The sequence below is a fragment of the Chiroxiphia lanceolata genome, chromosome 7 (genome assembly GCF_009829145.1).
Source record: "Chiroxiphia lanceolata isolate bChiLan1 chromosome 7, bChiLan1.pri, whole genome shotgun sequence".
NCBI classification, from domain to species: domain Eukaryota; kingdom Metazoa; phylum Chordata; class Aves; order Passeriformes; family Pipridae; genus Chiroxiphia; species Chiroxiphia lanceolata.
Window position 1 is genome coordinate 24644049 of NC_045643.1, and position 132469 is coordinate 24776517.

Genomic DNA, 132469 nt, shown 5'->3' on the forward strand with positions numbered 1-132469 from the left:
CACAGGTTGCACAATCAGAGTGCTGACAGGGGCTGACCTGCTCCACAGACTCATTTCCTGGAAGAAAACAGCGCATCCTCCCCAAATATGGCCTGACCGCCTCAGCTGATGATGCTGTTATTCATTACTTCAAGACCAAAGCAGGGACTGAAGTCCCATTGTTCTCAGCACTGTATTAACAGAACAAGGACAAGACAGGCTCTGGTAACCAAACCCAGCAGGAGAGGGGCTCCCTCGCACCCAGCCCCTCGGCTGGGTGGTCTCAGCAGAGCTTGTGCTCTTCTAGAGAGACTAAACTTGAGGGACCAACATTCCTCAGAGTGGCTAAGCACTAAAAGTGAAGGCAGAAAGAAAAATAAGCAGGCAAAGGAGCTGCCCAAGGCAGTTGCCTGCACCACAGAGCGGTGCTCCTCTCCAAATGGGCTTGCAGGCTTCTGCCAAGGGCAGACTCACCGAGAAACTTGTCCAAAGACAGCGTGTCTCACTCTCTGAGTTTAACATGACGCCTTCTGGTCTCTGCAATTCCCCTAGCACCTCTCAAAGGCGCATGGATTTGATTTTGGCAGCTGTTCAGTGGGCCACATGTTCAGCTGATCTGGATGATGTGATTGTTTTTGGGAGGACTTTCCAGGAACATTAAAATTGCCTGGAGGATGCATGTAGCTGGCTGGAGCAGGCTGGTCTGAAAGCAGAAACCCATCCAACTGTGACTAGTTACGGTCCCAGGTGCAGTCGGATGGTCCTATCATGTCTTCCACAGGGTGTGTCTCCACCTCCAGCCAGGACAGACATACTGGACACACACAACCCCCAGGAACAGCAACTGAAAGTAGACATTATAGCCCTGCATGAGGTGTGTGAATCCTGATTTTGCTCTATATTAACTGGGGAAAGAGAAGGAGCGGGGTTCGGTTTTTGGACTTAGCTGTGTCCCTGTTGGAGTCATTTCAGAGGGGTGGCACAGAGCAACACACCCAGCACTCACAAGAGCCTGGAGGGACAAAATATGAGGATTTTTTTGAGTTAGCTGATGGTAAGGAAAATAAAGTGTCGCTCTTTGGAGTGAGATGCAGGGCTCTTTTCCAGCAGAAGGATTTTGAGTCTGAACCTCAGCCCAAGGATCTGCCATGAGTAATGGTTGGGTGTCACACTGGCTACCAGTGACCAGAGGCACCGAGCCCCCTGGTCTGGCAGGATCACACTTGGATCATAGACTGCTCCTTGTAGCAAGACCTAAAATAGATAATGAAACATAGAGATTTCCACAGTCATGTTTGGCTGATAACATATCAAAATTAGGTCTCCCTGTCAGGATATTTTTTTGTCCTCGGGATAAAAAAAAAAAGGTGGACAGTACCACACCAGCTTCTCTAGATAGTATGGAAAGTCAAATTTCAAAAACCTCATTTTTGACTCAAAAGATTTAAAATGACCAGCAAGTGGAGGATTTCTAAATGAGGACACCAGAGTAAAATGAGCACAGTCTCAATTGCCTGATCATTCATACCACAGTCAAGTCCTTTCTTCAGGAGTCTTTTTCTCAGACAGCTTTCTTCTGTCCATCTCTCATCATCCACCTACAGAACTGTTCAACTGGCCACCTCACAGGAGAGGCACAGACAAAGCTTTTGGTGGAGGAATACTGAGCTCACATGGGGATACCTTTCACAGGAATCTTTTGTAATGCAAACCTTCTCACACAAACACCCAAAACTTCCTTGGAGCCTCTTCACATTTCTTCCCTGTTTGTAATGGGCTTCACCAAAACTTATTGTCCATCAAATCCATATGTCCAAGATTATGTAGTGGGAATCCTGGAGTGTGTGTGAAAGCAATTGCATTTTGCTGTTGGATGTCTTAGCTAAAATGCAAATTAGCTGTCACTCTTCAGTAAATTATGTGGTACTAAGCTTTACTATGCTGCCTTCTTTTCCCTTGTGTTGCAAATACATGAGGGAAGGATGGCCTCTCCTACACATCTAGAGATGCTGATAGCTCAGTCAAGCAGCAAGATTTGGCTGGGCCTTCCTGTTTATAATAGCTTGCAAATCTTGCAGCTCAGAAACTGTAAACCACATGAACATGCTGCAAAATCACCCAGGTCCACGTGGCTGAGGGAACCCACCAAACCTAAGCACAACACAGGAACCCAACAGGAAAATGGACATCAGGTAGGATATGAAAACAGAACTGACAGTCTGGGGGGGTACTGACCCCTGTACAGCTAGAAGTCTATTCAGAAGTGCCTCAGGTAGGATCTGTGACCCCTTGCCTTACAAATTTTTGCTAGAGAGATGTCAGCTCCCATCTTTCCATGGTATTATATGCTGGGTTTGGCACCTACAAATCCGGGTGCACTTCAAGTCTCAAATACTAGGTTCTTCTCTGATGAGCTGCCACAACTGCTCCAAAGAGTGCCTGTCTCTTGCACTGAGACCTTCTGATGGGTGGAAATAATGTTTTACTACTAGCAATTACCGTGAGAGAAAATGAATTACTCGTCACAAGTTTGGGTTATAATAAAGCAGCTGATGCTGAGTCTCTTGAGACAATTAATACAGCACAGGCTGGAAAACAATATGACTGTGAGAGTTAACAGCCAGCTGGAAGACTGCAAACAGACTAGTAAAATGGCAAAGTCAGCAGTTACTACCTTTTCCTGGCTGGTTGTGTATCTCATGCTAAAGAGAGGTGACAACCTCTGGTCACTTTATGGGCTTTAATCACAAACGGTGCTCTCAGCAAGAGAACCCAACCTCCCACAGCTTTGCATTCCCTGCTTCAGTCCCATAACGGACCAACGAAACACAGACTGCCTGCCAGCACCCCGGCTGCACTAAGTGGGTGTATCAAAAATCAGCTCAACAGTGTTTCTGTGCACAACAGGACATTTGTTCCTAGGTTCAGTCACCTCTACAGTTTGACCCAGACCTTGATAAACATCTGAATGTGCTATTATCACTCAGGCTTGATCATGACCTCAGGCAGAGGGAAACCTGATTGCTAGAAGGAAGACCTGGGAGCCAGCACCAAAATGTGTGTGAGTGCAGATGGCTGCAATGGGCCAAAACCCCAGGCACTACTGGAAACAAAAAGTATCAAAATCTGGGCTTGTCTCATGCAATCACCCAGCACCTGATGGACAAAGCACGATTCTCCAAGGCTGCTGTTCTCTCTCTGTCCCTCTGTCTGAGTGTACTGCTTGCTGAGGTGCTCTGCTCTGCATCACTGGAGTCAAAACCTGAGAGATAATGCAAGACAGAAACATAACACACTGCACAACTGCCTACCAGGCACATCTGGATACAGTGTAAACCTCACCGCTTCATCATTTATTTCTCCCTCTGGAAAAAGCAAAAACAGTTCAGATTTGTGCAACAACAATAAAAACCAAAACAAAACTGTGATTAGTGATATGGAAATGCTGCCACAGGATAAGACCCTGCAAAATGTGGACTGGTTTAGATAAAGCAGGTGAAATGTCCAACTCTGTCCAAAACAGAAGCCAAAGTCCCCTTCAACTGTGTTTTCCTTTCCCCAGGGGAAGGAAAAGAGAAACACTGAGCTGTGGGACTGCTACCAATGGAGATTACCTCCACTTACTCCCTCCTGGATATAACCCTGAGAGTTACTATCTTCTACACTTTCAATGGACTTCCCATTCTCCTCTCTCCCATAATTGTCACCTGTGATGTAACAACTGTGACAGCTTCTCCAGGTCTCAGCTGAACAAATATCCCAGACACAACCATGATCACACCAATACATCTTCTAAATTTCCCTACCACCTCCTTCCCCACTTGTTTCACCTGACATGATGTTGCCCATATGGAACTGGCCACTCTCATCCTGCCATAAGCATCCCAAAAGTTTATCCTGTTGTCCTGCCATCATAGTAGGTTTCACAAGAAGCTGATACCAGGCTCTCCTCTCCTCACGTGGTCCACATCTTGCGGATTATGTATAAGCACAGATGGCTCTGCACCGGCTGCTAATTGGGGATTGTTCCTTTTTATCTAGTCACTGGGGCTTGCCCTGGGCAGGGGCTGCCTGACTCCTTCCTCTTTGATTTCAGAGGGTTTTGTAAGAAGTTACCAGCCAGAACTGAAGGGCTGGTGGACGAGGTTTTCATAAATGCCTCAATTTGCATGGCCTGCAGGGCGATCTGTAGCTGTGCAAACACACCGGCTACTCCTCGAGGATCTTAGCCTATCTGCACCAGACATCAGGGTTAACCAGAATTTACAGAAATGTGACCCAAGTCTCCAATCCCCAGGACAAGCATGAAAGTGGATTTAGAGTAGGGACGGCTATGTTTTTCCTACCAGCTCACGCCCTCCATCAAGTCCCTGAGTACCAGAGGTAAGATCAGCATGTGACGCATGCCAGTGCATAATGAGCCATTTTTATCACCCACTTCTCAGAGGTACATAACATCCATGCACCACTCTCTTCTCCTCTGCTCTGCTGGGGGTGATATATGGGAAAACTTTAGCTCAGAGCAGTTTATGCCTCTATATAGACACTTTTCTCCATCACTGCCTCCCTGTGGCTGTAGAGCATGGGCCAGAATGGTGCACGCAGTGAAGTGACTCCTTCTGTGTGCCTTTGAACAGCCTTTGCAATGCACCACAACTTCTGTCTCCCTGCTCTGCTTCCCTCCCTCCCTCCCTAACCCACTTAGCCTCTCTGGTTGAGGTAGCCTGAGCCACAGTGATGGGCAAACAGTGGGCAGAAGGAAAAGCTACAGGACACCTTCTAGATGGACAGAAAGCCAAGTGCGGACACCAGAGATGTTGCAGAAGAAAAGTTTTCTAGGAACTGTGGGGAGAGCAAAGAGGGTGCCCCAAAAGCCATCAATGTCACAGTGAAGGAACAGTGTCTCCCACAGCAAGGCAGACAGGAGGAGGAGACAATTTCAAAGCAACATCAAGCTCCAGTTCCTCAGGAGGATCAGCTATAGCAGTACCCTCATGCACGTTAAACCCATAGCCAAAAACAGGCTTCACAAACTCCTCAGCACATCTGGCCACACTCCGTAATCTGGCATGGCTCATCCCACTACCTCCATTTCCCTTGTGAACACAATCTGCCGGCAGTTCACGGGAGGGCTGAGCTGATGTGATTCTTTCCTACGTTAGCCTTTAAGAGGGAAAATAACCCTCAGCTAGGACATCTAACACCTAATAAAAATTACCTTAAGGAGACTTCTGACAATATTCCCTAGACCTCACACTTAAGTTATACATTTAGTTATTTCTGGTGACAGGGGCAATTCTTATGTAGGTGAGGCATTTTCCGATGTGGAAACATCTCTGTGGGCAGAGGAACGAACTGTCTGGTTGCAAAATCGCATGCACATATTCCTTTTGGCCATGACCAAACCCCTGCCAACTTGGAATGAGTGAGACAAGTAAACAGATCTTCAACTCTGCTGTCGAGTAGTATCTCAGCAGGGGAGTGTTCCTTCACCCTCCTTGTGAGCATCGTGGCATCATCAGCACCCCTAGTGTGCAGAAATTCTTCCTCATCAAGGACATGACCTCAGCGTTTCAGCGGCTGCACAAATGCAGCTAGAAGATGGTCTCTGCCCCCAGAGAGCCCATAATCAAGTGTAAAATACTGGATGGGGAACGCAGTTTGATTGAGAGTGTGAAAGAATAATAAGATAATACTGTAATATGTCCTTGGCTTTTCTCCCTTCCCTCAGTGTGTTACTCTCTCAGCCCTGATGATGTGATATCTCATTTACAATTCTGGAAATGCAGGCCATATATATCTTTGTAACTAAGAGATCAAGGACCATACTCTGGAGTCTGCCTGGCACAAATCAGTTCAGCTTGGCTCATAATTAAATTCCCTTCTCGACACTGTGGTAGTCACCTCCACGATCCTTATTGGGAATGGCCATGGGACATGCTATTCCCCAGGCCAAGCCTATGAAACACAGGTATAAGCTGGCTAACTAAAAGGAAATGTTTATTAAGCCCAGTATCTAAGGCTAAGAAGGTGAAGCTAAGAACTTGTCTATGGCCATGGGGAAAGTCAGTGTCAGAAGCCAGGCTTTCCTGCTTAAGGGTTTACACCAGGAGATAAAAAGAAGTGCTTTTTCCAGGTTAGGATTAGTCCTTATTGCATACCTGTTCCTTTTTTTAACACATCATTCAGAATTAGTTGTCGCCAAAGGTTCAGCTTTGTAAGAGTGTGCAGGCACATATATAATAATGTCCTGTGCTGCATGCACTCGTAAGCCTTGACGAGGTGTGAGGCATATTGGCTGCACATGCAAACAACCACTGTCACGCACAGGAAAGCCTTTTCAACAAACATAAATGCTCGTTCTCAACCAGTGCGTGGCTGGTGCTGCATACAGTGCCCTGGCAAAAATGATCAGCAGCAAGTCATTGCGGGGTTCAGTAGAGGGCTTCTGGAATTGGGTGCTTGAGGAGGATCAAGTTAGCTCCAGCTGAGCCCCAGATGTTCAGCCACAGCTTCTGATCCTGCACTCACTACTGAGCTGGAGAGAAGTTGATATCAAATCTTCACCAGTGGTGTCTTTGGCCACTTTTGAGTTACGGTTTGAAGTTAATCCATTAGAGGTCTGTATCTCCAGTGCCATGGCCTGTAGTACAAGGAACTTGGATCTGGGAGTCCTGGATAACTTAGGGTTCCTGTGAATTACTACTCCTTTGAACTAGAAGGTAGCAATTATAATTAGTAACTTTCAGCTACATGATCACATTGCCTAGATGTGTGCTTTACTGTGCATGGCTGCAATGGCAGAAATGTCACGTTGTTTGCTTGTGCTTCTGTCCTTCCCCTCTGCTGATGAGAGTCAGAGCAGGGAAGGGATTTATTTTTTTGGGTGATATGAAGTGAGTGGGGAACACTGAGAACAGAACTGCTGATTTGACCTTGAGCGCTGGGAGAAAGCATAACATGCAGTCTGTATAAAGTTTCCTCTTGAAGAAAAATAATAATAATAATAAAAATCTTTTTGTTCCTCCACCAGAGAAGACTATAAAAATTTGCTCCTGCAAAGCTGAAGTGGATTTCACAGCCAAAGCGAGGTCATTCAGAAACTGTTGCCAGGTCAAGTTTTCACTTTGAACATTTTCACAGTTATAGGAGGATCCAGAATGTGTAAGAAAACACAGCCCCAGACTTTTCACTTTAAACTGCTTCTTGCCTGAACTATAAGGTGCAAAGAAGAGAGGAGGATTGGGGAGACTGAGTGGCAGGGCTTGAATGATTTGTTTATTTAGAAAATCTTTGCATCTGTTCTTTTGAGTAAAGTTCCCATTGCCTTTTTTTTTTTTACTCCATTTTCCAGCTGTGTAGCACAAAGCACGAGCAGGTCAACAGCTTTGCCGAAGATCACAGAGTGAGTCAGTGGCTCTGGAGAGATCAGAGCCAGGACCCCACTGTGTGCCAGCTCTTTGTGCTTCCCTCTGGTTTTAAAATTCATTTCAACCCCAGGTACTAAAACAAGGTGAAACAGGACAAATTCCAGACTCTGACTTTGGCAGAGGCTTATGAAGGACACAGTGAAAATGCCACCACAATACTGTGACACCAGACTGATTGGTGCTCAGTCATATTTATGCTTAAGGGTATGGGCATTTCCGTGCCCCCATGACATTACAATAGCTTTTCAACCCACCAGCCCATTTCAACCCAATCTGACAGCACTGCAGGGTACTCCAAGATGCAACATTTCTACCATTTTCCTGAAAACTGGCAACCAGATAAAGGAGAGAACTGGAAATTAACTACCTGCTATAGGAAAAAGTGACTCATTTGCAGCATTAGGCACTAGCAAAACCATCCAAGAAACGGGGGGGGGGGGAGGGGGGGGAGCAGGGCTTACACAAACCAGAGGTTGTGACTGCACTTGCACAAGCAAGTTAAAGAGGGCAGGGGCTCAAACACCAGCATGTGACTGTGCTATGTAACCACTAGCACTCTCCTCATCACAGCTGTCATAGCATCTTCCAAGCCTTCAGATGGGGATCACTCAGGCAAGAGACGTGCCCAGGCACAAGATGAGTGACATCCTCTTCTTTGGGGGTGGGGACACAAACACACTGAAGTCCCATTGATGTGACCTGTGACTTGGATTGCCCAGACTGACAGTGGGAATTCCTTCTTTTTCCTGATTGGACAATTAACCTATTAAAAGTGATGTCTGTCTTTTCCCCGAAATTACTATTTCTCTGTGCTTAGGTTAATCAAAGTTCTGGCTGTACCTTTTAATTTCTGAAATGGATAGGAAAAAAATTTATTTAGAGAGCTGTTTTGAGCTATTTGGAAAAAAACCCCAAAACCAACCCTGACTATTTTGCCATTACTGGATCTTGATTTGTTATTGTAGGGTCACTCGACAGTAATGGCTGGCAAGGGTGAAAGTAATTTGCAAGTCCTGAGCTACGTTGATTAATTGTGGCCAAGCTGTGCAGCAATAGTGGGGTCTTTTATTGGGAGGTCACCAAAGGGTACAGGGCTGAACAGAACAGATCATTACTGGAGGGCTGCTGGTTAATAGGAACTATAGAGCTGTTTATGAACAGGGGGCTTGGCTGGTCTGAACAGGATATTCATGAAGACTGCACTACAAAATGGTTCGTTGTTGTGGTCATGCGCTTTGGGTTGCTAATATTCGTGGGTGCACTTGTGTGGGCACGTTCGGTTTATTTAGAAAATAAGGGCATTGAAGCACTTGTTTTCTGAGGAGAAAAAAAAAAAACCACAGAGTTAGAATTACTCCAACTGTGCAAATATTGAAGAGAAAGAAAGGAGAATGTCTTGTCGTCCTTTTTACAAGTCTTTAAATGACAAAGCAAAGGATGTAAAATGCTGGACAGAGATGTGCTCGCCATTGCCTGGGGTCCCCAGCACAGCAGAAGGCTGCTAAACCAATAATCTTGCTTTCCTGACCTTGCAGCCTCCTAACAAATCCTTTCTACTTTAGAAGAATTGGTTTCAGAGAACTGGGCTGTGAAATCTGGTACTCTGGTAATGTCCTCATTTAACAGATTCAAGGCCAAATCCTGCTCATGCCTTCACTGGCAAGGTCCCATCATTTCTGGTGAGACTGCTCTGGCCAAGAGCAGACCACGACGTTTTTCCCATTAATCTCATTCCCCCTTCCTATTGTGTTTCATTTTACAGTACCCTAGAAATTTGGAAACCTGTATGTCTTCAGCCATTTGATGTACAGGAAATGTAGTTGCTTAACTAATCTTTTCCCTCAACAGAGCAATTTCTCTGGCTTATTTTTTGGTTGGTTGGGTTTTTTCAGAGCTGGCCTCACAATGCTTATGGAAACTGGTTATGGTAGAGAGGAAAAAGATTAGTGATGGTAACTCAGCAGCCACACACATCATGCTTGGTTAAAACAGTAGCCAGGTAGCTCCAGGAATGGAAGTCCCAAGTCCAAACTCTGTCTAAGGTCACTCTCCAGTTACCCCTTCAGCTAAAAGAGTGGCCTTTCTGTCTTGTCCACCAGCTGGAACAGATGCAGGTATGACTAAGCCTAAGACATCCCACGCAGGTTGCAGCTCTACCAGGGGGACTGCAGCCACTCACCCCTGCCTGGTCCTGGAAGCTGAGCAGCAATCAGCCAAAGGGCTCCTAAGCCTACTGGAAAAGTAGTGGAGTCCAATATACAAAAGCCAGGCTGTTTTGGAGGAAGGACTGAAGGCATTAGCCTTGCATGCACTGAAGCACTCACTACTCAGTTAACTGGCCCTGGAAAGGACAGGATTTCTCAACATCCATCACAACTCTCAGATTTGGGGGCATCTCAGTTCTCCCCCACACCTATCTTTAACCATGGAAGAGCTCCACAATTACTTTCAACCAGACAACCAGCTTTTAAATGTACAAGGAGAGGTGGGGTGGAATCTGCAAAGTTAGGTATTAGGATTTACAGGGTACTATATTCATTTGGAAGAGTTGTTTTAATTTTTTCACTATGAGGGTGGTGAGGCACTGGAACAGCTTGCTCAGAGAAGTGGTGGATACCTCATCCCTGGATGTGTTCAAGGCCAGGTTGGATGGGGCTTTAAGCAACTTGGTCTAGTGCAAGGTGTCCCTGCCCATGGCAGAGTGTTGGAACAAGATGACATTTAATGTTCCTTCTAAACCAAATTATTCTATGATCTATGAGTGTGAGTAAAGTTGAGGATGCGATGGTGGAAGGATGGAGATGAAGGTCTTACAGGACTCTCATTGTGACCTCCTCCAAAATCTTACACCACTGCACTTGAAATACATTCAGAGTTAGGAAGCTTTCAGTGGCCAGTGAGACATAAAACACAAGATATGAAAACTCTCGCCATGCTTTGAAAAGATGAAATTTTAAGAGCAGATAGGAAGGACATCACGGAAGAGATGGGAAATCAGGTAATGTGTTATTCACAGACGTGGAGACCTCAGAAAAGCATCAAGAATCTGGCAACAAGTAGTGACTTCAGGCAGAGCTACAGTGCAGAGAATAGCTACAGGAGCCAGTCACCTGGGAAAGCTGCTATAGTAAAGTTTATATTGGATTAGTCTGTCCTCAGAGATTTCTGCAGGAAGATTGAAGAGGCTGCTGAAAACTCCAGGAAAAAAGTCCAAATGGGCCATAAAAATGAAGGCACATGGGAGGCATGAGTTTTTTCCTTTGGCCTAAATTTGTGCATAGGCTTTTGTCCAGAGATGAAGGTCTTGTCCTGAGGAAGAATCCATCATTCTGGTATGTGAATGCTGGCAGAGTTGGCATCACTGCCAGAATGCTTGTTGACTGTGCTCCTTCCTAATGTGACATTTCAACACCAAGAAAGGGCTCTCTGACTTTCTTATGCTGTAGGAGAGGGAGGTCCCTGCTCCTCTTCCATTGTAATTGTCTGCTCTTCATGGCACTGTCCTCTCAGTCTACTCTGTCAAATTGGTCCACATTTCACTTGAGCCCTCAACCCTCTCTCACCCATTTTGGGTTCAATCTCAGGATCCTACCTGAAATGTAAAAATTAACTGCCCTAGTGGAAGCCAAATGTTTTAAGGCATCATTTATACCAGGCTTGTTCCAGACAGAGTGATAGTGACCAAAGGTCCATGGATCCCAGTGGAATGTGAGACCCACAGTTATGTAGAAGCTCTCTTGGAATTTTCTTTTTAGGAGGGTTCTGCTTTCTTGCCCTATTGCCATTACCTTCCTCTTGTCAAGCAGCACAGAATTGGCTGGCATTTTCCCAAGACCATTGCAAGCAATGCCTTCAAAGACGCGACGTCACATGTGCCGGAACACGCCTTTGGTCTGAATGAGTTCCTGTCAGCCTGACAGGCAGGGGGAATACTGAATTAATTCCTGATGCCGGCACATGCATCCCAACACAAAGATGTCACCCACTGGCATGGGTGTGTTGAGTCATTACATTTTCCCAGGCTGCAAAAGCACAAGACTCATATGCTCATATGCTGTTTCCCAGCACAGATCCATGAGGTTGCTGGCTCTTGCTGTGAGACCCATGTGCTTTGCTTGACCTGCCAGTGACTTTTCCGAGGCATAAGTGGGTCTGACTTGCCATCTCCCTCTCTCTTAGCCTACCATGGCATGGCTGTGAAAGGGAAATATGAAGAGTCCAGAGAAAGCCACATGCCTGCCCCAGGTTGTGAAACTTGGTTCATAGGAGGCTGTGGAGATTCTCTTCTCAAATAAAGCGGGGGGAGGGAGAGAAATGATGGTTTGGACCAAGTTCAGGCCATTGATGTGTGCTCTGAGTCTGGGAGCCCAAGAGACAGTTGCACGTTGAATGCCTCACTATTTCTGTACTGGGCACAGACTGTTTTCCCTCATCGCCTTCCTGGATTGTTGCATCTGTTCTTATTTCAACTACCTTTTTTAGGCATATGCTTTAATACTACTTTTTATGCATCTACTTTTATACCACTTTTTTATTATTTCTTTTAATATTGACTGAAACAAGGATAGGTTTATGGGCCAGTCTCAACCCTATGGAACATTCATCAAACAGTGGCAAGGACTCTTCCTGGGGCATCCACGAGCAATGCTCTGCTCTGCCAGGGGGCCAGCAGGGTAGAAAAGGGAGTTGGGATGCTTCCTAGGGAAACCAAGGGGAAGAATGTCTTGTTCACAGGGTGAAAATGCCTCCCCTCACCAAGGAGGCAGGAGTAGCAGACTGGAAGCGGGGCCTTACAGCTCTTGCTCTATGTACTTTTGCTACTACTGTACAAGGGAGGGAATAAGAGGACCACGACTGCAAACCATTTGTCAGGAGTGCCAGGGAGATCTGTCCCTGGCCTACCAACACCACCTGTGTCTCTCTGTTGTGATGGCTATGCCTATCTATCTTAAGGGAGCCAGCAACTGAAAAGCAGAGGATGATGGAAAAGGGGAGGTAAGAAGGCTGTTGGTCTCAGATGGACAGACACAGAGATAATTATTGCCTTTAGGATCCTGGGGGACAGGTAAATTGTAGGGGAAACTGTAATATGCCATAAAATTAATATCTCTTATTGATGTTGTGATTTGTCACAGGCAGGAGAGTTATGAATTTTAGTTCAAGAGTCAGTATTATTTTAGCTTACCCTTGAGGATCAGGATTCACAGGCTGGAGATAAAGTGGATGTTGTATAAAAATGTTTTCCCACTGGTTAAGTGGGTGGTTCTGTTCTTCACTGAGGGGCCTGCGTGATATGCAGTTTTAGGGAGGGCATTTTGTTTAAGACATAAAATATATCACATTACAGGTGAGAATATGTAGGATCCAAAGCTTTTGATGGGTCTGAAGTGAGACAGCTCTGAAAATGCAGATAACTGGGTCAATAACAAAATGTGTTATTTTAATGCTTTTGAGGTTTTGCTTCTGATGAGTATTTGGGACCTCACACCTCTGACTTAGGATAGGAAAGGGGGTGTCAAGCAGGAAATGTCAAGCAAAGGCAATGAGAGGAGATAATAACTTCAGCTGCTATGCAAGGGAGAGACTTGTGAACAATTTCAGCACTGCAGGAGACCGAGGAGGACAGTGGCCTCAGAAAAGGCACCAGAAGAAGCGGCTGGTTAGATAAAAGCCAAATGCCTTTTGATATCTCTGTTCTCTTCCCTAATTGCTACATCCCTCTAAATAAATAAATATCCTCTGACAAATCAGGAACAGTCTGACTTACAGGAGCTACTCCAAATTGCTGTGTTCATCCATTAGATTCACCCATGCAAGAGCATGTTCCTAGGAGATCAGAATGAGGCACAGCTCAGCACAGAGACATGAGACAGCAACCCTTAATACTTCTATGCCTCAAGCAACAGCTTTAGACAGTCATCCACAGTCCTGCATCCTGCACCCCACCTCTTCTGTGCTCCAGACTGTTAGGGGACTGGGTTAACCAAATTCAGCCTCAGAAGACGTGGCAAATTGACAAGCCAAGCTGGGACTTGTTTGTGGGAGCAAGCTTTGCCATTGAGAGAGTGAAGCCGTCCACCCTCCCTGTACAGGCACATTGTCCTCTCCATCCCACTGGGGACAGAGGTGTCCCAGTAGCAGCTGCAAGTCACAAAGGACTTGTTGTAGAGAAAAAGCAAAGGCCAAAATACACACACAGGTTGCCCTGCAAGTGCTGATCCTCCCGCTTGTCAGCAGTGTAACCGTCTGGAAAAGTATAATTATTATAAATGTAATTAATAGTGATCTGGGAAGATTATAACTTTCTCTGTCTATTCTTCTTCCCCCCCACCCCCACCCCCCCGCCCCCCCACTTCCAAACTTTCTAGCTGTGCTTATTTTGGCAAGCCTAAAATAGTAATTTGATGCAAACCCTGGCCACAAATCCAATGGAGCTTGATAGGCTTTAAATGAGGGGAGGGGGGATAGGCAGGGGTGATGGCTTTAATAACTGTTCTTGGAGAAAGGCCATTGATGTGTTTTCATTACTCGGAAGAAGAAGAAAGCCAGAAAGAAAACAAGTGGTAGGACAGCCATTAGAAAATAACTATGAATAATTATAGAGTGGGGGTAAGGAGAAGTCCAGGGAATTACTTCAGAGATATAATCATGAGCCCACATCCAGGCCAGTTACTGGCGGCTAAGAAGAGGATTATCCAAGCAGGGTTGAAGGCCCCTCTGGTTGGGTCTGTCTCCATCCAGTCTTGCATGAGCCTGCGTCACCATCACAGAACCTGTTGTCCCTGGTGTCTCAGCAGGACCCAGAAATGCTACACGCATTTCTGACCTTACAGAACTCTGCAGACCTTCAGCGATGAGGCTCCATGCATGTGTCTCAGATTGGATCTAGACAGGATATTTTCCTTTCACATCAGAGAAGCTGAGGCTCTAAGTTGTAGCCTGGATTAGTTTGGTGAGGACCTTAATTGTCCTTTGAACGATACGACTGCTCATTGTGGGTATTTAATGAAGACAGCTGCATACAGGCATCCCACTAGCAGAAAGCTCTGCAAGAAATCGAGGTGTGATAGTCACAGGCAGCAGAGAGTTTTCCCTGTTTAAAAGGACTATAAATGGTAACAGCCAGTAGTTGTTATCCCCAGATCCCAGAGTAGTTTTGAATGTCCCACTGTAGCACCTCAACAGAAGAGACAGACTGGTTTCTGAGAGCTCTTCAGAATCAGGATGTCTCCTCATCCCTAGAAAGCCTCCAAACCATCCATGCACATTCCCATTAATGGTGCAGACAGACACCCACATATGAGACTCTCTATGAAAATTACACCTCCCTGCCCTTTGGACAGGGGTTTTAGTGTGTTCCTGGTGGTGATATTGATTCAGACAAGAACATTTCCAGGTACATGGCAATGCAAAAAGAGATAAAAAGCTCAAATCCACCTTGGCTCATGCACAGAGCAGAAGGGAATCCAGAGTGGCTGAAAGATGAAAAAAGAAAAAATAAAATCAGCAGGGCTCCAAGAGGTTATTTTCATGCCAACTCCTCAGGCGATATGAAAAGGTTCAGGAATGAACATGCACAGAGCAGGCTTGGAGGAAAGTGATGGTCACAGTCAGAAGTTATCTTCTCTATGTAAAATACTGCTTACTGCTGTTCATGGGGCCAGGCAGCACATACGTGATCACAGAGGCAAAGGGCATCCCATCTTCACCCAGAAAATCCTGTAAGGGAATTCTGAATTCTTGATCAACTCTGAGTATATTTTCTACCCTAAATCATTATCCCAATGCTCACAACTGAACATGCAAAACCTTACAAGGGCAGAAAGGAGTATCCTTCTTAGGATAACTCCTTCTTCTAAGAGATGCCCCTCTCCTGACACAGCAACAATCTATCGTATTTCTGTGTCATCCATCACCATGGCATCCACATGCACAGAAGGGTTTCTAAAGCACCTCAGTCTATGCCAGAGACATACAGCAACCCCCTGTATTTTACTGCACTACAAGGTAAATAATTAGACAGTACCTCCAAAAGACAGTAAGCTAGGGCATCTGTTCAAGTTCCCGAGAGACCATCTGAATTTATATTCTTCCTTTTATTTACACTATTTTTTCTCCTGGTTGTTGATGATGTTTCTCATTTGTTTTTATTAGATGCAGGTGTTTTCTGCACTTCAGCTGGGAGCACTTTCCCTTTTCAGCCAATTTCAGATCTACTTTGTGTCTCAGTCACCTTTTGACTGTGATACTGGTGAGGCAGTGAAAGAGAGAGAGAAGGAGAGAGATACTGGGTTTTGCTGCCTCAGCAGATGTGTGTTAAAGTGTTTTAGTGATTCAGCCAGTGCGTCTGCCTGAGGCCAAAGGAGAGGCATTGTCTGAATCTAAAACAATTAATAACAAAAAAACAATGTGGGCAGCACTGAGCAGGGGAAGGTGAGGTGGAAAGTGAGCGATTCACAGGGTTATTTCCAGCTTGCAGAACACCTTGACAAGATCTCCAGCCACTTACAAAGACAGCCCTTTAAGCCCACCTGGTCCCCTCCAAGACACAGAAGCCTCATCAGCGCTGTTGCGCAGACAGGGGAAACTGACGCTTCTTTTGCAACTCAAGTCCAGTCATCCAGCATCTCTCCCTGGAGCCAGACTGCACCTTCCCGATACCCCAGGGAAGCAAGAACATACACAGGCCCGTGACTGTGGCATGCATGGCCAGTGGAGCAGGAGAGTCACTGCACCTGCTCATTGCTGGGCCACGGACAAGGGAGGGAGGGACACTGAACTGTTTGCCCCACACTCAAGGACTCCTCTCAGGTCCTTTCAGAGCCACCAGCAATACAATGACCTCTGCTCTCCACTCTTGTCAGAAAGGTGCAAAGGGGAACCTCTGTGGTCTGCTCATGATGAAACATCTGTCTTTTCCCTGTTAGCAGAAGAAACTAATTTCATCTGTGCTCAGGCAAGAGGAATTTGTCCCCTGAGCTATTTCTGCCTCTATCAGTTAAACATCCAGCATAGCCTTTATGCTTCAGTTCTTGTAAAAGACTCCGACGTACTTCCTGATGCCCAGGATCTGATGTCCTTCACTTAATGAATCCCCCCACTTTGCACCCCAAGCTGATTCGTGCCTCTGCGGGGAGATGGAGGCACCCCAGCACCACTCACCACTGGAAATCTTGGCAGCTGAGCCCTGATAATGTGAAACAGAGCCAACACAGCCCTGCAGAACACCCAGGCGCTGATCTGATGGGGGGAGACTTCATTTCTACATGTGGTTTAAAATTGATACCCCCATGAGGCATGTTAGAAAGCAAACATTGATGCTGTCTTCTCTGGAAGCATCAGTTGCTTTGTTTTTTTAATGACACAGAAAGCTGCTTGCAAAAAGATAATTTCATTCAGCCTAGCCCTTGCTGGATGTGGAAGGAAGTCCTTGGAGGTGACTCTCCAACGTATCCAGTATGCCACCTAGCCCTCGCTAGCTCTACTACATCCACTGCTCCAGAATGGGCTGATAGATCCTGCTGGAAAGGGGCTCACAGCATGAAGCTCCAAATACTTGTTGGGGTTATCATTGCAAGCAAGAAGGCACTGTCCAAAGGAAGAACAAATATCTTGGGAAGAAATCACGTTTTACTTTTGACACTCAATGCAGCCTCCATGCAAAGTGAAATATCATGTTGATATCTGCACCTCCTGCTGTTGCTCATCTCTCCTCTCTGCACTTCTATCTCAGACTTGTCCCATCAGTTCCGCTTTTGTTGCTTGTAATTTTCCCCTCTAAGAATTGAAGTATTGGCTTTTTTTTTTCGGAACGATGCTTCAGGCACCTGATTTCACAACTGTTTGGTGGGTTTTAATACTTGCTCATGAAAAAAAAATTATACATTCTCCTGTAAATGCATTATTTTGCTAATGTGTTTCAGATGTACAAAAATCAGACCGTGGTTTTGAAGGGAGAAGAAAAAAAAATCTCACTCTTGTATCTGTGATTCAGCTCCTAATCTTCTCAGATTGACTGGACTTTTTTGATGTTCTAAGTGACTCCAAAAGACAGATTAGCCCAAACTGATAAAAGTATGTGTTCCATCCTCTTTATCGTACCCAGGAAAGTCAGTGCTTTTGCACATTATAGAGACTATCATAATGAAGTGTGACATATCTGAGATGTTAAGAACAGTAACTGCTTTCCAAATAATTATTTCTCCTTTGCAGCAGAGCCATATGTAACACATAGAGCCTACAGCAATGAAATACACTAGAAGACACTAATAAAAACCTTGGTTTCCTCTGAACGCTCTCTGTTCACTCCCTCGAAACAAGAAAGCATGTCTTATAAACATAAAACATGATTGTGATCTCCATTGGAAGAGCACAAGTCAGGAGAAATGTGATCTTTGTTAGCTGCAGGCTCTCCTACAGCTCACGATCAGCCATACGCTGCACACTGTTCCGTGGCTTTCTTATGTTCCCAGGGTAGTGGGGAGGTTTTTTGGTGTTAGCAAAAAATGCCACAAAAATAGGGAGCATGAAGAGCACACACCAGGGGGTCAACTGCAGTTGAGCGCAGTGCTGGGCTCAGTGGTTCAACACAGGTGATGCCCAAAGATGCCATGGCTGAGACTACTTTCATAAAATGGGAGAAAATCTGCCATCAAGGCACATCTCATGGCTAAAATCTTGTACTCTTCTGGCTGAGGATATGACTCATTTTTCAGGTAAGCTTTTGTGGATGAATGTCCTCACAGCACAGCCTAGGAATAAAATGAGGGTGGCTGCAAGACAACTTCACACCACCTGGATCTTGGCCTGAAAGCTGGAGAGAAAGTTCCCGGACAGCCCTAAATTAGAGCAGCTTTCCCCGGGATCCCTCACAGGATCTCTGCCCCATGGCAATCCAGCCGTGCCCAAGCCTTCCATGCCAGGGCTTGCAGCTGGGCTTGATGGAGGCAGTTCTCTACATGCCTCACCATTTTGCGTCTCACAGGTTGGAGTGGGAGTGAAACCTCTCCTCCACCCCTCTGATACTCTTGCTGTCTCTCTACCAGGTATTAATCCGGGGCACACTGTTTCTTACAGGGTGGTGGAGAGAATGAGGAAAGCAAATTCTCTCCTGCCCTAAGCTCTCGCACAAAGTGCATCCAGACCTCCAGGTGAACAGTGATCACTCATTTTCTGCCTGGTGCTATTTTCTGCAAAGCACCCATTCAGACCAGTGGCAGATTCTCATAAAAACCAGAAGCAGGATGCAATTAATATGCTGTAAAAGTCCTAAGTGTCAACTAGAGAAAACACTTACAGATAAAATCCCTGGGGGGTGCTTTTCTTATGTTAAAGGTGCCTATTTTTTTGCAGTTAACTGTGATCTAAGCAGAGATTCAGTTAGTATTAAATAAAATCTCTGGAAAAACTCTTGGTAGAAAGAAAAAAACCACACAACCAAGCTTAGAAATGTGGCCTTCCTTTTTGAAGGGCAAAGGGTAAGAACAGGAGGGATTTGATCTTTACTACTGAGTCCGCATGGTAAAACAAGGAACACCTGAGAGGTGCAACAAAAGCCTCAAGTGTGGAAATTTTGGAGAAGAAGGAGTTAATGCTTTTAAGCAACCATCCGTTCTCTTACGATAGATAAGGGTGCATTCTAGTGGCAAAATCCATGCAATGCAGCTGCATAGATGACTGATCTAAAAAGAAACCTGGGGAATATGAAGCTTTGGAGGAGTGTGTGCCTATGTGGAAGGGGGTTTGACTTGAATCACACGTAAACCTCACCCAGAACAGGCTGATCCCTTTGAATTTGCCACTGCCCTGGTAGATGCCCCTGTGTTGGTGCTTCTGAGCAGACTCCCACCCTTGGCTCAGCTAGGTTCAGCTCATACCCCTGCTCCAGGTGTAACCCCTGAGCAGAGCTGCCAGGGCAGCCGCGGGGCTGCACACCCCAGTGCTGGAGATTCCTTCCCCACGCTTCCAGCTTCCCCGCTCCTAGCGATGAATGACAACTGGGAGGCAAGTGAGAGGGACCAGGGCCGGGAGAACTGTAACCCTGAGGAATGCAGCGGTGGTGGAACAAAAGACAACAAACCCTAAGCTGCCCAGGATAGGGGATGAGCACTGCAAAGTGCTTTTTTTGTTGTTGTCGTTTCTTTCTTTCTTCTTCCTCCCCATTTTGTGCAGGGCAAGAGGCAGAAGAAGAATGAGCTAAAACGTGCAAATTGGACTTCACATGGCAAAATTCCCCTTGTTTTCTGGCATGCCCTAAGCAACAGCGAACTTTTCCAAAGAGGAATCTAACACAGTTCTTATAAGCAACCCAGCCCTCCCTGTTGCTCACTGTCCGGCCGCGTTAACCCTTGCTGATTGGGGGTGTCAGGGGCGCACCCTAGCACTGGGCAAAGCCTCACTGCGTTTTTAAACCTAGCCCGGGGGCAGAGGGACAGGAGAGGAGAGCCGGGCACCCTGCACACACAGAGGCTCCTTCCTGGACCCGAGAGTAGCACCCCGGCAGGCACCCAGCCATCTCCTCTTGCGCTCACCTTTGGAGCTGGTGAGCGCTAGGCACACCAGCTCCTCCTCCGAGGGTCCCCAGCCTTCCAGCTACCCAGGCAGCAGATCGGGGTCCTTGCCCCAGCAGCACAGGGGACAGCACACAGGATCAGGCCCTGCTAACTCAATTCCCTACTTCCTCCCCAAACACAGAGCCCTGACCTCTTCCATCCAGACTCCCTGCAGCCCAGGCTGCCCTGCAACCCAATGGCAACCACTTTGCTTTTTTTTTTTTTTTTTCCCTTTAACCCGTGAAGGTCTGAACTTTCCCCCCACCCCGATCCGCGGCTTCCCCCTTACCCCTCCCCCTCCCCTTGTCTCTCCTCATAATATTATCCTTGATCACTGCCCGGGGTTTGAAGCCCAGAAGTCAGGAGCTGCGCACCCCACCCCCACGGCCCGAGAGCGCACTGATAGGGCCCTCGCTGCTGGCACCTAGTCAAGCTGAGGTGTCATTGGGATCTCAAATTGCAGCGAGGGGCTGGCAGGCAGCCAGAGGCAGTCTATTTAAAAGACAGCCTGTTCTGCAGTATTCAGTCTCTTTAGAAACTTCTCCAGGGGAAAAGTGTTGGGAGATCTACAAAGTGGATTTTTTTTTTCCTCTCTTTTCTTTTTTTTCCCCTTCCCCTGATTTTTTACCGCTCCTCTGCAGACTTTGCAACAAAACACTCCAACTTTGCAGAAAACTTTTTTCTTTTTTACTCTTTTGGTCTTTTTTTTTTTTCTTTTTCCTTTGCAAATCCTGGAAGAGGAAAGCGGGAGAGTTGAACAGAGCCGATCGAAACACAACTTTGCTCCATACCAAGCTTCCCAGCAGCTCGCTGCGTCGGGAGAGACTTTTTCTTCTCCTGCAGAAGAAGAGAGAGGGAAGGGGAGCTTTGCATCCCCTCTTCCTTCTCCTGCGTTGTTGGGGTTTTTTTTTCCCCTCTTGACTGCTTTGATGCAATAATAGCAGGACACTGGTTTTCAAGGAACTTTGCTCCCTTCTCAACCTGCCTCCTTCCAGCCCTTTGGGAAGAGAGTGTGTGTGCGTGTGTGTGTGTGTGTGTGTGCGCGTGTGTGAAATCGCAGTCCCACCTCCCCAAACCCCCCTGCTCCCCCACTCCTCCCCCTGCAACCTGTAGGCTGTGCAACCCCTGCAGGCTTTGCTCCCTTTCCCCCTTCTTTCCCTCCCCCTCTCTTTTTGCGCTCCCGCGGATCGCGGTGCGAATTCCCCCTTTCGAGGCGAGAAAAAGCTGAAAGAAGGAGAAAAAGAAAAAAAAAAAGACAAAAAAGCAAACCTAGACGCCCCCCCCTCCTAACGCCAAAAGAAAAGCGGGAGGGTCTCGCACCCCGAGAATAAACCTCAGAGTGGGACGCCTGCAAGCAGGGGCTGCGCTTTCCTTTTTGAATTTTATTTTTTAATTTTTCTTTCTTTCTTTTTTCCTTTTTTTTTTTTTTTGTTTTCTTGCCCCAGAAGGGGCAAGCGGAAAGCCAGCGCCGCCCACCCCCGGCAGCTCCCCGCGCCCCGTCCCGCAGCATCCCCGCCGCGATGCTGCTGCGGCTCCTGGTGCTGCTGGGCGCCTGCCCGGGGCTGTCGCGGTGCCTGGGCTCCTTCGTGCAGTGCGAGCCCTGCGATGCCAAGGCGCTGTCGCTCTGCCCGCCGCCGCCGCTGGGCTGCGAGCTGGTGAAGGAGCCGGGCTGCGGCTGCTGCCTCACCTGCGCCCTGCCCGCCGGGCAGCCCTGCGGCGTCTACACCGAGCGCTGCGCCCGCGGGCTGCGCTGCCTCCCGCGCCAGGGCGAGGAGAAGCCGCTGCACGCCCTCCTCCACGGCACCGCCGTCTGCCTCAGCGAGAAGAGCTACCGCGAGCAAGCCAAGGCTGGTGAGTGACCCCGCTCCTCCATTCGCAGCCTTCCCGGATGCTTCTCCGCCTTGCCGGCCCCTTTTCCATCTCTCCGCCGGCTTTTTGCACCCCACCGCCAGCTCCCGGCTGCTTTTTCCCTCGTTCCGGGTGCTCTTCCATGACCCTCCGCTTGCCTTTCCGTCTTTCCGGCTCCCTTTCCATCTTTCCGCTTGCTTTTCTGCTCCCTCCCACTGGCTGCTCTTCCCTGCCCCCGCGGTTGCTTTCTCATCCCGCCGGCTGCTTTTCCATCTTTCCAGGTGCTCTTCAATGCCCCCGCTTGCTTTTCTGCCTTCCCGGTTACTTTTTCATCTTTTCTCCCGCTTTTCCATCCACACCCTCCCCCCCCTGCGCTTCCAGCCCCCTCCCCCGTCGTGTGCTTTTCTGCCTTCCCAGCTCCTCCATTCCCCTCCACCACCACCAGCTGCTTTTCCATCTTTCTGGCTACTTTTCTGTCTTTCTGCCTGAGTTTTCTCTTTCACACACACATTTACACACCCTGGCTGCTGTTCCATCTTTCTAGCTATTTTCCCATTCCTTCCCCTCCCTATGCCCTCCAGCAGCAGCTATTCCAAGCCCCCGGTTGCTTTTCCATCTTTTCCATCTGCTTCTCCACCACCAGCACCACTTCCCCTGGCTGCTCTTCCACCTCCCTATTACTTTTCCACCTTTCCAGCTACTTCTACATCTTTCTAGTTGTTCTTACACACACACATGCAGTTGCTTTTCCATCTTTGTAGGTACTCTTCCATCCCCCCAACTGTTCTTCCATGCCCCTTGCCACTTTTCCTGTCCTTCTTTCCGTCCATGCTCTGGTCAAACCTCCTGTTGCATCATCTCACAGCCTCCCCCACTCTGCCTTCTGTCATCACCTCTGAGTTGTCCCATCCCCAATGGAAAGCTTTTCTTCCCCCACTTCCCAGATGCACCCTCTTAGTCACAGCTGCATCCCAGTCCTTCCTTAGTTACATCCTTTACATCTTTCCTGAATCCCTGTCTTCACCCTCTTCCTGACCCCTTTCTCTCACCATATCTTCCACCTTGCTCTAGAGTCCGAGCTGACCTCTGCAACTTGAAGTATAGGAGAGGGCAGGGCACCTCCTTGCAACCAACTGCCCCATTCCCAAAGTCCTCAGCCACCTGTGGGTTTGTTGCTCAGCCTCCCACTTTCTCCTTGGGATCATTGCAGCCTGCTCTTCCTGGCTGCCTGCTGCTGGACGTCTTTGTTGGGTGATGGGTTTTAGCCCAGGGAGGTGAAGAGAGCAGGTGCATTAGGGACAGGGTATGTGATTGCAAAAAATAATGATGGTGTGGTTAATAACCCAAAAGAACAGGTTAAAAGCAAGCATGAAGGCAGGCATGGCAGCATGAGTGCAAGGCCAAGCTTCTGAAGTGTTTGCCTCTTGCACGTGACAAAAGCATGAAAGAAAGCACTCCTTCACTTTGGCTCTCATTTCACTTCAATTTCTGGGTCCTCTAGCTCATGTGAGGACACATTCCCTATATTCCTCCAAATACATCTGTATTTGCCACAGTGTAAAAGAGAGGCAGAGAGGGTGTCTGTGCATCCGGGGGACCACTTGGCAAAAAACTCCCAGAAACAAACCCCTCACTTTTTTTGGAGCATGAAAAAGTAATTTCTACTTGTTAGCAAGCTTCTGCTTATACCCACGCAATGGGATTCCATTTCTCCTTTCTAGCACCTAGTAAATCTTGATGCTTTTATTATTTTTCCCCTTTGCTGCTTGTAGGCAGTGGTTGGGTTGCTACACTCCATCCTTCAGAGCAAAACCAAATTCTATGTGTATAACTTCCCCCCTCCTTTGAATGACATCAGATGTCCAAACTCCCTTAAATCAGCCAGAAACAGCAAAGCTGAGCTTGGTTTTTTGAAGGGAGCTGGAAGGGATGAGGGTTGGGAGCAGACCTGCACAGGGAGCAGAGGGTAAAGCCAGGAGCCATGTTCCTGCCGTGGAGCCCAGGAAGCTGGGCAATAACCGCTGGCAGCGGAGATATGTGAAGTATCCCAGAGCACGTCATCCCAGTGTTTATTTACTCTTCATGTGTATGTGCGTGGCCAGGGGAGGGCAATGTGGTGGGGAAGGCAAAGCCATGCCACTGAAATCCAGCAGTGGCTGGGGGAGAGCAGGGCCCATCCTTGCACCTATGCAAGGGTGCCCCACACAGACCAACGCACCTGAGAAAGCTTTGGTGCTTGGCTCTCAACATGAATCTCCTTTCATTCCACCTGCCTCGCACTTCTCAAAGGTGCTCTGCGTGAAAACTTTAGCCAGTTCCCTTGTAATAACCACTGCTTTTGATTTTCTTGCGATGGGGAGCACCCACTGAGTGAACAAGGAGAGGGATAGGAGAGTGGTTGCAGGTTTGTTTTGCAAAACCAACCCCCTGGCACTACCTGCACTTCCAGTTTGGACTCCCCAAGCGCTGCAGGGGCCTCTTTTCGGCAGGTTTTGTTCGCAGGCAGGAGATGAGCCTGGATTGGAAAGGCTGCTGCAAGAAGCCACAGGAGACCAGCAGGCTCCTCTTGAGATTTGTGCGATTGCAAAAAAGAAATAAAAAATAAATCAGGAATTCCTGAGGACGGGAGAGGGGAAAAAAGTCATTTGGCATTCGACTGGTAGCGTGTGAGAACAAAGTATATTTTCATAGGCATGTTTCTAAGCAACAGGGCAAGAAAAGAAATGAAGTTTAACTTGAACTTTCTGGCCTCTGCCAGTTTGGCCAGCAGCTTAGGGACTGTGTGCTGGGGATGCTGGCCTGGCCCTCCCATCTATCAATGACCAAAATTGGCCCTGAGCTGTGAACCGCTGAGAAAGAATCAGCACTCTGCAAAATAAACTATGTGACAGTGGCGAGGACTAGATCAAACTGCATTTCTATCTATTTGTGCCCTTACGCTGGCCAAGTTTAAAATTGCAGATGCTTTCCTCCTTACGGAGGTGGAGATGCATTGAGCAGTACTGCAAGAGCCCAAGTCTGGGAGGCTGGGCTTGGCTCTCCTCTAGAGCAGATGTCTTGCCTGGGGATAAGATGCTCGCAGGTACCGTGCCTCAGTTTCCTCATACATATGCTGAGCACGGTGGCACTGAGAAATGCTGGAGGTACTGAGCAGAACGTGCTCCTGGTTTACTGAGAGGTCTGGAATGAAAGCAGGTGTGGGATTAGAGGGCTTTGGTAAGGTTAATTTTAAGTAGATGGATATGTAGGTACGGACAGGACGGTCCCTGTAGTGCTTCCTGCCACAAGTCAGACACTGTCCTGTACTGAAAGCCAAACATCACGGCTGTAATTGACTGTTCCTGGTAAAAAAACATGAATGAGCTTCATTTATGGCACAGGCTACAGGATTCTGGGTTTTCTCTGTTTTGTTTAGTTTTCTTTTGAAATATACCACATCTTTCCATTTTTCTCCCCTGTGCTCCCGCCAGACTTCCTCCTGCTGAGACAGCAAGGTCAGGCCGAGCATCGGGGAGCGGAGGGCACAGACTGAAGCCTGCTGCCCTAAAAAGGCTCATGGAAAAACAAAGGTTGTCAAATATTTCCTTCTCCTCTCTCATTCCTGCTCTCTTTCTAGAAAGTGAGCAAGACTTGGCAAGTTTCCTCCCGAAACCATGAGCCAACGATAACCAGGAGGGGAAAGGGGGGAGGGGGGGGTTGCAGAATTGGCCCTAAGAAAATCATCTTTGCTGTGTCAGCTGGAAGTAGGCGGAGAAGGAGCGCTGCCGAGCCCAAATTTCCTGCGGCTTGTGTTCGGTGCAGTCCTTTATTGCTCCCCAAAATATTCCCCCCCCCCGTTCCTCCTTCCCATGCTCTTCTGCTCTACATTTGGGGATGTGGGGCTTCAGGGGTGAGTGATGGGGATGTGGTGAGGCAGATGGGCAGCTCCACACAGTCCTCACATCCAGGGTGAGGGTGAGGGTTAGGGCAGCAGTCATTGGAACAGGCCGTGGGACGCGCTGGTTTGTGCACATGTGTCACTTGGGGAGGGACCTGGTTGGTGTGAGCAGCAGGTCCTTTGTGTGAAGCAGCTCCCAAAATGTCAAGGTGAAAGCTAGTATCAACAGGCCTGCAAAACCTCAGATACGAAACAGGAAAATCTCCATTTTTCTTTTGATCTGGAGTTCCAACAACAATATATTAAAAAAAAAAATAGGTGAAATCCATCAGGTGCCAGCAAGTGAGTCAGGTTTCTGCGGTGTGTGTGTGTATGGGGGAGGGAGGAATGGGGTGGTTCAAACAGGAAAGGAGGGGCCTTGGCTGGAAGGATTTTTCAGCAGCCTGGTTTCTAAGGAAGGAGGGAGAATATTAAGTAGTTGATCCAAATGAAATTCCTGCCGAGTGCCAGCAGAGTTCACCGGAGAAAAGACGTGGCTCTGTGCTTGCGTGCGTGCACGCGTGCGTGCATGAGAGATAGAGCTGGCCCCGAGCTTCCACACAGCCCTGGACTCGCTCCAGGTGAATGAAAGGAGCCCCTCCAGAGCTTGCACCACTGCACCGCCCCAGAAAAAGGGGAGGAGGGTAACCCAGGTTCTTATCAATAATTCCCTTGGGGTGGATTAGAGTGAAACGACACTGAATAATCGGTGTCTGAAAACATATATTGGTAAGGTTTATTTTAACAATTTTGTATCAACAGGTATGCTAGCATTTTGGGTGTTGTCACATAACAACGTGGCATAGAGATAACCTTTGGGGGGGGGGAGAAAATGCATAGGGGAGAGAAAGAGAGGATAAGAGTAAGGGAGAGTGAGGAAAAAGAAAAGCTGAGAGTGGACAAAAGGTATATAGTCACCGCCCACGAGGTCCAGCAATGACACTTGGTAGTTGCCGCTTCCATGTCTGTCAGTAGAAGTGGTGGCCTTGGTCTGCTGGGGGTGAAGGAGGGAAGCCCCCACACGCCAAGAAGTTATGAGTTATTATATCCATGGTTAGTGTCACGGGCCATGCCTCGAGCCTCCAAACTCTCCCTGGGCCCTGCGCAAGAGTTTTTTGTGTCTGGCCTGGTTCCCGCCTTTTTTGATTGGCAGAGGGGGGGATGGACTGTTGTGGGCCATCAGAGGTCCTGCCTTTTCAGGGCTTGACACCTTCAATTGCCCATCAGAGGTATAATGCAACAGTCAAAAGCCTGTAAACTTGGCTCTTCACTGGAGGGAGGGATGGGCCCAACTGCCCAGCAGAGGTATAATGCAAAGGTCAAAATTCTGCAAGAGGCTCCTAGAATGCATAAATCATTAACCATTTCAGTCTCTGACAAGAAGAGAACAGGGGCTGGTCTCAAACGGGAACCTCTGCAAACCTGAGGGATGCTGAAGGAAGACATTGTGCCTCCTTGTGACGATATTGTGCATCCTGTGCCCAGACTTTGGCACGTCAGTGGCATGAGCAGAGTCATGTGCGACTGGAAGCATTTGCCTTACTGCAGGGTGAGGTGTCCCCTCAGCCTTGACAGAAGGGGACAGGAGAGCTTGGGTACCTTCTGTGCCAGCTTCGAGACATCCCTCTGTGTGTTTTGTCGCTTAGTTTGGCACACGTGTCACCGCAGAGGGGGAGGAAGCAGAGGAGGAGAAGCAGCACACGGGCGCTGCCTCACATGGAGCGTGGTGCTCTGCTTCCTCCTAACGTCCGCTGGAAGTTCTACTCGCTCTGAGTCGAAAGACATCGCAGATGTAGGAGCAGCTGCAGGAGCTGTTATAGCAGTAGCACTTCCCAGAACTCTTCATGCAAACTGAAAAGCCTGGGAGCAGCCTGGGAAGGGGGGCGGGAACCTCAGCCCTTTCGAGGCTTGTTGTCCTCTGCTCAGCAGGGTGAGCTGCTAAGAACAGTTGCGGCTCGTTTCCCCTGTGCAAAGTCACAGGGCAGATAAAAGGGTCCGTGGTACATCAAATCCTGCCTTTTTGTTTTGTTTCTTTTTTACTAAGCACTTAGTAGTGCAAATTCAAGGCCAGACATAAGTGGGGAATTTGGCTGGAACACACCTGCCCCTCTATGTGGGTTGCAGAGCAGCAGGATTAATATGCACAGGAAAGATATGCATGTGAGTATACACACACATGTACCCGTGTTCACACGCCCACGCACGCCTGCATAAACATTTAATGTGTGCAAGCACACACAGGGAGCATTTTTGTCTCTGGAGGCAGAGTGGTTTCCAGGCAGCACACACAAACTTCTCTTAGGTCCAGTGGTTCTGGTTGTCTGGCACATGGTATTTTGCCATCAAGAACAGATATTGACATACAGATCAGCCTACCCTATCCTCCCACTGAGGGCTGAGAAATGAGATGCAGCAGGTGAGCATATCAAACAATGGGAAGTGAGAAAGGAGATAGATTAGCCAGCTGTGTGGATCCAGGCTCACCCCCTATGCTTGGAGGTGGGTTGTGTTTTCTGGCTAGACTGAGATAATACACTGAGATATATCCCACTGAAGATGTGGAGAAGCTGTGACTTGCAGAGGGCAGCCAGTCACCTGCAGAGTCACCTCCTACCCCATGCCAGGGCTGGGGGAAATGTAGGGGGCAATAGTGCCTGGTGGCATCAGTGGAGGGGATGGTGCCAGGGGCACTGAGGTCACTGGGATTCTGCAAACTTCTCTATGCCCAGGCAGCAAAAACTGGCCTTTGGGAAGGTGTGCAAGAAGAACTGAATTGGGAAAATATGAAAAATTTTCTGAGATGTGGCAAGCTGAGGGCAGGAGAAACAACCTCTAGCATTGAGGGGAGGAAGCAACAGCACCTGAAGACATGATGCGTGAAGAGGTCAGAGATGATCCAAAGATCATCTTTGGCCTGTGTGAAGTCACTGGCAGCCAGTTTGATAACCACTTCATCATTTATAAGGAGATTTTTTTACAGGCAAAAATTAGATATTATCTGTTAATCCTCAGGACAGGTTTCACCAAAAGTATGAGGAGGCTTTGCTGGAGAGGAAGAGAGGGATACCTGACACCCCATGCTGGAATCCCCTAAAACCTGGACCCGCTGAATCCATTTAGCATGAGCCTCCACACTTGGTCTCCCGAGGGTGATGTGCTCTGTGGGTCAAAGAGCGGGGTGTCAGTTGTGCCAGTGCTCCTGGGTCCTGGGGCTGCCTGTTTAAGATCACTGGGTATGGGTCATGGTTCATGCCTCAGCTCATCCTGGAAGGGTCCTGGCACATCTAGTGATGAAGGAGTGACATCCCCCATCCCCTCACCACTCTGGAGGTGTGTCCATACCCCCACGGGACACACTCTGTTCCTTCAGCTGTGTAGCCAAGGCAACTCTCAGCAAGATGTTGTTTTTGAGGTGGCTCTTTGCTGCCAACGATCTGAGCAGACCCCTTAGTGTTTATGTCAGTCTACTGCTTGAAGTTAATACCAGCAGGACCCAGCTGTTTGCAGAAATTTGGAACTCTTGGTGATTTGATATGGGCAAATTTGCTCTCAAGGAATCAATTTCTCAGCATGTTTTGGTAAGTCTTCTGTCTGTTTATGATGTTTCCAGGACAAGTGTGAGAGAGAGATTCTGGTCAACATGTTAAACTTTGAGGAGGCATGTTAAATTTATGCCTGTGAAGTCAGTGGGCATTTCTTGTGTGTGTACGCATAAAGCCTTGCTTTCACTTATTGCCCTCATTCTCCAGACCCCTCTGATATTCCCATTATTTTTCATCATAACTCCACCCCAGTAGTTCCATCTCTTTCATGCAGAATGTGAGAATGGGGCATTAATATCCCCCACAGCAAGCTGGCACATTATTTCCTTATTAGCCCAGTAGGCCTTGACCCTGCAAGATGCTGAGCATCTTTCCTCCAGGCCCAGAGAATGATAAGCTTTTGGGCACCTACCCCCTCTATGGAAATCAGCTACCTCTTTCCTCCAAGGACTGTGTGCTGTTATGTTTGGAAGGATTGGAGAGCTCTTACCAGCTTCAAGCCTCCGGGGCTGTTGTTGCAGTTTGGTTTGTTTGCTTGTTGGATGGACACTGCTGGCTTGCTGATGGAGATAATTGTTATGTTGATGGAGATAACTTCTCTGGTTGCTATTTAAGGGCAAGAAGGTAATCCTGACAGATACTTAAGGAAATGATCCCGTAGCTAAATGGGAGAAGGAATGTTTCTTCAAGGTAACTTTAGGGGCAAAGTTGGCCAATATTCATAATTCTTTTTTGTAGAAAAACAGTAAAAATATTTTATTTTTCCAAATACAGATGGGATTCATCCTGAGAAGACAATTAAATCAACAGAGCCATTTATTATTCGTGCTTAGAGAAATCAGATGTTATGTGTTAGACTAATGATGTTAGACTAGTAATTAAATAAGCCAATGAAAACTATGGAACCTGGCTTTCACTTTTTACTTTAAAGGAGATTCTGGAAAAGAAGGAAAGTTTTATTAGGCTGGAACTTCATGTCCAGCAGTCACAGCTACATGTATATCTTAATATATTTTAACAACATCTAAACAGAAAATGACATGCAGTCACATTGCTTTCACTTGTGACTCCTGCTTTCCTGAAGAAATAGCAGATATGGGTGAAATTTTACTGCATTATTTCATAACCATTTCAGTGTTCAGTTATTTGGTTTTGTAATAGCAGAGGTGGCTTGAGGTTGCAGGAGAAACAACAAAGTGCAACAAGGATTTTTTCATTCCAGAAAGGCTCCAGAAAGGCAAGGGATGATCAATTGTCTTTCTTAGAGTTTCAGACCCCAAAATGGACGTCTGTACCCTTTTCTCTGTCAAGAGACCCATGATATTTTTTTTAACATTGAAAAGCATCTTTGCATTATGTTGGACCAAAGAGAATGGATTAGTGTATGTAATAGTACAGCTCAGGGAGGAAAATGGCTAGGAGAGGTAAGAGTCATCCATTAGGATCAAGCTTGGGCAAATTCCTGCATATTAGTATTGTCAGAGTGTGAATGTCAAAACTTCTGGTACTTTTTTGTGGTCCTACTTAAGTGGACTGAATGATTGAATAACAGCATGGCCTACTCCAGGCAAAGGCTTTTTGAGAGAAGGAGCCATTAAGGGAGTCCTGAGGGCAGGGGTTTGAACCCTGAGAGCTTGTAATGGACGGTACATGTGATGATGTGTCATCTGGTGTTGACACAGAGATGAGCAATGGATGATCTCACACAGCTTTTCCATCTGGTTTAAGGCAAAACTCTGAAAGTCAGGCTGAAGGCCTTGAAATTAATCCAGGCTGGGCTGGAGTTCTCAGTCACAGCTGCACACCTGAAATATTTTTGGCATTGGACCAGTTTTGGTCTGGCGCCTGACACAGGTGCATCTCCATTCTCCACTTTCCTTTACCTCTCTTTGGGGGCAAACAAAGGGTTTGGCTTTCTTGGCTCTGCCAGTTCCTGACTGTTTTGGAGGCTAACAGAGACCCTCAGTAACCATCTGTGGGAACAGATCTTTTGATGGAGACCACCAGCCTCTAGTGGGAGCAGCATCTACCGGATTCAGTTTCAACAGGGCATTTGTTAAAAGCTTCTGCTCAATATAAAAATAAATCAGACTCAAAACCCTGTCCAAAAGGCAAAAGGCACCTTCATTCATAAGCAGATCAGAGATCGTAGTGTAACCTATAGTGACTATATCTTTGGTAGGACATCCTCTTCCCAAGATCATCTCCTTTAATACAGGGGTTTCCTCTTAATTTCACACTGTTCTTAGAGTAAAATGCTACGATATTCCCACTAACAGCCCAGCTTTTGATAGCCACCAGCAGCACTCTTGGTTATGGCTCAGCTTCTAAGGCCTTCTTAGCACCTGACTCTACTATGATTTTTAATATTTGGGTTTCAGAGATCAAAATAGCATCAGCATCCTGTCAGCACCTGCCTTCAAGTCCAGGTTTCTTGACATCTCATGTATGTTGACACCAATGTTCATCTGAGTTTTAGAGACAGGCCCCACATAGTCCAAGAGAGAACAGGTACCTACTCCTCCTCCCTAGTTATGCTTCCTCCATTGCTGATGTTGAGCTACCTGCATCCAAAAAGGTCCCCCTTCCCACTTCTTTCTTGAACTGTTAGTAATGATAGTTGATGGACATCAACTCTCATTAGGGTTCTCTTCCACTCATCACACCTATTTCATTTCTAAGGACACAGTGAGATTTTTTCCAAGTCATCTCTGGTGGCCAGATGATGAAAACAAACATTGTTTTCATTCAGAAAACCTTAAAGTATGTGTGTTTTCATCTTTTTGTCACTGATAAGCCCCAGGGAGAAATTGCTGGTAAACAATTCAACGATGCTTGTCAGGAGCTAATCCAGATTTTCCTCACCTGTATTGTCAGTTAGGCAAAAACTGTCATGCAATCTTCTCTGAGTTTTCCTTCTTTGCTCTTTCCTGCTCTTAATTCCTTGGCAGCTTGATGGGAATTTTGCCTCCTTTATTATAACCAATGCAATCTGCCACTAGGGTGGATTTATTGGAAAAGATGCACGACTAAGAAAGGCTGAGTTATTTCATCCCTCTCAGGAAGGAGGAATATGTCTTGGTCACTATGATTTATTTAGATTTCTCTGGGTCATAACTTAGCTCTAGCTTCTTCTCTAGTTTCAGCATATGGAAAGGGGAACATCTGCAGTCTCCAGATGATGTGAAGGAAATACGTTTTATCTTCCTATCATCAGTGCATCAGCAACAGGAGCTTCTTGATGTAAATCTAATCCTGCAATACTTCGTTCCCCTCCACTTGCCAATTCAGTTCCCTGGAAGATAACTTTGTTCAGGAAATGTCACGCTGATACAAGCAGCTATCTAGCAATGAGTGCCTGCAATTTTGCAAGGTGGTGCACATCAGCATCATTTAATTGAAATGAATGGATGTTTGTTTCTTCATCTTACTGGAGGGAGAAACTCTGGGAAGTTTCTCAATTCTTTTACTGATTAGACATTTTGAGTTCTCTCTTGGCCAGAAACCATTGTCACTGGGAACCCAAAGTTCTCTGGCCATGCTGCCTGTTGACCCAGACCTTCACCTGGTCTTGGTGTGTCTTGTATATGCATTGCAAACTCCCACACTTGCATGGAGAACTGATTGTAGACAGATTGGAGAACTCCTTGGAGAGGAAGAGACAGACAAAGACAATATCTCTTGGTGAGCCCCAGTCCTTGCTTGGGCATTTCAAGGCAGCACCGGATCAGTGCACCAGCCGGTGCCCAAGCTTGGCTCTTCCAGCACAGCATGGATGCTTGAAGACTGCTGAACTAACAACTAGCAACATGTAGAGAAGGAGCTTATGTCATGGAGCTCCCCATATCTAAACCTGCTTTTCTCCTTGCTCTAGAGAGTTGCTCCCAGAGAATTTTATTTTGTGGCTGCAGCAAGGAAGGGCAGCTCAGAAAGTACTGTTTGGCACATAGCAACACAGATCTTTATGCTTCCAGTTCCCATAGCTGTACCTCTCCCACCTGCCTCGACACCCACCTTTGTGGCATTTGCTGGCACTGTGGAGAAGTGGTGCTGACCCAGAGATCCATTCCTACAGATAGGCCCTGTACTTCCAGAGCAGACCAAGACAACCAGCGGACCAGCTGGTTCCCTTAAGAACTCCTTTCCCACATGCTGAGCTGCATTTCTCCACCTTCCAGCTCTGTATGAGGACACTGAGGTCATCAGGATGATGATCTCCCTTTCCCACAAATCCTGTGTGAACCTGGGGGCAGCCCAAGCACCTGATATTCACGCTCTGCAGGTGAGCCCTGGCTGATACAGCAGAATCTGCATCCACAGGTTTCTGCTGAGGAGACATTAATCACCTGAGAAAGAGCTGGTCTTCCAGGCTAGTTCAGCAAAGCCCAAACAGTAACTTAAAAAAAAAAAAGGCCACAGTATAGCATATCCGTCTGCCATCAATGCTTGCCTCTGAGGCTCTTTAGATATTCCTGAGCTGTTCCCAAGCATCCTTCTGGCTCTTGGTTTAATAAAATGGAGATAATTCTTAACCTAGAGTTGAATCTTTGTAACCCTTAGGCTGCTTTTCCATCTCTTCTCTGAGTTTGGTCTTACTGATCCATATTCTTCACTTAAAAGGTGTCTGTGTGGAACAAGGTAGTGAGGTCCCATTAACTTTTAACATATTGTCACAGCAATATAAGGTACTGGGATATAAGGCTCTGGAAACCCCAGAGCCTCTCTTCCAAAGCTTGTGTGGCTTTTGAGCCGTGCACTATTTGGACTCTGATCATACATCTTTGGTAGGTGACTGGGTGTGGTGGGGCAGAGCGGGTGTTTCTGTGAGCACTTCACAATGCCTTGAGTGCTAAAGGCTTCTCTCCACACTCTGCAAATCACAAAGGTGATTTGCTACCTGTGGCAGCTGTTGAGGTGCCTAATTCCCGGGGAAGGATATAGGGTCTGTGTTTTCTTGTTACTGCACCTGTGCCTGCAAAACAGCTTGGCAGTGTCACCCATGAGAATTACATCACAGGTTGCAAGGGGAGCAATAGTGAAGAGATGGTGGGAGTTACCTTTCTTCACTTCAGACCGTTGAAGACCTAAGTGTGACCTTTGGAGCCACAGGAGAAGAGACTGGTATTTCTGAAGATATGTTGTTCCACCCTAAAATCAGCACCCAAGCCAAATTATGTGGCTGGTCACAATTTGGAGGGTGCAGCATCTCTTCAATGACTTAGACATGGAGTTTAGCCATCCAGAACACCTCTGTTAGTAGACGGGTGTTGTATGACACAGATTTGTTTTAAGTGGCTGTGGCATGTTACTGAGACTTGTGGGAGGTGGGGTGGCAGTCCCAGCAGGGCTGCTGTTTTTCTGTCCTTGGTGTGTGGTGTCTCCTCCCAGTCTCTCATCACCTGCAAGCCTCACCAGCATGCTCCCTCACCAGTCGCTACCAGAGAGGCTGCACCGGCCTGATGCCAAGTCCCAACCAGAGCACAAAAGTTCGTCGAAAGTCCAAGGCACATTGCAGCTGGCTCTCTGGCAGCCAACGCCCTGGGCTAGCAGAGGGACTGGCTGGAGCCTGCATCCCCAGCCCTGGCTGCTCCTCCCCCAGTGGGTGCCAGATGGCCTCGGGCTGGGCGGCCGCCTGAGATCACTGCCTGACTTCACCAGGGCGGGGGTCTGGAGCAGTGACTCCAGCCCCGGGCACAGTGCCCGAGTCGGCTCTGCTGCCCACCCTTAGGAGTTGTGTGCGGGGCTGGGGGTTGTGCCTGCGACCGGAATGTAAACGAGCTGTGCTTCATTAGGCGGGTGGAAGCTCCCTTTTGCCTGGGCTGACTCTGGTGGCTTCTGGGGAGTTCAGGAATGCTTTTGCTCAGATGTGCTTTCCAGCTGCCAAAGGGCGAGAGATGAGATGACACTCCTTGCTTTACATCCCTTCCCTGTCTGCATTATCCCTTCCCTGCCTATATTTTGAGAATGCAAACACAGTGGCTGTCCTTCTGCAATGACCAGGAAGGAGGAATTTTTATCTTCCCCTCATGGTCACAGGTGCAAGTCCAGGACAAGTAGGAACTTGCCTGCCCATCCCAGGAAGTTCTGGTGTAGGTCAAACATGTCCCTTCCTCTGGAGTGGGGACAAGTGGGGAGGGCAGCTGGGGGAAATCCTCAGTGAGGGTTTTTGCCAGCCAGGTACCTGAGCACAGATTTCCTGTATAAGACCCATACGCAATGAGCACCTGAACAGAGATGGCTGTTTGGGGGCAGAGGGAGGACTGGACAACTTCACATTTGTGTCATTCCTGTGCTAGAGATTTAACTGAGATCCCCATTAAGTCTTTCTCCAACAGCTTCCTTATTAAGTGGGGTATGTTAGTGCCTATGCTGTAAATAATAATGATCATGATAATAATCAATAAGGCTGTTTACCAAAGTTGTGCTGTGGTTGTGCATGTCCTTCTTAGGTGGATGTGGATTTTGGCGGGGGGGGGAGGTGTTGAACAGGACAGCAAGTCCTCTAACAGTGGACTGTGGCTGTAATGAACAAGGATCGTTAGCAGCAGTGGTCAATAGATCCTTTTCCTACCCTTCTGCCAGGAACTGATGAAAATGCATTACAAAAATTCAAGCCTTTCAGCCATTTGGTAAAAGCTTCCTGCTCCACTCTGTAACGTCAGCAGGCAGGAAGGCAGTGTTTCCACACACTCCACTCCCCCATGTGAATGCACCCACCACCTTATGGGGACCTCACATGGGTCCAAAGCGTCTGAAGCCCAGAAGCACCCAGGCTGGGTTTTTGTCCAGGGGCAGGATGGTATCTGGTGAGGACAGCAGGCTGCCAGACAGGAGTAATTTGCGGCTTCTGAGAAACAGTGTCTGGTATTTTGCTACTCCCTGTCCCTTCTGGAGGGCAGAGTAGAAGACTTGCAAATAGCTCCCTCTGGCTAGCCTGGAGTGGGGAGAAAACACCATGCCCTCAGCCCAGGGCAGAGGACAGCCCACATGCTCTGTAATGGGTATTTTCTGCCTACCAGAACAGCACAGTCCGTTTGGCCTGGCCAGGGTCAGGAACCTTTCCAGATGTTTGCATCTCTTTCCCTGGGCACCAAAGCATCAGACCAGACATGAAGCCATGGGGTAGCACTGAGTTGAGTTCAGTCTCATGCCTTGGCTGTAGGAGTAGGCCGTATTCCTTTGAGGTGTCTACAGCCTAGCTGTCACCTCCATGCTAGCCAGGCATCCTTGATTTGGCCAGCAATGTCACTCTTCTGTGTGGCCAGCGAGCCTGGGACCTCTGCTGAGAGGTGAGCTTCTACTGAGTTGTGGGAAGGGATAGAGATGTGTGAGCCACCCACTTCCTGGTTCCCACTGTCCCTCATCTGGGGACACCATGAGTAGGGCCTTGCTGCCTATGCCTTGTGCCCATGGTTGTGCAGTGTGCTCTGCCTCTGCAGACAGCTGACTGCCTGAAACCCAGCCACCTGGGCTGGCAAGGTGGATGGTAGTAGGTGGGAAGGGGTTGTGTGGCAGGCCAGAACCTGACAGTGAGGGAGGAGGAACTCCAGCCTCCTTCCCGAGTCTCAGACAGACACAAGTAGGGCTCATTTGGGGAAACTGGGTGTTGCTCCTGCCGGCATCTCCTCAGGCGCGGAGGCACAGCAGTGCCAATGCTGCCTGCCATGAGCCAGCCCAGGGGCAGTCAGGGGTCAGTGAATGAGCTGGTGGGTGAGGATGGGCCGGCAGAGACAGGAGCTCTGGAGATGCTGATGGGAGTGTCTGGTCCTGGCTGCAGTGGGCAGCTGCGGGTTCAGGTGGATGAGCCAGCCAGGAAGAGAAGCAGGGGAGTTGCATGGGTGATGCATGTCCTGGCTCTGACTTTCCCTCTCCTCTTGGCACCAGGAAGGTCTCTCACCAGCTGCCTAGAGCTTGTCAGGAGTTTCTGTGTCAGAGACCTCTGCCCTTCAGTTTGTCAAAATTGGTTTGTTAGTATCAAATTAGGGAACAGATCATCGGGTGTATGAGAAGGGGTTGCATCAGCCTTGTTCCTGAAGGAAATTAGGCTATAAAAAACATTAGAGGGTGGAGGAAAGGGATCCCTTCAAGGCATATATGGGGTACTCACTGGGATATAAAGACCCAAACTAGACACCACTGCTGAGTGACAGATGGAGGAGTCCCACCACAGCCATCCCTTGTCATATCACTGCTTGAGGGGCACACGTGCATGCCAGGGAGAGTGAAGGGGGTCAATTCCAGGTGCTTTTTCAGCCCTGCAGGAAGCACTGGACTCGGGCTGGGAGCTGGGCAGCTTTCAGTGCACACTAGTCCTCAGCTCCCTTGCAGAGCTCCTGTGGCTGCCATCTCCCCTTGCTGAAAGGGCTCCACAGCTCACTCTGGCTTGCTGACAGCTTGCAGGGAGAGGAGAGAGCAGGTGTTTGCACCTTTACCTTATTTTGTTTGCTGCTAAAGCTGCTGACCAAATGAGCAGGCCGAGCTGCTGCAAACACCCATTGCAGAGTGAGTCCTGGGGACTGGACACCCCGTACTGTTTTTCTGACTGAATTCTCACTGCGTGGTACCCTTCATTTGTTATTTGTTTTTATTTGCTAGGATTGCCCAGGTAATTGCTCCTCATTTATTTGCAGAGGTAATATGCTGTGCCCCTCTTGTGCTACTTCAGGGTTGCCAGCACCAATCCCCTTATTATTGTAGGGCAGCCCAGGGAGATGCCCTGGATTTGCCTTCTCCAGCCCTGGCAGTGGGTGCCAGAAGGGATTCCTGGGATGGGACATAGTGTGTTTCACTGCCGTGGAAGGACTTAGTCACTGTGGATGTCTTTGTACAAGGTGCAGTTGAAGTGCATCCTTTGCCTCAAAGATATTGTGGCAACTCAAGGTCCAAAAGAAGACCAGTTTCATTTCCTGAGGGGTCATTCCAAATTTACTCAATCTCTTCCCTATCCCTTGTCTGTAACCCTCTTAGAATAAAGGAGCTCTGGCCTGTGGAAGCAGTTGAGTCCTGCAACAAGGAATAAAACACCAAGCATATGAGCATCATGGGGAAAAATGGCAAAATGATCCCATGCTGGGGAGCCATGTGAGTCACAGGGGTGGTGCAGGGGGTCACTTATGTTGCTGTGGGTAGTTAGGAGGGTGCTGAGTCTGGGATGCTGATCTAGCACCGTTCTTGTGGAAACAGAAAAAAAAAAAGGACTGCTTTAACGAATAAGTGGCTGTGAAAAACTTAACAGTTTTTGATGGGAGAGTGCAAGTTCGCCTTGGCAAGGAAGGAGACTGGTATCTGTGGCAGGCTTGGGGACCCAGCGACCTCTCCCCTTGGTCACCTCCAAACCCCCCAGCTGGGGTGTGTGTGACAGGCTGATGCTGCCATCTGCCACTGAGCATCTCCTCTGTTCCCCTCACTGGCCACCCCTGGGCAATCTAATAGGGCAGAGGCATCCTCTTCATCCTCCTCCCCCTTGGGGCTGCATCTGGGCTCAAGGGAGCAGTCCATCTGCAAGGAGATTCCTGTTTGCCTGGTTGGGAGGGGGTCTAACTGCTTTTATTTTAATCCTGAAGCTTTTTCCATCCTGTAGGAGAGGATGAGCTGGGTTCACTGGTATCAAAGTTGCAGGAGATGCTGTTCAGGAAGGGATTTCAGCCACTCTGGTGCTTTTCCTTCTACTGCAGTGAGTTTCCTCATGGTCACTTGCTGATCCCAGCAGACTTGGCATCAGCACCGGACTGCTGAGAACCAGGGTCAGGAGACTGGGAACCTCAGGAGCTTTAAACTCTATTCAAATTTAGTACAGAAATAGCCCTTTTTCACTCTGGTGGCTGTACTAAATGTCACAAGTCATCTAAGTTTAGACTGTCACCAGCTTGCTCCTAAATATAAACCGCACAGGGCTCCTGACTGCATCCTGCTGGCAGAGGTTACGCTGAGGTGATCTGGGGGGTCTACAGGAAGACAACTGCCGTGGACAGAACCTAAACGTGCTCCCCCTTTGCTAATACTACCATCAATGGTAACTACAGTCAGGCAGCATTGCTTGGGAGCATTATCCTTGGCTTTGCTCTCTGCTTGGTGCATGCCATCAGATGGAGGCTGGTGTCCCATGAGTGTGGGGCTGTGAGCTGAGGACCCTGGAGATCCGAGCACTTGTCAGCTGAATCTTTGGTATCACTGCTGAAGTACCTGCCTTGTCATGTGGTGGCTTTGCTGTGTTGTTGACCTTGATTTTGGAATTGTCTCATCTTCGAGCATTCCTAGCTTTTGCTCTTGCGTCTGAAAGGCTGGGTGGAGTGTGAATTTGTCACTTAATTCTCCCACCACAGATAAAGAGGGGCTTCTCTGCCTCATTTATGTGTCATCTGGCCCTTTCTGGGTGTGGGATGACCCTCACACCAGTTTTTTTCCACTGACACACAAACGGTAACGGCCCTTGTATATCAAAGCCCATCCTAGACCTCCAACTCCTCCATGTCCTCAGACACCTTCCTGTCCTGAGTTCAGAGGTCATACAAAAGCCTCACAAAGTCCCACACAGTGAGATAAAGCCAGAGCTGTAGACAGGGAAAGGGAAAGGGATTTCTTTGGTTATTTGTCCTCATGCTGTCTGCCTGGTGCAAAGATGTCTTCTGGGGTTGGGCAGAAGGCTCTCTGTGCAAAAGCAAGCCCCAGTCAGCCCATGGAGACCTGACAGTTTGGTACCTGTCTCTTCCAGAACGAGAGTCCCGAGAGCATGAGGAGCCGACCACATCGGAGATGACGGAGGAGACTTACCCGCCCAAGGCCTACCGGCCCAAGCACGGGCGCCTCTCTGAGCTCAAGGCTGAAGCCCTAAAGAAGGACCGCCGGAAGAAGCTGACGCTGGCCAAGTTTGTGGGCATGGCCGAGAACACGGCGCACCCACGTGTCGTCATCCCCGAGCTCCGGCAAGAGTTTGAGCTGGTGGGTGCCTTCACCTTCCCTCCATGGGGCTCCCATGGGCAGGTGACTGCAGGATGGCTTTTACCCTTGGGGAGTGGGTGCCAGTGGCAGAGGAGAGGGGACCTGGGGGCTTTTGCAGCTGGAGGCTTGCTGTGAGGACGCTCCCCTTCTCACACTCCATCTTCTCCTGCTTGCAGGGCCCCTGCCGCAGGCACATGGAGGCATCTCTGCAGGAGCTAAAGAGCAGCCAGCGGATGGTCCCCCGCGCTGTCCACCTCCCCAACTGCGACCGCAAGGGCTTCTACAAGAGGAAGCAGGTAAGAGCCCCATGAAGGAGGGATGCTCCCCACCCAGCAAGGCTTTTCTCTGCCTCTGCCTTGGATGGGAAGGATGGAGGTTTTTCCTCTGCTGAGTTGGTGGGGATGTTGCTGTGAGCATCACCAGGCACGTTTGGTAGTGGGTGGCCTTGATGATGGCTCCAAGTGCCATCTGGCCTGAAGTAAGCATCCTGAAGGAGCTAGTGAGGGAGGAGGAGAAGTCAGAGAACCCTGGGCTGGGATGGCAGCAGAGATGGGGATGTGCTGAAAGCAGAGAGCAGGGACTAGGTCCTACCCTGGGAATTTCATCACTGGGGTTAAAGGGGCAAGGCCAGGGTTGAGCCTGATCCCCAGCATGAGGGAGCTAGCTCCTGATCTCTGCCCCTTGGGTGTCTCCCCAGTGCAAGCCCTCCCGAGGCCGGAAGCGTGGGTTGTGTTGGTGTGTGGACAAATACGGCATGAAGCTGCCGGGGACTGACTACCTGAGCGGAGACCTTCAGTGCCATGCCTTCGACAGCAGCAATGTGGAGTGAAGTCGCATCCCCTCCCTCCACCCCATCACTACCTACCCAGGCTCCCTTCCACCCTCCCTTCCGCACCTCCCCACTCCCCAGGACTCCGATTCCTTTCATCTCATGTAAGAAGAAAAAAAGAAAGGAAAAGAAAAAAGAGAAAGAAAGGAAAATGAAAAAAAGAGAAAGGGACAGAAAGAAAGAAGTAAAGAAAGGAAAAACAAAGAGAGACAAGAAAGTGAAAAGAAAAAAGAAAAAGAAAAGAAAAAGATAAAGAAAAGAGAAAGAAAAGAAGAAAAGAAAAGAAAAGAAAAGAAAAGAAAAGAAAAGAAAAGAAAAGAAAAGAAAAGAAAAGAAAAGAAAAGAAAAGAAAAGAAAAGAAAAGAAAAGAAAAGAAAAGAAAAGAAAAGAAAAGAGAAAGAAAAGAGAAAACCCTGAAGAAACTGAGGACTCGGAATCTATTGCAGCCTCTTGACAAGGACTCAATAAGGAAAGGATAGAGCCAGAGACAAACCAGCCGCAGCCTCTCTGCCGTTCCTCACCTCTCCCTAATGCCGCCTGTGCCCCTCTGCCACAAGCAGAGGTCACCCTGATGTAGGAAGCTCTCTGAGTTGGTGAATTTCCAGTACGGGTTTTGGGCAGGTTCATTTTTAATTTTTATTTTTTTCATCTTAGCTAGTTGATTTCTAAAGGGTCTTGAGAGGAAAACCTTGCGGCACCCAGCACTCCCCTTGCAGTCCTCCGGAGTGTCCTCCCCACACTGTTGGGATTCACTCAAGTCAATTTGATTTCCATCTCAAATGACTGCCCCCCAATCCAGGCAGATTTCAACACATCAGGAGGAGGCGTGAGATTGCTGGCTTCGTGTCTGGAGATGAGCTGGGGAGGGAAACACAGGTCCTGCAACGGCACAAATACCCCCAAAAGTATTTGTGGACTTCAAAAAAATAATCCAAAAAGGAAATGTATTCTGTTCTTCTCGAATGGAAGGTCAGAAATCATTTTGGACAAGCAGGACTCTGACCGTTGTCCATCTAGGTGTGGAAGCGTTTGTCACCTGCGTGCATGTGTATGAGTGTGTGTGTGCATTGACATGGCTTTTCCTCCTTGCGAAACTTCACCTTGAAACCTGCAATCTGGAGGTTTCAATGTAATATGTAATCAGGGGGAGAAATGCTGCCCCTCCCAAAAACTAATAATAACCTGCTGGACTAAGCACAGGAGCAGAGTTACGGAGGACCATCAGTGCCTGTGGGATCAGGGCCCCATCAACATTGAGGGCTGCATCCCAGCCGACCCTGCTGTTACTCTGTCGCTGTCCAGACTGAAGTATCCCTACATGGGGACAGGGAGATCTGGGCTAAAACTCTTCACCACGCTTTGCCACCACAAAGATGACTATGGAGACTTTTTTTTTTTCCCACAGCCAAAAATGTGGTTTGCTCCAGGGGAAAAAAAACAACCAAACCTCCATTTTATTTGATCATGGTTTTTTGTTAAGGCTGGTTTATACCTTTCCCTGTGGGTAGGAAAATGCCAGTCTACATCCTTTCACTTTGAGGATACTGCTCATGTTGCCATGGTTGATTCCCACCACCCTGCAGTAAGATCCTATGATGGGCCCTTGCCTTTAATCTGGAACCAGCTCCTTGTGAGTGGACAGCAGCCACCACACCACGGAGACCCACTGCCTCAGGCATGGTGGGACAGCCCTCATCTGCCTTCCCGACTTATTTGGTGTTTTTAACTTTTACGTTCAATTTTGGAACTGTTGCCTCTTGCTTCTGCATGACAAGGGTCTCCACGATGCTGGTGCTGGGAGGAGATCCTGCAGCGAAGGGAAGGAAGGAAGGAGAGGTGGGGTCTGGGTGCTGTGGTCCCAGTGGGCAAACACACACCCACCAGGAACCACATCCCACTGCCACAGCTGGAGCTGGCCAAAGGACACAACTGATCTCAGGGGGAAGGTTCCTGCACCCCCAAAGCCCCTTTGAGGTTCCTGAACCTGGGGAGAGAAAAAAGGAGGTCCACAGCACCACCAGGTTCCCACCAGTGGGGATGGACAAGGGGGATTCAGTGCCAAGGGGTTCTGGTGAAGGCTTCTTACCGCCACAGGATGGGAGCCCTTATAGCCTCCCATGACATGTCATCATTCCCCTAAGCAGCCCCGGGGCCCCCCACCAGGACACTTGCCCCAATCGAGGGCAGAACTGGACACCTGAGGTTATTTCCCTCAAAGTTACAGTGGGGGAGAATTTTGCTGATGGACTTCCACAGAGACCCAACGGAGCATGTTTGGACCTGGGGACAAAGGACTTTCCCTTGCTTAAAAGAACAAAGTGTGTCACCAAATGCAGATCTGCCCCCCAGAAAAGCCTGCTGGAGCGGGGTAACCGCCGTATTGCTGGAGGGGAGAATGGCAGGTGTTGTGGCTGAGGCAGGGAGGGACCTCTCTGGGCTCTACAGGGCTGGTGGAGTAAGGTTGATTTAACCAGGATGGTGGGGTGAAAGTGGGGTGAAGATAGGAGGAGGAGCTTGTGCCAACCACAAGGACCCTTGTTTGCTTGCTGATCCCCGTGCAAAACTTCCTGACTGTTACAGGCCAGTACCACCTTCGTAGGACCCTTCTTTCCTTCTCTCTTCCTCTTTCTTGCTTTTTTGTTTGTTTGTTTTGTTGTTTAATTTCCCAAAACTTGAAAGCCTTTGGCTGCAGAGAAAGGAGACATGCCACCAGGGTGGGATGGGAACAGGCAGAGGGATGCAGCTTGCCATGGACCTTGTCTTTTGGGGAAGATGCTTTTGCAGGGCGAGGGTCAGCTCACAGGGCCTCGTGGTGGTGTCATGACAAGGCCACTACAATGACACTGGGAGGGGGACACAGGATGATTCCCCGACCTCTCCCTACAAGAGCAAGTCTACATGGCCCCATGAGCCCACAGCACCAAAATCTATCCCACGCAGCCTCCCTCACCCCTGCGCATCCCATGCTGGGACAGCACTGCCTGTCCTGTCCACACCAACCTGGAGGGAGGAGGATGGAAGTCTGGGCTGCACCACTCCTGCCTCCCCAGATCACCTTGGCTCCTGGGATGGGGCACCAAGCGACTCCCCTGGCTGCCCACTCCCTCAAGGATCCCCAGCAGGACGAGGCTGTTTGTAGGCTGCACTAATATTTAGGACTGGGGTTGGAGTTTGGGTCAGGCTGGGGATACAAGTGACTTCAGAAGGGGTTGATCACCCCCTGGGTTGGCAGTGACAAGGTGCTCCCATTCTCAGCACCCAGCAGCACCCTTTGGCATTTAGGGTGAGAAAACCAAAAGGTGTAGATTTGGGGGCTGGGGAGTGTGGGGAGTTGAGGCACGTGGGGAGATGTTGGCAATTCATGCATCAGGGGGAAGTGTGAGGCTCAGGGGGCTCCAGCTACAGTATCTGAGCCAAGCCCACACCAGTATCTAGGATGCAAGCTGGGAAGGAGAGGACAAGGATGGCGAAGGGGTCAGGACAGCCCTTCCACCACGTCTGCCCACGAAGCGGCGCTCAGCAGCTGGGCTACCCCTTGCCTGTACTGCAGTGGACTTCGAAAACCACTAGTACAAGAGCATTTTGCACTATTTCTCCGCTCTCTCCCCCCTTCCCTTTTTCTCCGCCTTCCCCATGAAAACTTTTTTGCTGTTGGTTTGGGTTTTTTGTTGTTGATTTTTTTTTTCCCCCCAAATGGAGCATTGTATATTTAACGACCAACAGTTCACCTTGCTTCCAGACCCCTGTCCTGGCCCTGGCTAGGAACCCTGCCTACTGTGCCCCCCTCCCCAGCCCCATCAGCCCCCTGCCACTGCCACCGGGACAGACGTCACTGCTCACGTTACCCACCATTGTAACACACTTGTTAAAAACACACCAGATTCCGAGTTTCCTGCCTGGTTTTTATCTTTAAGCAATACTCACTACACATTTTACGGTAGCTTTTTATAGCTTTACATACATACGGTAGCTCTGTTGTTTCGTTTTTGTTTTGTTTTTGTTGTTTTGGTTTTTTTTCCAGTAAACAAGAAATACTCATAATCTTACTGGTGGGAAAAAAAAAAAAAAGCAGTTTGTGAAAAACTGACAATGGAAGAAGAGCTTAATGCTCTGTTTAGCATTTTGTACTTAAAAAAAAAAAAATCTCACATTTTATTAAAAAGTGAAGATTGCTGTATACTATTTATTCAACTTATAATTTATGTTACTCTTTGATCTTTGTCTTTTCTCATGACAAAGCATTTATTTAATAAAGTTATGCATTCAGTTAGCTTCTGCCTGACCCTTGTGGAGCATCTGTGTGCTGGGGCCTGCCAGTGAGCTGCTCCAGCCGCAAGCATTCCACAGCTCGGGTGGTGTTGGGCACTCTGAGGGGCTCATCCAGCTCCATGGGGGTGCCTGGGGAGGTACAAGGCATGGGGCAAAATGGACGCAAAGGTTTAGAAGAGCTTTTGATACCAGTATCAAAAGCTAGATGAGCAGTAAAATTGCAGGTTTGAGTTTAGAGCATCATAAAAGCAGAGCTACCCTATTTTTTTTAGAATTTTCTTTGCATGAATGTGGCGGTGGGGCACAGCATGCACATTCAGCAAGCTCACCAGGAGAAAGTACCTGGCAACCAGTGATGTTAAGCTCCTAAATGCTATCGCAAACTGAGCCCCACAGCTTCGGATCAGATGTGATGTTTGAGCCTCAGACCTCACTGGGCCGCTGGAAGATTTATCCCAGTGTGCAGGAGCATCCCTGGGGCAGCCCAGCCAGGCTATAGTCATCACCTTGTGGTAGCCCTTGGTGGCTCTTCCTACTATCCCGTGCCCTCCCCAGTGCCAGATCTGACCCTCCCCCACTGCCCACACAGCCCCCTTATCTCCCCCTCCTTCTGTGCCCCTCTTCCCCTCCATTCAACTGCATCATCCTCACATGCCCAGAGCAGGGTGGGAGGCAAAACCATCCCCTTTGCCCCTGTGCTGGGGAGACCGTCGGTTGTCAGGGCTGCACTAACATGCATCCCCCATCCTATCTGCACCACCTGGTGCTGGCACAGCCCCCCCATCCCCAATGGACACCCCACAAGGCTGAGCCTGCACTTCATGGGGCAGGAGCCACGCGGCGCCGCAGCTGCCACGAGGTGCCGCCGCTGCCTGCGCCATTCGCGCACCCTGGTCTAGCGGGATGGGGGTTGGAACTGTATGATCTTTAAGGTCCCCTCCAACCTAAACCACTCTAAGAAAATATTCACTTGCCAGTGTAGATACCTCTGTGTGCGTACACCACAGCTGCTGAGGTTTCAGCTAGACTCCTGCATGCAGCTGGCACTGTCCTAATGCCAGACCTCGTGCCCCATAAGGCAGATGGCACAAATCCGGCCCAGATGAAACCCCAAAGCAACGACAACCATCAAACCCATGCACAGACATATGCAGACATTAAGGTCATATCACAACCCTAAGGAAGCCTAACCAGAAGCTTTTTGCTCCTTTTACCTTACTGTTGTCTCCCTCTGCCCCTCTGTAAGGTGCCTGGCCAGTTGCAAGCACCCTTTGCTGGATTGTGGGCTCCTGTTTGTTCACCTCCAGCCCCTGAAGTGGAGGGTGGCCCCTGGCATGGCTGGGCTCAGGCATCTCTGTCACCTTCAGACTTCTCCAGGAAGCACCTGGCCTGGAGGTCCCTTGTGCCCTACAGTGCACTTGGCATCCCCCCCACCCCCAGCATCACCTGATCCACCTTCAGCTACCCCACATCCTCCCTGTCCTCTTCCCCTCCCCTGCAACCTACTGCCCCCCAGGCATTTTCCTGGTGCTCCCCACAATTGCCCAGCCACTCACCATGTGTCAGTCCCACTCAACCTCCTGGCAGGGGGTAGAAAATAAACAGAAGGGGAAACAGCCCAGTGGTTTTGCTTCCCTTGGCGGAGGCCAAAGGGAAACCACAGCCACCTGGATGCTACATGTCAGGGCCACATGGGGCCTCTCCTTCAATGCTGCAATTTTAATTGAATGTAGTGTGAAGTTTTATTATTATTATTAGTTATTCTTTGCCTCCCTGTGGTGCCCCAGGCACCAGGTTGTGCTGTCACACTCCCTTTGGCAGAACTTCTCACCCTGGGAGACGGTGCAGGACCTTCAAGGGACCTTTCTCCACAGCCCTGTGGGTGAAGCAGCTCAACCAAACTCTGGTCCCACACACAGCTCAAACCTCCCTGCACCTTCCCAACAGCCTGTTCTGGGAAAAGGCTTCACTTGGAAACACTATAGTCAACTTTCTGGCCAGCTCAGATTTTGCTCTCCTTGTGCTAGCAAAGGGGAGAGTCCTTGGGAGTGTCCTCCATGGAAACCACACGCAGTTTCTCCCTGAATCATCCTGCTTAGCTGAGGAACTTTTTGTATGGGGTGTAGTGGAGGCAAAAACGGTAGCAAGACACCTAAAGGAGCCTGGATGATTCATGGAGGACAGGCCCATCTGCCAGCTCAGAAACAACATGAGTGAATGCAACTATCAGCTCAAGAAGCCCCTGAAATATCAAGGCTGGGAAGCTGGAGAGAGCAGAGGGACAACAAGGGAGTTGTCCTTACAGCCTCTGCCCAAGCATCTGCCAAGGTCCCTGCACTGGGTAGGAGGGACCTTGCCTTGGAAAGCTGCTTCCCTGCTCAAGGAGCAGGAAATCACCACTCTCACATAGCCACCCAGCATCTCAGGAAGCTCCATGAACATCTTGTTGGACAGGACATTCACAATGCCATCCTCTCCACCCAGCAAAGTGGAACACAACCACCTCTTTCCACCAAATCTAGCTGCTGTCAGGCAGTGAGAGAGTCTCCACACAAATACTGGCCAGATGCTGATTCAAGGGCCTGGTTGCATTTTGTAGATTCACAAGGTCCCACATGTGTAGCAGGAATACAGCTGGCCAAAGGCTGAGTGACACCAGTTCCTCCCTGCTCATACAACTTGGGACAGTAACCATGAAAAGCTCAACTCCCATTGCTGCCTGCCAGGCCTGGGGTTTGCAACACCACCTGGACAAAAGATGAACAGGGCCAAGTTTGCGTGTGATGCATCAGGCAAAGAAACGTCCTGTGAACAGTGGGGAGGGAGAAGATGACAGTTTTCTGGCATCCCATTTAATTTATTCCAACTTTCTGCAGCTCAGCTTTTTCAAAAGAGAAAAAGACAAACACATAAGAAAACTTCCCTATTCCCAAACAAAACAGAAAGTACAAACTGCAGATGAGAGCCAGCATGTGCAAGGTTTATATGAAAAAGCAGAACACCCTCAGATGTTAACAGAAAACAGGTAGCATCAGTTTTACAGTTACTTGGTTTCGCATGGAGGTGTGTTTTCTTCTTCTCTCATGCTCCCATTCGTAGACATCCACATATGCCCCCCCGACTTTCCAAAGGAGGTCCTTCCCCTGTCTCCTCCACTGCCATGTCCAAACCTCTAAAAAGTCACAAAGGCTTTAAGTTACAGAGCCCACCTGTGCCCTTCACACTTGGGATCTGAAATGTGGGTCCAAGAAGCAGGGCAAAAAGCAATAAACCATTTAAAGAAAGCCCAATATTATTACTCTTAGGAGAGGGTTTTTGCAATTGCTCTACAAAGGGTATCCATATTTAAAAAAAAAAATAAAAAAAAAAGAGAAGGAAGAAAATAATAAAATCTCCTTTCTTAGGCAATGGGGAAGTTATTTATTCTCAGCATCGGTGTGTTCTGTACAGAAAGAAATCAACAGGTGAATTAACAGCAGAGACACATCTCTCCTCAGAACAGCATGTCCAGCGCAAAACCTCTCAGAGCACCTGGAATCACTTGGATTTCATCAATACAAATGTGTATGTGGGCAGAGGAGTGTGTGTGTGTGTCAGGGCCTTTATGAAGCAAGATACATACTGTAATTTACTTACAAAAAGAAAAAGTTATGTGCTGAATAGCAGATGCTCACTCCAGTCCCAAGCAAAAATGGAGGGACAAGGGCAGCTGCTTGGGAGCGCAGGTTTTAGATGCGTTTTGGTTTTTTCCTATCTAGAAACAAAGAAAAAATGAATGAGAGAAAGAGAGAGACATTCCCTGGCTTGTTATCCTAAATCTACACAGGCATCCTTCCACCCAGCCTCAGCAAGTTCATTTTAGCTCCCTCAGTATAAGCTGATCCTAAGAAATACTCAGCAAAAGCCCTTCAAATCCCCTCGTAAAACAAGCATTTAGCTTTGTCGTCACCTAAAGGCCCCATGCTCTTGGACCAGTGGCTGAAGCCAGTCCCTATGGAGTTGGCTGTGCCCCAGCATCAGGAAAGGAAGCACCCAGGAGTGTTTTTAGGGGGTGAGGTGAGCAGCTGTCTCATCTTTAGCCCTTTCCCTCACCAATGCTTCCTTAGGGAACACATCCCAACTGCGGTGGTATGTTCCTACCGCACATCCCATTCCAGGACAGATGGCTGGGCTGGGACACAGGGGACCAGCAGGACACAAGAGGCAGATGACAGTATTTACAGTCTTTGGTATTGGGGAAGGGAGAAAAAGAGGAGCAAAGGCTGGGCTTTTTCTTTTGTTTTTTTTTCACTCACTCCCACCCATGGCAAGGGGTTTTGCCCCCTGGGAGGGGTCAGGGAGCACATGGCACTCTGTGCTGGAGGGTAGAGGAAGATGCCGCGAAGCAGCAGGGACGGCAGGGCTGCAGGGCGAGGAGCAAAAAAGACCGGTTCTCTGGTTTATGTTGGGTGAAAGACTAAGAAAGCAGTCCCTTCTCCTTGCAAACCCCCCACCGCCTTTCCCCTCCCGTAATCCCTCCCTTCGCCAGGAATCAGGCAGCTGAGGAAGGAGGGCAGCACGCAGGACCCAACCCCAGTCTCTTCCAGAGCCTAAAGAGACACGCTGAAAACCACGTAAAATCCAGCACTGGGGCCACAGTGAGCCACCTCCAGCCAGCAGGATCATGTCTGTCTACTGGCTCCGCAGGGCATGTGCTCCCCGGTCCTCCTGCTCATGGGCTGTGTAGAAGAGGTGGCACTCGGGGTCCCCGCGGATGGTGGGTGCACCCTGGATCACCTTCCCATGGATGGGGTCCACGCACCAGCACTCGCCGCGCTGCCCGTTCACAGACATCTTGCACTGCATGAAGAGGGACAGGGCAGCCATCAGAGTAAAGACAGGGACAAAACAACCCCCTTCCCAGGTCCACTAGCCCAAAGCCCAAACACAGGCCGAGCTGAGGTTTCTCCAGTGATCTGGCACTAGTCTGGATTTAGGCAAGATCCACAGATGCCACACTCAAACAGCCCAGGGTCTGTAGTGCACCAGCAGTGTTACTCCATTAGTCCAGGCTGAGGGCTGAACCTCTTTCCCCAGTGTCTGATCCAAGGACCAAGAAGCCAATTTTAATGAACCACAAGGACAACTGTCCCTGAAATGCATCACCTTCTGCCAATTGTGGATAAAAGCACCCAGAGAGTCAAGAGTTTGAGGGGAAAGAGGGATGGGACAGACTGACAGAGGAGTTGTATGAGCTTCTTCTCACCTGCAGATTAGGCTAAACAAACTGAAACATCAGATCAAGGCCCCCTCAGTCAGACCTAAACATACTTCCAAACAGGGATTCACTCTGTTCCAGAATGGAGGTAGGGACCATGGTGCATCTGGACCTGGACTGTGTCCTCCCAGTCCTGTTAGACAAAGGTTTCTTGCCCTAATTGTTATCATCCACCTCCTGCCCTGCAGGGCTGCAGGCACTTTGAATCTGACGCTCGCCCCTCCATACCCAGCATATCCATTTCTGGACAGGGTGTAGTGGGAGATGCAGAGGTTACTCCAAGCAGGCCAACCTCTGTGGGCACTCCGTAAAGCTGAATTTAAGCCATTTTCTGCAGCTGGACTGAGGTCAAAATGCAGCCTTGTTCATGGGAATAAAAAAGTACAAAAAGAGAGGAAGAAAAAGCCTCCCAAGCAGGAGAGTGCATCCTCCACCTGAGTACTGGCCCATAGGGGGTGTGAGCAACTGGGAATGCTTTTGTTGCCATCTGCTTTCCATCAAATGAAAATGAGCTCAACTCCTAGATGGAGGGAAATTGGTATCACTTCACATTTGCCTTGTTTGCCCTCAAGCAGGGAGGTGCAAGGAAGAAGACAAAACAATTTTTGTCCTCTCTCTTTATCTGACCGGTGTGTAACCCACCTGCACCCTTCAGTGCAAGTTGACTTATTTCCCAGGGACAAGGAGCAGCAGAGACTGTCTTCTCTTTTGTAGCACACAAAGCATCACTGCACTGTCCAGGCTCATTCCCCAGACATGGCTCATCTCCCTACAGGCAACTTGCCAGCTCTGCTCCAACCAGCCCTTCCAAGTATGCTCATGTTGGAGGATCTAGCCAGCCCATGGGGCTTTTCAGGGGGAGATGGAAGGTGAGGGTCCAGATGGTACAGAGACAAGAGAAGGGACAGAGAGAGATTATCTCACAGCATCATACTTTTTTTTAATGCTCCTGATCAAGGGAAGTAGCCCTGAGTAAAATGCTAAGCCACAAAAAGAGCAGGTTTACTGGGGTCCCCTCCAAAGGCTCAGCTATAAGGGATCCTCATATCCAAGTACTATTCCCACAACTGCAGTCAACTCTGGACAAGCCAGGGTTTTGCTGGTTTTCCTGGCACTTTTTTCCCCATGCCTGAGCCACACCTGGTGGTTTTGCATAGACAAAGCCAAGAAGTCAGAATTCAGACACACAAGTTCTGTGAGTCCTTCTGGGTCTCATAAATACCTTCAGAAGCACACTGCACCCCAAGCCCCACCTCACCTGGAAGGAATCCCTCCTACAGCTGTGGGACCAGCCTTGATTTGTGGAGGAAAACCAGTAAAGTGCACTATAAAACTTCGTGACCCCAGGAGAAGTCCTTTCTGCTTTGTCTGCAAGACTGGCCAACATTCAGTCTCTCTCTGCTTTTCTCTTGCAGCAAGGCCCAGCCAGGACAATACCTGGCTCAAAGTACATTAAAATAGACCTGGACAGATAAGCAGCTCTTGTAGGGAAGAAGGGGCTCTGAATTAAATAGATTCTTGGCTGCGCACAGCCACACGTGGACGTGGATCTCATCTCCACTTGCGAACCCGTGGCTGCAGATGCACCTAAGCACCCATGGCTGCAGCAGCACCTAGGTACAACTAAACCTGTTCATGTCATGTGCAGTATTTGCTGTTTACCCCACACCTCATATCGTGTGTGCAGTCTCAGCCCAGCCCTGATCTGTGCCTGTGCTCTGTGGCTGCACACGATGAGGACAGACAGAGAGCCAAGGGCTGCTGCTGGGAGTACAGTCAGCCCCAGAGCTCCCGCTCTCCCCACTTACCTGCTTGAGATTGTACAGGCCATGCTTGTCACAGTTGGGGATGTGAAGGGAGTAGAGGTGCTCCAGGGGACCTCGCTCATCTGGCAGCCGCATAGTGGATATGCGTTCCAGGACCTGATCCAGCTCCTGCTGACAAGGGGTCTGAAAAGAGACCAGAAAGCAGAAAAAAAATTAAAAAAAAAAAAAAAAACCAAAAAAAAAACAGGGCAGTGGTACCATTCAAGGTCAACACTTTGGCCAGTGGAAACACCAGTAGGGATGAACACTTGTGTGCACCTCCTCATGACACAGGTTTGCCACTGGGTCCTGCTACAGACTTCACATGCAGACACCCAAAATCAGAGTGCTGCATGGCCACATGTGGACATGAATGTCTCTCCCATGTGCCTGACATGGCCAAGAGCCTACATAATACCAGGTCCCAAGCCCTGGATACACAGAGAAGGAGAAACCTTAGAGATGCTACCATGGGTCCCATGGGTGATGATGAGTGACACAGAGCAGGGCTAGACCAGACAGACCAGGATGGTTTCATGAGTTCCCACACCTGTGGCACAGTTTTGGCCCAGAAGTGAAATTCAAAGCATGTGAGACCCCATGGGAGTAGAGGGGAAGCCCTGGAAATGAGAGTATCCAAAGCTAGCCTCTGGAGGCATCCCTCTTGCTCCACAGCAGCTTCCACACAGGGCTCCCTACCAAGGCAGTCTGGTTGAATTACACCTGATATGAGCCAAAGTGAGTCTACACATCTCTGTTTTTGCAGTGGATGGTGTTGGGGTTTTTTCCCCTCAAAGGAGCAGCAGCAGTGTGGGAGCTCTCAAAGCTGATGGTGCTTGCACCTTATTTTGAACCTCTGTTTTGCCTATTCCTTAGAAGGCATTGAGGACTATCTTTTAAAGTCCCTTTCTGTCCCTGTGCTCACCAGATATTAATACTCTATATGTTTATAAGGACCTTTTGGGGTGGATTTCCATCTCCATCCCCATCCCATTTAGTTGCCTTGACCAAACTGCCCACTAGAGGGAAACCACGGCCAAGGACTGGAGGGCATAGAGACAGGGAAGGCAAGAAGGGGACGGACTTCGAGCACTCTCACTGCTATGAGACAGTCGCACAGCCCATCCTCGGGGCTTGTGGCCCCCCTAACCTGGACTGAGGCTGCTCTCCAGCAGGCAAGCAGTACCCCTTTACCCCTCCCAAATCCCCTTGGGCCATCTCTGGCATTTGCTTAGGGGAAAAAGGGTGTGAGAAAGGCAGTCCACTGGCAAAGGGCATGCCACAGCCCTGCAGAGGTAGGTATCGAGCCAGCAGGAGCCCCCCTTTCCCAGCTCTGCCATCAGGAGGTAAAGCTGCAATGAAAATAATGCCTCCTCACCAGCACATCAAAGTTCATCAGATGGTGTGTTCAGCCTCAGCTTCAGGCCAAAACCAATGTTTGCTTTTCCTTATTTTCCTTGCCCTGCTTTTTTCTTTCAATTTTTTTTTTAATCTTTTTAAGACAGTTTACTGCAGATGTCACTAAGACTTTGCATTCAGCATTTCCCAGTGAGCCCACAGCTGCACCCCTCAGCCCCCCATAGCCCCTGCCCTCTCACCCTGCCCGTCGACAGCCGTGACTTTTTGGAGTCTTCATGGTTGTGATGGGCCTTGCTGACTTTGCCCATCTGCCGCTGCTGCTCATTCACCTTCTCCCTCATAACTGCCAGCTCCTTCATGCCTGTCTTCATGGGCTTCCTCCCACCAGCTCCACTCAGTATCCCCACAGTGCCATCCACGTGGTTCTCGGCAAGAATGCTCTCGGACCGGTCATCACCATTATCTGCAGGAGAAGGGCAGGCAAGGAAAGGGTCCAGCTCAGTCTGGTGCTCTCTCACGTGTTCATCCCACCCTGGATCATTTTCAAATGCGGCTGGTTACCAAGCCATAAAACCTTTGCATGCAAACCTTTTAAATTGCATTAGCCCTTTCATCTGGCAGGTGAGAATAGATCCTTTCATTCTGGAGTTATTGCCACTCTAAAAGACAGTTCAGAAAGCAGAGGAAATCGCTGCTGTAGAAGTTCTTTCTGGTTTTTCTTTGACCTTCTAAATTACTTCCCGAGAATGTAATTTTCCCATCACAAGTCCAGTTGGATTAGGGATGCCAAGTGTACTTCAGCTCCAAAACTTAAAACCACAGTGATTATTAACAATACCTTGAGTCCATCTATCATCCCCCAGAGTATCTCCAGGAATACTTACCCAATATTCAAGTGCTAAAATAAATTCTCAATGCTGCTTTCAAAAATACCTTCCTTCTGTTCTATGGCCACCTTAATTTCCCTTGGAGATCCTGCCATTTCAGTGATTGTCCTTGCCATACCATTTTTCCCACTGTGTTACTCATTTAGCTTCTACCTACTTCTGCATTTGGCCATTTCTGCTGACAGTGGAACAGTCCCATCTTTGCCACTGTTGCAAGCCACAAGATCCCCAGCTAGTTCAGCCATTTCAAAATCAGTTAGCAGAAATCTGGGGATAAACACTGGACTTTTTCCATCTCCTCTGCTCTCTACTTTACTTATTTTCCCAATTCACTGGGAATTTCTGAGAGCAAACATTGGCAAAGCAGGACACAATGGTCACAAAGCTGCAGACAACAGTCCCTTTAGACTTTTCAGTGGCAATGAGGACAGATCTCAATTGCTCCTGCTTGCTCCAAAAGCCCAGAAGGTGACAGCTGATCCCCCCTTGTTGCCTGCTTTGATCTGGCTAAGCAAGCACATCTAACACTATAACTGAATTTGATATTGAAGCTGGTCCTATGTTAGGCTGGGCCTTGGACCAAGACCTCGAGAGGTCCTTTTGAACCCAAATTATCATTCAACCCACACATGTACATCACCTGTCACTGCACTAACCCAGGCTATATGTGTCTCTGTATATATCTCTCTATATAAGACCTCTTCAGCAGCTCCGTAGGTAACCACACCAGGGGACAGACCAGGTCGTTCTGGTGGTGATGATAAACATCAAGTGTCTTTTAGCATCTTCCAAGCAAGAACTGTAGCACCCAACCTCCCAACATCAGCATTCTTTCCAGCACCTCCAATTTCAGCTTTCCAGCATTATGGAACTCAGACACATAGAGGTAAAGAAATCACATCAAACTGTGCATGATGCAGGGCAAGCAATGCTTTAGTGTACACAATAATCCTTAATTTCTGGATTTCTTCTGCTTTTCAGAAGACCAAGCATGCAGAGCATTTACAGATGTCAACATTTCCTTTTTTCAGAATCTGCATCAGGATGTTTTGTCAGAGCATAGCTCTACTGTCATGACAGAGAGTGAAAAATCATAATAGCAAGTGTTTTATTTCTGCCACAGGTTTTTAAGCTCTTTTCAGATATTACAACCCCAAGCTCATAAAGGAGAAACTGCAAGAAGAGTTTTGTCTGAACTTACTCAGCTGCTTGATGGCAAGATGGCCCAAGTGGGCTGGATCGAAGAGCCCCTCCAGCCTAGCATGCCATTCATGAGAGACCATCAGCAGCTGCTAGGGGACACAACAGAAGGACCATTCCCAATTTGTGCTGCAGACCAGCAGTAAAAGCACTTTCATGGTTGGAGACTGCATCTGACCCACTGGATTTAAAAGCCACCAACAGACCCATCCCTCAATGGATTTGTCCAATATCTTCTTCAACTTCTTCACCATTTTGGCCTCAGATATCCCAATACTGGGATCATCCCACTTCCAGAAATACTAAATATATTTGGTCTGTAGGTTTTTAGCTGCTTAGGTAGCAACTGAAAAGCAAACATGGGGCAAAACCAATCTGGCAAAGCCCATCACTTTCCTCAGTATTGGTTCCAGATGAGAACCGAGACCAGGTTGATAGCCAGATGGGCGAGCTCAAAGTCTAGGCTGCTGCCTGATGATTGCCATCTGGCCATCATCCTAGGAGACAGACAAGCAATATTTTGAGCAGGAATCTTCTGTTTATACACCAGTCTCCCCGCTAATTAGAAACACATAGTGAGAAGAGAGAAGGCCATGAGGCCGCCTTTAGAGAGGATCAAATAAAAAGAGCACCATGAAGAGATGGGCAAGGCTGGCCCAATGAGCTGCTTAAGAGAGTTTTAGCCTTCCGACATCTTTTGTGCTCCTCTTGGTGTCTCACCAAGTTGTCAGCAACAGCACAATAAGCACAGCAACAGGGCAGCTTCTCAGACACATTTCAGTCTCCTGCTTCATTCAGAAAAATGATGGTACAAACTGACAGAAAAGCAGCAAACTGGAAGTGGTGCCTTCCCCCATTGATTCTTGCTCCTTCCTGCCTCCAACTAAAATATATAGACATCTGCCCAAATAAGCACTGTGCTAGTAAATGCAGGCGAGCTGGTAAGCCTCTTGTCAGCTGATTCATTCACAAAACCTGCTTCTGATAATATTTTTGTTCATTTTTCTCACTTTCCAATGCTAACAAATACCAGCCCAAAGAAAACCACCGATGGGAGTGGAGTGTGCAAACCGATGTGCATGAACACATCCAGGGACGGCAGAGGTTGCTCTTGGCTCCCCAGGCACCATCACAGGAGCAAGACTGGATCAGAGGCCAGGAAGGTCTAGCTGCTATTGACTGCAAGCTCTCCTCTCCAAGTCAGCCATGGTGAGCCCTGCCCTCACCCTGCTGCCAAGCTGGACCGGTTCACCTGGGGCTGATGCCAGAGACCCATCATAGCTTTCTCCTCTCCCAAATCCGGTACTGCTCTTAGGAGAAGTTCTCCTGGCCTGAGGCTTCCAGGGGTGGCTCAATCACAGGGGAAGGGAGTTGAGACAGAAGAGGTTGGCCCCCATGTGCAAAGCACCAGCATTTCCTTCAGGACAAACTGCGTGCACAGGAGGAGTCTGAGAATCAGGTGTGATGGACCACATTTCAAAGAGCAAATGGGCTGGGTAGCAGAGAGATCAAGACTCAAGGTCAGGAGAACACAGAGCATGCTGCAAACCAAACATCTCTTACAGCCAGCTAATGCCTTTTAATGGTGCCCAAAAGCTGCAAGTCATGCATGCTTGCATATGACTACCCATGAAATAATGAAGACACCCGCCAATCCTACCGGCATGGGATGGGCAGGTATGCAATTGCCTCAAGATACACAACCCTAATCTGTTTGTCATCCTGGCTAATGCCTTTTTGCTGACCCATTTCAGTTCACACTAAATATATCTGTAAGGGAGTGGTGCCAAACTCCAAAACAACTATGTTTTATAGTTCTTCCATTTTCCTATGGCATGTGGAAAACATCTCCTGTGCTATTTTGGATCAAAAGGTAGAGAACTTTGTGCAGGGTGGGACAAGTGTGGCAGGAATCTAAGCAGATAGCTGAAGTTCTCCTGAACACTGATGCTGAGCCCATGAAACACCTCTCTCCTTGCCAAGAAAATGATTTCTTTATGGCCTTTTTCAAGGAAAAATCCCATTGGCTTCAATGGGGCGAAGACTTGGCTGAGGAAAAAGCGTGTTCAAATGGCCATCAGCTTATGTCTGTAGGAAGCTGCACAGTCTCGCCAACATTTTCAAAAGCGGCTACCAATTTCCACTTCTGAAATTTTCGGGAATCAGGTTTGAGACCTCCAGACACCTCTGACGAGACAGCTGAGAAACAGAAGGGCTGAAAAACAACCTGCCACTTCCAGAGCTACAAGAAAAAAAAAGTACCATACAAAAAAACCCGACAGCTGCCTCAGGTTAAAAATATATCTTTATCCCTTTGAAGGGCCCTGGAGCGTATCTGGCCTGTGGGACGGGATCAAGCCAGTAGCACTCACTTAGCAGGAGGGCCAGCCTGTATTACGGGGAGCATGCATCATGCCAAGGACCACAGGCACCCTCCCCAACACTGCTCTCTCTCTGCACTTGCTTTCCTTCATCGACAGCTTGCCCAAAGGGTTTCACGTGCATTTGCTTATCTGCCCAGGGTGTTTGCATAGCGTTTAAGGTCCCAGACCCACAAAAAACTCCACCAAGTGGCCTTCAACACCCCTGACTGAAGCCCCACTAACTGAGGGTTCCAACTGTGTCCTGGGCTGGACAGGGCTTACATCTCCCTCTGGCAGCAACCACAGCCTCCACTGGCCAGCACTTTCCTTCTGAAAAACTTGAGAGTGCTGCCCAAAACCATGTGAGGAGCAAATGGGCAAATCCAAGAGCCCAAGTCCTGGACTGGCACTGCACCATACACAGGAACGAGCACAGTTGGGGCTGTGGGAATGAAGCATCCCTCCATGGAGAGATTTCTCACCCTGAGCAGGGGTGTCAGTGTTATCTAGGTTTGGTTTTGTCTTTCCCCCCCCCCCCCAACACTTTTAGCTTCTTGCATCCACGAGTTCTACCATTTCAGGATAATTTAAGTGCCTGTTCTGGGTTTTGCTTTGCTTTTATTATAAGGAGCAGAGCTGCCTGTCCCAGGCTGACAGGAACCCAGCACTTGTCCTCTGCAGCCAGAGAGCAAACTGAGCCTTTAAACTTGACCTTTCATATATAAGAAAGGTGGGGAAGGAACAGACAAACCCTGACCACAGCCCCGGTGACCTCTGCTTCATCAGTCTGCAAAGTACTTCTAGAAGAACCCTGGGCAAAGGTTCTTGTGCAACAGCTCTAGTATGTATGCTGTTGACCTGGAGCTCAGATACCTCAAAAGAAGTTTGCTTTACTGTTTAAAAAATATAAAAAATAATAATATAATAATAAAAACTAATAAATAATAAAAAAATAAATAATAATTTTTAAAATACCAGTAAAATTTACTTTTTACTGGCATTGCAATTTCATCACAGCAGGAGTTGCCAAGAACAAAGTCTCCCCCAAAGTCCTCTGGCCCATCCTAGCCCAAAAAGGACCCAGGGTTTGCCAATTATCACTGGCAAACTGCAAAGCACTGAGCCACAGCACAGCATCCACCACTGCTCAGCTGGTGGCAGAGGGAAAATGTGGTAGGTGCTCTGGCCACAAGCATAATCAAGCCACTCTGGATGCAGCTACAGAGGCAGATGAAACCAAACACCCACTCAAGTTTCACTCTTCCCTTTGCACAAAGGTGCAACTGGGAATGCCACAGAGGGAGCATGAATAATGGGCTCTGTAAGAGAGGGGGCGGTGGGAGACGGGACACAGAGCAGAGAAGAATCACTTCCACCCTGGAACATCATCTCTTACAGAGGCCAACCATGGATGCTCAGGGGAGGAGAAGAAGAAAGGACACAATTAAAGAGAAATTCTTCTCCGTCTCTCCTCCTGCCCATCAGCAGTTCAGGAATCAAAGGTATTTCATCTAGATTGGGTTTAATAGCCATTAACAGTCCTAAACAGGGAAACCTCATGCACAATCCCTTCTGGATTCAACTACAGGGAGCCCTCATACTACCTCCAGCTCCCCTTTCCTCAGCCAGAAGTCTGTTCTGCTTAAGTCTCATCCAGTTCTGCACAGGCAACATGTGGATGTTTAAACCATTGATTTGGTAGCAAAGGCATACAACAAGCATTACTGGGTAGCCCAGAAGTGTCTGTGCCATCCAGCTTTCAGGAGGACTTGCAGGAAGGCTAGTCTTTCAAATCTCTCTGAAACACAGGCTTCTATGAGGCACAGATCAGCTCAGAGAATCTCTGCCTGCTGAAGCACTCCTCAGGTCAGTTCCCGGGACCCTCTGCCTGCCTGCATTCCCAGGGTTATTTCCTCATGCCAGCTTGCTCAGTAACAGCGAGGAATTGCACACCACAGCCAGAAAATTCCTGCATTGGTCTCCAAGAGCTTGTTTTACCTCTGTGATAAGCTGTCCACAAAGCACTCTGAGATCCCCTGGGGCCAAGAGCCCTAGGGCTCTGCAAACACCCTTTTTTTTGTCATGAGATCTTTTCAGCCCATCTCTACCAGCAGGGAGGGCAGGACTGGGGAGGAACGGCATGTTCTGGCCAGGGGTTGCTTAGCAAGCTCCTGTCCCTGCCCTGAGCAGCTGGCACGGAGGGGTGATCCAAGGGGCACCCAGTGCTTCCCTTTGACTCAGTCATCCTGCAGGAAATGCTTTATGCTCTTCCAAAGTGCCAGGGACACTGACTCAGGGCAGCACAGCTTTCAGTAGTCTGCTTTGCTCTCTTTTCTCTGCCTGTTCCTGGTGGCTGGAGAGCTCAGCTTTCCCTCCTTCATCCACGTAGGTCCAAAGTCAGAGAAAAACCTCTTACCACTGCCCAGTACCCTTTAGCACACCTGTGCCACTCTGCACACAAAGTCCTCTGGCACCAAGCAACCACAGAAGCAATATTGACATGGAGCTGATGTCAGATGAGGAAAGGAGAGGAACTGAAATGTCCCTTCCACCAGGCTTTATTTCAAACAGTCCTTTTTTTTTTTTTTAAAACCATATTTGTAGACCGGTTTCCCAAGGATACAGAACTTGTGCAATTACACAGCTTGCCTCTATGTGTTTCTGCATGTGCGTATGTTTGCATGACTGCCTGTCTCCCTATTAGTTCTCTTCCCCCTCCACCTCTCAATATATCTACAAACACGTCAGCAAATGCCAACTGCATCTCAAAGAGGAACACAATTCTCAAAAATAGTAAGTTTCCACCATTTCATGAAAATGTGCAACCAAGCTGAAGAGAGATAAAACAGCAGGGTTTGTTTTGTTAGCTTTCTTTCCAAACAATTTGACTGACGGGCCGTGTAGCACATTATCAGCCCACTCTGTGCAGACACAGTGAAGCACAAACTACCACTGGGGAAGGTCTGCTCCAGTCCTCCTCCTGGCAGCAGTGAGCCTCCACGTGTTGCTTGCAACATCCTGCTCCCTCCCGCACCAGCTGTTCACTGTGTGCCAAGAATGGTAAGTGAAAATGCTGTTCAGGACCCTCAAAAATGCGGGGGAATGTTTCAAGTCCCCTCATTTACTGAACTTCCATTTGCAATCCTGCTTTTCTTTCTCCACTTCTCCTGAGCATGGGGCTGCTGAGCATCCCACGTGCACCTACAATAGAGGCTCTCCAGACTCACCTAAATGCTGAAGCTGAGGAGCCAAAGGGTCTCATCTCACAGCTGATGACAGTGGTTTTGTGCCTGTGCTTAACCTCAACACATGTGAAGGCAGCTTGCTTAGGGGAAAGACCTTAACATGTTTGGAAGGTTTGCTGAGTGAGGCTCTCCAAGCTCCCTGCCACCATAAAAGCATTCCCCCTTGCTAGTGAACCATATCTCAGCCCTTTCAACACACTCCTCTGATTAGCCCTCTGCAAAGCTGCAACCTTCCCAGCAGAACCAAATGAACTAACTTGAAAACACTTTAAAAGCTTAAATTAATTGCATTGCAGCTTCCCAATTCGACATTGACCCCATCTGCAAATTCCCCAGAGTAGCTACTACTTAGTCATTAGGGGCTTCTTCCTGAATGAAACAAACCATTAATCTTACCAGGCCAAGTGTCTGCTCTCCTTCCCCAGTCACTCACATGCATTTGTGTGGTCTTCAGTGCCCCAAGCACCCCAAAATGCCTACACCAACTTCTAGTATAAGCTTGGCTCCTAAATCCACAACTCCTATGAATCTCCAGAATGAAAACAGGCCACAAAACCACCTCATTCATTTCCTACAGGTTTTACTGCTGTATTTGAATTACCTTTATTTTCCCAGTGGAAACATGGGCTCATCTCTGACCCCAAGCCCAAATTCACTGGGGCTTTTGCATCCCACAGTCTAGACCATGCAAGCACAGAAGAGGTTTTCTGACCACAGCCTCCATGAAGGTGCCTGCATGTTAACTATTATCTAGATGATCTCTGTTTAGCATTGAGCTGCTGCACCTCTCTTTCCTGCAAGAGAGCCAGAGGTTGGCAGAATTACAGGAGCTGTGAATCTCAACAAGGCTGATTCCCAGATATGATGCTCTGCAGCCTGCCAGGAAGGGCTGGTGAAGGACTTATGATCTGATGGACACACAATCACAAGCAAGAAACACTCCTCTGAATTCACACTAAATATTTCTGCCTCCCTAGCACATTTTGGAAAAATCAGAATATACCGGACTTTTTCCAACTATTCTCCTATTTTAAAATTATTATTTTTCTAGGTGCAGGCAGCAACAAGCAAACACCATGTTAGCTGGAGACAGACTGTCAAAAATCAGTTTGAATCTGCACAAAGAAAAGATGTGCTACTAGAAGAAGTGCTCACATCTGTCCATCTGGGTCTTCAGACCCACATGTCTCTTGGATAGGGTGCTTTAGCCAAAGAGAAGACATCGTGCTCCAAGGAGACTTGGGCTGAGAAATTTTGTAAGTTCTTTCACATCAGAAGTAAAGGGAGATAGTCTGTGTTTTTTTCTGGCAATGCTCTCTGTCTGTTCTGGCTCCTCAAGGATGGTTTAGCTCACCAAAAAGGTGTCCTCTGGCTCTGGAAGCCCAACCGTGCCCTTTGATGCCTGTTCACAACCCCCATCAAGATCAGTGGCTGGTGGGGAAAAGGCTCTGGACACACCATGACCAGAAGAGCCTATGGTAGAGTAGTGCACTGCCTGGGAAGGCCGCACAAAGCACAGCCAAAAGTCTGACCTTTCACCCTGCAGAAAGGTCAAAAAGCCTCAAAATCGGGAAGGAAAGAAAAAGACCAAACCAAAACACAACAACACAAACATAAAATAAAAAACACTTAAAATCCCTAAAAGGTTACAGCAGTGCCCCACTCTGCCAGTGAGAGCCATCTCTCATCTACCTCTGGTATTGCTCCGCTCTCTTCTCAGCCACATTGGCTTCTCTAGTTATTATGCACACAAATGGAATGAACTTCAGTCATTTATATTACCAGTTTTTAAATAACATCTCACTTTTCCACAGTCAATTTTCCAGACGGCAGCTCAGTCCAAGGCTCCCCTAACCACCCACCCAAATCTCACTGCACATTTCCTCAAAGTCTGCTTTTTTCAAAACACGCTATTATTACGGTAATTCCTTCCTATCTTCTCAGAAGCCCTGCCAGAGCCCAACAGCAATTACCACCAGTGTCACCCCGAGGTCTGCTGGACCCACTGTCCCCGTGCAGCCCCTGAGCCATGCACCAACCCTCAAAACCAACTGTGTGTTTGCTTTTTCTTGAAACCTGCATTTCCCAGGGACAAAGCACAAGTGCCTCCAAATAAAACCAGAACACTGAACTATAGGTGAATAGAGGCAGTATCTGCTGTAATTTGATTTTTTTCTGCCCACCAGAGTCTCCCGGCTGCCTCCAGCACTCACAGCCATTATCCTTCCCTCCTCATGAGGGCTACTACTGAGTTGCCATATCCCACATTTAAGCCACAAGTTGAGCTGTTCCCAGATTGTTTGAGGTTTTTTCTTCATCTAATGTTCAAGCTAAGTAACACTGCAATTGTTTCAGATTATGTCAAAACATTTTGTTCATTTGTTCTTGGGGCAGTATTTCACTCAGTTTTGCAGTCACTTTGCTCAAGTTCTTTAAGCCTTGTTTTATCCTTCTCCCAGCTAGGAGCAGAGACTGAATTTGAACTGTTAGAGTACTCCATGAAGGGACTGAACCTGGTCTTGCATGTGTATTTATTATGCACATTTACTATTTATCTTAGTATGTTCATTTACTGAAACAAGGCAACTGCCACTCTGTAAGCATGAAGTCTTCATTGAAAAAATGAAGACTGCTACTGAAATAAACAACAGCTTTGCCAAAATTAAGACTTTGTGGATTCATCCCACTGCTGACTGGCACATGCACATGTGCAGTAACATCACGAAGGGCTCAGACTCATGGACAGACTACCAGGGCAGCAATTTACTGCAGATCGGCTGATCTGTAATAACAGTTTGTGGCATACAAGGGCCATGCACATGCAAGTAATGCAAGTTACCTTTACAGTCCCTCAGTGACTTCCAACCTCCAGAGCCTACAGCATGACCACATCAATGTCACTTGGCCTTCTGAAGGGGAAGTTTTCTTCCCACAGGTGGAAGGGAAGCAGTGCCAGGCAGCCTGCTGCTTCGCTCTGATGTCATTGCTTTGGTCTCTTGCCTTTATAGAAAAAGGGGCTGGATCTCACTTTGTTTGCAAATGACTCTCTATTTTGGGCCACCCATGAAGTTGCCCAAACTCCAACCTCAGGAGTATGCAGACTCCTGCTGAGCAAAAGGCAGGAAAAGAGAGCCATAAAACCATGGTAGAGGAAGGAAGAAAAGAAAGGGGAACACCAGTCAGCTGCATTCCCAAGGAGGAGGGAGGTATTGCAAAGCTTAAAAAACAGACCACCACAAAACAGTGATGGAGACAGATGTGATAAGCCAGCTGAACCACTGGAAGGGAAGCTGGCATGTGCAACAGTCAGCTTTCCACTCAAACAGCTTCAGGAAGCGTTTTATGTACAGCCAACCAGCACACTCATCATCAAGTGCCCTAGTGTGCTTGCTGCGCACCTGATCTACACAGCACCCCTTTCCTGGTGGAAGGATCTGGATACCATTTACAGGCTTGGAAGATACCCAGGCTTGTGGCAAAGAGGCCTTGAAAGGTGGGAGCTGCTGAAAGGTGGTGGGATCCACCACATGGTGGTGGGATGGTCCCCAAGTCAGAAACCTTTATTAAACAAGCCAAATAGTTAACACTGCACTTCTGCAAGGAAATGCAGGGGATCCCCTGGCTTCAGGAAGGACTGGCATTCTCATGGAATTCACGCCAAAATGCCAGACACCAGCTGTTTTGTGGCATACAGATGTTTATGTCCTTCTCCAAACCAACCCTGCATGTGGTGTGAGCCTGCACAGGTGAGCCTCCCCAGCCACAGCCCAAACAGCTGCTCTGCAGCAAGTGGTACTCAAACTACACTGCCAGTGTTGTACAACACGTGAATAACAGGTTTTATCTGGCCTTTATCTATTGTACTCTTGAACCCCCAAATTTGCAAAGCAAAATGCAGCAGTCATCTGAGGGCAGGTAACTCCCCAGGCATAGGGTCTGGGGAAGGAGCACATCAAGGGGGCCACCACAACCTCCCAGAAGCACCAAGGTGGGAGGCTGTCATTAGATAAATTGCCCTGGAGTGCTATAATTAACCCTCTCACACTGCTCTCAGATAGACCACTGCAACTGAAAAGCCCTGTAACCACAGCCATCCCAGAGGCAAGGGGGCAGAAGCCAAGGAGACGGTGGGAAACAGCAGCCCCAAGCAGCCACATACCCTCCTTTCATCAGTCTCCAGAACAAAAGTGCTGCTGCGCTATTCCCCATCGGGAAGCAACAGGCACCCAACCCGTCTCCATTTCACTGGTTCCATAAAACTCCACTTCATTAGACCCACTGTTGCCACATCTCTTAGTGCTTTAAAGCAAGTACATCTGGCTTAATTGAGCACTTGACTATTGCTGCTTTTCTCCATTTTCTGAACAGGCCTTGGGGAGGTTTCGTGTGGCTGAAATTTGCTTCTTTTTTCCTTCTTCCTTTTTTAATTTTTTTTCCCACTGAAATCCCACCTGAAGCAGGAACAGCTGCTCACATGCTTTGGGGCTGCTTGGAAGAAAGTCTCCTCTCTAGACAATGAACCCACCCTAAATATTCTGGTTTATGTGCTTCAAAGCTGCCGAGCCTCAACAACACCAGTCCCCCTCTCCCATTCTGTCCTCCACAAAAAACAAACAAACAAACAAAACAAACCAACCAACCAAACAAAAACAAACAAAAAACACCAAACAACTAAAAAACTAAAAATCAGAGTTAGTGGCAGAAGATGTTGCAGTACATACCAGGGCAAAAAGAGAGAAAAGAAAAAGAATCTTGCTGCCCCTGCAGCCTGTGAAACTTTGCATCTGCCAAGTTACAATAAACAGGAAAAGCGGAATCAAAACACAGCCCCCATGTCCCACTCCATCCACCCAGTGCAGCCTGTGCCAGCTACTGCTCACAAACAATCACGCTGCGAGACTCCTCTGGCACATCCTTCCAGGTGGCCTAAACAACAGAAAAGCCAGCTCAGGAAGCCTGCATTCGATGCATGGTGTGCCTGAAATCCCTTCCAGAAAGTACAAAGGTCCTTCATGCCCCCAGACTAAGGAGAGGTTACCTGAAAGCCCCTTTGTAAGCTCCTGTGCTGGAAGATGCCTGTTTCCCTGTGAAACGAGAAGCCAGGCACGAAGTAGTTGGGAACAGAGAGGAGCACTGGCTGTAAAGTTGGCTGTTTTCCCACTGAGTCACCCCAAGTACTTCCCAGCCACTGGAAGAACAACAGAACTGGTGCCACCTGGGGGAAGGAGTTAGGGCACAATCGAGGGTCTGCAGCACCCTCCCAGGGTCCCGTGTCCAGCATTCTTCCACAGCTTTCAGGCCATGATATGGCATGGGCACTGCCCCAGACACATTTCTCTCACTGCAAACTGAGGGTGGGACTGCTCAGCAGGCAGCCTGGCTTTTGTGGAGCACCAAATACACACAAATACATTATGCTACTTAATGCTAACACAGGATGCAACTCACACATGCAGCCCAGGAGCTCTATACCTGCTAAAAGCAGGGTAACCTGCTGAAACCAGGACTATTGCAGCTTCAGGGTAGACTGGCTAGATCAAGTGATGCCTCATCACACCACCACACGTCACAGCTGTGACGCAGCAATCCCCACCATCTGTTTCAGACGCTCAGAATCAAGCTCTTCAGTTATACCGCTTGCTTTTCATGCCCATCAGGTACATTCCTGAACTTTCAACAGCTGTTCTGCCCTGACCATCAGCTACTTGTTCTCCTGCCCACCACGTACAAGGGAGTCCTGTTCAGCCAGTGTCACACCTTGTAAACTCTGAGTTTCAACTCTTCCAATGGAAGCAGGCGTCAATGTCCTGCCTGTCCCTCTTCCTACAAGAATAAGATATTCAAAGCACTGTCAGCTCTCCCAGTGCTGTGTTCCAGTTTGATTTCATGCTGCAGTGCCGAGTCCAACTATCTTTTGTCCCTGCTGCCTGGTATCTTTTCTCAGATGTCTAAACACAAAAGCCACCCTTGAAGCAAGCAAAAAGCAAGGCATATTAGCAGCAGCCGAATGAGCTCCCCTGGTCCTTCCTGTCCCAGCCCAACAAGACTTCAAGCCCAGGAAAAGAAATATCTGAATAGTGAAGTGAAAGAGAGTCAAAATGTAATTAAACTCTGCACTTCCTAACCCAAATTGTTAGTGGGTGTTGCTGTGGGTTTGATAGTTACTCAGGCACCCTTGTATCACTGGAAATGAAAACAGTTCCCAGTGAGACAGGGAGCAGACAGGGCAGTTCCTTATGCAGAGACTAAACCAGCCATGAGTCCATGACACAGAGGCTCATCCATAGAGAGGCTGAAGGATGAGCAGAGCAGACCTGTCCAGCTGCAGGCAACTTGTTTGAGGCCCCGGCACATAAGACATCCTTATGTGCCAAGGCACCAGTGTGCTTTTCAAGCACTGGACTGATCTCTGTGATCCACAAGCAGCTACAGCTATGGTCAGCAGCTGATGTTAGGAGGAGTGTTAGGACTGATCATCTCCTCTGCTTCTGGAAACCAATGGCACAGGGCCTTCCCAAGCCAGAGGCTGCACGTAGATCATCATGTTCCATAGCCAGTCATACACTATGAATTTCTATGCTTCCTTTTAGAAGCCATTTATATCAAGGACATTTCAAACTTACTACAGCTATGACCATCATGGTTCAGTTCTCTGCCCTGCTTGATCTTTTAATGGGACGCTGAATGAAACTGAAAAATAGTGATCTTCTTGTTCCTCCCCCTATTCACAATTTCATAGTTCTCCCTCTCAGCCCATAGGAACAGTCAGCAGAAAGACCTAAACACCATAGTGCAGGTTTTGCACCATTGAGACAGGTTTTGAAAATCCCTTAGCCAACAGGTGACCTTCAGAAAGCAATGTGCACCTGCTGTGTGCCATGCACACCTCCATCATGCCTCCAAAATCAACCGCAGCCCTTGCGAGGGGCTGGGAGCCAGGACACCTCTTCTTTGAAAAGAAAGAAAAATGCCCGGCCTTTTCAGAACTACAGAAGGCTTTGGCACAGGCTGAGGGCACAGGAACAAAGCCAAAGCACATGGAAAACAGCAGCAGCAGTTCTTACCACTGCCTGTCTAACTGAAGAGCCAGGACACCACCCTAGAGCGAGGGATTCACTGTAAGCTCCTGACAAGCTGCACAGGGTGCCCTGATGCAGGGAGAGACCCCTTTCAGTGCCACCCCTGTTGCTGTCCTGACGGCCCCAGCCCATCGGCACTCGGTCTTGTCACATAGCAAAACATGCTGGCTCAGCCCCAAGGAAAGCACCTTCTAATGGGATTTTTCAGGTTTCAAGGATATCAGTGTCTGGCACAGGCTGAAGTAATTAAGAGACCTTCCAAGAGACAATCTGGCATTGATTAACCAGCTATTTACCACTGAACATTACAAGTCCCACTCTAAAACTCTGCACCAAAACACTTGCTTTTTCCTAATTGTTTTCTCCTTGCCTTTCATAAAGCCCAGCTGTGGCCTCTCACACCACACCCTCAGCCTCACCATGCTTTGCCTTGCTAAATAAACCATGATGGTGTCAGCCAGACTAAAGCTGAAAGGCTTCCTGAGGGTTAAAGGGAAAAGCATGTTGCTCTTGGCAAACAGATAAATCCAGTTTTCACTGAAACAGGTCTCAAGATGGACAGCCACAGCCACATATGCTTGCAATCATCATATTTGCATTTGACTCTTCCTATTGAATACCAGGGTAAGAAAATCCTTAGGCTGATCTCATTTCTACCACCTTCCATGGCCTGATCCCTACACATCAAGTTCCTCCAGACCAGAGACATCCCTAAAGCTGCAAGAGCTGAGTTAACAACTCATCTCGCTACGACTCTCTCCTACATCACTTAGAAAGCATGCCTGCAGGAGCAGGTAGCCCAGAAGGGAAGGTATCATAGTCAGCAGGGAAGAGTTAACACGCACATTTAACACCTCAAAGGAGTGGTAATGCAAATTCTGCCTTCAAAGATAGGATTTGTTATAGCACCAGAGAAGGCAGAATGGGCATGTCCAGTTTCAGAGCACTTCCACTCTCTCTGCACAAAAGATCACCAGCTGGTATGTCCTCCCCTATTTGAAAGAGAATTAGGAAAGTCTTCCATTCCCATTTGCTCCAAAGGAGCAAAATACACCCAATGCCTGCAGTGTTTGGACCCTTCCCTACAATGATGTATCATCTCTGCTCCCAGTGCCCCCACAGCAGCATGGGAGATGTATGGAAAGACTAGAAATCAGTGGGGCAGGGCTTTGCCCCTTTGTTGGGGCAGCATAAATACTTGCTATTAATGAAGTGTAAGAAAAGAGGAGAATGGAAACTGCTTATCAATAATGAAAACCGAAAGTGAATAAAACCTGTAGAGCAAATTCCACACAAGCTTCTTTCTCTTTCCTAGAATATATAATGGAGGACCACAGAAGAAAGCAGGACAGACTGATCAGATAAGATATTAGAAGGCAAAAAGAGCAATCAGGGAAAATCTGAATTCACCTAGAAAGTGAAGTCTAGAAAGACCAAAATTTTTATAAGACTTTTATAAATACACAACTTTTACTGACTACTGCATTAGACAAACATGGACAATCCAACTAATTAGCCACTGGTATAGTTTATAAAAGGGTTGTGATAGTGTCTCGTGTTTTCAGTGATTTTAAAGTCAAAACCAAATGGTTTTGTAGTATCCTAGTCAAAACAGCAGTTCACACAGGAAAAATCTGTGGTCTGAACTGGATGAGGAGGCAGGCTCGAGGATGGGACACTGTCCTTCTGGACTTTACGCTGTGAAAAATTAACCTAAGAGCATCAGAGATGGATGCACACAGGAGAAGAGCTGACACTGTATGCACTGATCCCTAAACCAAGAACCTCCACCAATGAAAAAGGCAGTGATCAGATCACACCTACTGAGGTGGAGCTGGGATGGAGGTCTCCAGATGATGATTCCTTACAAAAGTGGCCCTGATCAGTTGCCATGACTGACAGGATTAGCATAAATCCTTAAACAGGACAGAAAATGATGCAGCATCTATACAGTAAAACAGCCCCAGAGATGGACAAAGGAACAAACTCTTAATAGAGCATCAGATGGTAGAAAATGTGAGAAGTCATCAGAGGAGTCATCCAGACAAATTAACTGGAAAATGGCAGAAGGCTGATGAATATTTGGCATCAAAACAGCCATCAGCCTCCCTAGGATGTTCCTAGAATGAAACTGTAGAATGAGCCATAAACAATCTAAGTGCATCTTTCTCTTTTGCCCCAAAGGCAGCACAGCCATGATGGGGGAGCTCGGAGGTGGAGAGAAGCAAATGCTTAAAATCCAACCCTCACTGAGTGACAGCAATAAATCACTCTAGAAAGGCCCACTATAATATGGGGAAGAGCCTTCTGGAGACCTTAAAGGCATGTGACACTTCTCGATTCCTCTCCTGCCAGCTTTTGTTTCATTCGCAATTAAAGTATCAGAGATGCCAGCTAATCCTTCTCCCTGTTTCTGTTGGGGCTCAGACAACGTACCTGATACCTCCTCTCGAGCAACTGATTCTCTCTCTCTGTTCCTAACTTTACCGCATTACCTAGTTATTGGAATTGTATAAGGGCTTTGTTTTAAAGTCTTCCCCCATTTCCCCATTGCAAATAAATCACTTTCTGATCACTTGCCACTTCTCCATTTGCAAAATCCCCTTTCATTGAAAGTTTAAGGTCACAAAGTACAGATTTTCTCATTTCAGCTCCCCCCTTCCAAAGCTGGAGTAATTTGGTTTGGCTGCAGGGCAAACTCTAGAGCCTAAAGAAAACAAACACATAGGACACTTCTGCTACCCTGAAATGCTGAGCAATAAAATCTCAGTAAATAATATAGTACATGGAAACTTGTTTAGGTCAGAGCACATCATGCCACTGGTTTGCTACAATTTAAAAAAAAAAAAAAATTTAAAAAACAGGCAGACCAAGGATCCATACCTAGAAAACAGTATTAACAGCAACAGAAAACACACATCTTCATTCCCTTTGAAAATTCAGGAAAACGTATTGCGAAGCAGCAATACTGCTTTAGCCTAAACCCAACTCCAATTTGACTGAGACCCCAAATTCCAAGAGCACAATTTTATTTGTAATTTGGTGGATCAATATTGATCTTTAACAGTCACCCCCTCCCATGACAAAACTTGCCTTCTGCCAAGCTGAAGGAGCATTAGCACGGCAGGGTCAGCACTATGTTTCCTTGTGGTTGACAAACCTGCTGGGCTTATGAAGAGAACTAAAACATTTTAGAAAATTCTTGGTTTAAGGAAAAAATGAAATTCTCCCTGGGATTAATGCAAGGGCCTCATGAGCCACTGGACATGAGGCTTGCCATCAACCACATCACACAACCCTCATTAGGAGCAGAAAAGTATCTGCCCTGCCCTTGTGGTATCACCTGGAGATGTCCTAGAAGGACAGTGCTCCAGCCAGCAGAAGATGCTGTATTTTCTAGACAGGATATTATTAGGGCTGAGTTATGGTATGCTGTCCTCATGCCAGCACTCTTCTCTAGCTCACAGTGCTCTTTCCCCTCCCTGTCTTTGTTTTCCTCCTGTAACTTGTGGGAGCAGCCAAGCCCTCTCCTGCCAAGCCCTCCCCGTGGCACATGTTCCCACTCCCCTGGAGCTCTTCCCTGCACCTGTGCCTGCCCACATCCATTTTTTTCTAGCTCATGACTGCTGCTGAGGGCTTGCCAGCTGCTTTCAGAGGGGTTAACACTTCCTTCCCCATGGGACATTTCTCTCTGGATATAGGGTGAGCCTGGGTGGTTTTTGCAAAGCAGGGCCGGAATGGCAGTCCAACCTCACTCTGGGATTGATTAAAACATACAGGGTTTAGCTGTCCACTGGCACATTTCTCTAGCAAAAGTCCCGTTCATCAAGGTCTCCAGCCTGATCTTTCACTGCCCATCCCAGCACTCTGTGCTATTAATTTTTATTCCATTCCAGACCCTCTCAACTATCCACATCATTTATCCTAAATTTTCCTGGACTTTTCTCTTCGTACCAATGAATTCAGGGCAATCACAGGTACTCAACACCTTCACACGTACAGCTTCCACCAGGGCTGGTGCTCCTGCCCTCTGACTGATTTCAATCAATTTAATTATTTGACTTTTAGTTTTTCCCTAGAGTCTAAGGTTTCCATGTCCTCATCCCCTCCAACTGTACTGAACACTGAAGCAAAGTTTGGTTAATACTGGAGCCATACCTAGATCATCTTTGATCTTCCAGTTGGTTCTCACTGCACAGCAGCTTCAAGTCTCTTTTTATTTATGTAGCTGAGAAACCTGTTGCTATTTGTTTTAATTTCTTTTGCCAGGCCTACGCAGCTTGACTTTTGGCAATTCTCATTTATCCCTACCCTTCCTGACCTCTAAGACATTGCTTTTTTGCCAATTCGTCTTTTTTTTCCATTCCTTACAGACTCTCTGTTTAATCCCAACTATCCTTTTTAAGGTGGCTATTCACCAGCTCCAGCAAGGAGCCCTTTCCTGCCTTGTTTTTTTCCTTTGCTTAGGATCCCCGATCCAGATAGTTTCTGCACCTCTGAATTAGAGAGAAGCTCTGCATTCAAGTTCTCATGATTCTCTGCCCAGATGACTTCACACACCAGGTTTTTTCATTTTCCAAAGTCTGCCCTTTCAAAGACAAGTATCCTAGTTCCAGATCTACTTTTGTTTAGGCTTCCATTTAATTTAAAAGGAATCCATTTTATGAGCACTAAGTCCAAGATTCCTCTGTACAACCAGGCCCTCTTAATATCAACACTAGTTACCAAAACAAAACCTAAAATAGCACCTCCACTTGCTGGTGCTCTATTTAATGAAAAAATCTGGGCTATCACATCCAGGAATATCTGTTTTACCTTATTAATACAATATGTTTGCCAATGTGTATTCCTAGATATTAAGATACATTCCTAAGTTCCCACAGCAATATTATTTTGGAAACATTTATCTTTCCAATAACATTACAGAGAGATTTATCCTCTGCCACCCACCCCTGCCACCCCTCATTTCACAGTTTGCCGTTCTATCTATCCAAAGGTACTTGGATGAACTGCAATCTTCTAAGGCACTTCATGAATACGTTCAAGTGGCCCTATCACTGGGATGTCTCTCGAAACAAGCAGCCCATCACAGGAGCAGCTGTATCAGCTCAGACCGCAGGTCCACATAGCCTCATCTCCTACAGTAGACAAAAGTGGGTGGAGATCAAAGACTGTTCCATGAGATTTTAACCCCCACTAACTTTCCCAGTTTCTCCTTGAGCACTTGGAAATTTTGAGCATTTACAGCATCCTCTTGAAAGCAGTCCCACAACTCAGATGATGCTATGAAAGAGTACATACCTTTATTTGGGCAGCCTCTGACCTCTCAGCCCTGGTTCTCAAAAGAGACCCATAAAACATCTTCAAAAGGCAAGCTTGAAAACAAGAATTTATAACTCTGCTAGGTACTAGAAATCCTGCTTTCAACAGGGAGATTGACTTTATTGCCTATTGTAGTTCTGTCTGGCCTCCTCCCAGCTAATCCCGTGTTCAAAAGATGGCGAATTCCCTCTCTCTCTCTCTTTTCCCATAGAAGGTAATTTCCTTAATTTTCACTTTTTAAATCTTTGCTACTGGTGTCCTCATCTTTGGTCTGTCTGAGATAGAGTCAGTAGTGTTGGCTCAACATGAGAGCCTGCGAATGGATTTGTCATGGAAGTCACAGGCTCTGGCATGTTTCTTCATCAAAACAGCGTTAGCCACAAAAGTGGAAATGCAAATTAAAGAGGATTAATTAAACAAAGACTAAAAATGGATTCTGGTAGACTAAGAAAGTCTCAATGCCTATTACCTTACTATCTGTGAGGCCAAAGAGCTTTGTTTTCGGTACTTTTTTTGTTCCTGATCTCACTCCAATTCTTGTACACTCTGTTTCACAGTAAAGTCCTTGAAAGAAGCTAATGTGGCCCTGGCCATAATCTGCTTAAAGTAATTTGTGCTGGTACAATAAAGCCGACTTCAGGAAAGTCAATCCTGACACCAGGAAGGTCCCATAAACAGTCTCACGGCCAAGTTTGTGCACGAGGATTCAAAAGAATTGGATTCAGGCCCTCCTACCCTGCTTCTCCATCCTTAGGAGACCTTGAGGAAGTAAATTCATCACTCTGTCCAGCAGTACACATCTATGAAAAAGGGATCATAAAAATCCCATCCTTGACAGAATGACTGTTAGCATCAAGCCAGCAGATAGAAGAAAGTCCTTGTATCTATGGCAAGGACAGCCACATAAGTCACACTGAATAGATATTTAGGTGCAAGTCCCTTGCTCTGACACTGACTGTGCTTTTAGTACCAAATAAATAATTCCCCTTTATTTTGGCATGCTATTATCTCTGAACATACAAGTTAAAGTAAGACAAGGCAGGGTGTGGGGAGAAAAGTCTGATTTCTTTCTCTTTTCAGCCCTGCAAAGGCTGGAGGCATTTAGCAAAATCCAAGAAAAGGATTGTGGTAATTACCTCACCTACCTTGCTTCAAAAATTTCCTGCTTCAAAAATTGCCTCTTCACAAAAAACCCTCATGCACTGCAGCTGCCCAAACTAAGACAACCCTGAGCTGTGCATCTGACCTGATTTTTAACTCAGCCTATGCAGATTAAGGAAAACTGACCCCATGCAGAAGCCCAGGAGACACAGCTGCCTTTGATGCTCCTCACCCTGACATTGCTCCCACTACAAACCACCCAGCAGGGTGGGGGAAACACAGATGTTTCCCCACAGCACCAAACACAATCCACCTCACCATCACCTTCTTACCTGCTGAAAAACTTCTAGTCTTGCTTGGCACCAGGCACTGTGATTACCAAGCATGGCAGAGGTTGTACACTCCTCAAACTTGAGACTTTCAGGAAAGATTTGGGTGGGTTTTTTTTTTTCCTCATACAACAAGAATCAGCAATTTTGCAGAAGTGATTTGCATTTTCTCAACCCAGTGATTTTTCATATCAAAGAGGTGTACGTGCCAAAACACACATGAGCCTAGGCACATAAGAGGCAACATTAGTCTCCAACTTGCCCTTGAGAAAAGTCAGGCAGTAATAACCTATTATTCATGGGGAGAATGTTTCTCCCAGTTAGGTGAACAGCTTCAGGGGGACCAAGGTTTGGTCCTGAACTGTAAGACCCTGCGAGCAAAGGTCAGACTGTCTCCTAGAAGTGATAAATCTAACTCTACACCTGAGCTACTTGATCAAATGCTATTATCACTTAAAACGAATGTGCTGATCTGAGGTCCCTCCAGGACAACAGTCCCAGCATACAATTTGCTAAACAGACTCGTTTAGAGATAGTCTTGTCTTCTAAAGACTTTTTCATCAAAGAACAGTCAGGTTCTAAGGGAAAGTGTGAGCACCCCTAATCTCATTGTTTCATGACTGAATTAGCTACTGTGAGTCCTCAGGTTCAGATCTTGATGCTGATCTCCCTCCAATCCACCTGCTGGGGCCTGGCTGATTCAAAGGTTGCAGTAACCAGCTACCTGATGAAGAAGTCCTGCAGCCTTGAGCCTTCACTCTCCTTAAATGCATCACAGTTTATAAGTTCTCTGAAATCAACACTGCACCATCACAATGCTTACATACATCAGACAGCTGGAGCAACTAAAGGTCATCTGCTCAAGATTGTGCAAGCATCAGTGGCAGAGCTGGGAATAAAGTCCCAGGCTCCAGACTCCAGCCCTTGATTTTTCCACAATGAACAACATAACTCCAGCGTTAGGCAACTCAACTCACACAAATCCAAACTGTCTGCTCCTAAAGAATGCTCTTGCCTACTCTCCATTGTATGATCTGGATAGCCATGGGTTTGGAAGGAGGACAAAGCAAAGACAAAGGGACAATACAGCGGTTTAAGACAGCAGCCTGGGCTCTCACATTGCGCTATCTCCTCAGCTGGTTATAATCTCTTCCACAAAATGAAATAACAAGTGAATGAGTAATGACTGGAAGATGAACATGCCTTGCTAAGGCAACACAGCAGGGCAAAGGACCCTTGCCAAAAGCAGTGAGAATCTTATTTCATTGCTTCCATGAACACAGCATCCATTTACCTATCTCGCCAGATCCCATCATGCATTCAGAAGGCTGCTGCAATGAAAAGAAAAAACTCAGTCCTTATCTTCCACCAATTAATGCCCCCAGATCACCTTAGTTGCTCTGAACCCATTTTCCCTTAATGAGCTAGGCCAGCTTTATGCTTTTCCATCACAGCTGCTCACAAGCACCTATTAGAGATCTCTCAAGCACCCAGAGAAAGCAGCATGAATAGGATCAGCCAGGAAATCCCCAGATGGCCTAAGGGGAGGGAAAAATCCTTCATGATGAAGCCTTGTGCTGAAGTAAACGTGCCCTAACCAGTTCCCATCCAGAGTAATTTCTTCCCAGGGCAAATGAATTTCTTCCTGAGACAGCTGTTTGTTCATGTGCAGATGTCCAGAGGCAGCTACCTCCATGCCTTGTCTCCACCACTTTTGCCACATCATCAATTACATTTAATGTTATTTCACTCCTTGCTTTGAGCAACAGCAGCTCTTGTTTCAGGGAAGGACACTTTTCCCTCTCCTCTTCGTTTCCCCTTCATGTTTCCACATCTCAGACCAAGCCTTCAGTGTCTCTTCTCTGAAAGCAATATATGCTTGTGACCCTGTCCTTCCTTCTGCTCTGATGCCAAAGGAGCACTAGTTCAGACCCATTCCACAATCATAATTCCCACCTGATGAACATCTGGGAACTACAGCATTTTCTCTGGCAGCTTAATCTGAACTTGAGGGCTGTGTTGTGCTGCATGAACAAGAAACACTTGGAAAAGGGGAATTGGGTTCAGGGAGCTGAGGAAGGAATTAGGAAAGTCTGACAGACAACCTGCTATCAGCAGGGGTGTAAACAGCAGCAGCTTTCAGGAGAAAGCAAATAATAGGAAAGAAAAGACTTGACAAGCCAGAAAAAGACAATTGCCTTAAAATGGCCAAATTTCTGCCAAAACACTCTTAGGCTGGGGGAGGATGAGGCCAGTTTTGGCATCTCTTCTGCCCAAAATGACAATGAGCTGGTGGGTTCTGCAGGGACCAGAACCAAGGAGGTCTGTCCAGGGGACTGACACAGATGAATACTTTCCATTCAGTTCTCTGACATCAAATTCATAGTATTTTAAGTACAAAAATTAAAAGCCAATCTCTGCCAATTTTCACTAAATGAGTAAAAAATAGTTTGAATGGCTCCGAAGATCATTATATCAGGAATGAAATTACTGAAACATGGGAAATGTCACCACTTATGTTTAAAAACATGCTGAAAAAAATCACCCATAGGACCTGACTCCCATACTCAGAGAGACTGTCAAGAGACTATACAGACTATACATTTGCTTACCACCAAATCTTTCCTTCCCAAGCTTTACCTAACCCCAGAGTCCAGCCTAGCATGGAAATACCCAGAGACATGGTAAGACTTGAAAACCTGCTTGTGCCAGACAGTAGCTGTGTGCCACTGCAGCTGGACAGGGCAGACAAAGAAAAAGGACTTGGCACATCCAGCTGCTGGTACAAGACAAGCCATTAAGTCTCCAGTGAATGTCTCCCCTCTAGGAGACCTAAAGCCCACAGGAAATGTGAAACACAAGGTTCCCCTTCCAATCCCTTGCTTTATCTCCTTACCCTCACTACAGAGTGTGTGACCTACATGAGGGGAGCAGAGATGATGCTCACCCCAAAATAATCTCCAGAGAGGGACAGAATACAGACATCTCTGCAACAGAGTCTCAGCAAGTCATCTCCCAGAGCCTGAAACACTGACTAATTAGAAACATCTTTAAAATCCCCAACTGGGGAGGTGCCTGAAAAGAGACAAAATATAATAAGGATGATGATGATGATGATATTTGTAACTGCTGTTATTTGTTATCTTCTCAAAATGTTGACAGCAGCTCTTAGCAAGCACACACCAGTGAATAGCTTACATGCGCTAATTCTTTCAAAAAGCATGTGTTTAACCCTCATCAGAGAGAGCACTTCTCCATCCCTCATGAAACCTCAGGAATTGCCAAAATTACTTAAAGCCCTAGCAAACAAGAGCTCTTGGAGGTAATAATCAACCCCCTCTTGCACACACGTGACTCTCAAGGTCTGTTTCTCATGCTCTGTAGTTTCCAGCTGGGACCCATCAGCAAGCTATCAATTGCCCCTTACATACAGATGAACAGGTAATTAGTAAAATGACCTAATTAATATTAATACACTTGAGTGATAGAACTAACAAAGCTTGATTTTTGTGGGGGATTTTTTTATGTATCTCTTTCCTCAGATTGTGAGTGTGAGCTCTTTGTTGGTTCTCTGATGTTCAACACTGAGTTTCTGCTTCAGCCCCTCAGGAGACATGAACAAGGTACCATCCTACCACCCAGTAACTATTTCCATAGAAGCTGTAGGAAACCAGTATCTTAGAGCTCAATCCCTCCATTGAATTTTCTGGTTCAAAAGTTTTCAGGGTAGCCATAGAGACAAAGATAATCCACACGTGCCCACACACAGGCTCATTTGGAAGAAAGCCAGCCTCAAAATGGGACAGCCAGTACGTTGCTTTAAAACAAGAAAGAGAAGTCTTTACTGAGTGCAAGAGCTAAACATCCAGGACCATGTTTCCACTTTATTGCCCAGATAACCTCGAACAGAGTTAATATGGCATAGCACACTGTAGAGGTGTTAAAGGGAAAAATCTGCACTTTGACTGTAATCAGATGCCCTGGATGCATGAAATGTGCATTCATATGATGGGGATTAAAAAAAAAAAAAGTAAGATTTGGAAATTTTGAGGGGTGGGGAGAGACAAAAGAGCGGGCACGGTGAACTGAGCCTCGTAAAACACATGCATGCACTCGCCTGCACTAAGCAGGGGATGCCGAGAGCTTCGGAGTCGGATCCTGGAGCAGCACCAGGGATACTGTCCGCCCTCCCCACCCCTGGGGCTCAGGCGGTGGCACAAACAGGCAGGGACAGACATGTTAGGGAGCAGCCTGCAGGGAAGCAGAAAGCCAGTTGCTGCTCACCTGGCAAAGCCTGCGGGCAAGGCTTGCTCACCGCCTGCCCCCATCTGCCACGGCCACGGGACGAGGCCCCTGCGTGCACAGTGCCAACGGGACAGCACCCACGGCAGCCCCACGTGGAGGACTGGGGTGTTTTACTCCAAACACCATCCTGGCCTGAAGGTGTTCCCATGACTCCAGCACATCGCACTTAGTGGAAACCCAGGGAGAGAGCTGTTCCGAGCAGGAGGAACAAAGTTTGAATTAAAGCACCTTTAGAACCCAAATGAAAGACAGTGGGTCCAGGGGACCCTGTGGGCTGGCTGGGCTGGCCTCACCACAGCCGAGGAATTCAGGAGCACCTTCCGCAGGGAAGAGACCTCCCAGTTCCAGTGTCTGTCTAGCATTTGCCCCTGTGCAATATCACCCGAGAAGCCTTCGAACTAGGCAGCAATTCAAATATTCTCACTAGTTTTCTGCTCTACTCAGGTTGGGACAGTTTTCAAGGAATATTGTCAGGGTAGACATGCTCCCACCACACACATCACATCCCCAGCCTGAACCCATCAAAAGTGAGAGAGAGAGAGGAAAGGAAAAAGCTGGATCAGGATGGAGGACATAGCAGAAAGGCTGCAAGCACAGGCATGTCAACAGCTCCTGGGAAAGGGGAGGGGGGGGGAAGTGTTGAAACACAGCCCAGACCTGCCGCTTAGCAGCTGGGATTTTAACACTTGTTGCAGCAAGCGAAATTAGTAACAGAAATCAGCACAGGGAAAGATGGTGGGGGTCAGGTTCAAGGCCTGTGCTGCACCAAGGGAAAGTAGCAAAAGTGGTTTTTAGTGAAGGGTTTGTTGGCTTCACTATGCTTTATTTTATATTATTGTAAACTGTTCTTAATACTCCTGACCACAGTCCCAGGAGATGTATACCCTCCCTTAGGTCTTCCTGTTCCACCCTCTTGGTGCATCTCTGAGGAATGAACACCCTGGAAACATGAACAGCAAGTGAATTTTTATCATTTTCTCTGCTGGAGCTTTTAGAGAGTTGAAAGAAAATGCTTTTGTTTACAGTAACAGATAGCTTTATCAGCTGTAATCCCTTCCACTGATCCTAAGAGTGTTCTGAATGGGAGGCGTAAAATGAAAACCCACATCCCATGGCCATTTGCATCACCAAATGTGCTGGTGCTGCCCAGGCATCATCCACTGTACAGCTCCTTCAGCACAAGACCACCTGACTGATCTACTTTCCCATGGGGAGTGGAGGGGGGCAACACATGCAAGTGAAGGTGAGAGATCAGGAGCCACACTCACCATTTTTTCAGCACAACCCCATCCCCATATTCCTGTTGCAGATACTCTGCAAACATTGGGCTCTGCAGTGAGAACAAGAGGTCAGGAGGAGTGTTCTCTGCCATCCCACCTGGATGCACGTGCATCGATCACCCTGACCGGAGAGCAGCAGCAGTGCAAGATCTCTTCTCACCCTTGTCTCAACCCAGGAGCCTTTAGTTATATTTTCTCTCTCATGTCCAGCTGAGGAGGGGAGTGATAGAACAGCTTTGGTGGGCACCTGGCATCCAGACAGCACCAACCCACCACAGGCTTCTATTCGAAATTTAACAGCTGCCAGCAGCAGCTCAGGTTCCTGTTGCAGATGGCAGAGCTCCCTATATCAGGATGAGCAGTGAACACCTCCATCCCACATCTGAAATTGTTTGAGAAAAATAAAACACTGAGCTCAGCTACTACCCATCACCCACCTGAGCAGATACTCCTGAAGTGAAGGCTCCTGAACTTTTCCCAATACCTTTGCACTGGAACCACATTCAGGTTATGGCTGCAGAGGATCACGCAGTCCTCTTCTTCCAAGATTTCTTCCTGAAAGGAATGTGAACCACTTGGCTTTCCCCCACGGATGAAGGGAGGAAAGTTGAGACACCAGGCAACCGCAGGCTCTTAGAAAAGAATTCATGATGAAAAATGATGGCTTTTCCTCCTAGAAGGGGTAATCTTAAACTGGGAGAGACTCTAGACCCTCATTCTGCACTGCAGCCACTTGCCCCAAGCATCTCAGAGCATGAAGGGCTGCTGCATCAGGACTGCACCTACACATTAGAACTCCTGCTAAAGCATGTCAGCCAATGAAGAGACTCAGCAGGAGCCTAGTTGGGCTAGTGGACAAAAGGAAGGAGGCAGGAGTAAACCGTGACAAATTGAAAATTCATCGAATAATTTCTTTCAAGCCAAAGGGGATTCCTGCAAAAGAGGTAGCTTGCTGCAGTCCCTCAGCTCCATTTAATGGAATAACTCACAAAAAGTTGGGTGGGTTTGGGGTTTTTGGGTTGTGGGGGTTTTTGTTGTGGGTTTTTTTTGTTGTTGTTTTTTTTTTGTTTGTTTTGGTTTTGGGTTTTTTTGTTGTTGTTGGTTTTTTTGGTTTTTTTTTTTTTTGGTTGGTTGTTTTTTTTGTTTTCATTCAGGTTTTTTGGGGGGTATTTTTATTTGTTTGTGTTGGGGGGTTTTGGTTGGTTGGTTGGTTTGTGTTTGGGGTTTGGGTTTTTTTGTTTGGTTGTTTGTTTTTTTTAAATAAAACACACCAAAACGAAACTGAGTTGCAAGATGTAACTGATCTTCCATCAGCAGAGAAGAGCTGGTGGAACCAACCAAGCAGGTGACACTGAAGATAGATTTACACACTCTGGCAGGACAAGAATTTGCTCAAAATGAGAAAGATTCCCATTCCCCTTTGCTAGAGACAATTTTTCATTAATAAAAACTGTACAAAATATCCATTTGGGGGATGGGGAAGATATAACAAATATTTTCTCTCAACCACTGAGATTTATTAAAGCAGGAGGAAAAAGAAATTGGTGAAATGAAGAAGGGAAGGCTGGAAAAACAGGGAAAGAAAAAAGTCCCAGTAGTAAGATCTACTTAAGTTACTGAGAGGCATGCCCAAAAGCAGGGAAACCCCATCTCTCAAACTATAGGATTCAAACCTAGAACCACCCAGCATGAGGAAGGGCCCCCTCCCCTGCATCTCCCACCTCCCATGGCAAGGTTAGGCTTTTTCCATATGCAAAATCTAACTCTGCAATAATCTCTTCTGGCCCTTCTCGTAACAAGTGGAAGTGCCCTCAGGCTGCAGCAGGGGAGGTTTAGACTGGATATTAGGAAGAATTTCTTCATGGAAAGGGTTATCAAGCACTGGAAAGGATTGCCCAGGAAAGTGGTAGAGTCACCACTCATGGAGGTATTTGAAAGACATGTAGATGTGGCACTTAGGTATCCCTAAGTTTAGTGGTGAACTTGGCAGTGCTGGGTTTAAAGTTGAGCTCTATGATCTCAAGGGTCTTTTCCAACCTAAATGATTCCATTATTTTGGTGCAGAAAGTGCATTGTTTCCCAAAGAGAGAGCCAGCCATCTCAGGAGCAGTGTTACCAATGAGTGCATCTTGGCCCCTAGCACCAACTTAGATGCCCTGATGCTACTCGAACCCATGCTGAACCCTTCCTCTTCAAATGGGCACTAACAGGGCCTTTATCCCTCTATCTGGCCAGTGATTTTCACCAAACTTTCAAGAAGAAAATCATTGGTCAGACTACTGCACCACCCCCCCAGCAAGGAGTTGGTCAATGGATCCAAAAACTAGTGGGAAAGGGAAAACCTTTATAGAAATCAGACTAAAATGCATTCCTCCCATGGGAACTTTAGAAGCCAAGCCCACTGGCTTTGGAGCTCCCTGCCTGAATTCCACATATTTTACACTTTGCCTAAAACCAGATCCCCAATTCCCTGCCAAGCCCTCCTAATCCATCAGCTTTGAGACCAGGACTGCAGCCCACTCCACAAATTCCTCTTCCTCCTCCTCTCTCCCAGGCAGCCTCAGCTTCTCCTCCTCTTCCCTGAGCACCATCTCCACAACTGTTTATTCCCCATTTTCCTCCTTCACCCCAGTTCCCCTTCTTCCTTCTTCTTGCTTCCCACATGAACATCATGAGCTCTAACTCCCCACTCAGGCAAACCCAGGTCCCATTTTTTCAGGAGAGCCTGGGTATGTACCATGGCTCCAGGATCAGGCAGGAAGACCAGACAGAGTGGCAGGTGGGGTAGTTTGCTGGCTGCTGCCTATTGGGAGGGTGGGAGAGCACTGATCCCTTTTTCCCTACTTGTGTCCCTATTTGGGGATAGGGATGTGTGAAAGAGGTTCAGTACTGCCTCGTTCTCCAGCCCCTTGGTCAGCAGAAGTACTTTGGCTGCTTGATGCTTCACACCAGCTCAGGATGGCTCTGAGGACCCACACTGCTACCAGGAGATGCTGCTCTACATGCTCCAACACCACCCCACTCAAGACAGTGCTCACGTGCCAGAACCAAGCCTCTCCATCCTTCTGTCCAGCTGGGCTGGGGCGTGAGCAGTGACCCCACAGCCTGACCCTCAGCTGAGGAGCAGCTGTTCTGCACAAGTGCTGACTCAGGCATGAGCAACACTAGCACAAGGGCAGCGCCTGCCCTTGGCATCCAGGGCCCAGACAGCCCGCAGCCTCAGCCCAGAACACGCTCTGCCCTGGTGAATCACAAACCAACCCCAGCAAGTCCTTTCAAGACCCATCAGTCACCAGAGGGGAAAAAAAATTACATGCACACAAAGTAATTAGAGGTGTAACCCTCTCCCCTCCCTCTGTGCAGGCTTAATACTCCCTTTGTCCAGGCATGTTTGGCTCACTAAGTCACGCTTCAGGACAACTTTCTTGACAGAAAACAAAGGCCAATTAATAAAAAAAAAAAAAATATAAAAAAAACCCCACAGAGAAACCCTTCATTAAAATGGCCACCCTCTCAGCATGCCTTTCTACCCAGACTCATCCTTCTTGGAAACAGAGCACTGACCCATGGCCATGCCCCTGCAAAAAAGCCAAATTATACACAGTCAACTCAGGGGTGTTGCAGATCAGAGACAAAGCAATGTGCAAACCTGATGGCTGTCATCCACCTCATTCACAGAAATCTCAGCCCCTCTGACAGCTTGTTTCCAGTTAAGTTAAACACTTCCCCTGGTAGCTTGGTGGCACATATCTTGTGACCTGCTGCAGCTCTGACAGCCCCTGCACTACCAGCTCTTCAGAATACATTACAGAGGAAGGGATTCCAGCTATCAAAGATATTCTGCTCCCACCCTCCTTACTTAAGCAGCTGAAACCACAGCAAAACCACTTCCAATTTATCACCTGCATTATCAAATGCTTCACCTTCACAGTGGAAGTCCCTCATTACAGCACAGACATGAGAAACACAGGTAAAAAGTCTGCTTCAAACATGCGCTCTCCAAGTGCAAAAACACCTCTCCCACATACTCCTCCAATTCACCTCGGACACACATTAACACTTCTGATCCTGTTAGCTCAAGAGAGGTGGTGAAAGCACACATGCACACGCATGCTCACCAGGCAGCTCATTAAATCTAATTAGACAGTCTTCCACGGGGAATTTTGAAATGCATATCCAGCAATTACTGTACATTGCTCTTTCCTCAACCCTCTGGATGGGTGATTATTCACCACATGAAAAATAAAAATTAATATGAAACTTTAGAGAGCTGCCATATGTGCACATTAGCAGAGGTGCACTGTAATTTAATCAGTCTTTCTGCTTAGAGACAAATATGGAGGAAGCCACACAGGGCAAAAAGAACACTCAAGCCTCAGATTTGGATCCAAATGTCTCCAAGAAACTGACAATACAGAATATCGTAAGTTTTTCCCAGTAACTTTATCAAAAATTCACCCTGCTGACATTCTGGTGTGTAAGGCATGGAGCCACGTGTGCACAAGACCACCAGCAATCATGAAGACAACTAAGTCAAAGTACAAAGGCCTGAATTTTGACGGACTCAAGGAAAATGGAATAATCACCTTCATGTGCTTCCAGAAAAGCAAATTTGTGGTTTCAGACCTGATATATCATGTAGGGGATATTTGAGGGCTGAGCACTGAAGTGGAGAGTCTCATGCACTGCCCAAAATGTTCCCCATTCCCAGCTCTGCCAATACTGCCAGCTCCAGAGACATTCCCTGTATTCAGGGCAGACTCTTTTACAGCTTCTGCTTTACTGCATCAATTCATCACACAACAAAATCCTTCACCTGCCTTTTTAGACAGGGGAAGCTTCATCTGAATTCACTTTCACAGTAGAGTAGCTAAATCATATTAAACATGCCAACTCAATACAGACCATCACTCCTTCTAGTTTGCCTTCTTATTTGCAGGGAGAATGCTGCTCACTTTGAACTAGAAACTTTTCAATTCCCAATAAATGTCTCCCATTAAAACTTCTGTAGATAAAACTAATCCAGACTAGATACACATCATTAATTCTTGAGAGTCCCTGAGCATCCAGACTCAGCAGCTTCTCATCATTTCTAATCCAGCAAATCCTAGATGAGTTTGGTAAATTCTGGTTTCCTTGCCGATGTGAAAACACCTCAACAGATCTGATCAGGAAACGCCAACAGCATCGCTCCACTGCAGCAGCCTGTGGGGAGTGTTCAGGAGACAAAAAAAGCATCTGTTGTGGAGGCCATCATTTCTTTAAGTTATGTTCTTTGTTAGAGCGATTGCTCACCTAGAACAGCTCTTCTGAAAGCAAAGAAAGGCTGTCCATTGAAACCATTTATACAATCACAAAAATATTAAAAAATATTTCTTTTGCATTGCAGGGGTCAAAGTCTGGTCTCTCCATATCCAGATCTGAACAACCAAACCCAAGCCACACACCACTCGGGACACACAGCTGCTACATTCCTCTGATCCCAGCAGCAGTAGGAACTAGTTTCACCTTCAGACCTACTTCCTTTCAGATGAGCTTTACAAATGTTTTTAACACACAGGGGTCACAAACAACTTTAAACAGACATGATCCACTCAAAGTTGAAGAGCATTTTACACTTCAAACCCTAGCATACAGCATGGAGTCATTCAGTTGGCCATGCCATATCCCACTCCTACTAAGGGTGATGCTGAGCTTCTCAGGACAGTTTTGCATCACCACAAGGTCTTGGATCAGAGACCTCAGACCTCAGCTGATGTTTCTCTTTTCCCTTGCTGTATCATGAGTGCTCTGCTCCTGCTCTCCTTGCCCTCACAAGCAGGAAGTCACAGTCTGACCGCGCTCAGGGAGCAGCTATACTTGATGTCAACCACAGAGCCATCAGCCTTGGGGTGAGCACAGCCTTTCTGCCATGGTGCAATGAGATCGTCCCAGATCCAGCCACATCATTGCACAGGGACATTTCAGTGCACACAGAGGGTACTGTGTGTCTATCTGGGCACGTGAACTTGTAATTTCATATCAGACACTCTGAAGACAGGAGTACAGATACAAAAGCACAAAACCCACATACCACGACTGTGTAACAAAGAAAGTTCCCTAATCCTTCTCAGATACACTTTGGGTCAAATCCAGCTGCAGGCAAGGATGATGGGGAAAGGCTCCCACTGACCTTCTGGGAGTTACACATGATCTTCATGTAGATGCACTCACACAGGGCACAGCCAGTTAAGCACAAGGCTGGCGCTCTTCAGTGAATTTGCAAGCTTGGCTAGTGAAGCCAAAGGGTTTCCAATTTCAATAAAGCAAACCACTCCCAGTTTTTTCACCCTTGCTCTGTCAAGTCTTAAAGATACCAAAAAATAAAACAAAACTCCCAAACAAAATAAAACGAACAAAAAACCAAAACCAACCACACACACACAAAAAAAAAAGCCAACCAAAAAACAGACCAAAACAAAAAAAAAAACAGGAACAAAACCACAGATGCACACAAAAAAACCTCCTAAAGTAGGAAAAATTATGGAATACAAAGGACTAATACAACCATCACTCATATGGATGACAATATCCATAGCACTTGCCTTTGTTTTTCTTGCTCATTAAGTATCTTAGATTCCTACTGTTGACAGTAAGAATTGCAAGTCCTAAAATCTACAGGATGACAAGTATCCAGCTAGGGTTAGTGCACATGGCTGCACTGACCGAGCTGTTCAAATTTTATGATTATTCCAGTGGTACAATTTTGTCAGAGACACTACAGTTTCAATTTACAAAACATCAGAAATTAACTGTGAACTGCAGCATATAGAGAATAGCTAACTGTCAAAACAAGACAAAAAAACCCAAAAGCATTTTCACCAGTAAGATCTTTTCAGTACTTAAAAAAACAAACACCCACAAAAACAAATAAACAAAGAAAAACAAAAAACCAAACAGTTTTTCATCATTTTTCTGACCCTAAATTAGATGACTTCTTGTTGTGGCTCATGATCAAAAACAGCAGTAACATATTTTCAATCTTTTTTCCATTTTGGTCTGAAACCTATGAATTGTAGCAAAGACTTTTAATAAAAGGAGAACCTGTACAAATTGAGATACAATGCAAGAAAATGCTTAGCTGTATTACAGAGCTGGGCTCTGCTCTGTAAAATGCTGTTTCAGCAAGAAAAATAAAAGAAAAGATAATAAGACATTTATTCTGACTACTGGAAAATACAGATGTTAGTCCTAGATCATATCCTGTTCAAAACAAAAGCTATGGGAGGAGAAAAATTTTTTTAAAGTATTGGAGTCACTACAGCCTTTTCACAGAGACAGAGAGAAGCAACTTGAATATAAATAAGTGTCCAAAATAGGTCAGCACTCTTTTCTTGGCCACTGAAGTCTGATACTTTTCACTTGAGGTTATCCTGGACATTGGTGGCACACACTGCAGGGACAGAGGCAGCTCTGAGCTTAGTGTGAGTCCCAGGGCCCAAGCACAGCCCTGCAGTGACAGGCTGGGGCTCACACACCGAGCACCACCAGGCCTGCTCCGGGCAATGGCCACACACTCTGTGGCAGTACCTGCACGGGTTTGCTATCCAATCTCACTCCTGTTCTAGGAGTGTTTTGAAATTCTGTGTGTGTGCAGACAGATCTCGGCTTATCAAACAAGAAGCATGATAAGAGACAGGAGGTTTTCCACAGCCCCTACACAAAGACCCACCAGCTCCATGCATTCAGCCCCAAGCATCCCAGCCACAGCCTGGCAGGAAGCAACTCTCTGGGCCAAGGCAGGACTTGGCCCTGCACAACCCAGCTCTTGAGGTGGGTGGGCAAAGCCACTGCCTTCCCACCAAAGGTTACAATCCCTTAAACCAGAGCAGAGAGCAGTTTTAGACCCAAAAATCAGGCCATGAGGTACAGAGTATGCAGCTCAGCTGCTCTGCCACTGCTTCCATGGGGGAGGCTGGTAGGAGCATCAGGCTGCAGGAGAGCCACAGGTTTTCTCTCTCTCTCTCTTTTTTTTTTTCTAAAGGAAAAAAGTGAGCAAGTTATTTCTCTAGCACCCAGAGGCAAGCCTGCCACTCCAGGCTCGGCAGCATTCCTGCCTAGCTCGGCTTGTTTACCACCAATAAAAAGCCCATTAGTTGCACAATGTGCCTGTTAAAAATAACTCAAAAAAAATCATCACTGGCAAATTAGTAAGACATCAGAACACGCAGACACCTCAGCATGGTGTTATGGAAACCACAGAGGAGTCAGACTTCCCTCAGGAGTTTTTCCCATGGAAGCAGAGTCCAAAGATTTCTCTCCCTTTGAGTGGACCCAACCTCACTTGAAGGGCTCAGGACCAAAATGTAGCAGTCACCCAGTCAACCAACGCAGGGTTTTTGATCAAGTGACTTCCAGAGAAACTAAATTCACCAGGCTCAAATGCTATGGGGTTTGTGCTAATGAGAGCACAAGGTGTGCCTCACACAGGGGCAGCCAGAGGAGGAGACTGTCATGCCCTAAGGCATCCCCAAAACTTCGTACCCCTGCCCAGGGTCCGATACAGCAGCAGCAACAGGTGCTGACTCAGCACACCCCGGTCTCTGGCCATCAAGGACCCTGCTTTAAAAGCATCACTGGTGTAAAAACAAAAGGAGGCATGGGGTGAATCATAAGCTGCCCTGCTTTAGGGACTGGTCACTCACCACCAGTCTCCTGTGGGCACTGCTGGCACAAAGAGAAAGAACTACATCTCCGGTACGTATTTTAACATAACTGCTGAACAAAAAATAACCAGCTCCCAGCCCATCCCTGACCATTTAGTGTCCCAAACACAAAGTCTGTTCTTGCTACCTGCCATGCACAACATTGCTCTCCAGCTAAGAAGCCTACAGCAGCACAGCTTGGACCTTGCAGACAGGGCTTATTATGCCTTTTCTGACCAGTGCCTCCAAATTTGTGCAATTCAGGGGTCACTCAAAGGCTAACCCCAGGGTTCACACAGGCAGTACAAAGAGTGGAGGCCCTGCCTGGCTTCCCACATGCCTCCTCAAGCACGCAGAACACCGGACACAAGGGAAAAGGTAGAGTAAGGACAGGAAGGTACTGCCCTGTGGGTTGCAAGCAGAAGAACTGAGGGTTTTTACAATACTGTCCTTCTCTGCAAACTCCTCTAAATGCTGAGCAATCCCAGGAGCTGCTCTAAACTCAAGAGCAATATTGCTTTTCCTCTCTTGTCCGGTCAACTTACATGGAGACTGCCCCAAATCCCCAGCATCACCACCATCACCACCATTGACTATTTAGGGAAAACCTGAAGATACTACTTTGCATTTTGCAGTTGTGAAAAAGGATAAGGATTCCCTTCTGCTGACAAGAGGTTAAGAGGGGATTTCAAAAACACTTGCAAATATCCAAAGTGATGAATTACCTTTTTACAAGAGAACACTTTCTCTTCCCATGCCCACACTGGAGAGCAAATGTATTTTTCAGATAATGCACTCGATCCTCCAGATTTGTGTGAATGAAAACAGGGTCACAAGCAGGTGAGCAAGCACTGAGCTAAAGCCTGGATGAAAACAGAATCTCTGAATATAAGAAGCAAAAACATCCATCAGCACAGAAGCTCCATAGTACCTGCGTTACTTCTGTGACTAAGAATTCTCCTACAGAGCCCTGAACACTGAAAATTCCCAGGAAAGATCTAAATGCCACATCAGAAACACTCACCATCTCCAGACTGGAGGACAACAGCTGGAAAAGCCACACGGACTTACATCCAGGGGAAAAAGAGCTCCTCTCAACTCGGGAAGGAGAAACAAACAGGCAAACCCACTCTCACCTAACATATTAATTCAGGTGGGACTTGATGAAGACAACAGAGGAATAAGAACTACAACGAAATTAGTAGCCAGTGTTTTAGGTGGGATGATGAAGATGCTCAGTGATCAACTGTGATCACCTTCAGCTGTAAATGGGTGAGAACTACTTCCTTCACAGGGTCTGTGTTTCTGAAACCTGCATTATGATTTTAAAGTTGTGCTCAGGAAAAGCTTTCCCACTGCCAACAAGCCCCTCGACAATGATTAAACAAGTAACAGCAGCAAGGTTATGCTAAGAAAGAGCTTAACCTATTAAGGTCCCTAGCAGATACATTTTTTAACAACCAGCAAAGGAGGGTGGTTAAAATCAGACGCAAACCGTGATGACCAGTGACACACTCCATGCTCATCCCTGCTACATCTACTGCATCCAAAACAATTTTGGAGGAGAGGGCAGGAGAGGTGACTCCACTCCAGCAGATTTCACACCAGATAAGAGTATGGCATTGTCTGTGCCCTGCTGCTGCCAGGCAGCATGCCAGCACAAACAGCGTGCAGGTGCTCCAGTTGCTTTGACAGCATCACAGCCGTATCCTCGGGATGGATCCAGACTATGATCTGCCAGCCAAGCCACATGCACACCCCTGGTGTCGATGGCCATGGAAACCGAGCTTCACTTTGACCCTGCTAGGCTGGTTTTGGGTGCAGGGCCGGCACAAGGAGGTATGTGGGGGTGCAAGCCCCAGGAGCCTGCAATAAAGGAGATTTGTGTGGCTGGCAAGTGTGAGGTCTCCTGGGAACAGCCCTTTTACTGGGCTCCAGATGCTGTGGAGTGATTGCTTATATGAAGGCGGGGGAGGCCTCTTTACTGTTTCTCATTTCCTCTTTTTTTGCTCCCCCCCCCCCCATTTCCTGGTTTTGTTCAGAAGCACAAGAGAGTCATTCATCATTTTTCTTCCAGCACAAGGAGTGCTCTCACCTCCCCCTCACCCCTAAATCCCTCCCCACCAGGAAAGGGCAAGCGTTCTCCAGCCAAAAAGGCTCGCAGCAGGGAAGGCAAAGCTCCCCAGCTTCTGCAAGCAGCTCCAGCACAAAGGGCCACATTCTCAGCTGGGTTCAGTGGGTGCCAGCCCCCAAAGGATGAAGGCCAGAACTCAATGGCAGCAGAAATGCTAAGTCAGAAAACGGATATCAGCAGAGGAGGAGAGCAATTTGCACCGGTCTGAATTAAGAGACATGCAAAGCAGAGAAGAATTTGCATGCTGAGGAGAAAGACAGCACGCCAGGTAACCAGAGAAAAAGAGGTAAAAGTCCACATATGTCTCAGCCTGTGTGCCATGATGGTCACTCAATTCACCAAAATCTGGGAAAACTTTCCTGTGGACTTGGCCCTACATCCACTGGAAACTGGATGGGCGCTGGTCCAAGTGCAGTTCAGGCACTGGATTTGCATCATGCTACGTGACAGCAAGCCACCAGCCCCAGGTTTGGGATGGGCTCGCAGGAAAGCCCTGATCAGCTTGCAGGAGGGAAGAAAGGGGGTGGCTACAGATGCAGACATTTAACCCATCCAGAAGGCCAACAACACCCCTGGAAAACTTCATTACAGAGCTTTGCTCCAAAGTCCACTTGGGTTCACAGTCACACTGCTCTCTCCACAGCTTCTTTCTTGATGGCCTCTCTTTGCCCCACCTTGGAGGGAGAGTGCCAGGACGAAAACACCTCAGTACAGCTGCAACAGAGAAGGCAATCTCTCTGCAAATGCCCTTGAGAAAGAGAGCAAGTAGGAAAGTAGGAAAACTCCAAATTCTTGCATGTTTTTATAAAGCAACTGTGCATTTTCATAAAAAGCAGGACAGTGCAAACACCTGGGGTCTGTTTGGGGCCATTTGGTTTGGCTGATGACCTGGAAAAAAAGGAACTAAAACTGGACATATAGAAAACATTCCAGGTTTTGGTTTTGTTTGGGTTTAATCACAGCAGTAACAGCAACCAAGTCAGAAAGGTTGGCTTATGGTCAAACCCAAGGCTTCTTTTTGGTTCTTTTAGAGGGAAAAGAAATAGAAGATTGCGGTCAGTACTGGGGCCAGTTGGGTGGAGGGGAGCCTGCATGCCAGCAGCTCCACCAAGGAGGTATGTTTATGGTCCAATTTCAGCAAAAACTGAAAGCCACCAAGAGCCTGGCCATTTGGGACTAAAGTCTTCCACACCCACTGAGCCCGAGATCCTGCTCAGCTCCTGCAGTTGCTGCTCGGGAGGTTCATCAAGCCCAGCGGGATCACTGTGCTCCTCCAGGCTCTCCCCCAAACACCACCAGATGCGTACACCCACTGAAATGTCAGCATTTGGCAAAACCCAAGAGTTACAGTGCAGGAGCCCAGACAGCTTATGTTCATCTGTCAGGCAAAGGAAAAGTTTGGGGTGACTTTTCACACATCCTGGGTCAGTGGGTAAACTGGTGACATGTTCTTTCGCACTGCTCTTGAGAGTGTGGATGTTCATTCCCTCTGCTTTCTTCAAAGGTGCTCAAGTGGTGAACTTTTTTAGCTGCTGGTCTCCCTAAATATCTTTGCAAGATTGTTCTGAGGTTCCTTTGTGTTCCCATGGAGAAATGCCAGTATTTCAAAGTTACCAGAATAAAACCTTAGATTTGGCTTTTTTTTTTTTTTTAGTGGTTTGGCAGCCAAACCAAAATTATCAGTCCCAAGCAGGAACCAACATGTGCACTCCATCGTACTCCAAACCCAGAGTGTGTCACCTCCACAGCTCCCAGACATGCTCATGCAGAGCTCTGCCCTAACCCTCCCACTCCAGCAGGATATCCCCTGACAGCTCCTCTCTCTGGATCAATGGCAAGTTTCAGCAGGTCTTCACTGAGCCAGACAGGTCAAAATGATCCTTCTAGCACCCTGCTAAAAATATGCAAAGTAAATATGAGAGCAGGCAAGGGGAGAGAAGATGAGGCTGGCAGAAATGCAGCAAAAGAGTATAAGAAGAAGAAAGAGAATGCAGAACTTTATATCAGGAAAATAAACTTGTTGACCCGAAAAAAAAAAAAAAAGGTAATGGGAAAAATGTACAGGGCTCTAGGGAAAAAACAGCAGCAAAGGAAGAAGGCAAGAGGGACTGGGATGAACATGCCAGTCTGAATGCACATGATCAGTACGGGTATAGCAATGCATATTTTCTTCTCAGCACTAAGGAGATACCAGAGGGCCCACAAAAGCCTTTGCAAGTTAAGACCAAGCTCTTGACTTCTCCCAGGTGCAGCAGCTGCTGGATCATTCCTTACCCATCAGGCTCTCATCCTAAAAAAACCCAGACTTCTTCTATTGCAAAGAGTATTTTTAAAAAATCAAAAAATCCCAGGGAATTTTGCACTGGAGCCTTTTTAGTATTTTCCCCACCCTGGCATCTTTAAACTAGGCAACACGTAGCATCATTATTTTTTTTTAGTGTTCATCAGTGGAGGAAATAGCAAGCTATTCAGTCTAAGAAACTCTCCTAAGACACAGTACCATTACTGAATCTTCCAGGACCAAAAGATAAGCATGCCCAAGAACAACACACCCAGAGAACGTGCCTCAGTTTCCCAGACTTCCAGGTGGAGCTTTTACAGTGCAGCAGAGGCCAAACAGCCAGTCTGTGCCTGGGGGCAGCAGAACCACAGTCGGGGGGGAGGGATGGGATTAATTACATGAATAACAAAAAGCCGGATGCCAGCCCCCACCCCACACAGCTCAGCAGGAATGAAGAAGGGAAGCGAGCAGCTCAAAACCCAGCGGAGCTCCCAAATGAGGCCAGGCTTACCCTATTCCAGCTACAAACCTGCATCTTGGCCTTCACAAGGGCCAGGAAAAGCCCTGCGCATTTTCTTTAAAAAGGAGCACAACAGTGAAAAGCCCCCAGTTGGAGAGTTTTCCTTTCAGCCTGACCTGGACCGTCCTGTGCATCCGCCACGGGGGCACGGCCACCGGGAGCCAGCTCGCCCGCTCGGGGAAGAGAAAGGGAAGTTAATTTTCGCAGCCAAAAGAAAATAGGGAGTTCTTTTCAGATGGCAGGAGTGTAACCGTGACATTTAGTCACTTACTATTTCTTCTTCCCGAGTACATCTCTCCACAGGAAAGCCCCCGGACAAAAGTACCTCCAGACAGCATTGTAACACATGTTTGCTCAAAATTCGGTGTCTAAACCCACTCCTGCGGTCCCTGCTTCGGCTCCTTGGGAAACTGGGGGGAGACTCTGGGGGGAAACTGGGGAGATTCAGCCTCGCTCACTCTGTGCCTTGGCTACCTTAAAACAGATGCATGTCTCTATCTGGGAAAAGGGCAAACCTGCAACCCAGCTGAAAATAGCAGAGTCCCACTCTATCCACGACACGGCAGCCAGGACAGGATGGCAGAACTGGCCTGCACCGGCAGGGCTCAGGGCATAGGGGAACCGACGCCACTTCTCTGGCTCTGAAATACAGCTATTCACCACCATCAGGATGGGGAAGTCCCATTTGCTCCACTTTTAGATGCAGTGGTGGGTGTCCCTACCCGATGGCGTCGGAGCTCCCCAGCTCCACCGCGGGCGCAGTATCTGATCTGCAATCTCCTAATCCCTGCCAGGCTTTGACTACATGCCCTCCAGGCACCATGCATGCTTCCACAGCTGGAGAAAGGAGAGCAGCCCAGCTGAGGGCTACTCCAGTACAAGGCAGGTTGCACACTTTGCACAAATAAGCCCCAGGTACTGGCGGCAGACATGCCGCGGACACCGCTCAGACTGCGACTTCAGGGATTTCCAAAGCTCAGCCAGTCTGCCCCTGCTCACAGAGGTTACCTTTGTTGCTCTGTGACTGCACTAACTGCAGTCTTGCATTGCAGGCTCTTTCTGCCACATAGCCTGAAGTCCCACCCATCCACAGCTCTTTCTTGGGCAAAATTTTGGTAACATCCCCCATTTAAAAGGTTTTATAAATTCAGTGAGAGTCCACTGCTTCAACAGAAGAGTTGCAATAGCTTAACGCAGCCTGTACAAAGATTCTCAGAATGTGGTTTGTATGGCAGTGGGCAGCCCATAGTGGGGTGTAAATGTTCCCACAGGAGCATTCACACACTCAACACTAAGCTTGATGTCAGTCTTTAACATGGCTGATGATGACAGGAGATAAACAAGATGCATAATTTAACTGCCAAAAATGCCATGTCATCACCGGATGCCATGGAAGGAATGTGCATTCAGTTGACTATCCCCACATAGGCAGGGAAAAGCAAAAGAGAAGAACTGGGGAAAAAAAAAAAAACAACTACAAAAAACCACAGACTCAGTTAAATGTTTATGGGGGCCACTGTATTTCAGTCTCAAGCAGTTTTTGAGGTCAGCTGAAACGGTTTAGTTCTGCTAGGGCATATCAGCTCCAGGGGACACAATACTTCCAACAACAACAACATGGAGGCTGAGCTCTCCTAGCTTGTAACTCAAGATAAAACCACATCTGGGCAGGGCTGTGCTTCCACTGGGCACAACCCAAGTGATGGGACCTCCCTTCTCACCATGGCTCTTGCTCCAGGACATACAAGGTGTCAGGAAATCAGAACAGGTAGCCGACTGGTTTTGTAGGAGCAACCCCAAATTGGTCTTGTGCATGGAGTTCTTCCTATCCCAAAGCCTCAAGACACAGCAGTGATGTACACAGGCAATGATTTGCTTGCTTCCCCCAGCACTTGAAGCCCCACTGCTGGAATTCAGGTCTCCCAACACAGAAGCAGCAGCCGGCAGACCAGGCTGTGCTTTGGAAATCCCTTCAATCATGGGCTGAGCGGTATCGGCAGCATTATGGGTTTCCATAGCACTGTTCCCACCTCACAAGGCTCATTCCACACTCTTTTCAAAATTCCCAATTTGTGCACTGCTGGCTACCACCTAAGACAGGATTACGGGTGTCATGGACCTTTGGCCAGGTTGGTCTACTGCCCAGTCATATCTCCACTGCCCGAGCATTTTCAGCATGCTCTGAATTTGCAAAGGTCAGTTTCAATATGTGCAGGACCAACTTAATGGCCAGGAGTTAACATAACAAATCCTTGAAACCAGCCTGATAAAAAGAATAAACAGAAAAATGGAGGACAGCAGCAACTGAAATCCATAACAAACATTACTAGAAAGACCAAAGCTTTCCAGCCATCTGAGATTAGAAGAATCTATGTCTGCATTTTCATTTCTTACTCTTTTTACAGGGCACATTTTGTTAATGCTGAAAACTCTGTGTTTCGGCCCTTTGTCAGCTGAGCTGGCCTTAGTGCCTGCAAGATGAGGGTCACAATTCTCAACAGAGCTGAGCACCAACCAAGCCACTCTGTGTGGTGGGACCTGCAGGAACTTTACCTCCTCACTGGTCAGCTTTCTCAGGTTGAACTCACTTAACCCAAAAGGGGTGGGGGAAAAGTCAAGCCCGGTTCACAAAGGTGGAGCTGAGCAGAAAGGAGGGGTTAGACTCAAAAAGAGAATCCCTGTCCAAACACAAGTATCTGAATCAATACGCATAAAGCAAACACTGGAACTACCAGCAAGCAGTGTGCATTTTGCACACCTGCCCCTTATCAGCAGGCAAACCTCAAGACAACATCAGCACTTCTAAAAGGGGATTAAAATAAAAGCCCACTGAGTCCATGGACAACCTTTGTTTAAAAGCCATCTGAGACCTGGTAAGTTTCTGCAGGCTGACTCCCCACAAACGTAAGCAAGGGAAAGTTATCAGCTCTGGGCTCCCAAAATATTTACTCAATCTAACATTACTCTGAGTACACTCAATCAAACCTTTCCAAAGTCCTGTGCTGTCATTTTTATGGCATACCCTTGACCAAAATTCAAGTGCAGAGCACTTTTTCCCAAGGGTATTTCCAAGCACTTCACTACCATAAAAGCAAATGTCCCTGCAAGGTAAGAAACCCATTCTAATGGGTAGAGGAGACTAAAGGTCTGCAGCCTCCAGTGTGCAACATCCAGGGGTCAGATCTGAACACTGCATCAAACTGAAACTGTGAGAGTAATTAAGAAGCCTAGATGAACAGCTTGAGATGAGCAGGGAACAACAAGCTGAGAGAGGACTCCCTCATGGGGCAGGCTGCGGTGCTTAAGTGGCTGCAATTGATCTAAAACTTGAGTTTAGATCTCATCTAGCCAAAAGCCACAGCTTGGGAAGCATGTCTGGTGGAGGATGTCGGTATACTCTGTGAGTTTCCTCACAAAGGCTTGGGATAGCAGTTCTTATTTTTAGTACTATTTTCATTTCTTCATGTAATGAGTTCAGTGTTTCAGACAGCCCTGGAGGAGCAGGAAGGACAAGTCCCATAATAAAACTAATTAATTCATGTGGAATTTCTAGCCATTATTGTGAAAGTGGACAAATTCCTCACTTCTGAAAAGCTGCCAATGTGGCCATTAATCTGGCTGTGGTCACAAGCAGGATTCTTGTGGCCTCCTGCAACACTCAACCAGCCCCCAGGACAGAGGCTGCAGAAACCAAAGTGGATGTTATTATTTCCTCACACCAACTCCCACAGCCCGAGTTTTACTAGACAAGATAGTTACCTCAGAGGGCTCCATGCCAAATTCCTCCCAGTCCCCCTAGACCAAGAATCAACCCAAATCCCTCAATAATACACAAGAATTAATGGAATCTGTCTCACTCCCTGCAAGCTGAGGGTGACAGGGTCTGTGGGGTCTGGCAAGGAAAAAAAGCAGAGAATAAACTTATTTTAGTTACTAAAATCAACAACAAAATGACTCAGAATTCCCACAGGGAGATGACCTGTTGTGCCAGAAGGCACCATTTTGCCATAGTCTCACTTTTTTCTCCCAGTTCTGGAGTGCTCTTTAAATTCAGTGATGGATTGGTGGGCCAGCCTCCAAATAGTATCTCTATTTTTGACCCAGCATCCAGTCCCAGGAATGGCAATATTCCCTGAACACCGCCAGAAACGCAGATCTTCTGCCCCAAATGCTCTCTATAATGGACCGTCTATAACAACCTGGATTTCTAACAAGTATGGCACAAACCATGGAAGCAGTCCCGTTCACTATGGCCAAAGGAAGAGGTACCCAACAATGGCCAACCATTGCTCTTTCCCTCCTCATCCCAGCAAGCACTGCTGAGAGATGGACGTCAGCTACCCACCCTTTTCTAGTTAGAAAACAGCAAGAAGAAAACATGGAAAGGTTTCAGACAATCTGCTCACCAAGCCAATAGAAATTCATTAGCTTGGACTGTGTCTTCTACAGCTAGTCAGAAGAGCTAAGAACAGATTGCTCTGGCTGAAGTCTGAAAAGTAGTATCTTATGGGGGAATCTTGCTGTAGTTTCAATCAAAAATACTGGGTGAAGCTTCATGAATTTCCATGACATTATAGGACTACAGGACTCTCCCATAGATGTTGTCATGCAAGTGACTGCAATGCACTGTGTGTCACTTGTAGGCATCCTGCATCGCCTAGTTACAAGGACAAGCTGCAAGGAGGCACAAAAACTCCTCTCTAAAATATTCTCCAGTCAGTAAGGTGTTGAAAATGTTATTAATTTCAAGAGCAGAGTATTAGAAATCCCCTCATCCTACCTGAGCTGGTTTATCTGCAGAAAATTGTAAGAAAAAGCAGGGATTTCAACACAGCCCAATTCCCACCAGTGCTTTGTGTCACTCTCAATTACAGTCCAGAATGAAATACCAAGAAATCGTTCCTCACAGCCGGCAGAATTAATGGGATCTTTGACTACAGAGAGCACCAGGCAGTGAACTTGTTCCCTTACCAGCCAAGAGGCACAGTGCAGCTTTCTTCAGAATAAAAGCTGCAATGTCAAAGAATAGTTTAAGGCTTATAAGTGACCTGATGTTTCCCAGTATTTCAGTCCCTAAGAAAGGTACATGATTAAACAATTTATTTCTACCATAAGCTGATGTAGCAGGAGACTTTATCTTCCCACTGGTATGTCGGTTAATGACATGTGGAGAAAAACACTGAGCAGAAATCAATCAATAATGCAGTTACAAAAAGCTGTCAAATGCTGGGCTGCAGCAAAGCTCCAATAACTGAGCACTAACCCCTATCTCTTAAGCCTTTGCCTAGGATAGCCACGACATCACGTGTTCTGGTAATTAGGTGTCAACTTGCCGTTTAATGAGGTCACGCTTGGCCACTCTGTGAATGAGAAACACCTCCCATCTTGCTGGCAGTGACTTCTGACAGTAGGCAAAGATGTTTCAGTCAGACTCAGTCTGCTGAAGGTAGTTTGTGGAAATAATAATACTACATTTGCAATCTGATAAATTGGCAGAAAACTCATCCTTCCAGAAAAGTGAAGACTTGGTTGGGTTAACTCTCCGTCATGGCTCAGCTGGGTTCCAAACAAAATCCAAGACCTGTACAACAGAGCATGAGGATGTGTACCAGGACAGGGAGGGAGTGGGGCATGACTGCCATGACATCAGCTCAGCAACCAAGAATAATCTACACAATATGTCAAGACCACCAGCAAGGATTTTTCCTTCTCTCACGAGTCCACACCAGGACCATGCACCATGGTTAGGCTCCAAATCCCACAGCATATGAGGCACACGAGGCACCACGTTGGTGCACTGGTGCACATGTGTAACACAGCTCCCTCCCATGGGAAGACGTGGGGGACTAACGCTGGAAAACCTGCCCCTTTTGGCAGATGGAAACAGCGAGGACGAGTTGGAAAGCCAAGCCCACTGTGTTCAATGTCTGTTCCTAAAGGACACCCTCAAATGGGCACTGATTCAAGCAGCACCTCCCCAAGGGACAGCTGGGATGAAGACAGGTGGAAGCGATAGTGGGAGCATTTGCAATGGCAATGGCTTTGCATCTCTCTAACAGAAGGGGCCTGCTAAGCAGTCACAGGAACATATTTACATATTTCACCCTGATTCAGTGAAAGAAAACAGGAATATTTATGCCTGGAAATTCAGTACACCCCCCAGCTCAGCCCTCCTTCTGGAACAGAAATGCTTTACAAAGCATCTTTACATTCTACCTTGGCCTTCCTCTTGCTCTGTCAGCAAACGATCCTCCCTGAAAGAATCACAGTCCCAGCAGGGAAGGCAGATTTGACCATGCTCAGAAAGCTGGAATTGCCCAGTTCAAGTAGAAATGCAAAAAATCCACCAGGGAAACTACTCCTCCTCCTAGCTCCTTAGAGAAGAACATGTGACCAGGAAAAGCAGGTACTGGAGTGCTGCTGGCTGCTGGGATGAAACCCTGCCTTCACAAATCCAGTTGTGTTTGTGGGTAACAGCGACAGCTGCCCATCGGGCAGATAAATTAGCCCCAGCTGATACTGCAGCCAGGTCTAGTACAGAGCCATACACAAAGACACCTCTCACATTCCAGTTTTCACTGTTTTGCCTTCTGAATTGTTTATCTCGGCTCAATTCCTGGATGTGGATAAAACAAACGACATGGACTTTCTCACAGACAGGGCTTCTTGCTGTTCCCTTGACAAATACCATACTCAGTGAGTATGAGCCTGAAATCCAGAGGAAAGGAAACAACTGCAAAGGGCAAGAAGGAAACAGATCATTTGCCAAGGGACAGCACGAAAACACATTTCTGCTTTGGGTCAGAGCATTGAAATCTTCCCAGGCTTCCCTCTCCCTCCAAAACACCATTTTCACACCAGCATCACTCCCACCATGGCAAACACCAGTGGGACTGAGACAGAGGGTAGCATTATTTTCAAGAAGCTACTTCACAAAGGTGTTATTTATTGTCTTAGAAGATGATAGGGCCCAACCAGGTTAGCTTTTGACCAGACATAGCTACCACAAAGGAGTGTGGAGACCTGGTCCACCTACTGGCAAAGCCCCACAGACAGTGAGGACAGATGAGCTGTGTGGTTTTCTCATTCACTTATCATCCTCACAGCTGTTACTAATTGCATTTCACTTTAAATAATTTCTTCCAAGGCAAGGAGCTCTGCAGGCATTCAGCTTATCCTGGGCAGAGACACATATTAACAAACTGCTGTGGATTTGGTTCTTGCAGTTGGCTTCTCTGGTGTCTGGTAATGCCCAAGTTTGCATAAGCCAGACTGAACACACCTGGCTGCTGCACTTGGAACTAAACTCCCTCTTGCTCCTGTGCTTCTGTCTCAAAAGGCATCTAGCATAGGATGAGGAGGACGGACAATCCCAGCCTGGCTCTCCTCTACCCCTGGCCCACTTTTTAGCAACACAGTGCCTTCAGGGCCATCCACTGCTGCTCTGGATCCACCAACTTGATTGACAGGATCAGAAGTTGTGGGGGCAGAAGGACAGATACGCACATGCAGATGCAGATCATGACGGAGGCTTCATTTCTTTATTAAATCGGGAGAAAAGCAGAAGTCTTCCTGGCAATTCAGTGGACATGAAAAACGCATTCATAGCATTACTGGCATGGTTTTCAAGTTGCTGTTAAAATTCCACTTACATTATGCTACCTTCAACCTCAGAGTCTTCTGTGTTTTGGAGCAATACATTAAACTTGTCTTTTAGCAGCTGCATGCCAAGGGGAAATGAAGGTTTTGACATTTGACCCGTAAGGAAGGATGTGTGGCATTTGGAGCTACCCAAATAAGGATTTTAGTTGGATGCTAAAAGAAGCTGTGCTTTTAACAGTTAACTATTTTGACACTGTTTTTGTATCATGGGATTTCAAAGTGGAGTCCCTGATCAGGTGAATAAGGCAACCCCAGCCCTCCAAGTTCAAGTTTGCTTGCAGTTACATTCTTTGCACAGCTCTCTTTGCCTTTGGAAAGGTTACTTTTCACTGGCATGGACTAAAAAAAACACATTTGTTTCAATAAATAAGTGAGATTCCAAAGCAGGACTCAATAGCTAGCAGTGAGTTCTGAGGCAGACCCCACTGAATTAGTACAAGTATCCCAACAACAAAATAAACAGTACTACAAACACAACTGAACTGCACTGTCAAAGGGGAAAAAAATTCCCTGAACTGATCAGCTTTGAACAGTGGCTCAAAAACTTTTTTTCAGAGTAGAACAAGTTTTATTCGTAGGATCTTTTCTCCATTAGGAGAAGATAGATGTTCGTCAGCTATTCTCATAACTTGGGCAAGAATATTTAGGACATCTGCTGACATCATTAAGATCTGCCCTACTTCACCCCTTAGCATAAGTTCCTATGTTAGAGCAGCACTTGTCACCCTGCTGGGCACCCTGCTGCACCTTGAGCCAGTTCAAGTCATTGATCTGACACGTGTTTTCTGGAGCTGGCTTGCTGCAGGACTAGCTTCTGAACCAGCTTATTCTGACAGAAGGTGAGAGATGAACCCAGCAGAAGGACATGGCAGCTGAGAGCTGGAAAACACCACACAAGCTCCTGATTCCAGTTCATCATGGATAAAACAGAAGGCAGCATCCCCATCCTTCGGCTGAGATTGGAGAGGCTGAAAGACCTAATGGTACCTAAAATGCCTCTGAAAGCACATGGTGTCTCCAGGACCCATTTGGTCCTAGGTCACCCTAGACGGGTTTGAATAGAAGATGGCTATAGGGATTGGGACGTTATCTGTCAGGACACAGACTGCTAACACGATGAAAAGACAGCTGTTACTCTGCTCCCTGTGTCCTGAAGGACCTCGGGCACATCATTTAGTTCATCTGCAAAACAGCCAGATAATCTGGCTGAGGTGCTGGAGAATAAACACACTCAAGACTGGCACGATCTCTGCGAGCTTTGCGTGCACAGTAACAGCCCTCTGTCCCCAGGGCAGGTGGTTCCAGCCAGCAGCAGTATGTCAATTTGTTACACGATGACCTGAAACAAACTGTGAAGGAGTGTGGTGCAGTGGCGTATGAGACTATTTGAGAGGCCCTGATCCCAGGAGATGCTGAGCCTCTGTCTCGCTCCCACCACTAGTGGGAGTGGATGCACTCGCCTCCCCAGGGGCGGGGGTAGAAGTTCTCAGACTGATTTCCACAGACTGCTGCTATTTTGTTCCAACATTCCCAACATCTCCAAAATACCCAAAGTCTCTTGTGCAATGAACAACATCCCCAGCTTCCTAGCTACATGGTGGTTTATGTTACTTTCCGCCTACAACCATTTCAGGATTGGCTTTACAGACCTAACTGGAAGACTAAACAATGCTGGAGCCATAGCAGGAGAATTTGCAGAGTTTTATTCCTTGTTTCATTTGGGCAATCCTTCTGCCTCTCATCAGAGACAAAAAAACTTGCCAACCTCTTAATTTAGGAATAGCACGAGCTCTGCATTCCAGTCCTGAATCAGCCAAAGGAGCCTTTTCAAGCTGGAAAGGGGGAAAAGAGTAAATACCTTTAAGCATATTAAAAACAAAAAAAGGCACCACAAAACAAACCACACCAAAAAAACCTCAACACCTGCCTTTTGCAGGCAAAAACCTGCTCTTGGGGCACTCTTGAAAGTGGCTTAACATCAGCATTTGAAAGCAAGTTCCAGTCCCTGCTCTTTTGGGTGCCAGAGTGCTTTCCCTGTCACTGCTTAAAACGAAAAGCAAACTCACAGTCCCACCTATACATTTAGCAAGCACAATGCACATGGGAGCAACGATGTGAGTCTGAAGAGTATCAAGTGAAACTGGCAGGTTCCGATTTTGGTTTCGTTGTGGGTTTGGTTATTTTGGTTTGGTTGGGTTGTTTTTTTTTCCTAATGGCTACAACAACCTGTTGAAAGTTTTGTAATCTGAAGAGAGCAAAACCTTTTCTGGATGTCCAGGCTCCTTTGCCAAGACATGCTCAACTGTGAATATTCCAGCTGCATGTTTCACATCACGCTGGTTAGGGATGTGCCAGTATTTTTATTAGTCACCCCCTATGGATATTACAGAGCACTGCATACATTAAAGTGTTTTTAAACTGTGCTGTTTATGTCTGTGTGTATTACACACAGAGATACGGTCAAATAAATCACACCAATTGTAAAGGAATAAAGATAATAAAATCAAGCAAAATACCATGTGAAGTTAACATAATTCTTCAATAAAGTCCATTAAAAAAAAAAAAGGCAGCATTGACTCAGAAAAGCACCTCTCGGCCCATCACTGCAATGCCCTCCACCCCCCCAACTTCTTGTAAAAGCATAAGCCTGGAAGTCAGTGCCGATTCCTTAAATCAAAATGCCCTTGGCTTCTTCTGGAGAGTGTAAAATTCATTCCCTTAACACTCATATTCCATAGTCAAGGAATATTTCACATCAACGTGTTCTCCAGACTCCTGGTTCTCCACAGCCCTTCACAGCTGGGCAAAGGAGCATGGACAGGAGTCAGGACCAAAGCAGTCACAGGCTGGGTACATGAAGCAGCAGGTTGCAACGTGCAAAGTTTTCCCTGATGCTGATTTGTTTTCACTTGCCTCTCTCCATCTCTCCTCCTTGAGCAGAGCAGTGTGAGCAAGTAGTGTGTACAGGTACCCGGCTACATTCCCATCCTCACAGGAAGGGAAGCTAAGAGGTACAGCCCGGTTCAGAGCACTTTTAAATAAAGCCTCGAGAGGGGACGGAGGGAATTTAAAGTCGTGCTGCTGAACTACTTATGCAAACAGGGTCAGAGCCTCAGTCATAGCTAGGGGAGCAAAACCAGCAAGGAGGTAGAAGTCAAAGAGGGGTGATTACAAAGGAGAAAGTGCTGGTTTCTATTTCCAGCCTTGATTTGTCAATTTTCAACATCCCACGGAAAGGGAAAGAGCTTGCAGCCGATCGAAAGGGAAGTAGGCATTAATACAACCAAGCTCTGCTGTATCGGCAACCCCAGGAGCGCTTCCTCCCACAGCAATCACAGCAACAGGTCAGGAGCCTGTTGGTGTCCCTGTCCCCAGGGCTGTGCCCTCGGAAGATGCTTCTCTTCTCCCTGCACCCAGTGCCTGGACCAGGGAGGGCCTGAGGGCACCAGGACCCCCAAGGGAGCTGGCAGAGCACATCTCAGCTCCAAGGTGGGCTCTGCTGGAACAGCAGGCATAGGGAACGGGTTTCTCACACAGCAGGGCTCCCGCAGTCCCTCAGCCACCCCCTTCCCACCAGGTAGCACATGGTCCTCCGACTCTGCCTCTCCCCGCATCTTTGGGGCATCCATCACCCTTCAGGGGGATTTTAGTCCTCCACTAAACTCAAATCTGAACATCCACTTTCCTCTGCTCCCCAAAGGACTCCTCTGCCCCTCAGTTGCATCTCCCCAGATTTCACCCTTATCTGTCCCCATGGGGTTTTTTTCACTAGAAGACCCCAACCTCCAGCCTGCCCCCCAGAGCAGTCCCTGCATCCCCACTCCGTTACAACTGACCCCTAGGGTTCCTGTCCCCTGACAAGGAAACCTCTCTAACCCCCGGGGTAACTGCACCCCAAAATAGCTCATTTTCCCCACACCCCCAGGGACGCACTCATGGTTCATCCCCTCTCAGCGCCCTTCTCATTCCTGCCCCCTTTGTTCTTCCCTGGACTCTCTCGCTCCTCTCCCGCAGGGATTCCCCTTCCCTGCCCTTGCGCGGGGTCTCTCTTCCCCAGGAGGATCCCCTTTAGGTCACCCTTTAGGATTCCTTTGTCCCCCGGACCTTTCGGCGCCCCGCCGCCCCGGCGCTGCCCCCGGCACTCGGTCCCGAGTGCGCGGTGCCCCGCGCCCCACACCCGGTGCTCGGTGCACTGTCCCCAGTACCCATTACCCCGTGCACTGTCCCCAGTGCCCGGAGCCCGATGCACGATGCACTGTCCCCACTGCCTGGTACTCGGTGCACGATGCACTATCCCCGGTACCCGGTACTCGGTGCACGATGCACTATCCTCAGTGCCTGAAGCTCGGAGGGCGGTCCCCACCCAGCCCCAGGTTCCCGGTGGCCGGAGCGCAGTGCCGGGCGCTCTGTGCCCCGTGCCCGGTGCGCTGCTCTGGGCGCGCCGTGCCGGACCCGCGGTGCCCGGGGCCGGGCACTGCTCACCTGCGGGGCGCTCGGCGCTGGCGCCGTACTCGGCCGTGTCGCGGCGGCGGGCGCAGGTGCCCTGTCCCTGCACCAGGGCTTGCAGGGGCAGTTCGGCGCCGGGGTCGGGGTAGCAGCGCAAGCCGGCGGCGCAGCGCGGCGTGTAGACGCCGCACGCCTCGGCCTCCAGGCGGGCGCACACCGGGCAGCAGCCGCAGCCCGGCTCCCGCACCAGCTCGGGGCAGGGCGGGCGGGCGGCCGGGGGGCAGGCGGCCAGGCGCTCCGCCGTGCAGGGCGGGCAGCGGAACAGCACCTCGGGCAGCGCCGGCCCCGCCAGCGCCAGCGCCGCCGCCGCCGCCGCCAGCAGCAGCCGGGGCCAGGCGGCCCGCGCCGCGCCGCGACCGACCCCGCCGAGCGCCATGGCGGGACTGACGGGTGGCGGGGCCGGCAGGTGGACGCGCCGCTCGGCCCCCCGGAGGGGCGGCGCGGGGCGGAGAGCAGCGGAACCGGGCGGCACGGCCCGGCACAGCAGGGCACGGCACAGCACGGTTCGGCTCGGCTAGGCTCGACTCGGCTAGGCTCGACTCGGCTAGGCTCGGCTCGGCTCGGCTCAGCACGGCTCTGCTCGACTCGGCTCAGCGCGGAGCGGGGCTGAGCGGGGCCGGGCGCGCCGCGGCGCCGCCGGGTCCTAGAGCCGCCCCCGCGCCCGCCCCCCTTCCCCCGCGGGGGTCGGGGCTGCCCCTCCCGGAGGGGAGAGGGGATCAGGCCCACAGTGGGCTGGGGGCTGCCGCACAGGAGATTGGGGTTGACCCAAGGAGGAAATGGGGAGTCTGACCAACACGAGGCGAGGGCCTGCGGCATTGGAGACAAGGTCTCCCCACGGGGCATGTGGATCTGCCTCGCGATGGTGTTGGGGTCTGCCTCGCTGAATACAATGGGGCCAAGCACAGACGGAATCAAAAATGCCCTACAGAGACATCTAGTATATGGGGGGATGGAGATCCCACTCCACAAGGGGGCTGGGGTCATGCCCAGTGCTGGGAGAGGGGGAACTGGGTGATCTCCACATCCCCAGAGAGACATGAGAGGGTAACCAGGGGGTAGGCAAGGTCCCACTCTCACCCCACTGCCCCAGAAGTGCCAGGCCTATCATAAACCACCTCATTTCAGCCCAGGTCCCACCACAGGGATGGGGGCCAAAACCTTGGCTCAGGGGCAGTCCCGACATCCAGTCACCCACCAAACATTGGACCTAGGAGCCTGCTCCATGGGAACAGGACCCTGAGGTTGGGTAACACCCCTTGGAGATCCAGGGCTCCATGTCCATAGGGCTGCCCACAGGGCATTTCACCCACTGATCAAAGCTGCCTGCAGCCGACTCAGCACCTCCCCATGAGGCACTGCTCCATGAGGATGCCCAAAAGCTGCAGTACAACCAGAGGCACAGAAACAGAGCTCTCCAGGCTTTGGGGTTTTGGCGTGAAACACCCATTTCAAACCCTATCACTCCTGTCCCTGCTGCCTGACCATCACAGCTACGCCGAGGATTTTAAGTACAAGGGATATTACATAGAGGAGACTTTTTTCCCTAATTAAAAAATACTAACAACAAAGCCAAGAGAATGTTAATGAAGCTGGAAAACTTGGTTAATCTCTTTGTGGGGTGTATGGTTAAAGTCAGGCACTGAGCCTGAGTTCCCTCAGCCATGGGAAGGTCAGCTTTGGAGCAATTAAAGTTAAAATTTGCTGCTGTAATTTTTTGTTGTTCTGGTTTTGGGTTTTTTTCAAATTAAGAAAAATGCAAAATGCAGCTGTTGACTCTTCGTGCGACACAACTTTCAGCACAGGATTACTCATGGCTTTGGGGTTATACAACAACATGTTTGTTTGTGGCATCCATGAGTGCAGGATGTGATGATGGACTGCAGCATTCGGCATGCTCTGTGAAATCCCTGTGATACATCCTGGGACCGAGTATGCAGTCCCATCCCGGTCTCTGGGTCCTTCCAAACAATAACTCAGGTTTTACAAGAGTTTGATCAAGCATGGTGCTTTTCTCTGGCTGCCCATCATGCTGCAGATACATCACCGTAGAGGAGCTACCCACTTGCTTTACTTTTTAAAACACAGTATTACTTTTCTGCACCTTGCTTAAGCTGGGCACTGATTTTAACCATCCCCATTTCACTTTGGAAAGAATCCAGTTAGTTTTGGGGTCCCTGCGGCAGCGGCACTCATTGCTCCAAGCCAACAAAAATGTTCCCTTGAAATTACAAACAAATAACAAAAAAGTTTTTATTCCACTTCACATTAAAAAATCTATTTTATGTTACAGAACCCAAATTTTAGCCTGAGTGACTCAAGGAAGTCTCCAAGAAGACAAAAATAAATAAATAAATACATAAATAAGGGAAAAAAAAGAAAAAAGCTCAGTACAGAATTTGCAATCTCACAGATCTCAAAGTGGAAAAATGGGATGCACAGGCCTGCACACCAGCAGCCCCTCAAAAGCCTCCCTTTAAAACAGACTTGCTAGCGGATGTTCAATAGAAAATGGAGCAAATTGTTTTCAGTGCACACTCACAACTTCTCCGGGATAGCGGGAAGGAGACTCTCAGTACCTTTTTATGATCTGCTGTTGACTTCACTAATGACTCACATTTGGTTCCAATGAGATATTTTTATATGACTAATGAATCTATATTTGGAGGCGTAAGAGGGTTTGGCTAATTATCTGTTGCAGTCAGTTAAATATTCCAAGTATTTGAAGTAGGTTTTCTTCCAGTGACAAATGTTATGCCCTCATGGTCTGTCTTCTGGTGCTTTAAAAGCAGCCCAGCACTTTGACTCGTACCAAGCTGACATCTGGGTTTCTGCGTGCGTAAGCACAAGAGATGGCCTGAACTTAATTATACAGCAAACCAATCCTGCATTTTTTAGGTGACCAATAGGTCAGTCCCCAAGGGGCGATTTAAACCCGATTTTTCAACACGCACTTGATGCTTGCAGTGGCCCATTTTGCTGGGGGGCATTTACTGGGGTGCCATTAATAACTCCTGGCAGGGGCAAATTCTTTATAAGCACCATTGTGTAGGCTGCTTGTGCACAAATCATTTTTCCACAGGGAGGGCTCGAAATCTGATGAGAGGAAGGTAGAGAGGAGGGGGAGGGAAGGGGCTCTGTCGGCTCAGCTGCCTGAATTGCAGGAGAACATTAAACATAATGATCCTGTAGGGAAAGAAACCGTACGCAGCTCAGATGTGGGAACGAGCCAGGATTTCCTGTTCATATGCCTCCTTAGTAGGTGCTTGGGCTGTTCTTCTTTTATCGCAGTCATTTTCTTTGTCAGCCATCGAAGCAATAACATCGGTGCAGATACAATGGATCAGATGTTCCCCCTGCCACTGCTGCTGCAGCCCTGAGCTGGGAGACCTCTCTGTGCTGCTCTCCAACTCCAACAGAACAATAAAGAAGATTTTACAGCTGTTGTGGGGATGGGGGGAGGCGGGGAGGCAGAGGGAAAACAGCTTGAGTGCCCGTGGCCAGCTATAATTTCTCCAGTGGGTCTTTGCTGACAGTTTTAGGATTAACAAGTGAGCTCTGTTCCCAGGCATTTGCCCCTCTGGATAAGCTGGCCTGTTTGTTCTCAAGGGTTTATTTTACCCTACAAAATATGGCATTGCCAAACAGATGTAGGCTTGTTCCTAGAAAGGCAAGTTATAGCTGAAGCTGCATCTCACAGAGGCTTTAGCCCTTGGAATTGTTTGGAAATGCTACAGTATTCCTCCGACCCTTTTCAGGGCAGTTTTTTCCCACAGACGTGCTGGTTGATTCCTTTATGGCTCTGTCCTTTGTCAAGGATGAATTAGGAAAAATAAACTCACAAACAAAAAGTGGAGGCCCAGCACGGAGATCCTCTTGCTCCCAATGATTAAGAAGTATTTTACAGCTCTGAGTGTGTAGAGGGAGAAAACAAAGTGCCCTTCTGCCTTTTTCTTTCCCTTATTTTTGCTTCATGGGTAATGGGGGACGGGGGGAGGGAGGAGAAAGAAAGAAAAAAAAAAAGAGTCAAGAAGATTAAAACAGTCTTATTATTTTTGAAGTCCTTCTTTTCGATAGACTGACACAAAGTGCTTTATGGTGAATGCTGGAGGCAGTCTCCTGTGTCCTAGAGCTGGCATAGTGAGGGGCAGGTGATGAGGAAGGGGAGGCTGAAAGGAGGAAGGCTGGGACTGATGTACTTGGTGGCCAGCATCCTACTTTCTGCCTGGAGATTCAGCAAACTTTTTCCATGAATTGAAGGTTTGTCAAGGTGCTGGATCCTGTGAATTGCCATTGATTCACAGTGAAGCACATCAGAGTGGGATGAAAAATGGTCTTCCCTCCCTTGCCCCCATCCCTTCCCAGGGGGTGGCAGGGGACATACCCAAGGCCAGCGTGAGCCAGCATCAGGGGCAGAAGAAGCTCTGACCCGATCCCTGTCCTCTGAACGAGAAACCCCTACTCCCCCCCAAAAGGAACAAAATAGCCTTGAAATCCAGGCTATTGGATGCCAGGGAACTGGTTCTCTGGCCCTCCCCGCATACTCCTCAGGACTGTAGGTCCCCGATGCTCCAGCCACATGCTGCCTTGCCCCATGAAACTTAACCTGACTTCAGACACTCCAGTTCAGTAGCTTTTCCCACCAAATTGGCGTGGTGGGAGTGAGCTGAGCAGAGCACTGCAGGGAGGAGGGAGGCACTGCAAGTCCTACTTGTTCCATCCTGCCCAAAGTGCTAGCTGCTCGTCAAGGCAATCATACTGAAAACAGCAAGCTTTTCAGGAAATAACAGAATAGCCCAGAAATGAGTTGCCGGCATCATGTCTTCTTCTTTCTCAGGGTTAGGTGCCCAGAGGTTCGCTGCAAACCTTACCTGCACTGCCAGGGTTACACCTGTGGTTACACCTCAGCCTCTTGTACTTGCCCCCACTCAAAACTCATCAGCATGTGTCACACTTCCAACAGCTCTTGTTCTCTGGAGCTTGGCTGGCTCCTGTGCGAGGAGCACAGATACTCTGCAAGCTCCTGCAGCTCTGATCTGCACCCTTAGCTCTGCTGCTCCACAGGTCACACTCAGGGGTAGGTCTGAACCTGCCTGATGCCCCAGGCACCCCTTCCCATCCTTATATTGTTTTCCCCAGGTGCATCAGCCCAGCCAGAGTTCAGATGTCAGCAGAAGGGTCAATTATAGGCCACTTTATTTACATTTACCCTATCTGAGATGTTTTTAGAGCAGCCCTAAATGCATTATCTATGAGCCTGATCCAGTAATTACGAATGCTTTGGAGTGGTTCAGGCTGGTTTGTTTAGGTTTCTCCAGCACTGATTAGAGATTAGCAGAGCTAAAACCACCCATTAGCTGGAAGGCATAAAGCAGTGGTGGTTCTCAGGCTCAGGGGCCAGGTGCTCCATATTTGCCCATCTCCCAGGCACTGCTGCCTTCCAGTGAAGGGGAGGGGGGCAGGGGCTGGGGAGACAGGATGTCACAAGTTTGTCTGGTCTGCAGCTGCCATACATAGCAGAGGCTTGTGGATTTGGACACCCCAGTAGTCAAACTCCTCACTCATTCCGAAGCATCTCTCAAAGATGCCTTCATTAGTCTTAGGTGTACAAAGCAGTTTGAAACCAAGCAGCTGACCAGGAGGAGACGATGAAAAAAGGTTTCAATATTGACCTAGGCTGGTCAGGCACAGTGACTCGGTTATAGGGATGATAGAACAAGAGCAGAGAGAATTTTTGTGAAGACTGTCCTTGATCTGAGCAGGTACTAGGGTTAATTTCTATCGAAAGAGGACCTCGCAAGGAGATATAGGAGATGTAGCTGAGGGAGGGGAATGGAGAGCCTTTATCTCAGACCAAGGTAGCAGCGCATCTTTGCAGAGAAATTCCTACTTTAAACAAATCTCTATTTGAGGTGGACCTTGGGTGGCTTAAGGACCTGGTAGTATCCACAGCTTCTTTATTACTGTTTCCCAGTGGCAATCCTCAGGATATCAGCAGAAGATGGTTTGTTTGCAAAGACCCTAAAACCTCAGCAGCTTTACAGACATTGCAAAATCCCAGTCCTAACCTATAGGGAGTGGGGATTAATACTGTCCGTATTTGGTGGCTAACAGCCCAAGCTTCTTACCTGAGGACCTGTTCTTTTGGCCTCAGAGACCTTCCATCTCCAGGCCACTTAACTACGATTTCCCTTCAGTGGTAGGAGTGCTCCCACAAATTCATGGTGGCGTAAGAGCCACATTGCATACACCTACTGGGTCTTCCAATATGCTCCTTGGTTTCTGTGGGGATTTAGATCCCCAGATAAAAATTAGATTAAAAATCCCTTTGTTTCAGTGAGTCCAGATGCTAGTGGGTCCAGCTTCTTGGAGAGGGCTGGGACAGCCTCCCAGCCTCTGGAATAGCAACTGGGCAGGATTCCCCTAACAGATATGAGAACCCAAAGATCCCTTTGACATTTACATTGACAGGCATTCCCTCAGTGCCTGGTACCCTTTGAGCAAGGCAGCGGGATGAAAGCATTTCAAAGCACACATAGATGCTTAAGAATTTTGTTAGCAGCATCAGCCAACATTTACACTTGCTTTGTATTTGCTGTTGGAAAAGTAATAACAGCTTTGGAGAACCTACTCAGGAGAGAAAACAGTTCTTTTCAAGGCACCATGCTGGGATACTGCTTTGAGTAACAACATTGCATGCAGGAATGGAGTGGAAAGGGGCTGCAGCCCCAGGGGGAGCAGGGATTGCTTACACAAGTCCACAGAAAGTGCTTGGATGGAACAGGATGAAGAAAAGGAAAGTTTGGTGTGACTACATATTATGAAAAAAATCCAACTGCTGGTCTCTAGATGTCTATGTCAAAGCCTCCTCAGGGAGGTAACTTTATTTGTCTCATGGGACAATATAAAACAAGTGCTGGAAGAAATACAGGGAACAGTCTTGTTTTGGCTGGGGCAAGACAGGCCATTCAGATCTTAACTCAGAGCACAGAGCTCTCCTAGGGTAAGAGAAGTATTTGAAGGTACATTTACCTCTAGCACAAAGGAAACCCCAGACTCTCACAATCTCCTGGCTGTTTAAGAACAGGAGATAGTCCAGGACTAGGGAGCATGCAGGGCTGTGCTCCTTTGACCCCCTACCAACTCCTAAAACAAGAATTTTTCCAGTACCATTTCCCTGGCCTTGTATCTGCACCCCTCTTGGGTCTGACTCATTTCTGGAGATGCAGCCAAGGCAGAGGGAGATGGAGCCAAGAGCTGAGGGGACAGAGCATCTTGGAGAAACAGATTCTCATCCTACAGCTCCCCTGGCCTCATATAAGCTCTATCCCACCTCTGACCCTGCTCAGTAGCAAAGGCAGAGACCCCTTGTAGGCCACTTTGAGGCAACACCAACTCTGCCCTTCTGCCTCCAGACAAACCCCCTTGCCCTTCTCAGCAACAGCACGGGAGAAAGACCGAGGAACCAACTCTGTATAAAAGTGTCCCTTCCTGCTCTCAGCTACAGAGGAACATTTCTGACAAGCATCATGGCCGTTCAACCAATAACAGTCCTTAACCAAGGAGCCAACAGAAAATCACAGGGCCTCAACTCACAATGTTTAATCATATGCTTTAAAGCACATGACCCGTCAAGACATGTGTGGGAGGGGGTGATTTGGATGATCTCACTCCAAGGTAATACATTGAGCCCTCCTGCACTGGTGTAGCCCTTCTGAGACACCCAGGCACCCTGGCAGGTGGGTTTCCCCTTGCAGGACACTCCTACAGCAGTGAGTCTTTCCATTTCTTCAGTATGTTTATATGTACCAGCCTGTGAACACAAGCAGTGACATAAGCCCACAAGCAAGATCCCTTCTGCAACCTTCTGTCCAAGCATCGCTGCTGGTTTCTTGCTTGCTTCTCTGGACCTTACTGTGACAGAGAAGGATCTGGACTAACAAGCTCTTCTCTTCCTTGCTAACATGGACACCCTGCCAAAGAAAAGGCATAACAAAAGTAAGAAGGATGAGGCACCACTGCCCAAGGCTGTATATTCCTTTCACCCAAAGAAAAGATCCTCTGGTGACCCCACAAACTAATACCTCCTGGAGCCCCCCACCTCAAGCAAAGAGATGCTGTGCAAAGCAGAGAGTTCAGCTAGAGATCTCCAGAGTTCCCTTTCAGAGTTGGAAAATGTTGCTCAGGGTCTGTTCTGATCCAGTTTTGAATATCTCCAGGGATGGAGCCTCTCTGGGCTAAACAGAACTTCCCTCATAGCAACTTGTCACTGTTGCTTCTTGTCCTTTTGTGGTGCCTCTCTTAGAAGAGACCTGCTCCATCCTCTCTGAACCCTGCCTTTGGAAAGTCAAATACAGCAATTAGCTCTTGCCCTCTCTTTTCCAGGTTGAACAAACACAGCCCGCAGCCTCTCCTCATCACTTGCCATCACATGCTAGTAATTAACCAGACCTTTTATTAAAGATTCTGGTATCTCACTCAGCAGTAAAGCATGATTTTAGGTTTATAGCTCTGTGTCTATTTCCAAGAATATTTTACTGGCCTGATGTACAAAGATGCTTAAACCTTAAAATGAAGCAGAGCACAGATTGCTAATTCACAAAATCATTACATCTAAGATCTCAAAGCATGAGCATCAGCATAGCCCAATGGAAGGCCAGGGACAGCAGGAGGGATCCAGATCACAGATTTGCCTGGACAGAAGAGCTGCATGAGCCAAGCTCTATCATGTTGCTTTGAAAGCAAGCAGCCATTAAAGCTGAGGATGCTCCCACTCAAATAAACTAAATTTGGATTTTAAGTGCAGCCCCACTCTGAAAAGCAACTCTATAAAAATGTCATTATTGGGCATCCTGTTTATTGTCTCTTTCAGACTCCAGATGAAACCTACCCCATCAGAGTGAGCTCTTCTTTAATGAGTCTTTGGCAAGCACAGGTTCTCCTCCCTCACCTACCAGCTCTAAAACAGAGGGTCCAAACCTACCTCCCCAATTCCTGTGCAACACCCTGGCTTTTGGGATATCTACCCAACCAGACCCTGCTAATCTGCTTTCTTGCTCCATGCTGGATCCGTCCTTCTCCAGCATCCACCTCTCCCTCCTGTCACTCTGTCCTGTTGGGCACTGCTGGTCTGGCTGCAGGGGGGAATGGAGAGCAGGCAAGAGCAAACGCACCCTTATCAAAGGCAATAAACTAGTTACTCACTTTTTTTACCTTCCAGAACAGCTGTGGGCTGAAGTAAAGCCTACTTATCTTCATCGCTGGGATTTTCCAGAGGAGGCTAAGAGAACCAGGAGCCTGCGCTCTCCAAGCATTCAAAGGGAAATGAGTACATGATTTCCCTCAGCATTTTTAACTCTCCCAGCTTTCAGCAAGTACAGCCCAGTGCTGACATTTTACAGGAAGCAAATGCACAGCAAGTGGTGCTGGTTTTCTGCAGCGTCTTTTGAGAGTTGAACCACACTTTAGTTCACTTCGGTGATGCACACACATTAATTTGTCCTGAGAACAAAGAGAGAGCATTCCAAAAAAAAAAGAGGACAGAAATATCTGCTTCACTTCAAACTTGCTTTTTTAATTTTTTTAATTATCTGATTAAATCTTAAACCTCAGCCAGGTGTAAGGGCGAACAGTGCACAGTCCCAGAAGGAAGGGGACTTGATTAGGAATATTCTGTCCTGCAGAAAATGGGACTGTATAGCTGCCAGCTGGAACAGTAACAGGTTACAGCATGAATGTATGGATGTACTATAGCTGTAAAGAGCAGCAGGCACTATTTGAGTAATGTTTGTGCACACCTTGGGCAGAACTGCTCCTTGCTTATAGCAGACGAGCTGGGGAAACATCAGCTCTTCCAGGGAATCAGCTTTCAAGATCCCAGGGCCTGCGCTCCAAAGTGGACCAAAAAAGAGGAAGATGTCTTCCAAAACCACAGGAAATAAGCAGAGGAAACAAAAAACATACGAAAAAAAACCCCAAACCCAAACCAAACCAAAAAAACTTCCTGTATCTAGTCAGACTGAAAAATAGCTAAAAGTTTTGAATGTAAGATCATGCCTGTACAAATCAGGACACTAATTTAGAAAAGAATAAAATATGATGTTGCTGGCCAGGAGAAATGGCAAGATGCAGCCAGGTGAAAAGGGGAAAAAAGAGGTTGGATAATATGATCTTGTCTGCAGAGAGTCCAGAACAACCCCAAAAAATCTTCCCTGAGGTGTGTGCAGTGTAGGAGGGACTGCAGGGACAGGATTGCTGTTTTAGCTCGCTTGCCCTCTACCGGATGCCAGGAGCTTGGTGAGCCCAGCTCCTCGGTAAAAGTCAGCTCTTTACAGCCCAGTGCTGCATTTCTGCAGGGCTGTATGCACTGGGAATGCAAGGGGAGCGGGCAGGGAAAAGCTGACACAGAGCCAGAAACTGCAATGGATACAGAAAGTGAAGGAGGGTGAGTTAAAAAAAAAAAAAAAAAAGAAAAGGAAACATCACAGGGAGACATAACTCTGGCCACTTGTGCCTCTTTGAATTACCCAATGTCTCAATAAAACAAGGTTTTTCTAGCTCAGGTTCTTAAGATTTGTGGATCTGTCTCCCTGAAGGACATTAACACTGCTTTCTGGTGCTGCATTAATGTGCCTAGAAGAGGATGTCAGGAGTGTACTGCCATCCTTCTGTCTAAGCAGGATTACCCTGCACCATGGAGAGGCAATGGGGCCACAGCTGGTTATAAGGAGATATCCAGTTTTCAAACTCCTCCAACCATTTAGCTAATGCATAAACAACCCCAGCCCGATGGCTTTTGTGGGCCAGTCTGACCCAGCAGAGCATAAACACAGAAGATCTCCTAGGAGATAGCTTCTATATCTCTTAATTTCAAGGGACAGAGCAGGGCAGGTAGCTGCATGGAAGCCAGCCAGGATTCCTGTATACCCACACTGCCAGCAGCCTGTACATGAGCTGCCACGAGGTTTAAGTCATGGTCCATGGGAAAACATCAGCTTCTCTACACAAACTATTCACATCAAAAAAATCAATGGCAGTGATAAGCACCTGGAGAGGTTTGACAACAAGCTCAGCATGATCCACATGCCACCATGATATTGCATGCATCCTCCCAGGCAGGTAGAGTCTTAGGAAATCTTGAAGATCCCCCACTTCTGGGAATTCTCTAGAAAATCCACCCTGGTGTGGCAGAGGTGGGATTCAACCATGCGACTTCCTATACCCAACAGTGTTGCTTGTAAAATCACTGTGTTGCCCTCTAGACCTGCTTTTCTCCTGCAAAAACAAATAGATGCTCCCACCCCAGCATGATAGTAACCTCTCACATAAGGGCAAGGGGTGTCACCTCATGCACATTGACATTTTGCCCATAAACACAGTCATTACTCGAAGAAGGCAAAAGCACAGTGAACAGTATGAAGTGCTCGGTAAACCAGTTTACCACATTGGTCTGAACTGGGAAGAATTGTGAGAGATAAGTCTGCCAAATCCTCCACTGGAGTCCTTCCAAATTACCCAAGCCAGCCAGGAGACCGCTGCTTGGCCAGGAAGCTGATGGGACGGGGTGTTTGCAGGCAGCTGGACTTCCCTGTGTCTAGACTGACTTGGGGGTGAGGACGGGGGGGGACACGTGCTCTGTGACTCACACAGGCACCTGGCAGCATGGCAGTGGCCTCCATTCTCCCCAGCAGCTGGGGCAGAGGAAGCTCTGTGTGTGATCCCTAGGAGAACCACTCTGGAGCTGGGCCTGGGTGCTTTGGTTCTCTGGCTGGGGACCATGCAGTCTGGCTGTTACCTCTGTGCTTGGAGCAGACAAACATGTTCCATCACTGCTTCTGTCCATGCCCTGCTCTGTACCTAACTCAAGGGATCACAGGGGACATGACTACTTTACCTGAGCTTATCCCTGAAATGGGACTCTTCTGCTAGCCACGTTACTCATGCACCAACACATGCCCCATGTAAGGCCTGGAGCTACGCAGCCGAGATCCAAGACTTGGCTCACATGCTGAGGATGATCAGAGACACTGCTCTGAGATACCCAGAGCCTGAGCCCTTTGGCAGGTCCTTTGAACGTGAGCAGATCAGAGCTTTGTGTATCTGCCTTCAAACCCACTCTAGAAGTGGCAGCATGGATGTCATAGCGAGCTTGTGGCTGCCACAGCTGAGTGTGAGCCCAGGAAGAGTAGCAGGGCTGTACTTCCCACTGGGACAATAAAGCCACCACCCCCTGGGATGACAATAAACTGTTCGCATAAGAGAACAGTTCTACTGTTGTAATTGCACTGAGGACTTCAGTGAGCCAAGCTAAAGTCACTCACATGTCACATCACCTCCCACCCCTGACCCACATAGCTCTGCGGGTAAAAGTCTGTGCCATTGCTCTGGCCAGCAACATTAGACATAACAAATGTATTTTTAAAACAAGGGAGAGGAACATTTTTCAGGCTTAGGGGTAGAGGATGTTGTCTTGAACTGCAGGAGAAAGGTCAAGGTCAAATCCTTCTGCATGCAAACCAGCTCCCCCAGCAATGCTTTACAGCAGTTCCAAGTATCAGCCCCTATTCTACAATCTTCCACACAAACACCTCTATGCTTTAGGCACATGGTTATTTCTGAAAAATATTAGACTGTAAATCAGCTGTGTTCCTAGCTGGTAAAGTCCTCCAAGTAAGGACAGTGTCCAAATAATACCTGAAAACCCTGTGATAGAAAACCAGGGCCTTTCTCACAGCAAGATGCAGGTGTATCAGTCCACGCTTCTATTCAGGATCCCAGTGGAAGGCTTGGGCTTCATAGTTCTTGTTATCACCTCTCTTCCAAAACTGGGACAGGGAGATGGACAACCAACTCATATATCAGTGAAATGAATCACGTTTAGAGTACTTCTGACTCTTCACCATGGCTTCATCCCACTGGGAAGCCAATTCAAAAGACCCTGGGCCACTCTCAAGGGACACCCCACCCCCTTCCCAACAGAGATCACCCAAAGCTTTAATATATGTAGTAAATGTCCCAACCAGCCTAAGATCTACTTTGTGGATTGCGCTTCAGTCAGTTGACAAAGGCAAGAGCTAAAACCAGATAGTTTTATGAGCTGGTTTTCTTGGGGTTTTTGTTACTTGTTTCACCCTCCTTCCTCATTTGAAGAGAAGCAAGTGGCTGATTGTAGGGAAGTCAAACTGATGAAGGCCACCCCACTCACAATGTTTATTGATCTCACTCATCTCCCTCAGTCTAAACCACAGTAGAAACCACACAAGTTAGATTTGCAAGACAAAGTTATCTCTTCAAATATGCCTAATTCAGCATTTTGGTGAGCAGTATTTCCTGCAATGAAACTTTCTCTTGTAGGTATGCTTCCTTCTCTGAAGAAATGTCCTTGTGTACAGATTAATTCCTGTGCTGTGGGCATGGTGTTCCTTCATTTTCATTATAAATATATATATTTTCTATTTTCAGGAAAAATACTGTATCAGGAAATTAACTGTGCTACAGATGCTAAAAAATGCATCTTGTATGGCTCAAAACAATCATCATGGTCATTTTTCTACTTTACCCATTTTCGGTTCCTTGCCACCCTTTAAAACAATTGAGGAAAGTGTATAATAGAGGTGCTGCAATTTTGCCCTGAGGTCTCTACTTGCTCTTTAATTCAGTTAAATCCTCAACAGAATATTTTTCCACATACCTGTCAAAAAAAAGTCAAGAGGTTACCAAGCTATCTGTGACTTCAAAGCACTCTTTTTAAGTGCTTTCTTTATAGTATTCCTCAACACATGGGTGTGCCACGGACTTCCCAGAGGTTTGGGGGAGGCAGTCACACTGTGGCAGGACTTGGCAGCCCCTCGGCAGGGTTGAGCAGAGCCCCACAGCTGGAGGGGCAGCCCTGGACATCTCACAGGAAAAAGCCATCAGCATGGAAGCATGCCAAAGTAAAGAATCCTGCTGGCCTTCAGTTCCAAGCAAGAAAATCCCATAACAGAAACCATGCCCCAAACATCTGTGCTCTTGCCTTGGCCAGGTGAAATTAGAGGTGAAATTGAGCAGTGGGCTGCTAATTGGCCTCTCCCTGAGAACAGTCCAGGGGCAGCAGTGCTGGGGACTGTGCAGTACAGAAGGAACAGTGGTTGCATTGCCCAACATGCTCCCCATCCAGGCAGTCCTGCTCCTGTGGACTGTGTGTTCACCAGCTGGGCTTGCAATGGGTCACCTTCGGGCCTCCCAGATCAGCCAGGGTCACCCTGTCTCCACTGAGGTCTGTCGGCCCAGGACTCTCTGCTTGCAGACTGATGGGCTGAGCCACCCCGTCCTCCAGGCTGCTCACAGAGACACACCCGTGGCTGGCTTGTGCACAGGGAACAGATCCTTCCCTGGATAGCTCACCTCGCCCTACAGACACAGATCTCCTTTTGCTGGGGCCTGGTGATTAGAGGGGTGCTCCCAGTGCCAGGTTCTCTTCCGCTGCCTGGCTGTATGCTGGGACATGCTGGCTTCATGTGCAAATTTTTCAAATATTTTGCGTTGTGGTTTTTCATGCAGTGCTCAAGATATTTTGCAAAAGGCACCTTATAAATTGACTCAATAAATACACATAAAACACCATGTTTAATCCTTCCTTTCACATTCTTCTCTTCATTATTAAAATGTCCCCAACCTACTGACTCCCTTTCCATCCTGTGTTTAGGCCAGTCCAGTCCAACTTCAAATACTTTTGGCTTCTACAGGAAGACTGGAAAATGACTATTTTATTTCAAGAAAGCTTGTTTTGGACTAAAATCAGGCCTTGTAAATGGTTGAAGCAAAGAATGGCTGTAAGGACTCTCACATCAGGTGCACAAAATAACTGCAGCATCAGTTGTGTTTTCGTGCCAAGGGCCATGCTAGTACCATTCAGCAAGACCTCCACTCACCAGCCCTTCCTCATTGGGGCACCCTGAATGGGAAACCACATATACAAAAGAAGAACAAATTCTCAAGGACAAAGAGGCTAAAGGACACACAGACACATAAACAGTTAAGCAGTGTGGGTACAGCCGTGGGCATGGGCAGGACCTGCCCACACCAACGGTGGGACTGTCTCCCTTGTAAGGGTCAAAAAGGTGCCTGACTGCAGTGCATGAGTCCTAAAAGGTGGGTCCACCCCTCTAAAAAGCAGGTCAGATGAGCACTAAGTTGGAATTAACTTTAGAGGAAGATCCATCAAACCTGCTTTGGTTTTCTTGTTTCTATGGTGTTTGTATCATATCCAGCACTGGAGATGCTCAGCCATCCAACTGCTCACATCAGCCTCCAGGTCCCATCTTCTCCTTACAGCTCAGCTCTGTTCAGCACCAACAGACCATCTCCAGGCTTTCCATGCACTGAAGAAGTAATGGGACAAGCCAACAGGAAGAGGTTAAGGTCAGATTGTGATGATGGCAGTTTAGCCTTGCTGACCTGTGCTCTGCACCTCGTAGGTTTCCTTCAGCAGCTGAGAGATGGAGAGAGAGAGCAAAGTACTAGAAGAGCATTTTGTACACCACAGGTAGTACTTGAGAGTTTAGGGTTTCCCCTGTCACCAGGGGATAGAATCTCATCTGAAAAAATGAGAACCAAGCTTTGCTACCTGCGTCACAGCCACGGGGCACAGTGGGAGGCTCAGGCCATCCCTAGGGGCAAGAGAGTATGGTCATCTGACAATTCCCAGAGGATAATATCCATGTTCTTTAAAAACCACAAAACTGCTAAATAGATTTTCATCAGACAAGGGGTCAGAACAGCTGAGAGACCACAATAACCCAGATTTTGTTCTGGAGCCCTAACCCTGTGGTTTAACTTTCTAAAGAGATTTCTTTAGGGATCACAATGTTCTGGGCAAGAGACCTTTGGGACCTCTTGGGTAAATGTGGGCATTTCTTGTATTCATTACCAGCCTCTGGCTGCATTAATACCTTAGCTATTTCATCACAGGCCCCTCATGCCTGTTAATATGTCTTTTGGACTCGTTTCAGCCTGAAAGCCTCCCAGTTCCACAGTTTTGCTGTACAGCCTTGTCCTTTTTCAGAAGAAGCTGAGCACTGTGGTCTGGAGGTTAAAACCCTGGAGACTTATGCATGGGACAGCTGGCATCCATCCCTGGCTTGCTGCAGCCTGGGCACCCCTTTTACCCTTTCCATCCCTCTAAGTCCAACAGAGAAACCCTGTTGGCAGCAGGGGAGCTTGGCCTGTGGTGTCTGTGGGAGTGGGAATTACCCGTGCATGAGTGCATCCATCTGTATCCAGGGTTCTCACTTCTCACCCCAAAACATTATGATAGCACTGAGACCAGGCAGAACACTGGCTCAGCCAGCCACATCCAACACTTGTGAAGCTTTAGCAAGGCCTGAATGACAGGGAGATTAGGCTGTTCTGTCCAATAAATGAAGGGATAAACTCATCTTTTGATACAATTCTATTTAAAGATGGCCACAGGCCCAAATGGAGCTTTGCCTTCAAGGTCTAAAAGGGGAAAGACCCAAGAGTCCTTTTCATAGGATTTTTCTGGATTTTTCTTTTCAGGAGTAACTTGGTCCAGAGATCAGGAAGAGCCTGTACACAGAGCCAGAGATAGCAAACCCAAAGCTGTGTGCTTAACAAAAACCAAGCCTTGAGAAGTGGGCATGACGATGACCTTTAATGTCTTCTGTTGGAGGAAGACACACAGAGCAGCCAAGGACCAGAGTCCAGTCTCTGCACCATGAACCCCTGGTGGCTTCCCTGCTCATCCCCTAGGACAGATGTCCTTTTGTCCCCTTTCCCTTGGAATCACCTTGGAGGTGTGGAAATAATGAAGCTTATGTGCAATCTGGAGGTTCTCATCTCTTTGCAAAAGAAACCTGATGGGACCAAAACCCCAAGCCTTGGGTCACAGGAGTTGGAAATTGAGTCAGGCTGGCCAGCTGGGACTGGCAAGGTTTTGGCACTGTTATCAGGCTGTTTGAGAGGGACCTTCCATGTAGCTGGGTTTGGTACCACCTAAGCATGGAGGTTTTGTTCCTCTTCAAGTCTTTTAACAGTATTTGTATGAACAATTAGCCAAGCTGTTCAGAAGAAAGGTTGTTAAAATGTTGTTGCTTTTCCATGCTAAAAAATGTCATTATCCTTGATCTCTTCATAACATGTTTCTCAGGTTTCGGTTGAAGAAAAAAAACCTGTGAGTCTTTCAGCAAAGGCCCATAAATTTTATTTGGAAGACAATAATCTCATAGTTGGGATTATTTGGTCAGTTTCCCATGAAAAATCTAGGAAAAAAAACCTCAGAGAGAGATGTTCCCTGTTGAAATACTTAGCTTCACAAAAAGGACTGGTTTTCATTGTAGGAAAACAATTTCTGTAAGAAAATTAAAGCATGTCTGATGAGAGAGTTCATATGAGTTTGGTTCAGTAGGAGCTACTGGATCTGGTATTCTTCTATTCTTAGCCCATCACACTCTTTTTGAAACTGTCAGTGAAGGAACTTGAATCCTATAACCAGGTAACTAAACAAGATTGACATGTCTTTGCTCTTTCTATTATAGACATGGATTTGTTGTTATTCTTGAAGGCCTTAATTTTCAGTATTCATCAGCTTAACAATTGCCCCATGCCTTCAGCTCATTAATTGCATCAATGAAAGGAATGTATTTGATTTATATCCATCTGCATCCAAAACCATCATGAATGACACTTTTTAACATGAACAATGTAGTCAGCAATAAGAGAAATGTCACAGTGCTTTCCTGGATGACAATAAACTGATAGGTCTTGGAATTTTTAAAGCAGAGATAAGGTAAATTAATTCAGTTGTTCCTCCTGGTGCCAAGTCTGAAGCTGATGCCTTGCCAAATCTACTATAGAAGTGCAAATTGTTGAGGAAGAGCAATGAAAGATATGAACTTGTCACTTACTTTCCTGTTGCTCCAGACAGTATCTCAAACCACCTATTCCAGAACAGCTGCCTCTGTGGCACACACATTGTACCCAAGGAGAAATCCTTGAAGGAAGTCTTCCAACATGGTCCACCCAAACACCTCTTTTTCCTCAGTTTCCATCAAGGGAGCAAGTATAGGCCTCTCCTGAGTGAGAGCTGCAGGTCATGACTTCAAAGACCTTACCTATGGATATTAGCACAAGGAGGGAGGAACTGAAAAGAATATATACACTTCTGCAGGCCCAATAAAACTTTCCACAAGGCCAGACATGCAGATAAACTGTCTTATTGCTATCCAAAATGTACAGCAGTCCTCCTGCCCTCACTTTTAAGGAAAGGGCCAGAGGTTGCATTAGGCAGACAATGTCTGGTTCAAAAGAACAACCTGACCATGCTTATACCTATCATCAAGCCCACAATATACCTATATCTGCTTGCCTTTCTTCCCATAAATGTTGTTGCGCAGGACCAATCTCTGCAAATAGTTTTCACACTGATGGCTCTGGAAACTTAATCCATTTGTGCCTAGAGGAGAAGCCATCCAGCTGAGCCAGCAAAAGTTTTAGTCCAGCCAGGAATGGAAAAAGAAGAGCCTGTCTTTTACCAGTGCCCTCTGCCAACACATTTGTTGGGCTGAGTTTTGAAGCTGGGGCTGAAGTATATGGGAAAGAAAAGACTGAGAAAAAAAAGGTGGAGGGTGGTCCTGAAAATTTCTAGCACTAGAACTATTCAGGAGACTGGACGATCAGTGTTCCCTTCATCTTACATGAACCACTTCTCAGTGAGCTGCTGTGGACCACTTGAGATGACCAAGACAGTTCATTAGTTCATCAGTTCATTAAAAGAAATGATGATCTACATTTTGGTGAAGGATTCTGCTTCAGCACCAGGCTACTGAACAATGCAGCTTGCTGTTCAGATATAACTCTCCCTCTGCCTAACCCATAAGCTCAGAAACCAGCCAGAAGAGACCAAAACAATCACTCAGTCTGAACTCTTACACAAAACAGACCACAGAGCCCGCCCCAGTAATTCCTGCATGAATACACTGCAGTCCTCTGGAGCCACTGGGAATACAGGGATGGAAACAATAGCTTCGAAAGAACAAATCAAACTTACAAAACAAAACAAAAAAAGGAAGGGGGGGTAATAAAAGTCGTGATGAGTCAAGGAGGTAATTATGTGTGATAGCAGGGTTCCTGTGGCTGGGGACCGGCAAGAGACACTGTCTGCATCCAGTGCCTGGGATGAGCATGACAGAGCAGTTTGTGCTGCAGAGAATTAAGTCTCCAGACAGGAGAAAGGCAGCCATCCGAGATAGGACCGGGCCTAACTCAGACACACACAAGTCATTAAACTAATATCTCTTAGCTAATTGCACACACAGAGACATATCTTGCAAGGAAAACAGCCTGAGAAACAGCCTGATGGAATGGGCATTAAACAAACGCATTAAGCAGGGGAACAGTAATCCTTTCTGGATGCCAGCAGGGTGTGAGGCATTTCTCATCCACAGGACCGCAGCCATTCAGTCACGCTCAGCCCGCGTGAATCCCACAGGATCAAGAAACTGCAAGAAGCTACAAGCCCCCCATCATTGCTTTGTGTACAAAGGCTCAGGGCAAAGAGGAAGAGATGTGGCTGATGATACATGTATGCTGTTAAATTTACCTCCATGGAAAGGACTGTGAGCCCCAGGTTTAGGTTTAGTCATAAAATCATGAAATGTGAGCAGCAGAACGAGGCCAAGACTTCTGGGTATTTACAGCTCTGCCCATGTTCACCCGGTGATTCAACCCACCATTACTGGGCTTCTTAGAAAAGAGCCATGAGTCATCCACACCATTGGTTCCTTCCTTCTCCAGAAAACCCCCAAACTAGGAGGGTGAACATGGGAAAAAACTTTTTTTAATGAAATCATTCAGCCTCCCACATTCTCTCATCTTTTCTCATGTCAGGTATCTGTAAGCCTCAGTCTCCTCCAAGCAGAAGTGGAGGAGCAAAACCTTTTGTGTATTTAAAAAAATGTTTTCAAAAAGATTTTTGTTTTCTTTCTTCAGATCCTTCAGCCTTTCCTCATAGGTTATGTTTTTGAGACTGATGAATTTTTACGTCTGCCTCCCACAGACAATTGCTAGTCTCCAGCCACACAGATCCTGGAGCTGCCAAACTCATGAAGACTACTGTGACTGTAAATAGGAAGAGTCAGAAGAACATGCCTTCATGGCTTCCTCCATGGAGAGGAGAAGACAGAAGAAAGGCAAGCAAAGCAAAGCAGCTCATCACATGCTCTGAAAACTAGCCTTCCCTTGGGCCCCTTCTCCTCACATCTCCGACAACCTCAAGCATGAAGATGTATAAAACCCCCAAGAGCTCAGTTCAGCTGTTGTGCTTCTTGCTGTGCATGCCCTAGCTTCTCCCCAGGGCTAGCAGCATAAAAGAGTGGAAAACCTAACTCACGAGACAATACTGTTATTGTTTTCAAACTGGAATGTGCTAAAAATCCTCCACCCAGAGGAAAGCCCTTCTGTGCCATGAACAGGCCAAACACAGTCCAACTCTTTACCAGCAGACTGGGAGGAGAGGCATACGGCAAGATGTCTTCCCCAGGATCCAGAAAAGCTAGGACCAGGTTTCTCTTGGCTGTAAGCCCACTCTTGGGTATTGTCTGCTCTGTGAATCCCTTAGTCATGCCACCACTCTTCCCAGTCCTGTCCTGGGAGGTCTGCTTCACCATCCTTCCTTGCCTGTCTCCATCCCTCAGAGCATTTGTCACCTTCCTAACCATCAGAAAAACCCCCACAAAATTTAACTTCAGCCTGCCCTAGCCCTGCATACTCCCCACATCCTCCCCTTCTCCAAACACATGTCCATTTTAAGGCTGAGAAACTCCTGTCAAACAGGAGGTGCTTTAGGAGAACAGGACTTTGAAAAGAAAGGGCCTTGCCATGTTAGCTTGAGGCGCCTGCCAGCCAAAAGCCCAGCCCCTGAACATGCAAGGAATTTTGACCTCACATAGTGAAATTTCCTAGAACTTTAAACCTTTGTTGTTGTTGTTGTTGTTGTCGTTGTCCTTTCTTTGGCTCTCTCTCGCTTTTCAATTTTCCACTTGGCAACCACGTTGAAATGATGCAAGGAAGCAGCCACTGCTTAACTGCAAATTATTAATTAGCTGCCAAGGAGTCTGTGCATGACTGCACGCAGGGCAAGGGGGGCTGTGTCCTACATTACAAAATCAACGGAATGGCTTGGCATTGCTTTTCTGCCCAGAGATATAATTTAGTGGTGAGTCTCTATTTGCTCCAGAATTGATTCCTAAAAGAGAAGGCACTTGCAGAGTCTACGGAGGGGGGAGAGGGGGAGGAGAAAACCAAAAAAACACCCCACCCTTGGTGACCAAGGACTGATTCTTTAGCTGTTGAAACTCTTTCCAAAGAGCCTCAGTTGCTGTTAAAACAAATACTAATTGTTCTCAGCTAGGGGCTGGCTACAAATAGTCTGAACAAAGATATTCTGCTGTAAAATATCAATCTGACAAAACTGAGAAAGATTTCAGGTGCTCAAGGCTACCCAGTTCTCCAGTTTTCCTAAGACTTACTGCCACCTCAGCAGGAGAGGACACCCCTCTGCTGAGACAGCATGTCTGGCCCCATGCGCCCTCCCAAACTGCTGCAGCACAACAAGAGTAGGTTTGCACAAGCTGTGGCTGAAGGCACTGAGATTTTCAGTGCTGTACGTACACTTTGCCCTAGACACGTCTCTGCTCACAGGACCTCATAGTTTAAATACTCCAGACCAACAAACATCCCAGGGGGGATCTGTTCCAATGGGTAATTGCCCTCATTGTTAAAAATTAACAACAAAACAATAATCGTAGACAGCTGGGCCTTTCGTGCCTTTTATAGCAACATTCCCACAACTCCACAAGAGACACTCTTTGGGATTCACAAATAAATTTTCACCCCAATTCAGGATAAATCCTTAGCCAACTGTTTCAGATGCCTTCCCAAGAGGGAATGGTCATTTCCCACGTGGCTCACCATGGCATATCTTCCTGGCATGTGTATCTCATGTGGCAGGGCTGGGGGCTTCAGTGCCTGTAGGAGCCAAGCTCCAGATGATGCTTGTGTGCCCAGAGCTGCTGCATCCCTCATTTTCTTTGTGTTTTAACTCACAGCATTTCCTGGCCTTGGCACTGAGAGAGACTTGGGAGCCTTTGGTCACATTCTCCCTTCCAAAGATTGTCTTGTGCCAGATGGCCCAAAGCAAAGGGAGTCTCTAAGGGAAGTGTAAGCATATAAAAAGCTGCGGGCAGTTCATCTTTGTGGTGGTAGGTAGGGGTGACCAGGAGATGGACTTCAACTGCATAGAGAAAAAACCCCAGCTCCTGCAAGCCAAGCTGACAACCTAGGAGAAGACTGATGGGAAGGGTGGAGGGAGGTTGGTCAGCTGCAATGACATGCATCCTACAAAACCAAAAAAGCATGCTTGGCTTGGAATGCTCTGAGTGCCAAAGCCTGAAGTGGTCTTGAGACTGTCATTTGAAGGCAGACCTCAGCTGCACCCTGCTTATCTCAGGCTTGGGTGTCCCCTCCTTCTGTCGCTCATAACAATTCACATTTCTGTATGCCAGGAAGTGCTAACCAAGATCCAGGGTGTGGGTTTGCAAAAGGCAGGAACAGCCTCCTGCAGCTCCCCTGGATGCTGTGGCTGATCTCTGACACTCCACAGCCTGACACAAAACCAGAGCAGGGTGATGCAAACCATCACATAGACCCTGTCAGGGTTAGCAGGAACAGCCAGTGCTTGTCCCTGCCCTGAGAATCAGAAAGTGTCAGTAGTCCAGACCAAGAAATATCCCTGGGGAATCTGCTCCACTGATTAATCAACATTGCACTTAAAATCAAATAACAAAACAATAATAGTAGACAGATGTGTTTTTCCTGCCTTTTATAGCAACATTCCCAACAGCAGAGTGAGGGACATTGTTTTGGGTTCACAAACAGCTTCTGTTCATGCCTTTATCTCTTTTTCCATGGCTCACCTCTTACCTGCTGGACGCCACTCATGAGAAGGCAGCCAGCCTCCCACTTCCGCTGCTATAAACCAACCATCTGGCAGAAAAGTACACAGACAGTACTGGGTTTGCATGGCAAGGTTTCAGTATCAGGGGAACTACAGGGGTGGCTTCTGTGAGAAGCTGCCAGAAGCTTCCCCTGTGTCCAACAGAGCCAATGCCAGCCGGCTCCAAGGTGGACCCATCCCTGGCCAAGGCCAAGCCCATCAGTGACAGTGGTAGCACCTCTGGGATAACAGATTTAAGAAGGGGAAAGAAGTTACTGCAAACAGCAATTGCAACCAGAGTGAAGAATGAGAACATGTGAGGGAAGCAATGGTCCAGACATCCAGGTCAGTGCAGGAGGAGGGGGAGGAGGTGCTCCAGGCGCCAGAGCTGAGGTTCCCCTGCAGCCCACAGTAAAGACCATGGTGAGGCAGCGGTACCCCTGAGGCCATGGAGGAGGGAGAGAAAATCAGGAGTGAAGCTGTGTCCCTGGAAGAAGGGAGGGGTGGTGGAAAGATGTTTTGAGACTTGGTTTTCATTTTCTCATAACCCCACACTGATTTGATTGCAATAAATTAAACTAATTTCCCCAAGTTGAGTTGAGCAGCTTTGGTGGGGACGTGGCATCCAGCCAGGGTCAGACCAACACACAGACACAGGCAGAAAGCTCGGTCCTAGCTTGGGTGAAGTTTAGCATTCCTTCACATTCTGGGTTGTGGAAAGAGTTGTTCAAACCAGGCTCATAGCAACCTTTTAGACGTCGCACTCGGAGTTATGTAAAATATTTTTCCTGCTTTGGTAGCTGGCAAACTTTGTTTTATAAGACAAATGGAATTTATTAATGCAAAATATTTATCAAGTCTTTTTACTTTTTTTCTCAAGAGACTAGAGAGGTTTACCAGGAGTCTTTCATCTTTGTTGGCTTCTGAATGTTAAAAATGCAGCTGATTTAGAGCAAAACCACAAGTCAGAGTCTCTCTCACTTCCATGCAACCCCTTTTTCTACAAGTGATGGAAAGTTTTGCCTTTGACAAAGGTACCATCTTCCTGCAGTGATGGCAGGGAATGCTCCTGAAATGTATTCTCAAAGGCTTGGGTGATCTCCGTCCTGCAGATGAACAACAGAGGTAAAAGGCAGCATGCAGGATCCTCTGTGCTCAGCTCTCCCCAGTGGGCAAAACAAGAAGATATTCCATGCCTGAGGGGCCTCATGTCATTGAGGAGGGTCCATGCAAGGTAAGAACATGCCAAAGGAAAACAGGAAGTAGTGGGAATGGGCAGGACAGTACACAGGACAAATGAAGCAGCCTGATCCCTACACTCTACCAACTCTGATTGCCGATCTCTACCCATTGGATGCAAAAAAGTAACACAACTGGAAGCTCTACCACCATTTCTGATGCCTTGGATTCTCCAAGTGAACAATGTGAAGTGATTTATCAGTGCTTAACGTACATATTGTAAGAACCATCACTGTCTGCAACTGCCAAGCACTGATGTGGCAGTAGTAGTCCAAATCAAAGCTCTTGGGAATGGGCAGGTTGCTGATGGGCTCAGATCACAAGTCTATTTTTAGGGCTGTGAATCTTCCACGCTGTCTGATTGTTTATCATCTTCTGTCTTTTCTTTTGACTGTTTTCTTTGTTTCGACAGGTACCAGTATAGTCTGTATCTGAGGTCCACAAGGACTACCACAGCATACACAACATTTCTGTCAGAGGTAGACCTACTTTGGAGCAAACATCTCTTGCTTGCTACAGGAAGTTGCATTTCGTTGTTTTATATTCTTCATGAATGAAGAAGAATACACCTTCAGCTGACTTGGGTTGAAAATTAATTGTTTAATGCCTAAATTGTTTATTTGTTCCCCTTCTTTCCTTGCATGACTTGGGTTTAGACTGCATTTAAGGGGGTTTTTTAATGTTCCCTTTACAGATTTGCCTTTTAATCTCAAATCAAATCCATTAAAGTAACAATAGTGTCAAATCCAACTGCGTTGGAATGGAAAGAGACATGACTGATAGGGCCCAGGATGCTATCTTCAAGCAATCAATTTGGCCTCACAGTTGGGATATTAGAGACAATCTTGCTTTGCATCAAAACTGCTCTCTTCAAAGGTGAGGCTCAGTAGTAGGTGGCAACTCAGAAGAACTTTATTCAGTTGAAAAAGGCAAATGCCCTCTTGGTCCATCACTTAGCATCTCAGAATAAGTAATATTTGGAGGAATCAAGTTCTCTCTCCACAGTTTCAGAGAACTGGATCTGTTCCAGAATTGCCTGGGGGAGAGCAAAGCTGTGACTTACAGGACATTTGTCTCAGGGTGGGGAAGGACTGCAGAATAAAATGTTCCTTTTACCATAGGAGATTTAATCAAAGAAATGGAGAAGGGTCACAGAGCAAATTCCTGAAACCAAACTCATGAGTTATAAATAAATATTCCCTGGTGTGAATAGAGGTCCCTTCAGAAAAGCCCACTGAATCAAGGCTGAAAATATTACATTTTGTTGAATAAAATACAACAAAAAAAATAATCATGAACAGGAGAGCTGCCAGGTTCAGTAGGACCAGTTCTCTGCTCCCCAGATTGACGGGCCCGTTTCACAGGAGCTGGACAAAGTCACAACACTCCTTGGAGAGAGAGTGTGAACAAGAAGCACCTTAGTGGAAAAGTGGGGAGTCATCATTTGGCCTGACTACCCTTCAAGCTGTCTCAAGTATGGCCTCCCCTGTGCCAAGGTCTGGCCTTGACTTTCCAGCCCTCTGCTTATTCCAGGCTGTAATGTGATGCACTCAGGCTCTTTGGCCCCACAACTCAATTTCCTCTGTGGCACCTTCCCTGCGTCCCCTGCTGAGCTCTTT

At 47.5% G+C, this 132469-nt stretch overlaps 2 protein-coding genes across 2 annotated transcripts; one reads left to right on the forward strand and one right to left on the reverse strand.

The window, feature by feature from the left end:
- Positions 1-20473: 20473 nt before the first annotated feature.
- Positions 20474-41210, forward strand: IGFBP5 (insulin like growth factor binding protein 5). Its single transcript, XM_032692899.1, has 4 exons — positions 20474-21811; positions 39978-40204; positions 40381-40500; positions 40902-41210. The coding sequence occupies exons 1-4, from the start codon at positions 21481-21483 to the stop codon at positions 41031-41033; spliced, it is 810 nt and encodes a 269-aa protein (XP_032548790.1). The 5' UTR covers positions 20474-21480; the 3' UTR covers positions 41034-41210.
- A 7051-nt stretch (positions 41211-48261) lies between these two features.
- Positions 48262-107101, reverse strand: IGFBP2 (insulin like growth factor binding protein 2). Its single transcript, XM_032692898.1, has 4 exons — positions 106598-107101; positions 53963-54186; positions 52368-52508; positions 48262-50141 (listed from the first exon to the last, which is right to left on the reverse strand). Exons 1-4 carry the CDS (start codon positions 106995-106997, stop codon positions 49974-49976), a joined length of 933 nt encoding a protein of 310 aa, XP_032548789.1. The 5' UTR covers positions 106998-107101; the 3' UTR covers positions 48262-49973.
- Between the last annotated feature and the right edge of the window lie 25368 nt (positions 107102-132469).

Bases quoted from the DNA above. Each gene is read 5' to 3' on its own strand.
- IGFBP5 (XM_032692899.1), top strand. From the start codon at position 21,481: ATGCTGCTGCGGCTCCTGGTGCTGCTGGGCGCCTGCCCGGGGCTGTCG. The intron at 21,812-39,977 runs GTGAGTGACCCC...TGTCTCTTCCAG, and splicing joins CCGCGAGCAAGCCAAGGCTG to AACGAGAGTCCCGAGAGCAT. The intron at 40,501-40,901 runs GTAAGAGCCCCA...GTGTCTCCCCAG, and splicing joins GCTTCTACAAGAGGAAGCAG to TGCAAGCCCTCCCGAGGCCG.
- IGFBP2 (XM_032692898.1), bottom strand. From the start codon at position 106,997: ATGGCGCTCGGCGGGGTCGGTCGCGGCGCGGCGCGGGCCGCCTGGCCC. The intron at 54,187-106,597 runs GTGAGCAGTGCC...CTTCTCCTGCAG, and splicing joins CAGCGCCGAGCGCCCCGCAG to ATAATGGTGATGACCGGTCC. The intron at 50,142-52,367 runs GTAAGTGGGGAG...CTCTTCATGCAG, and splicing joins GCCTGTACAATCTCAAGCAG to TGCAAGATGTCTGTGAACGG.